Below are 115,987 nucleotides of genomic sequence, written 5' to 3' on the forward strand. Positions count from 1 at the left end.
GGTGGTTTGGGCGAGAGAGGAGAGGGAAAAAGAAGAGGAACTCGGGGGCTTCAATCTGACGCACTTGGACTCGGATATGGGGGAGTGGTCGCGGAGAAATCGCGTGGAGATCGTGGGGGCACGGCTCGGGTTCATGGTCGGGAAAATCGGCTCGGGGGTTGGAGGTTAGGGACGGGCCTGACATGCACTAGATGTTTCATTAGTTGCATTAGGAATATTATTTGTATCTCTATGCTAGCTATAAATCCCAGGTAGTGTAGTTTTTATCCGTGCCATTACCTTGCTACCAAATTGCCATCGTCTGTAGTTGAGTGCTATGCTATGGTAGTATCGTGGGGGAAATTAGTACATCATGATAATATCGTGGTTATGGAGAAAAGCTGTGTTTTACTTAGTGTATGGCAAAACAACTTAATTTTAATGAACCATCCTGGGTGGACGGCTTTGAGATTTTGGATGTTATGCAGCATCAGGTCCATGTCTATGGGTCCATTTCTATGAATCGTCTAGCCATGTCTATGGGAGCGCCTGCGCCGCAAAATGCGGAATGCCACCCGTGGTAACTAGAGACTGGACTAGTTTCCTGTTTAGTAGCTTCCGGTACAACCACATGGTAATATGAGCTCTGTCGAGATTGAGTAAGCTGTTTGAACCTGGGCCCGAGGTGATCGTGATGATGTAGCCATGTAGGTGGGAGCGGGTCCCTCGGTACGGGTCTGGGGGTTACTTCTGAAAGTCTTGTAATCGATGCCGTTGCTACTCTACCCTGAGGACAGCAAGGGATTAACACATCGGTTTCTTGTGGGTAAAGTGTACAACCTCTCAAAAGTGCCAAACTAAGTACTTAGCCGTGTCCGCGGTCATGGACATTTATGAGCAGCTAGGTTAGGGAGTTGTAAGGAAAGTCTCACTCACTCTAATTTCTTAATTAAAATGAATGGTTTGAACTTGGGTTTAGGAGCATTGATGTGTCTACTCAATGTCCATAGTTTAATAGGAGCATCGGTGTGTCTGTCCAATGTCCAATAGTGATAAAACTATTTGATTAAAATGATAGGACTAAACAATGAAGCTTTTACGCAAATAGCCTGAACTCCACCTTGCCATAAATATGCATGTTTGGTAGGTGCTGTTATATCAAATTGTGATCTTGCCAATACATTCAATGTATTGACCCTAGTGGCTGCGTCGTTTAATGATACATGAAGTTCTGACGAAGAGTGAGGGTACGTTTTGGTCTTTGGGTTACGAGCCTACATTCCAACATGCTACCACTGTGGTGTTGATGTGGCTCTTGTATCTTCGTTTCTGCTATAGAACTTTTCGTTTATTTCCAGCTAACCCATGTGGTTATGCGAGTTTGTAAACACTCTCAAATTCTGGATATTGCATTCTAATATTTGAGACCTTTGTTCTATGATATTACATCTTGAAACTGTGTGTGCTAGTGAGTCGATCCAGGGACTAGCATTTAAGCACAGAGATCGAACCCTTTTATGGGCGCGGTCGCTTCAACCTCTCGGACGAGGAGGTGCCACTTCCGGTGTACGACCCCAGCCTGCAGCCAGCTGTTGTGCAGGGGCTGGTGCAGACACGTGAGTATGTGATGAAGGAGATGGACAAGCACATGACGGCAATCCGACGGGACATCAACTCCCTCACCGAAGCTGTTCGTCAGTTGGCTCCACCGACATCACCGCGAGGTGGGCTTGCTGAATGTGGTCGACATCGACAACTCCCCGAACAGCAGGGCCCGCACTTTGAGGAGGGGCAAGGAGAGTGTCGGAGCATGCACTCCGACGATGCCAGGAGCTACTACGAATCACCCCCTCGGCGTCCTCGCCATGACCATCGAGGTGCTGCACATGGAGGCTTTGACATGGGAGGAAGGGATCATGGGCGTGTGCACCGTGTCCGCGACGATGATGGTATAGGTAAACTGAAAATTGTCATTCCTTCATTTGATGGTAAAGCTGAGCCCGATGATTATTTGGAGTGGGAGATGCGTGTGGATCAAATCTTTGATAGTTACCGCTTCACGGAGGAGAAAAAGGTGAGATCTGCATCTATTGAATTTACCGGCTATGCTCTGATTTGGTGGAACCAGTTGTGCCGTGCCGGAGGACGTCCGGAGACATGGACTCAGATGAAGAACATCCTGTGGTGACGCTTTGTTCCAGAGCACTTCACTAGAACCTTGTACACTCGGCTGCAACAACTACGCCAAGGTAATTCTAGTGTCGATGAATACTATAAGGAGATGGAAATCTTGATGATCCGGACAGGGGTGAATGAGATAGAGGAGGCCACAATGGCAAGATTCTTTAATGGGCCGAATGAGAATATACAAGAAAGGGTGGAGATTGTTACTTATCAAGATCTGCAAGAACTGGTGCACCAAGCAGTCCGAGCGGAGCGATGTATCAAGCAACGCCAAGCTCGTTCCAGCAATACCAACTCATCAAGCCAGTGGAGGCGTTCAGCTGAAGAGAGTGGTGGGTCCAATGCATTTTCTACCCACAAATCAACCGGTAAAGAGCTAGCTCCATCAAAAGTAGAGTCTTCTAATGGTTCTACTTCTCGCACTAGTAATATTCAATGCCAGACGTGCAAAGGCAGAGGGCATGTCATGAAGGATTGTCCCAATGCGAAGAAAGTGCTACTCACAAAAGATGGTTATGCCACTGCTGATTCATGTGATGAATCTGAAACTGAGGGGAAAGATGCAGCCCACTGCACATTTGAAACCCGTACACCTTTGAGTTCAGATGGAGGAGATGGTGTCAATCTCATGGTTCGCAAAGTGGCTCGTGATAACACTCTGGATGCTGAGAAGGGACCAAGGCACAATGTATTTCAATCCATTTGCAAGATCAAGAACAAAGATTGCAAGGTAATCATTGACGGTGGAAGCTACAATAACATCAAAAGATATGAGAGTTCCAATGCAAGGTGTCCAGGAATTAATTGCTGCGCGAGGCTCCACAAGTTTTTTCCTTTGCAAGGCAGAGCCACACATTTCTGAACCTTATTTTGGGTTGCTTTCACACCTAACTAGGAGGGATGTTCCTAGTATAAGTATTCCCCACCCTTCTACTTGAGAGAGGTTCAGATTTCAGAATTGTAGACACCCATGTGTGGTTGTGTATGTGCTGAGAGGACTCGTGTTTGTTGAGCGTTAACTTTCGTGTGTGGATTGAAGGCATGTCCTTTGATCTAGATAGGATCCTGGTGATTCTCCCTTGTGATTCTCCATAGGTTCACAAGTATTATAGTTTGGGTTGCGTCGTTGTAAACCGAACTAGTTATCAACCATCGAATATTGAGTGTTGTGTCGGCTGTTCTTGAGTTGTTCTTACTGTTTTTTTGGTATCGTGAAAGATCGCCATAACCGTGTCCGCATCACCATTACAACATAATTGTGAGCACCATATCAAGAGGCGTTTCTCTTTTCATATCATATATACTTCTTAAAATCTATAACTCTAAATTAGTTTTTTTAGATATATCTTTATAATATATTTATTTGATATTAGTATATTTTTGCATGCAAAAAGTTGCGCAGACCATTAATTTTTTTTTCTTCATTACCGAGTCTTATCACATGATTTTTAATTCAGAAATCCTAAAAGCATGTACTGCAATCCTAAATTTCCATTTCTGCTTTTTATCGTCCCGCTAACAAGGAGGGCATAGTTTTGGAACGCTCCTCGTAGGCTTGTAGAGAGATTATAACAAGTTAGAAGTGGTAGTCACCGTAAAAAGAGAACTTAGAATGGTTGTTCTAAAATTAAGTTAGAAATCTACCTATCCATTGGTCAATGCAATCTCCCTGGGATCTGATGATGTAAATCGACAAAATGAATTATTACTTAATAGTTTAGCAAAAATAACCTTACTGCAAGGCTTTAATCCAATTGATCCATGTGCTTAACACTAACCTCTCAGGTCTTGTTTGGTGTTAGTGTATTTTTTAGTCACTAGTGTTTTGGTATTTGAGAGTTTTGGGTGTTCACCCAAAACACTCAAAAACCCAAAACAATTTTTTTTAAACACTAGTTTGAGAAGTGTTTTAATTTGGTACAAAAATGGAATGTTTTGTTGAGGAAGCAAGGGATAATTCCCTCCAAATCCTTCCTACCAAACAACCATTTGGGGTTTGTAATGTTTTTCAATTTGGAGTGGATAATACCCTAAAAATACTTCCAAAACTCTAATACCAAACAGGGCCTCAGGGCCTCAGGAGTTGAACACAACTAGGTTGACATTATATAGCTTTGTGATGAAAAACTTAGCAATTTCGTGAGCAACTGACGTTTTGAGGGTGAACGCCATGGTCCAGGATGCTGAGGCACGTTGACCTTCCAAATGTCGATTTCACTGCCATCCAAAATAATCCAATTTTAATTTTGATTGCTCGCGAACTTGCTAAGTTTTTTAGCACCAAATCGTATGGCGTTAACCTAGTCACATTTAGTCATAGAGACTGACTTGATCAATCGAGTCAGATGTAGTTTTTTTTTAGATTAACCTATAACTTTATTCAAACACGAGAACCTTTGATCATATACTTTAGAATCTACAAGGTAACTCCTATAATTAAGAATTAAAATGAAATCTCTTAAAAACATCTTCTCCGTGATATTATACTTTGCAACATGAAATTCTGCTGAGACTTCAACATAGAGACTGCAATCAGATTGTAGCAGCAACATCGTTACTGGTATCTCTGCACGAACCTGACTACTTTTAAAGGTTCCGAAAAGCCTCTTGAATCGTTCATCCAAAAAGATGAGAACCCATGAGCATTGAACGTACTTGGACCGTGAATGATCTCCTAAACGTGCAGGTCGTCAAACCGCAAGATTTTCATCAGAACACCAGTGAAGTATTCCAAAATTACAAAAGATAAACCAACGAAAGCACCATGACACAATAACAAAAACTCAACAAATACGTATAAACGGATCAACAAGTACAGAAACCCAAGATCCACAAGATCGGGTACAGTAAACCCACGGGAATTAAAAATCTCTGACTCCGCAGCAATGCTCATTGAGGCACCACCACAGTAGAGAAAGAACCAGAATATTTTATTCGCAACGGTATCGTAACCTCCACCATTGCGTTGCTGATCGAAACCAAACAAGTGAAATAGGCAAACACTTCTGGATACTCTTAGGAGGAACCGAGGTTCCCCCGTATCCAAGACAGCGGCCGGAGGCGAGGGGAACGCTAAATCTTTCAACGATGACGGCCATAGCAATGGAGTCAAGATGTAGTTTCGAAATCGAATGCTCCGCCAAAGCTGAAAGCCCAAAGGTGTGTGTTTAAATTCTACGCTAGTTTAGTTTTTGTTGGGCTGTTCTTTCCATTAAGGGCAGCTTATTTAAATTCTACGCTAGTTTAGTTTTTGTTGGGCTGTTCTTTCGATTTACACCTTTGGGCTTTCAGCTTTGGCGGAGCATTCGATTTCGAAACTCCTAAAACCTTTCCTCCGCACGGCCCACGCCGCCCCAAAGTCCTCCCCGTGCCCCGCCGTCCCCCGCTTCCAGAACCCTAGCTCCTCCTCGTCGATGATGCCGGGCATGCCGGCTGCCAACGGTGGTGCCATCGTCCCGTTCTCAGGGGAGCCACACCATGCGGCGTCGGTACCACACGTGCGGCCCATCCGCCACGGCGTAGCGCCGCCCATCTTCCGCGTCTACGTTTCCTGGTCAAGCGGCAACCTCCTGCAGGTAGCCTGTCTCCGACAGCCGAGTCCGGAGGACGGCGGAGGCAGCGGCTCGGAGGAGGTCGCCGGGAGAGTGGTGGAAGTGAACCTTGGCGTTGGCAATGGCAGCGCGGAGGTCGAGAAGGAGGTCGATGAGGCAGAGATGCGGCGGATCGAGTACGGTTCAGTACCGGCCTTCGCGCTGCTGCAGAGCAGGAAGAACGCCCTTGCAGGTACTGCTGCAATGTCCCACATGCAAGCAGTCCCAGAGCACGCTGAATGGTGAGCCTTTTGTTTTTGATGTGATAGCTACCCAAGCCTTTAGAAGCTCAAGTTGTACCTCTGAGATTCCGTTCTGATGCATATATTCATGCCTGCAAAAATTTAAACCTCGTTGGGCCATATCACAGGCACAGCTTATCAGCTACTGCAGTATCAAATCTGCTTTCCTTAGTGTATGGTATGTTCTGTAGATGAGCATGCTTTTGATTTCAACTTGTTTCATTAGGTGGCAATATGTGCTCGAATACAGCAAAACCATCGGTTATCTCCTTGGGAACCCAGATTCTCTTCCTGCTCCCATGATCGAAGATGCAAGGGCTATTCTTAAGGTAGAACTTCCCATGTATTACACCATTTCTTGATTTTCTCTTCAACAACGTTTTCCTATCATTTAAGTTCAGTTAAAAGAATTATGTTTCTGAATAAAAGGTGAGTGCTATATTTTACTATACAGGTTAAAGAAAAGCCTACTAGTTTAAAAGCTGCCTGGGAATTGTTGGAGATATTCTATGTCGATAAACAGTTGCACAGCTGGCTGCCTGAGCGGCTTGTTGATTGGTTAGCCGTAATGCTCCTTCTTTGAACAATTGCCTTGTCCCACCTAGTAAGTCCTACTTACTGTTATAATGCCTAGGCTTGTCTCTCTTATTCTCTCTCATGTGATTTTAGGATTACGATAGCCTCTTGACCAAGACTGATGGTACGGTGTATTGCAAGCTTAGCAATTTCCAGAAAAAGCTCATCAACCTGCAGGTTTGATTCTTCTATATGTATGATAGTCTATAGGTCAGAATGGTACCTTACAATCACGTCATTTGCAATTTCTCTATATAAACTCTAATAGCTGATCGTGCTTTTAAGTTGATGGGTGATGGCTTAATGTCTGTTTTATGTTATCCATTTACATCTATCGATTTGTATTGCTTCCATGTTCTAATCATCGTGTCTTACTATTGGTGAGATAAATTGACAACGAGGCAACATTTTATAGATTGTTGAAAATGATCCTGATTACTGGAATGGATTATCAGCAGCACTTTCAGTTGGATGGCTTGACGTTGTGGTATGTCTATTTCCTTTCACATTTGTATAGGTTTATACTCATATATGTAGCCTACCGTCTGAAGTTGTTTTTTCTTGCAGGTGAATATGCTACGTTTTCATGGATCGTACCAATTGGATCAGATGGATAACCGTGAGGTACCTAGGTTGTTGCTACTTTGGGGCCATTCTTCATTTCTTTGTCAGCAATGTTGATCTTGCAAATGAAATTGATTTAAGGGTCTAGGTTATTTGATGATTCCCCCTAATTCGCCCTATTTATCCGAACCATGGACTATGCCCAAATGTAGAATTATAACCATGGACTGCCAAGAGTTATTGTGGTTCAGCTATTGCAGCAAATGCAATTATGTTATATTGATGTCTGTATCCTCTCTGTTGAATGATTTAAAGGTTTAAGCCTATTTAAAATTCTGTTTAATTGGTTACAGCAATTGTGGAGAGAGCTATTAAGTCGCAATGCTGGATGTACCATAATTTTGTTAATATGATTGTGGGAAGAGAGTGACTGTGAGGACTTACGATTCTCTGGTCTGTTTGGGATTTTCTTTTCTTCATAGTTTGACTGGATACTTTCATTTCAGAAATAAGACAGGGCAAAAAAGTTACTATGGTATATTGTAATTCATGCTTTGATTTTATTATCACTGGTGCTGATTTAGTTATGTAGTACTTCATTTTTCCTTCGCAATTTTTTTTACTGGGACCTATATTTCCTTGTAGCTTTGACCATATGCTATTATTTGTATGATGTCAGTAGATTTTATGCACAACTAATCCTAACAACATGATTTCCTTTGGTCCATCAGACAGAAAACGGATTAGTTGAGGCTGTTGCTGTTCTTGTCTCAACCATGCCGCGCATGAGACCAGATTTGCCAACGGGTAAATTAGGCCAGTGCTGTAAAACAAGACCTGATTTTATCAAGGTATGCTTTGTAAATTGCTGCTGTCTTTTCAGGCATCTCTCCGTCCCTCTGAACTTTGGACATTGCATGTTAGTGCGTTTCATATTGCAAATCTATGCCACTAAAGTAAAGATAATATTTTTTCCTTAACTTTGCAAAACCATAACATATACAAGAGTATTAGTTAGCCTGTTTCTACACTCGTTGCTGCTTGCATGACCACCATGATGACCGGATACTACTGCTCATGTCACTGCATACATACGACCATATTATACTTCTGCCCACTCAGATGTTTGCTGCTTGCACTGCGATGGAGCACCATATCTATTTGCTATCCTCTGTACTTGTTAATTGTTATGCACTTTCTGATTCACTCCACTGCAAGTTATCACTTCTACCTTGTGCTCTCTCCTTGCTGCTGCTGCCTGCTTTGTGCCCATTGTTGAAGTATGAGTGCATGGCCACCTTTCTTCAACAGTTAAATGTCTGGCAAATTATTCATGAAAGTTTGTGGTAACAGAGTCAAAATAACTAAGTTCGAGACCTGGCTGGTCCCAAGTGAAAAAGAATCCAGCCATTTTGAGTCCATGTCATAGGCCTGAGGGAGCCTAGATTTGAGAGTGGAGTATATTTCCTACCTTTCCTCGGTGAGCTTAAACTTTTGGACAAACTAATTGGTGCTTGAAACTCAATAATCGCGTAAGTTTAAGGAGGTTTGTTTTGGGACCAACCCTATGAATGGTCAGGCATTACAATTCTGGTCACAGTGCTGATTGGTCAGGGCACAGTTTTTAATGTGGCATATATGGGTTTCTAAATTTTGTGCCTGCTTTTGGTACCCAGAGATGCAAATCTTGACTAAACTGATTTAGTGTATGTATTTTGATAATCCCCTATCTGCTCATGGTAAGATGACATATGGTTTCAAAGTGAAAAATGTAATACCCTTCTGATTCTTTTAATTGAAATGGTTTTACCTTGTTACTCATCCTCTCAAATTGGTGCCACACTGGTTGGGCTTTGTGAAATAGCAGCACCAATCTTCCATACTTATTCTTTCTGTCTTTTCAAACTTGAGATTCATGTATAAAAAATGTACTCACAAAGTTGTCGCAGTTGAAGTTAGTGGAAACATTTTGATTAGCTATTTGTATTTGCAGGCCTGGGAAAAATGGCGAGGTCAAGTAAGTAAACTGGAGTGCAGTGCATTTTGGATTCAGTGTGGTCACCAAAAAACTCGTGATGGTTTGAAGAATCTGCTTCACATCATGATGGGGAATATAAAGGACGTCACTGCAGCTACTTCCCACTGGCTGGAGCTATTCACTTCTCATGTTCTTTACATAAGGCCATTTACGGTGGTTAGTCTCATATCCATGCAGTTAGTCTTGTATTGTCAGTTCTAATGTTTTGTGGTTCATTTGCTTGACTAATATTTGTGGCATTCCTTGATGCCCGATGCTTGAGTAAAGATGTGCCAGATGCCCTTAGTTCCTCCATTGTCGACCAAAATTTTCAATTTAGATTGATCTGTGACATGATCTCAGGACCCATTGTATGAATGGCAGCATATGTTTGAACAATAACTCGTGTTTTAAGATGACCAATATTTACCCTGAGTCCCTGACTGAATTTTCTGAAACCTATTATCTCTTTTATGATGCAATTATTAACTTTTGGCATAGACATGCAGACGATAAGAATATGCAGCTATTATGATGCAAGGGAGTACATGTTTGAACAATAAAAATATCATGTCATGTTTTGCTAAAATCTACATTATTTCAGGGTTTCGAAGGTATGCATCACTTGGCACAGAAATGCATACAGCTTAAGCCGTCTTTCGACAATAATGGATTAACAGGCCTCCTTACTGGTATCCTTTCAGAAAACCCAGAGGTTGGCGTCCAACGTTATCCTCCTGACTTCCATTTGACCTTGAACTACCCTTTCTTGGTGGCGTAACATCTTTTTTTCATGGTTAGGTTGTCTTGGCAGAGTGCACAAAGAAATTTGGACCATGGTAAACTGGCAACTGGTATTCGATTTTCTACCTACTGTCAACTTTGCAACGCTGTGATCTAATAGATTTCGCCATCTCTAACTGTAGGATGGTCACACATGCTATGGAGCTGTTGGCAGCTGATAATGACTACGCAGATATTATGTTGCATGAAGAGCGGCCTAATTTTGGTGGTATGAGCATAGAGGAACTGCACCGGCTTGTCTATGCTCAAGTTTTGTGTTCTCATTCTTTAACTTGGCAAGTAAGTTTTGTAACACCACTAAATAACTAGACCAGCTTATGTTATGTCGTTTGGTTCATCTTTGAATATCCTGGTGTATGTATTGGCGGTATCATGTGGTTTGCTATAATCCGTGGTCCAGTTTGATGTATTAGATCTTCTATGCAACTGTGTTATCTGTTTATGATAGGCGAAATACTTGTTTTGATATTGTTAGTAATGGCCATCTTGCACGTTTGGTGCTCAGATTGCACCGACTTATCTGTCCTCATGTCTAAACCAAGGCCTAGGGCTCTTGGAAATTCTACTTCTCAAGCAACCCATACAAGATAACCGTCTAGTACTGAAGGTACATGTATTTGACTTGATATTTCCTTGCAGTGTTCCTTTATCTTTTATTTCTTACATAAAACTTTTTTCTAAGAGCAGACTTTGGAGCTTTGCCGTTTGTATGAGCTGGAGAATGTCAGTACAAACATCATGAAGGTAAATGTGGTTTGCGAATTGTAATTCATGCATAACTTTGAAGAGTTTGAAACACACTCGTTCAAGATCATCTTAGGGTCTGAACAAGGTTTAGCCTTTATCTAAGTATTCAAACTTCAATTAGGGAGTCCTTGTTTTCTAGTCTAACTTGCTGTCCTCTGGCCGTAACTTGACCTAAGAGTTCCTGTAACCCGATTTAGTAACTTTTTGATTTTCTCTTTTAGATTGCAGGTATTTTTCATTGGAAGCATGGTAGAAAAGGGACAGGTGTTTACTGGTTCCAGCAAGCTCATGATAAAGTACGACTTGATAGAATTGCTCAACAGTTATTTGAACGCATTGGGGAGTCGGTCGCAGCTGATAATTTTAAGGTGCCAAGTTCTCCCCTTATGTCTCCCCTACTGTTAGGTTTTTGTTCAGTATTAACCAAGTAAAATTGATGAAAAGATGTTTTAGCAATGATATCATTCATGGCAATATCTAATAGTGGTTTTGCATGGTCAGCAATGGGAAGGGTTGCTTGAGTTACTAGGTTCTGACATTGGTAGTGCCGGTGGTCTTGAGTTCCTTCACAGGTATTTCTTTCCCTTTTCATCAATTCTCTCTCTCTCTCTCTCTCTCTCTCTCTCTCTACAATAATAGTTTATATCAGCTTAACATATGCTTTAACAAAGGTACCGAGATTTCAAAAGATCCCTTCAGCAGGCGCTAGAAGGGAGGACTGCTGAGGCTGCTCGGCAGACCGTGGAGTTTCTTATACAGGTAAAAGTGTACACATCAGCTGAGCTCCTGCAATTCAGTTCATGACCGCTAGTAGAAGAGGTGTAAAAAAGCAGGCACCTTAGAGGACGCCGATAGTCTATTCTGGCTCCATGTTTATGATCTGAGGCATTAATTGATTGCTTATATATGATCTCTTTTGCAGTTAATGAGAAACCCTTCTACACCACAGCGTTTCTGGCTGCCTCTTCTACATGACTCGGTAAGCTATCACAGGCTTGATCAGTAGTTAAGATCTTCATTTAGTAAAGTAGCTTAGCTAAATCGTATGTCTCCCTACCTTATTTTAATCCACACTAACCTTGAGGTTGTTTTGGACATTTCATTCTACTTGTCGCCACCTTTTCTGCAGGTGATGCTACTTAACTGCAAACCCCGCCCGCTGTTGAATGTTGCTGAAACGACCTTGTTGTTGAACAAACTACAAGAAGTGTCAATGGCCAAGCTGCGCCCTGACTATTGCAGCAATCAGCTAACAAGCCATGCACTGAACTCCGTCAGATTGGCTCTGGCATCGAATCTCGCCTGCGCCATTCTTGAAGAACCTTGAATTCTGATCATCTTTAGTGGAGTATCAGATCCAGTTTGCTGGATGCGGGGAGTGTTGTTCTCTCGGCGTTGCTTGGCAGTTAAATTGTCAGGCCCTGTATGTTTCTTGAGAAAAGTGTACGAGAGGTGCGGTGGAGGTATATCACTGTATTTTGTTTTTTTAGCTCTAGTGATCCCAGCTGTCGTTTTCTCCCCTACAAAGCGATGCTTGTAATTGTATTTTGGGGGCTAAATTTGTGTTACTAAAATCTCAGTGTACTCACTGCATCCAGTGGTCTTCTTGGAAAGAAATGGAAGTATTAACGGTTTTCACACTTGGACAAGTCCAGTGGTGTTGGTTCTATTCTAATGTAGAAGGGTATCCGAGTTGATTTGCTTTCGTCCGTGAACCCCACGTATGTTTGCAGATATTTTTGCAACCCTCCATTCCCATGTTCAGATGTCGGTCAGTCCAACGGTTCTTACCGTATGTATCACTCTGTTCCTAAATGTAAGAAGTTTTAATTTTTTATTAGAACAAGATAGGACTCCTTAAATGTAGGAATGGAGTGAGTATGGTTGATTTTGAATTTTATTTTATTGGGTCAAGAGAATGTCTACCATTTTAACTTCTCTAATCCGCCAGTGGCCATCAACACTTCACTGCTTCAGTTCGGTCAGGGTACGATACCAGAGCAGAGGGCACGATACAGCTCCACTCCGCCAGTGGCCATCCTCCCCAACTCAACGCCCCTGCTTAACCACAATGGCGGAGCTTGAGGCCACCGTGGCGGCCAGCGGCGGGGGTAGCGCCCGACTCAGGAAAGCCTTCGGCGGCGTGCTGTGTGCTTTCACCCTCCTCCTTATCGGCATCCTCGCCTTCTCGATCCGCCTCTTCTCCGTAAGATCCATTTTACACTTCTAACCCACGTCCTCTGGATCCTGCTGGGAATGGCATTAGGATTTTCCGAATGCTACGCCTATCTCACTTGTCCCTTTGGTGTTTGGTGTTTGGTGTGCCGTCAGGTGATCAAGTACGAGAGCGTGATCCACGAGTTCGATCCCTACTTCAACTACCGCGTCACCCAGGTTGGTTTCTCCGGCGCCAGATTGTTGCTAACTGTTCGATTGTTCAGCTGTCTGTGGAAGCATGTGAAATTGAGCTCAAAGAGTAGGAAGCCACGTTCATATGTTGTTCGGTCTGTCGACTGTTATGGATTAGCTTATGGACAGATTTCGTGATAGTATCCAGTGGTGAGAAAATTGGGATCAATATATGATTGGGACTTGGCATAATGGCATGTGATTTTTTTGGGTGTAGTTTGTTGTTTAGATTTCCGTGCACGTATTTATCTGTTTGGTCTTGGTGTACTGAAAGCATTATTGTTGCTCATTTATATTTCTATCCACTATATGTTTGATATTTCGCTTCTTTATTTCAGTTTTTGACAAAGAGTGGAATCTACGAGTTTTGGAACTGGTTCGATGATCGAACATGGTATGGTTGCTGGGACATATGAATAATTCAGAATAAATTATTTATCTTCTTAGCTTCTTACTGTTACCTGTAAAATAGGTACCCCCTCGGGCGTGTTATTGGTGGCACTGTTTATCCTGGTTTGACACTGACGGCTGGCACTATATGGTGGTACGTAAAATGTTGCAATCCATAGCATATTATCATTTATCAGTGAAATACATTGTTCGACTGCTTTTGAAAACTGTGCCTAAAATCTTTGGTTGGTATAGGTTGCTAAACTCCATTAACATCCCTCTGTCGGTGGAAACTGTCTGTGTGTTCACTGCTCCGATTTTCTCAGCGAATGCTTCCTGGGCAACTTATCTGTTGACAAAGGTTGTTTTCTTCATATAAAATCACACGTGCTAGCTCAAGTTTTACCACCACAAAAATTAACTATATAATTTCCCTCCAGGAAGCAAAGGGACATGGGGCTGGTTTGATGGCAGCAACTATCTTAGCAATGGTATGTTCTGTTTCTTTTTGTCTTTTCTTTTTGTGAGGAAGGGTAATATCCAAGGAAGCCTTGTGTAATTGACAAGTAGGTCTATTCCCTGCACGTCAAAAGCATGAACAGTCAGAGTGATCTTATAATTGCTTAATCAAAGAACATGTATGAAACTAAAACTTAGAGCTAAGTGGCTGAAACAGCTCAGAATGGCCTGGGGGAAACTAGAAAAATATGGACTGGAGCCAAAAGCTGGAAACCAATCCTTCTCTGAATTATGGGATTTGAAATTGCCTGTCGCTGAAAATCCTAATATGAATGTATGATTTTTTGCTTCTGTGGGCATGGAGTAGAGGCCGACTGTCTCATTTATTTGTGATCTATGACACGAGACTGTCTTTCCATCTTTTTATACATGCCTACTTACTACTATCATATCCTTATACCCTACCTTGTAAAGAGCACTTAATCGACAACCTACTTATCACTCCTCCCACTATGCAGGTCCCCTCATACATCTCAAGATCTGTTGCAGGTAGCTACGATAACGAAGCTGTAGCAATATTTGCTTTAATATTCACATTTTATCTATACATAAAGGTTAGGTTCTCAAGTTGTCCTTCAGAATTTTAGGCCTGGTTCTTTTTTTGCCTTCTCTTTGTGCCTTGAAGATCACATGAAATGATTCTGCAGACACTAAACACGGGTTCACTATTTTATGCAACGCTTAATGCTCTCTCATACTTTTACATGGTAAGTTTTTCTTTGACAACCTTAAAAGAGCTACAAGATACCACAGATTTTCGAAATTACACTGTATTTCTCCTTTTCAGGTATGTTCATGGGGAGGCTACACATTCATCATCAACCTTATCCCTATGCATGTTCTCTTGTGTATTGTCACTGGTCGTTACTCTTCACGACTTTACATTGCTTATGCTCCCCTTGTAAGTCCATCAGTTTAGTGCCTTACCAAATGTGCACAAATGAATGGTATGAATTCTTGCCCTAACAATTAGAACCACACAGGTTGTACTGGGAACACTTCTGGCAGCATTGGTGCCTGTTGTTGGTTTTAATGCAGTATTGACATCGGAGCACTTTGCATCATTTTTGGTAGACCAACTATCTATCTACGTACAAATGTTTTCCTTTCTCCCATGAACTCAGCTTATTGATCCAAAATCTTTCTGTCTGTTAGAAAATGGCTAACCACTTCCTCCTAATCTCTGGAAATGATGTTTGATTTCCAGGTGTTTATAATCCTCCATGTGGTTGCTCTCGTGTATTACATCAAAGGACTTTTAACTCACCGACTCTTCAAAGTGGCTACGACATTTGTTATAACAGTTGGTTTGTAAGTTTGTGATGTTGAAATCAGTTCAAATGCATAAAAAGAGGTGTTAAACTTGTTAGTGGTTCATAATGTTCACAAGGAAACATTTGTTGCTCATAATTTAAAACAAAGCAGATGTTCTGTACACATGCTAATATCAAGGATTCCTGCAGAGCCCTTTGTTTCGCTGCAGTAGCAATACTTGTTGCACTAGTGGCATCTAGCCCAACAAAAGGTTGGAGTGGGCGCAGTCTGAGTCTACTTGACCCGTAAGTTCTCATCAAAATTTGGTTCGCAATACACTTATTTTGATGCATTGATAATTAAGCTGACTCTGGTCATTAAGAGCACATAAACATGACACGATTTAATTAGAGCCATCTTCCCTCTGGATTTAAAGTTGCTAAAGAGATGTACCACAATTAAGGTTTAAGCGTTGGTACAAAAGGACTTTTATTTCCATTACTGATTAGCACACATATTTAGTGATACCTCAAATCAGCATGCAGGACAGAAATAATTCTAAATCCAGTTATGATGGATCCATGCTTCTTCGTTTTCTACATAAGATGATGCGTTGAATTCTTTTTTTCTTTTTTTCTTTTTTTCTTTTTTTCTTTTTTTTGCGAAAAGATGCCTTGAATTCTTTTTGTTTTGTTCGTTTCTTACAGAACCTATGCAAGCAAGTATATCCCTATCATTGCTAGCGTGAGTGAACATCAGCCACCTACATGGCCTTCTTACTTCATGGATATCAATGTGCTAGCCTTCTTAGTTCCTGCTGGGATCATAGTAAGTGTTCATATTTTGTTGAAAGATGGAATTTAGTTTGTGTTTAGCATTGTTTTAATTTATTTTCCGTAACACAATTTGCAGTCATGCTTCTTACCTTTATCCGATGCAAGCTCATTTTTGGTCTTGTACTTGGTAACTTCAGTATATTTCTCTGGTGTAATGGTAAGTCTTCATTGTGGAAGAAATTTACAGTACCGTGCTGGTTTATTTATCAGTTGAAAGTAATATTGGTGCACTGTTAGGTACGACTTATGCTTGTCCTCGCCCCTGCTGCATGCATTTTGTCTGGGATTGCTCTGTCAGAAGCTTTTAACGTCCTGACACGATCAATGAAATTTCAGCGCTCAAGATCCGATGATGGCCTTTCTACTGTATGATTCTTCCTTCATCATTATTGTTCGATAGTTAGATTCTGCAGAATGTTTACTGATGTATGGTGCCCTTTCAAATTGAAGGCTAGGGATAGTACCCCAGGGAGTTCCAGTGCTGCAGCTACTATCACAAGTTCAACAGAAAATGATAACATGACAAATGAAAAAGCAGAAAATGTTTCAAAGGAAAGACCATCAAATAAGAATCGGAAGAAGGAAAAAGAATCAGTGGGAAGTTCTGCTGTCAGGCATGAAAAGGAGGAAAAACTTTGTGTACTGCCTTCCGAAGCATCTGCTATGGGTATACTGTCCCTGATCATACTATGTGGATTGTATGTGGTAAGGTAGTGTTATCACCGGAAGCAGCATTCTCGTTAGAGTAAGACTGTTAGTCAATGATGCCATTTTCGCAGGTCCATTGTGTATGGGCAGCTGCAGAAGCATACTCTGCACCCTCAATTGTGCTGACTTCTCGTTCACATGATGGGTTGCATGTTTTTGATGATTTCCGCGAAGCTTATGCATGGCTGAGCCATAACACAGAAGTAGAAGATAAGGTATGCCTTCTCACCTATTCTTGTCACTCAATTGTATAATGGTGACAGTAATAGGATAACGATTGTTGTAGGTTGCATCTTGGTGGGACTATGGTTATCAGACAACTGCAATGGCCAACAGGACTGTGATTGTAGACAACAATACCTGGAATAACACACACATAGCGACAGTTGGGACAGCAATGTCGTCCCCAGAAAAAGCAGCATGGGAGATCTTCAATTCCTTAGATGTAAAATATGTGCTTGTTGTCTTTGGAGGTTGATGCTTTTTGGACTTTTGGGAATAACAATATTTTAAGCAAGTGCTTCCAGATTCAAGACTCCCTAACGCCTGGTAATTTTTTTATTTTCAGGGCTTATTGGCTATCCAAGTGATGATATTAATAAGTTCCTCTGGATGGTTCGAATCGGAGGTGGTGTATTCCCTCACATTAAGGAACAAGATTACCTTGTAAGTTCTGAGCTTGCCTTTTGCAACTCATTGGTAGTACCCCCTTCCCAAAAAGTAAGTCATATAAGTTTTGTCCTAAGTCAAACTTTTTTGAGTTTGACCAAGTTTATACAACAAAATATAAACATCTATAATGTGAAATAAATATACCATGAATGAAAACATATGCCATGATGAATCATTAATACTGATTAGGTGCTGTATATTTTGGTATTTATTTCTATAAACTTGGTCTTGCTCAAACTTATAGTTTGGGAAGGAGGAAGTATTTTGTTTGTAAACTCATTTTCAGTTAGTAATTTAATAACTTGGGAAGAAAAACACTGTCAGCTATGTGAAATTCCAAATCGCTTTTGAATTCTTATGTTATATTATTTCTATAGAAGGATGGCAACTACCGTGTTGATGCTCAAGGCACCCCAACAATGCTGAATTGCCTCATGTACAAGCTTTGTTATTACAGGTCTGTCAATTCGGAAGTTAGCATACCATGCTCAAGTAACACAACTACGGTTTTTTTTTTTGACATTTGTTCTCCTTTGCACATAGATTTGTTGAGACTGATGGTAAGGGATTTGATAGAGCGAGAAGATATGAAATAGGAAGGAAGCATTTTAAACTGACCCATTTTGAGGAGGTGCAGTGCTGCTACTCTCCCCCCCACAATCATTTGGAAGTTAAAATCACATCACGGCCTTGATTGACTGCATCTGCAGCGTATTCATCTACTGTACTGTATTGCTTACTGCAGGCTTTTACAACCCACCACTGGATGGTTAGGATTTACAAACTAAAATCTCAAAAGAACAGGGTCCAAGGAGTGTTGAAATTGAAATCTGTAAGTCAGACAATACTGCAGCTTGCCTACAATCATGTACTTTTGAATCTAACATCTTTTCCCTGCAGAGTTCAAAAACAAGCTCGATGCACAAAGGCGGCAGAAAGAAGAACCCATGGCAATAGTCCAATAGAGATCACAAACTCACTATGTGTCCGCGAGAACAATTAGTTTAGATCGACGCAAAAAGAATTAGTAATTCTTTCGATTAGATTGGGGAGACGGTTTTTCATGCTTCATTCCTTTTGTTTGTTACACCTCCAGTGTATTTCTGGGATCTCGGGTATTGCAGATGAACTATTTTGATAGGTTCTGAAGTGAAAGGCTGAAATGAAAGTTCATGTCCATTGTGGGCGATCCACTTTCTGTGTAGAAATTGAAAGTGAACAACAGGAATTAATATAACGATGTCGACGAGTGCATTACTGACAAGTTGAACAACTAGCTACCAGGCTACCAGCTTGATATATCTTGGTTCATCGGTTTAAGGTTTGTTTGGATCTCAGAGTTTGATTGACTAAGCAAGTGTACCAATTGTCCTAGCTCTTTGTCCAATGCGGTTAATGGCAAACTCTAGTGCTCAGATCTGTCATTGCTGCTTTTGTTCACTATGATTGCATTGTAAGATTTCCCAAAGAGTCTTGTGGTGCAAAACGAGCTAAAGTACTCCATTATGGAAGTTGCTCTGAAATTCCTTGCTTAGGAAAGGAAAATTTCAATGTGAACCCTTTGCATAGATGCAAGTGCAAACGCCCGCAATTACCATGAGAAACGGCAAGTGCAAGTATCCGGTGAAAACTCTCATTCGGTGCAAACCGTGCAAACTTTATAAAAACCACGTTTAGAAGTTTCAAAAAAATTCTGAAAAAATACCATATATTGGTACTATGATGTTCTACAAACCTGCAAAATTTCAAGTTCAAAATCAAAAACATTTGAGAGAAATTAAAAGGAGAAATTTACAATGAATAGCGTCAAACACTGAAAAACCACTATTCATGCAGAATTTGTCTTTTTCGCTGATACCAAACGAAATTGAGTTTGGACTTGAACTTTTACACATATATAAAACAACACTTTTCTAACCTATGTGATTTTTTTGAGAATTTTTTAAACTTTTTTCGATGGAGTTTTCACAGTTTGCACCGTAAAAGTGGTGGTTTTCACCGGATACTTCTCCCACTTCCAATGTATCCCATCTTGTACCTTAAGCACTAAATATGTGTTTAGATATAACTCTTTCAGTGCCTTGTAGTATCTTAGTGCTATATTTAAAAGACTCATCATTTAATATATTTGTGTGAGAGAAATATAGCCTTATGTTGGGTTCCTTGGTAACAGCGGCGGAGCTGGGATTCAATCAAACCCCAGGCCAACACTTGTATTATACGTTGTGGTTAGTCTAAATCACAGGTCAAAGTATCCGTTTATACTACAATACAAGGCCAAAGTAATCCCAAGCTCCAGGCCATGGCCCTTGTTGCCTGGGCTTGGCTCCGCCTCTGCTTGGTAAGATTCGTATCTTACATAAGATACTATATCACTTTATTAGGCTTTCACATCGATTTTTATCGATGTGCCAGTTAGATACAACTAAGTTAGAGCATTGGGAGGGACATTTGTAGTGGACACTCATGAGTGAGCCACGAGCTCTTGACTCATGTTTCGGAAGAGCTAGCAACGGTGCTATCAACATCGACAGAAAGAATTTATTAATCATCATGGACATTGACGGAAGCAGGATTTTAGGTCAGATAGGCTAGTAATAAACTATTTATATGAACTTTGGATTTTAATATTATGAAAAGATTTACTCGTTTACTCTTCCCTGCCTATTCGAAAATCGAATCCATCGATTTTTGTTTTAAATCGAATCCATCTGCCAGACTGCCACAGCTCCAAATGGACCTTTACCCTTGGCGGCTCGACCCCCAACTGACCTTATTCACAGACACGATCTCCTGACCTAAACCAAGCAGTCAAGTACCAGCGACCACCGATCCGAACCCCTCCACCCCCTGCGCCTCCCCGTGCCGCGTCGCTGCTATTCCCGCTCTACCTCATCGAGACAATTCCTCCCTGTTGTCTCCATCCCGTTCGAAATCTCGCCCATTGTTTTTCGAGGTACAGTTCGAGCTTTCAGTCATCGAGTGGTTACATAGACCCGAACTAATCTCCGCAATTTTCGGGTGTGCTGGTGCCCCATCTAGATCCGCCCCCTGTTGCATCTCAGGATGGCGACACTGAGGAACCTAAAGATCAAGACGTCGACTTGCAAGAGGATCGTAAAGGAGCTGCGCTCCTACGAGAAGGAGGTGGAGAAGGAGGCGGCCAAGACTGCTGACATGAAGGAGAAGGGCGCCGACCCCTACGATCTCAAGCAGCAGGTGACTGAAGATCTTCTGCTTCCTATGCTTGTTTGCTCTCTCAATACAATTACTCATTTATAAAACCGCTAAATTACATGGGGCAAGGGGGAAACCCCTATTCTTCTAAAAAATAGAACTACTTATCATTCTACTCAGCACTGCTAATTTTGGTATCTAAGTACAGTACATGCTGGTAATAGTATGATCTTACTCTGTCCTTATAATGGCTCCTTGTAGTATGGTTTCATTTATGGATGATAATCTATTCCCTCCGATCCTAAATTCTTGTCAAGGTTTTAGTTCAATTTGTACTAAAACCACGACAAGAATTTAGGATCGGAGGGAGTAGTCACTACCACTTGCTGGGTAATTGTGTCACATGGTCACTGCCTCATTGGTCAGTTTTCTTAATCAAGTAGATATGCCAATCACATATTTTGTCATTGTTTGAGTATAACCATCTAACCTGTGAAGCTGTGAGGATTGAGATTAGTTGGCTGGAGTGGTCTTTTTGGTGTTTTTAAGGCTTTTTTGGTGTTTTTCAGTGTTGCACATATGTTTTATCATTTATTTTAACATATAGTGATGTGTATTGTTTACACGTTTATGGTTGTTTACCCATGATGTTTAATTACTCCAACCAATGCAGCCTATGTTGGTTTCGCCATGGCTAGAAGTTCTCAGATTCTGCTTCTTGTCCATCCCAGTTATTTTCTGATACTCTTTCCCAAAGACGTTAATCTGTGACTGGTGGTCCATCTGATCTACCATCTTCTCACTTTTCTTATATATGTGAGATCATCATGAGTTTTGGTAAAACTCCGGGAAGGCATGGCTTGGAGCATGAAAGTAATAGCTAAACATGTCAAGGTAATTTAGTTTGTTTATCCATAGGGAAGCAGGGTATTTAGAACTAAAGGCCTGGCATCAAAGTTTTCAGCATCTATCTTGGCTTTTGTGGCTCTGTCCATGTGGATTACTTTTTGGGGGAGTTGAAACGCAAGTTTTTGCGTTTAGTCCATGTGGATTACTTGATGCAGGGAAACCTATTTTCCTTCGGCCAAGAAAATAAGTTCTGCTACAAACTAAACTGCATTTCTCAGATCAGATGTTGCTATTTGCAGGGCACGATGTAAACCTTACAATAAAGTACTCCCTCCAATCCATATTAATTGTCTCAAATTTGCCCAAATATGGATGTATCTATGCCTAAAAAGCATCTAGATACATGTAATATTTCGACAATTAATATGGATCGCAGGAATATCTGGGTGGATATAGTTATAATCAGAATTATGAATTAAATAAACATGCAGTGTATGCATTCTTCAGACTTCGGAGTAATCGGGATTGGAAATGATTGTTGCTCACATTGTTTGATTTCTTAACTATGATATGGTATTTTATTTGGATGTGCAAGTGCTAATTATTGATCTACCCACATCTCTTCCAACTTACAATTCAATGCGAAGACCTTGGAAATTCATCCTCGTGCCTTTTACATCTGCAGGAGAATGTTTTAGCTGAGTCAAGGATGATGGTCCCAGACTGCCATAAGCGACTTGAAGCTGCACTAACAGACCTGAAAGCAACACTGGTATCATATGGATTTTTTTTTCTATTTCAATTTTCTTCTTTTTTTTGCATGGCAATTTTCTGCAACCTTATCTTCAGTTCCTTGAAAAAATGTTTCATAATTCTATTGCAGGCCGAATTAAAGGAGTCAAATGAACAAGGCGCTGAGATTGGAGAGGCTGAGAGTACAATCACAGAAGTTGAAGCTGTATACACGCCAACAGAAGATTGAGCTTTCGTTCTGCAGAAATGTCAGTATGCATCAGACTCGCACTTGTCGACACCTTAGAGGCTCGTTTCATATGATGTTGATGCGAACACATGTACCCATTTTACGACTCCTAACTTGTGATTTGTGAACGTTCTGTTTGGTTGACGGTATGCATATAACTTGGTATGATGTTTGGTCATGCAACATGATGCGAACACATGTTACAGTTCATAATCTAGATGAGATGTAACTTGAGACTTGAGATATCACCGAAATATGATTAGGCGCTTGTGATGTTCTTGAAATGTTAAGGCTGGCATACTGTGTTTGTTCCAGTTGGGTACTGGATGGTCTTGTTTATTTGCAGCGTTTTAGTTCCTGGGAAGTGGGAACCTGTTCTTAATTATCCTGATTACCCATCATAGACCTTGTTATCCATCATAGAGCTTGTTTTTAATTATCCTGTCAAGTCCCTCAAATTTTTCCCTATCAAGACTTTTTCAGCACAACTTTACTGCCATATTTTCTTTGGTTGCTTTGTGCTATTACCCTACCGATTACAAAAGGAACATGAACATCCATACTGGATTTTTGAGTATTTCTTCTAGCTTTTGTCGAAGAACATAAAATGGCAAGTCCTTAAATCGTCTTATTTATAATCGTTTGAGATGCTGCAAGTTGTAACATGAGAGTTGTGCCGGTCGTTCTGCATCAGTCGAGGAGATCCGAAGTAAATGGAAGAACGAGGTTTTATCCATCTGCCTGGTAAAGCCGAGAAATTTGTGGGGATAGCGTCAAGTTGAACCAACGGTCCGGATGATATCCTCCCGACACCTTGAATAGACAGTTTTATTTTGCCAAATCAACGGTTCGACACTAGAAGGTTCTCGGACATTCTCTCACCGGCTTCCTGCCGCTTCCGCGCCGTTCTAGACTCACGGCGAACTCTCTTCTCCTGCCTCAAATTACCCGGCCTCTCGTCTCCGATCTCTCCCCAAGATTTCCAACGCGAACGCAAAGCGAACTTGCGTATCTCCCGATCCCCATTTCTAGTTCTAGTGTTTTTGCAGTTAATCAGTTCGTAACTTGCAGAAGCCATGAATCCCGACAAGTTCACGCACAAGACCAATGAAGCACTCGCGGCGGCGCACGAGATGGCGCTGGATGCCGGCCACGCGCAGCTCACGCCGCTGCACCTCGCCGCGGCGCTCGCGGCCGACAGGTCCGGCATCCTCCGGCAGGCCATCGCCCACGCGTCCGGCGGCAACGACTCCGCGGCCGAATCATTCGAGCGCGTCGCCGCCGCCGCGCTCAAGAGGCTGCCTTCGCAGGCCCCTCCGCCGGACGCTGTCCCACCGTCCACCTCTCTGGTCAAGGCCATCCGCCGCGCGCAGTCCGCGCAGAAGTCGCGCGGTGACTCTCACCTCGCCGTCGACCAGCTGCTCATCGGCCTCCTCGAGGACTCGCAGATCTCCGACGCGTTGAAGGAGGCCGGCGTGTCGGCCGCGCGGGTGAAGGCTGAGGTCGAGAAGCTCCGCGGAGGGGACAACCGCCGTGTGGAGTCCGCTTCGGGGGACACCAATTTCCAGGCTCTCAAGACATACGGCCGCGACCTCGTCGAGGTGGCCGGCAAGCTCGACCCGGTCATCGGCCGAGACGAGGAGATCCGCCGCGTGGTGCGGATCCTGTCGCGGCGCACGAAGAACAACCCCGTCCTCATCGGCGAGCCCGGCGTGGGGAAGACCGCCGTGGTGGAAGGCCTCGCGCAGCGCATCGTGCGCGGGGACGTGCCGAGCAACCTCCTCGACGTGCGCCTCGTCGCGCTCGACATGGGCGCGCTCGTCGCCGGTGCCAAGTACCGTGGTGAATTCGAGGAGCGGCTCAAGGCCGTGCTCAAGGAGGTGGAGGAGGCAGAGGGGAAGGTGATACTGTTCATTGACGAGATACACCTCGTGCTCGGCGCCGGGAGGACGGAGGGGTCCATGGATGCGGCCAACCTGTTCAAGCCAATGCTCGCGAGGGGACAGCTTAGGTGCATTGGCGCGACCACGCTCGAGGAGTACAGGAAGTACGTCGAGAAGGATGCGGCGTTCGAGAGGCGGTTCCAGCAAGTCTTTGTGGCAGAGCCCAGTGTCACCGACACCGTCAGTATACTGAGAGGGCTCAAGGAGAAGTACGAGGGGCACCATGGTGTAAGAATTCAGGACCGTGCACTTGTGGTCGCCGCGCAGCTCTCGTCAAGATACATCATGGGTAAGCGTTCTCTCCTTGCAAAGCCAATTTCTCCGTGCTATGATCCCTGCCTGCATTTCAAATTTGTAGGTTTTCCCCTTGATCCCTGGACCTAAATGGAAGAAATTGCTGTTTCTTACAGGTCGTCATTTGCCTGATAAAGCCATCGATTTGGTTGACGAGGCCTGCGCAAACGTGAGGGTGCAACTTGACAGCCAGCCGGAAGAGATTGACAACCTCGAGAGGAAGAGGATCCAGCTGGAAGTCGAGCTTCATGCCCTCGAGAAGGAGAAGGACAAAGCTAGCAAAGCTCGGCTAATTGAGGTGAGTGACTGGTTAATTCTGTGGTTTTGATTCTCTAATCTGTCTATTGTAGTTGCTTTGTTTTGTTTTGACAATGCGCGAACATGACTGTATTTTCAGGTCAGGAAAGAGTTGGACGACTTGAGGGACAAGCTGCATCCGCTGCAGATGAAGTATCGCAAGGAGAAAGAGAGAATAGATGAGATCAGGAACCTGAAGCAACGTCGTGAAGAACTGCAGTTCACTCTGCAAGAGGCTGAGCGCCGAATGGATTTGGCCCGCGTGGCTGACCTCAGATATGGTGCTCTGCAAGAGATCGATGTTGCCATTGCTAAGCTAGAGGGGGAAACTGGTGAGAACTTGATGTTAACAGAGACTGTTGGCCCAGACCAGATTGCTGAGGTATGAATGTTACAAGCAATTTTATAGTGTTCATCACTTATGTACTTGTGGTATGTATGATATTGATTCGACACAATCTTGCATACAGGTCGTGAGCCGCTGGACTGGCATTCCTGTTACTAGGCTTGGGCAAAATGAGAAGGAGAGGCTGGTGGGGCTGGATGACAGACTGCACCAAAGGGTTGTTGGACAGCATGAAGCCGTCAGTGCAGTTGCAGAGGCTGTTTTAAGGTCGAGGGCTGGTCTTGGACGGCCACAGCAGCCTACTGGTTCATTCCTCTTTCTTGGACCAACCGGTGTTGGTAAAACTGAGCTTGCCAAGGCTCTTGCTGAGCAACTGTTTGATGATGAAAACCTGCTTGTCCGCATTGACATGTCTGAATACATGGAGCAGCATTCAGTTGCTCGGTTAATTGGAGCACCACCTGGGTAAGTATTTGCCTAATCATGTCTGCCCACTATGGATATGTATCATGTTTGTGTTCGGACTTCTGAAATTCTGTGTGGATTTGCAGTTACGTAGGTCACGAGGAAGGAGGGCAACTGACAGAACAAGTGAGGAGGAGGCCATACAGTGTTATCCTCTTTGATGAGGTTGAGAAGGCACATGTAGCAGTATTCAATACTCTGCTCCAAGTCCTTGATGATGGGAGGTTAACAGATGGGCAAGGCAGGACAGTTGACTTCAGGAACACCGTGATCATCATGACTTCAAACCTTGGCGCAGAGCACCTCCTTGCGGGAATGATGGGCAACTCGATGAAGGTTGCTCGTGATATGGTGATGCAGGAGGTATGTGCTTCAATTACTGTTGTTTTTTCTGGTTTCAGTTAGTGTCACTTTGCAATCCTGTACCTAAATGAGACAATATTCACCTGCAGGTGAGGAGACATTTCCGTCCAGAGCTACTGAACCGTCTGGATGAGATTGTGATCTTCGACCCTCTGTCGCATGAGCAACTGCGGAAGGTCGCTCGGTTTCAAATGAAAGACGTTGCCGTCCGTCTTGCAGAGAGGGGCATTGCTTTGGCCGTGACTGATGCTGCCCTTGACATCATCCTGTCGCTGTCTTATGATCCGGTATGTTTAAGTATCAAATCTCATTCATGTATCGAAGAAACTTCCAGGCCTTCCTCATTGATTCTAACTCGGTACCATTTCTCTGTGCGATAACTCAACAGGTCTACGGCGCTAGGCCAATCAGGAGATGGATTGAGAAGAGGATAGTAACCGAGCTCTCCAAGATGTTGATCCGCGAAGAGATTGACGAGAACTCCACCGTGTACATAGATGCCGCTCCTGGCAAGGAAGAACTGACCTATAGGGTCGACAAGAATGGAGGATTTGTGAACGTGCAGACGGGCCAGAAATCTGATATCCTGATCCAGGTACCCAGTGGCGCTATTGGGAGCGATGCTGCACATGCCGTGAAGAAGATGAAGATCATGCAGGACGGTGGAGATGTGGATGACATGGAAGAAGAATAAACACCAGAACGATTGATTTCTTTCTGTAGTTTTAAGTGGCTGCGCTGCAGCAGGCAATTGTAAGAACTGCTTTTGTGAAAGGACCATGCAAATTTGCTGTTCATAGAAGGTTCAGAATGGTCTTTATCTGTTGAAAATAGGCAACATGCACTCCTTGTAAGGACATAATGAAATCAAAATTGTGGATGTGCCTTCAGTAACCCAGTGTAACTCTGAGGTTCTTGTCGTTCAAAATTGACTTTGTTTTGGGGGGAATGGGAATAGGAAACCACAGATTGTGCTTGGCGCATGTGATACATTTAGCTGGTTCTAGCTTCGTGCATCTGACTATCTGAGGCCTTTGGTCATAGCAGTTGAACACACAAGGATCCGAGTTGTTGAACAGGGATAGAGCAAAATATCACAAACTCGTGGAGCCCCAGTCGATGCAAAAGCATACACGAACAAGACATGTTTTATTTCCAATGGAATAGTCACTATACTACTACGTGCTAACGTACACACTAACAATGAACAACACTGTATATATGAACCTGACAACGAAGAGTTATGTACACATTACACTTGCATGGCTACAGCACTGAGAGGACCGGAGTCGGACTACTACACCTAGTCCCCTGTAGTTTCACTTCCACGTATACCACATCTCACATGTGTCTATGGATCACTACGTGTATACTCTCTTTTTTTTTTACAGAAAACTAGTAGCAAGTCGGCTAATTTTTGTAGCTGCACAAACATCCACGTACAGGCGACTGCCGACTGGACACGCTGCGCTGAGCCAGTATGCAAGAAGCAGAGACGATGAACAATGGCATCGATTGATGCCGCCGGTGCCGGTGCACGCAGTATGTTTTACTTGTCCCTGGGCACCCAGCAGCAGTGCAAGCCGTAAGGCAGCCCGTAGGGGAACTTGGCCCGTGCGATCTCCTGGAACGTCTGGCCGTCCAGCACCAGCGCGTATCCCGACCCGTCCTTGGCGCTCACCATCGATATCGCCACGCCTGCACGTATCAGAAGAGTCAAGTCAGATACGATGCCAATTAATACAGTAGATCCTAATTAAGAAAGTTTAGGCAGAGAGATGGAATGAAGAGAGGAAACTGACCGTCGTCTTCGTCGACGGCGCCGGGGCGCGGCACGAAGAAGGGCTCGGACGGCACGGCGCCTTCCTCGTACCAGTTCTTGGCGGTCTTGTCGAGCAGGTCGATCTTGGTGAGCGTGTTGGGGAAGTTGCAGGGCCGGCGCGCCCCACAGGCGTAGGCGTAGCGGTACTCCTTGCCGACGTGGGCCGGGTTGATGCTGCACATGTCCATGCCACGCCCGTGCTCCTCCGGGTCCAGCGCCGCGTCCAGCTCCCCGAACGGGCTGCCGTCCAGCGGGATCCTGAACCGGCCCACCCTGGCGTCCGTGAGCACGTCCTGGCCCGCGAAGGCCCGGAGGTTGTGGAGGCGGAGGTTGTCGAGGATGGACGTGTCGGCGTTGTGCTCGCAGCAGTCGGCGATGATCGCCGTCACCCGCCCTTCCTCGTCCTTCTCCTCGTACGCGTTTATGAAGTGGAACGTCACGAACGGCGGCACCTCCACGCTCGCCACCTTTAATTCCATCCCGACTCAAAGTCAGAAACGCAAATCTAGTACCAGCAGTAGTACGGAGGATTAATTAATCAACGACTGTAATTCAGGGACTTACGATGTTGCCGCTGGCCTTGCACATGACGTGCATGAAGCTGCCGGACTCGAGGTGCCACTCGAACTTGTACAGCGGCGTGGGCTCGGCGCGGAGGAGGTTCTTGGCGCAGTACCGGAGCGGCATCTCCGGCACCACCACGTAGTTCTCCGTGACCGGGAACGAGTGCACCCACCCGGGGGCCGGCCCGCCGCGGCAGTCCACGCGGCCCACGAACCGCCGCTCGTTGCTCCCGGCCTCCATCCTCGCCACCACGTACCCGGGCCTGATCAGGTCCGGGATCAGCGTCCAGAACTCGGTGTCGTTCACCACCGGGTGGGCCGAGTGGATCAGCCCGCCCAGCTTGTCCGTGTACTCGAACTTGCTCACCGTCTCCAGCGTGTCCGGGTTCACCACGATGGACCCCTTGATGGTCTCCGTCAGGCAGAGCACGCGCCCGTCGCCGAGCCGGACGACGCCGGTGTTGGAGTTGTCGGTGAGGGAGGAGCCGGAGAAGAGGCTGGCCATCTGCCCCAGGAAGGACAAGAAGTTCTCCGTCTTGGGCACCTCCGAGAACTCACGGTAGCACACCTTGCCGTGCTCCTTGGCCGCCTTGTAGGCCTCCGACTCGATCTGCCGGTGCGCGCCCACGGCCTGCCCGTCGCGGAACGACACGCGCACCAGCGTCGCGTAGCCGTCGAACAGGTGCCGGAAGCCGTAGTCCCCGACATCCCATAGGCCCGGACCGTTCCTCAGGTAGGTGCCATCCTATAAAACAAACGGAAACAAATTGCATCCAATTATATACTCCATCCAAGTGTACATATATTTGGGCGCAACGAACAAATCCATCCAAGTACAGATAAACTACTCTTAGTCTCTTAGATGATTGCATGGCTTAGATAATTAGCAGCTGGATGATCGCAATCATAGCTTAGTCACGAGTGCTAGCTGCTAATTAACGTCAGTACGTGCGTACTATAACCATATTATACTGCACGTACACCTGCAGATCGATTTAATCCAGGTCACTGTCGAAGTGGCACGCACAGTCAAATACATATATTGGAGTATGTGCATTTGATTCCCCTGGGAAAAGAAATTGCCACGAACAGTGAGCTCATCACTGGCAGCGGGGGACAAGAAGGCCTTTTTCTCAAAGTTGCGGGGAGCAACAAAACTGCCATCATTTAGACAGCGACGCCGACCATTGTCGCCGTCGTGAGGGAGTGGCAGAGAATCTTGGTATATATGTTGTCTTCCCCGTAAGCATGCATCGTGAGTGCCGATCGAGAGATGCCATTTCTCCATCGCTAGCTAGGCATTATTATATGTAGGGTTAAATTAGTGTCGCCCTCTGTCGATCACAAGTAACTAAAGATGCGCGCGCGTCAAGTGCTTCTCCTACTAGCTGCCGTTACACGGTACGTGAAAAAGTAAAAGTGGCCATGTAATATTAGATACTGCTTAAAATGCTGCTCCAGTATTAATTGTGTACGTGTCTAATGCTCGAACAAACTTTTCCTTGTATATAGCAGTATCATATAGAGTACTTCTTTAGTTCACCTTTGTGAGTGTAGATGTTTGGTGCTGTCGACACCTTGATCAAAGAAGTGGTTACGTTAATCAATAGATTTTTTTACGCAGTTAGCCATGGTCAAAAAGTATGATGCATATACCCTTCTGTTTCTTATTCTTTGGGAGATAGGAAGACGAAGATATGCATGCTTTTAGCAACATTTTGTAGATAACACGCATGGTCGACCTAGCTAGCTTTTAATCAAAGTAACGGAAAAGATTCACATTCTTGAAAGAAGAATGCACGGCTAACCTTCGCTTGGACCACCGGCAGACAGTATGAAATGTTCGACGTTAGTACGCGCGTGATCAGTTTGAAGGAAGAAGAATCTTTTAGGAAGAAACAACACAAAATGTAGTAAAAAGCATATGCAGATTCAGATTTGTGCAAGTGATTAGTAATAATGATCGATGAACATCACCCACCAGCCAGAGCGGCAGCTCCCCTTCCAGTTCAAGCGTCCCCTCCCACCTCTCCTGGCGGATACTCTTCCACGCCACGTTCTCGCTGGCGCCGCTGTCCCGGCCGTCGCGTCCTGGCTCACGGCGTCGCGGGGTGGTGACGACGGGGCGTGCCGGCGGCGCTATGACCACGGCCGCCGCCGCCGCCGGCGCCTCCGTCATGGCACCGGCCGCGAGAGGCTGGGCCACGGCCCGCTTCTTGTTGCCCCCCTGTGGGCTGCCACGACGGCCCGGCGCCCGGCCCGCGGCCCCAGAGAGCGCGGCGAACGTGCATAGAGACGACATGGCCGGAGACATGGCGATGATCAGTCGAGTCTGGGTGGCGCCTCCGGAAGGAAGATTGCTAGCTAGCGCACAGAGCTACTCTGGCTAGCTAGAGCTAGGCGAGAGTACAGTGCTTAGATTTTGTTTGGAATGGGCCGGATATCATCTCGTACCCTGGTCGAGGCTATATATATAGCCCGCGCGAGAGGAGGACGCAAGCAAAGGTTGCGTGTGGGCGAATCGGCATCTCCTCGGATCAAATTCCCGGGAGCAAAACGCCGCGCTCCCTTGTTTGGACGTCGTTTGGCACGGAGCAAGCTGAGCTTGGTTTGCTCCGGTTGGTCCAGCGACCAGGTGTACCACGTACATTACGTCGTCGCGCGTGGGCCACTCTACGCGGGTCCTTGTCACGCGTGAGGACAAGTGGTACTACTACGAGGCAACGCAGGGCAGGATCGATGTATGGTTCCACTCCCTCTCTCTGACTCTCTGTGTGCGCAAGCGCAACGTACGTGCGTGCGCGACGAGGGTTTTCGGTCGCCGTCAAGGGGTGTCGGGGCGGAAAAGGAAAACGCTGGATTTTGCGCGGCCAAGGCCAAGATGCATGGCGCATGCCGTTGTCTCGGTGTACGACTTTGTGCGCGCCGAACCAGAAACCGGTACGCACGCGCGTCCATACGTTGCTGACGCTTTCAGCGCACCAGCCAGTACGATTTGCTACGTTTCGTTTCTCTGCTTCTCTTTTACTCCCTCTGTTTCGTAAAGATGACATGAATTTGAAATAGTTCTAATTTAAAATCGTGTCAATCTTTATAAAACGGAAGGAGTAGCTAGAATCAGGATGCATGGTTGGAAAAAGACCGAATAGAATGGATCGGAATGGAATTGTTGTAGGTATACGTGCTAGGGGACTACATGAAACAATACCAGAACGATACCAAGATTTGCATAACTTCTGACGATAAACTTCGTAATGAAAATGGTTGTGTGCATCCAGGCTGGGTCATTCCTTTTTCGGAAAAAAGAACAATAAAAACTTATTACGGACCACTTTCCCTTGTAATCAATGGATTTTTCTTCTTTTTGACGGAACCTCGTCAGAGGGCAGGGTGCTCCTGCATTTCATTAAGAAGAATATAATGGCCCTGTTTATGAGAAAAACCGTAGAAACACACAACGACGACAGAAAGCCTCATCACCACATGACAAGAGACCAAAACCACAACACAACCCACCAAGATCCGGGACCGCCATCCCGACATCCACCCCTCGCACGCGAGCCACAACGCCGCACGACCCGGACACCTTGCAGCCCTAGCCACACAAGAAGACTGCTTACAGACCACGGGCGAAGCTCCAAGATCTGGGGCCGCCGCCCCGGCATGCCAGCTAGACCAAACCCACACGTGTCGAGTCCATTGGAACGACGGAACTCACTACCCACGTAGCACAGCCCGGGGCATATCCGCAAGAGCAGAAATCCCACCCCGGCCGCCGCTCACATCCCGGGGCCGCCGCCCCGGCCTTTTTTGCTCCAACGAGGTTAGCAAAGTGGATGTGTCACTAATGGTGAAGCCAATTAAATTAGGGAGGAGAGGCGTAGAGAGAAGGTTTGGGGGGTTTAGGTTGGAGGGGAACTGCGTCAAATAAGACCACCGGATCCCACACCTAGAGGGATGGCAAAGAGCGGTAAGCAAGGCAGTGGCGCAGCTGGAAAAAATTGATGGTCCATGAGGTTGGAGAGCAGAGCACTGGTGGAATGACGCTCTCCCGGACACCGGAAAGATGATGGCAACGACCTTCCCGGAAGACGGAGGGCGACGACATTAAGGAGGATATGAAAGGTGGCGAGAAATAGGGGTGCCACGATTAGAATTCAAGGATGGGGTCAATGGTGATGATTAGTTAGATCGATGTTCATAAGGGGACAATATAGTTAAGGATCCATGGGCCATTAGATCTAGTTACAAATGAGTGGAGTGCATAATTCTACGAAACCGCCCCATACGCAAGATGACACGAATCCTCAGTTTCAACTATCAAATTTTTGATGCATGGTGCCAGTTTTCCAAAGTGAGATTGATCGCTCAAGAAATTCCCACTGATTTTCCATATCAAGTGAATGCGTTTGTGTGTCCAAATCCAATTGGGGCTTCGCTTCAGAATTTCACAAAGTGGCCAATCTAAATTTCCGAGGTTAGTGTATTGGATCCTACGGCTTGCATCGTATGATTAGTTATATATACATGTAATTAATTAAGTGGGAGCATAGAAAAGCACCGTTTGTTCTTTGAAGGAACAAATAAAAGCATACTGTAGATCACCAACGGCTTCTTTTTGTAAGAACATATCGTTGAACACTTTCATTGAATGCTACTAGCATGGATGGTCTAGAATCAAAACCTGCTGTAGTACAACTAGCCTAGGTCCCAGTGAGAATTAGAACCGTTTTTATAAAGGAAAAAATAAACATTGTTGTGTGTGTGTGTGTTCCACGAGAAGAATATGCTGATCGGATTTCCTGTATCGTCGTCTTTCCGTCAAACCTGCCCCACTAATTCACTAAGGGCATTTAGAACGGGCTGACGTCGGATTTCTCTTAGCGATGTCACATAGAATAAATCTGATGTGGAAGAGAGAGAAATAAAGAAAATGCACAAACCTTTTCTTAATTAAGAGATGATCTCTTCACAAGAGTGATAAGACAAAGATAAGACAAATTTACCATTGTACTAGATTTCATCTTTTTTAGCATTTATTTAGTTAATTCTATTCATCTAAATATTAATTCTAAGATAGAACACTAAGAGATAACCCATTGTACAACATGTTTTGTTGTTTTTCCTAATTGACGTGGAATGCGTAAGATAAGACAGTCTTCCATTGTACATGCCCTAAACAAGGGTTATGGAGTAGGAATATTACTCAGATCTATAAATGCATTTGTTATTGTTGTAATCAAGGCTCTGCATATAGAACTAATTTATACAAATTGCTGCAGTGGAAACAAGAAAAAAAAACAATTACATGTACATTTCGAAGTGTACTAACCTTGGGCACCTCTGAAACTCAAATTTTTTGCTTGGTTTCTCCTCCACGATCGCCTCTGAGCGCCGACCGTCTCCAACGCAGGGGCTGGCCCAACGACTATTTTTGCGCTCTTTGTCGCCGCAACTTAGAAACCTCGCATCACTTGTTCGTCGAGTGCCCCGGTGCCCGGCAGATCTGGTGCGAGGTGGCTCTCTGGCCCAACTGTTCCGACATGGCCACCGCTATTTGCCATGCTCCGGCTTTCATTGACTCCTTCCACGAGAGAATGATCTCGGCCACTCAGAGCAAGCACCGCCAAGGGATCAAATCCATGTTCATCCTCATCTGTTGGGCCATATGGCACGAGCGCAATTCCAGGGTGTTCAACGACAAGGAATTTTTTTTTCGCCAGATTTGTTGTTTCATTAAGGATGAAGCCCGCGAGTGGGCTTTCGCGGGCGCCAAGGCCCTTAGGAAGTTATTCTGGGAACCACCTTTATTTTCGTATTCCTCCGTCCAACAAAAGATGTCTCAAAATTGTCAAAATTTGAATGTATCTAGACATGACTTAATATATAGATGCATTCAAATTTGGTCAAAGTTGAGACATCTTTTGTTGGACGAAGGGAGTAGCTTTTCCACGCCTCGTTTTTTTTTCTTTTTTCTTACTCATTTGCCTTAGTGCAGCCTTATAATTATTCCCTTTGCTAATACATCGAAATCCAGCGTTTGCTGGACCTTTCAAAAAAAATTGTATTAATTTAATTTATTTATCTGACAGTGCAGGAAAATTTTCTGTTTGTGTACACTAACAAAGTCATACACCATAGGCCCATGGTGTCTTAATTCCTCCATTTGGACCATTAAAGCGATATTTCCTCTGCATCACTAAAACATTTATGTGGCACCTCTTATATATAGTACCTACTTCAACTTTCATGATTAGCACAAGAAAAGCGTATATAATATATTTGTCATTTTGTCTTTGCGCGTCTTTGTTTTCTTTTCTATATATTTATATTCCCAAGTTTTTCGACATTTTGATTGTATCATGCGACAGTTGTAATAACTCTGCATGGCCGTATGTGTGCAATTCTAGTTAGTGCATGCGGAGGCCTTTTTTTTTTCCGGGAAGTTAGTGCGGAGGCTGGGAGCGTGGGAGTAATGAGAATTTCCTCTTTTTTATCCCTTTCTATGTTAGTACTACTATATAGTGTGATTAAGAGACACGCTCATGTGGATGTGTGTGCGTCTTGTGTAAGTAACCTTGTTGAACATATAGTGCCGAACTTAATTAAATTAAATTTATAATAAGCTGTCGTGAACAAATAACAATCAAAACAGGAGAAAAGCTATTTAGCCAACTGATGAAAACATAGACGGTACTCCCTCCGTTCTACTAAACACCTCATTTAATTATTTTTTTGTTTGTTTCATAATATATACCTCATTTTTTCTCTTGGCTCCAGCACCTAGTCAATAACTGTACACACATTTACTCTTAATCCAATAGGAATTGTCAGGTACTAAAAGCGACAGTTGTCTTGGTCCAAGTGCACAGATTTATATGATGTGTTTTGTGAAATGGAGGGAATAGCTGGTTAATCAAACGATGGATCATGATCCACGACAATTCAAACCGCTCCAACATTTTGTCTTGAATGAGCAAAGCTAATTTAATTTTGTTTACATCTGCGGCGAGGCCCACGGTTAAATATGCCACAGTTCTACCTATTGTCTTGGTGCCAGATGCCGAATTGGCATCATTGGTCTATGTACAAAGTTGAAGCAGGTCGGGTCGTTAGTGATTCTTATTCAAACTCTTCAAGTCCAACAATATGTGTGTTTCATACTAATTGTACACGTGTATGTTATTTCACATGTGTACAGCCGATAGGATGAACGTTGCTGAAGACAAGAAGTATATATCACGCTGCTATTTTTGTCTCGCTCAGTGTGGTCCTTGCATACGTGCGCACGCAATTAATTAGTGGTTCTAGAACATGGAGGGAGATTTCTGATTAACGATAATCCTGCTCCTAGCACGTATTCTAGTCCAAAACCGTGTTAATCTTATGCAACGATAGAGTACGCGGCAATGCCCAGGTCATGTCGTAGATAGGCGATTAGATATTGAACCGGCCGTTAGTCCAATGCATGGAGGACATGCATAGCTCAGCATGCATCGACGGAGTGCAAACTGTTGTGGCACAGCACAAGTGACGCTTCCTTGGCCTAGCTTAGCTATAGCAAATCGAATTTGCATAATAGCTAAGCTAGGATGGAATCTACTCTTGAGCATATGGATTCTTTGCCGCCCAAAGTGGGAAGCCTAAGGCCCCAAATAGGTGGGGAAAAGCGAGCCCCTTTTGCAATTGTTTCGTCGGCCACGATCATGGTGCTTGATCCTGCCCGCCGGCCTGCCGGATCGACATCCTTTTCTCGACACTTTCTTCCTCTCCATCGACCGGCTCCTGCCACTGCGCGTGATTCGCAATGATGCGAAGTAGGATCGGAGGAGTATCTCGACCTTCTTCTTCGATCTGCGCATCCATCGGAATCCAACGAGAAGAACCCATAGAATATTGCTGTATTATTGGTCACTCGATCTCCGGCGAATCAAGGATTCGATTACGGTGACCGGTAAAGTCCCCGTGTGCAGTGTAAATTTGTTGCTCCGGCCCTTTTTCTTTCTTGTACGTACTCCATAGCAGAGTGACTATATAAACGTCCGTGTGCATATAAGATCGGAGAGATCACCGATCCTCCCATCGACAGTGGACGCCCAAAGCTAGGTATCAACAACTAACTTGTTAAAAAGAAAGAAAAAGAAAAAAGGCATCAAAAACTATTCCACAGATGGTTTGAAGCATTCATTTTAGACGATCCGCCCTAGCATTAATTTGCAGCATGTAATGATCTACTTCTGCCGTCCCAAAATAAATGACATCATACTTATTTCGGAACGGAGGAAATAGTACGTTGTTTCTTTGCAAGGTGTGCACACACATACAAACCGCGCTGCATGCACGGAAGTTTACAAATCACTGTCTACATCACTAGTTAAAAATTTACTAACTAATTACCAAGATAATTAAGCAACCCAGCTGGCAAGTGCGTGCGCGAACTTGTAGTTTTCCGCTTAAGTCTCCAACAGCATCTTTCAACGACTCGATCTCTCTGGTCGATATATCTTCTCCTCGCCAAAAGGCTCAACTTAATTTACGTGGTTGTAGTTTCATGCAGACGACGCACGGATTTAACTTGTATGGTTGTACACATCCATATATCTACCTATTTACGTCAAAAGAAAAAATATCTACGTATCATACCCCACTGTCAAATTTCTTTGGCTGGTGAAGCTGTACATTGTCGCTGTGTAGGCTTGAATTGAATCGCGCACTCGGCACACATAGATATATTCGTAAACCGCTGTCTAGCTAGTGAGTAGTGACAAACCGGCTCATCTTATAGAGTATTAGTTACTAGCTAATCACTCGCTTTCATAAATAAAGAAATAAAGACTAAATTGCATTAAAAACACCCTTTTTTAGTCATGGTTGCTCGGAATTAACCACCATCTTTTGTTGTTTTTTTCGTGCAACTCAAATGACCAGTTCAAAACCATTAATAGCCCAAACTCAAATAAGGTGGTTTCGAGCAGAGAATCGGCAAAGTGGTGGCACCGAGCGACGGCGACGACTCAAAAATATTTATATGTATTTTTTACCTAACGGACACCAATAAATACGATATATAAACGTACACGGTTGTATATACCTCGACCGATTACAATAAAACTGGTCGAGCTATCACTAAATATGAGATTGAAAGGTTGAAATGAGCCCAATTTTAAATTAATAGAGCCAAGCAAGACCAAATATACACAAATAATTGATGTTGGGTATGCCAACCTAGTCTATGATGATAGGTAATAAAACAGAGGAAAACAATGTCCAAACACCAAACTGAACGACGACTACAAACAGTTATAAAATGAAGTAAGGGCCTCTTTGATTCGCAGGATTTCAAAAACACAGGAATAAGGAAAACATAGGATTTGAATGTCATGGCATGTTGAATCCTATGAAAATTCAAAATGTAGGAATGTGTAGTAGAAGTTGTTTCATTGACCACTGGAAAAATGCAGGATTTGCTTAAAGGATTACATGCTACTCATTGTTGTCATAGAGACAAAGGAAATTTTCCATGAGGTTGAACCTCATGAAAAATTTCCTTTGGAATTGCATGCAAAGTAGTCCATAGGAAATATTCCTATGGTTTCAAATCCTACAAACCAAATGAGCTATGAAGGAAAAATTCCTTAGGAATAGAACCCTCCAAATTTCCTATGAAATTCTTTTGAATCAAAGGGGCCCTAATGGGGGTTTGTGTATGGTTTGAGGTCATGTCCAGCTGACCTACCTAAACTGATGAACAGTGGGCATCGCCGGATTAAGGCCAATGGTGACAAGGACGCTAGCAGCAGCCGCATGATGACCACCACCAACTGGCGCATAACGAGGAAAACCTTTTTGTTCGGCTAGGTCTAGCGATCCTTTGTACTCCCTCTGTCCACGAAATAGCGTGCGTTTGGCTCCATCGTTTGTCCGGAAAAGACTGTACGTTTGGATGTCAGTTTTGCGTTTAGCCCCCCGTCACGATTTCAGCCCAAGACCATCGAATCCGTCCCCAAACTCTTCTTCTCTCCACCGCATCCTCTCTCCCCTGATCCAAATCCTCTCCACCGAATACTCAGGCATCCAATCCGGTCGATCCAACCTGCAGTCCGTCGATCCGGCCCCCAATCCGTCGATCCGGCCCTCCCATCCAATGATGTGGCTCTCATCCCCACCCATGGCAGCCACTGCGGGGAACCCCATGCGCCCGGCTTCTCCTCCCCAGCGTCTCCGGCGACGCCCGCAGCAGCTCCTCCAGGCTATACCTCACCGTTGTCACCCCACCGCCACAGAACACTAGCTTCCCCCATCCCGCCCTCCTGCTCCCATGAGAACTCCCTGTCTGCTGTTGATGGTGGGGGTGCTGCTGCTATTGGTGGCGGCAATGGCCACATGCTGCTTGCTCCCGAGCCCTTGCTGTGGTGCTCGTCACCGGCCACGCGCTGCCTGCTCCCGCGCCCCCGCCACGACACCATTATTACCGCCGCTGCTAACACACGAGCAACACCATTCCAGCCACCGTGGAGCTTGCAACAATAGCTGCCTTCTTTCGCGCACCTGCGGCGGCTTCTACTGCTGGAGGAGGAGCCGGGTGGAGGGAGCGGCGAGGAGGCTGCCCTGGCAGGGGAGAGCGGCACGGTGGCGTCGTTGCAGGGCGTGGGGAACGGGGGCATGGGAGTAATGGAGGGGAGAAAGGGAGGAGGGTGTTTTTTGCAAAGTGCTTAATTTTCTTGGGAAAGTCCAAACGTCCACTTTTTTACGGACGGAGGGAGTACTTTTGTTTGGTTACATGCAAGTCATTGTACTGCCCAGAAGAATCTGTTCAGTTGCACCTTTTTTATGTGATTCAAAAGAAATATTATCTAAAGATAGTACATAACCCGAAGAAAAATACACGTCGAGGTATCCGAAGAAATGCCTCTAAGGAGAGGATGACAGCAAAAACTGTTCCATTATCCAAAAGCGCATAACCAAGAGAACAAACACATATCGAAGTCTCCGGAAGAATGCCTCTAAGGACAAGATGACAACAAAACGCACACTAGCTGTCTATTTTTTTTTTTCCAAAATCTTGTCAAGGAGGCAGGATGTTCCTGCTCTCGTCGATTCATATAGAAGGACAACCCAGTTTTGAAGAAAAGGCAGGCCAAAAACCATACAAGAGATTGATTGATTAAAAACCATGTAAAGTCAGGTGAGACAATGGGAAGACCACCTAGCAAACCTAGGCTGGGGCACCACCACAAGAAAACAACCATGCTGGCATCCCGATGATGCCTGCTCGATGGAAGCACTCGCACATCTCATCAGCCGCAACCACGAGACCATGCAGCTAACCTATATCATGAAAGACAACCTCCGCCTGGGAAGGGTGCGGAGCTAACTCTCTTCGCTGATGTCTCCATGAAGGAAATTAAACAACGCCAACGGGCACCGTCGTCATCGATCGGCACCGTACCGGCCCTCGCCGGCTCAATCAAGGCTTTCGCCCAGAAAACCATACGCTACAAACTCATCAAATTAATCCTCCGGGAATGGGTTTGGCCACGCAAGCAAAAACCGTGTCCACTTAAGATCCTGTCGGCCATGCTCCAGAGAAGGGATATGAACAATTTCTTCGACGACACCTCCAAGAAGGAGAAAGGACGCACGCAAGCGCCGCGCGCCATGATCGTTTCGACCCAGAGATACAAGATCATGGTTATCTCTATTGCTATGGTTCCGCTTTAATTTCTTTCCTATGGAAGCACCGGTTCTTCCCTTTCTGGCAGCATTTAGCTAGCAAGTGTCGTACTCCGTGGCCAGTGCATTTGCAGGGACCGATGGACATGGTTGCCGTGGCAGACAGTTTCATGCGGCACGACGGCGGAATATACCGATATGCATACGCAAGCTAGCCTAGTTAGCCAGCTGCCAGCTGGAGCAGCTAGCTAGAAGTGGTGTATGCTCGCGCTGGATGGAGATCAGCCATTAATTTAGCCATTGATGATGCATGTACGTGTTGACAAGCTATAGCACGGAACAGATCAGAATTGTGATATGAAAGGGGACAGAGAGAGAAGGACAACGAGTATATGTCAGCATGTCGACAAGCTAGCAGATATGAAAGGGGGCAGAGAGAAGGACAACGAGTATATGTCAGCATTCGGGCGCGCGACAATGTATATATGCGGCTGGCGGTGTCAGGGCCAGCGTGCGCTCCTCGATTCCTACACCCGGCCTTGTCGCGTCCCCCACTGCCTGCCTGCAGTCTGCCACTCGCCTCAGCCCTCAGGTCGAGCTACAAGCGCTCCGCTGCTTCCTGTGTGCATGATATTTCTGTGGGGGAGTGACGGGGACAGAGCTAGCAGGGACCAAACACAAACCAGTGGACTCGCCTCTATGCTGTGTGCGTTTGCGACCTTTTGCATGATTCCCTGCGACCATTGGTTCGAATTGTGTCTGCTGCTGTTGGAGCCTACTAGCTCTCTGTAGGTACGGGCCGGGCTGAAGAGAAAGTAGTACGAGTACTCTATTAACCGCAAAATGGCGACTAGAAATCAGACATGCATCCGACGAACGTCTGTGAACACATTTTGACTGTAAAGATGGAAAAAATATACTCAGTATGTTTTAAGATTACACGCAATATGTACGAAATATAGATGGGTGCTTCACTGCTTCTATTGAACTTTCCTCTTGACTCGTGCATGTTGCTGCATGACTTTGACGCAGTAAGAGAAAATAACACGCACTTTTCTTCTGCGCAAGAAAATAACACGCACTAGGTAGCTAGACAGCTAGCACCAGGAATCACCCTGAGAACTGAGAATATTCCGCACAACACACCCTAAAAAGTAAAAACACGTTGCTTACGAACGCCATCCACTTTGCCACCGGACGTGTAGAGGCGCAAATGAGCAACTCGAGGCGCTGAGCAGCGAGCACACTGCACGCGAAAGAAGAATCGGTTCAAAGAGAGGCTTAAAATGGTTTTTGCCACAAGACATGGTCGGTCCAGGATCCGACCTACCCACCCCACCGGCGGGTCCGGATTGATTGGCTGCCAGTCGGCCCAGGTGTTCGTGCGCGCAAGGCGCTGCTGAGCGGTGGATGTGAATCTAAGCACGCAGTTGCTAAGCCTCTTTCTTTTTCTGTCGAAACGATGGACGGCAATGGTGGCACTAGCCCATTAGTAGTGCTAGTCAAAGACGGATCGAGGATTCTGTCCAGTGGCTGCAGAATCTTGGCCATGGTTGGCCTTATAATACATGTTCAGAAATTGATTTACGAAAAGTAGCACATCAAAATTAAGCACTAAAATAAGGGGATTAGATCATGGGAGTTTGACCACTTCATCGATTAGAATTTGGCCGCGTGTTTTTCCCAAGAAGAAGATAACCCAAATCATTTCACGTTAATTAGTTGTCATATCGTACGTTTTTTAAATAAAATTGTGTCTTCATTAAGTATTGTACCTAGGGGAGAGAGAGAGGAGCCGCAGAAACAGCGTTTTTATTTCGGTTCACCTCGTCTCTGACTGCCGATTCGGCATCGAGGGAAATCATAAATCAACATCTAGTTGTAATTTTTTTTTATACCTTTTTTGTTAGGTTTTCTGCGACAGGTTAGCGGTTCAACAACTTGCCTTACAAGAGATGCGTCCCAGTCTACAGTGCATTCAAGATCTTAAGTTTTCGTCGGTTGCGTCGAGCGACTTATGCGGCTATTAAAACCTATGAGGTTATTGAACTTGTATAGGTATGGACTTTAGTAATTTCATCACCAGAGACATGAAAAGATTTCTAGATACGTACAGCGGATTTAGAGATTTTTACTTCAAAGAATCTTAATGTAACTTTTAACACGGATCTTTGTTGTCTGTTTTTGTTTTACTTTTTTTTTCTATACTTTGTACTTTGTTTGTTGAATCAATAAAGTTAGATGTTTCTAAAAAAAATAGAGAGATATACCAACACAATCCGTCTTTATTAGGCAGAGTTTGCTAATTAAGTACTCCCTCCGTCCCACTGTACGAGGCACGCACGCATTCCTATATCATCAGTTTAACTAACAAAATGTAAATTAAATGATTAAATATCTATATCATTAAAAAGTTTTCAAAAAAAAATCTAATGTTGTGCTCTTTGTAAAAAAAAATACTCCCTCCGACCGATATTACTTGTCTCAAATTTGTCCAAATACAGATGTATCTATGTGTAAAAAACGTCTAGATACATGTAATATTTCGATAAGTAACTCCAGCCGGAGAGAGTACATATTTACTAAATCAAATTGATGATTTAGAAATGCGTGCTTTCCCCGTATAATGGGACGGATGGAGTAATGAATAAGTGGTTTAGATAGAACAACGTATGATAGACAACTACGTATGTATATATCCTACCCGCTTATTTCATTTCCGTGCATGTACATGGTGTATTAGTCAAACGGCATGCGCACGCATCTGTAACAATTGTAAGCAGTGACGCCTTCAGAGAGTATCTAGGAAACCAAGTTCGTGACTGTCTCTGTCGTCAGTACCTAAGTTGACATTAACCTACTCTAAACTGCAAGTGATGTCACGTACAGAACATCGTGCCGGCGAGTACTTAGGATCGATGGTAATTAAAGCATCACGTACAGAAGATCAGCATAAAGCCGAGCTCTAAGCTCTTTGCCAACAAGCTTGCATGCAGTATTGCAGTGGGTGCGCAAGTCGTCATGCTCCCTTTCATTAGATTCATCGGTCTACTGAAAGTTGGAGATCTGACATTCATGGAATATCGTCCGCGGAGAACACCATTAACAACGGTAGAAAATGACGTAGAGTGGGGGAACGTATGCCGGCCTATGTCGATCGAGTATCTGCCCAATTTGGCATTGTACCACGAGTGCAACCCCCACCAAGCTCCTCCTGTTTCGAGCTGGGATTGGGAAGAATCCTGTAGTGCTTCACTGCTGCTTGTCTTGCCAGAATGCCAGATTCTCTGTAGGAAAGTTATAAAAGTGTAATGGCCGGTGGATCCAGCTCGATTAAACATGTACTATACGTACCACAGTACCACAAGGTGAAAAGATGGGCGGAACCGGCCTCGCGGTCCAAAGGTAAGTCGCGATTCAATTATTCTGCCACCGGCTAGTGCCTCTTGAAATGGTAGTGAGCGTGTGACGAAGAGCAATGGGAAATCGTCCAAATGTGCATGAGCGTACGTGTGGGTGGCAGCAATGGCCGACAGTCCTGACGTTAAGCCGCCCTGCGAATCGGTCGGAGATTATTTCCCTTTGACCGCATACGCTGTTTGCGTTGGATTGTGCCTTGGAAATTAACTTGGATTCGCTAACTAGCTAGGAGGGTTAACAATCTAGAAGAGTGGACTTGGAAAGTGGAATATGGAATATGTTGCGTGTATCTGCAGCTGGACCATTTACTGAGTACGGAGTAGTAGATTTTTTCCTTCGCGGGGAATAAGTGCTTCGCAAAAAGAAAAGGGAAAACGAATGACTATCATTGAGCTTAATGGAAAGCTGGAACGTTTAGCAAACAGGCTCTAAAGGCAGTAGTTTCTGGAGGCCCGAACTCCGGATGCTCGCAAGTAAAGCCCATCATTAGGCCCAACTATTTAATCACACCAACCGTTCGGCCCATATGGTATCCCACCTCGCGGGCCTGCGGTTCCATATCCTTGGTGTTCCAGAATCCGTTGCCATCGAGATGACGCGCCGACGCTGCAGTGGAGGCCGACTCCTGGAGCGTTCCTTGTCGCCAACCTCGCCGTACGTGCTGCCCCCTTCCGTCCCATTCTTCCCACCCACCACCGCTTCTTACTCATGTCACTTCTCTTCCGGCGAATGTTGCGCGTATGGATTATGGAACTTCAGATGGCCCTTGATCTGTTGCTACTACCGTTTCCTTTCCTGGCCCAACTCGCTCGCCCGTGTCCTCGCAGTACGATGCCGTTGATCCCCTGTCTGGATGTGGTCTGTTTTGTCTTGGCAGCACCCTGCATCCGTGCGACCGTGCCTGAGCTGGTCTGGCGCTTCGATCTCGCTCCTGTGTCGCTCTGTTGTTTTTTACTACTGAATCAGCTTCGCATGATGCTCATTGGCGCTTGATTACCGAGGAAATTGATGAGACCAGGGCACCAGATTCAAATCGTAAAAGCAATTTCCTACTGGTAGGTTTCTATGTTAGATATGCAATATCTGTTCTGTGACCACTTGGGTTCAGTTAGCGACAGTACGCTCACAAGATCTGTCGGCGCTCTATTTCCACGCAGTACATCCTCTATTTTCTTATGCTTACAAACATATAAATAAACTCTCGTGCAGACGCAAAAAAAAAACACTATTCGAGGACTATATATAATTAGCCTCTTCTGCCACTCGACAACGACTTCAATATCGAAGGTCAAGGGCACACAGGAAAGGAAATACAGAAACGCTAGTGGGTCAGGTATGCAGATCTGCCGACGTCGTCGGCGCCGAGCAGCACGTTACCCTTGGCCAGGCACACGCACGGAATTTCCGGATTTCTTCCATCCGTCCATGATCCATCCCCCCCATTTCGTAGTACCGCTTTCCCCGGCACGCAACGCAATTCCTGGCTCCACCGACGGAGAGGACGACAAAAAAAGAAGAAGATCAGCCGCACACCGTCCTGAGGATCCTCTTGGCCTCCGCTGCTTCCCCGTGCCTGAGCGCGGCCATCCGGCACGACTGCTCCTTGAGCAGCGCGCGCATCGACGGCGTCTCGCTCGGCACGATGGAGAAGCCGTCGTGGTAGTCCTCCATGCCCTCGGCGGCGAGCTGCCACACGAATGCGCCGGCGCCGGCGCCGCCCCTCTCGGCGGACGCGTAGGCGATGTCGTACACCGCCCTGTACAGGGCGTCCCGGTGCGACTGCTCGAAGCCCTTGGTCATGTGCGACAGCCCGAACTCTGTCAGCAGCACGGGCTTGCCAAGCTCCTTCTCCCCGTCCTCGAAGTGGGAGCTCATCCATTGCCCCACGAACTTGATCTTCTCTTCCAGCTTGGCGTCCAGCAGCCTGCAATTTTATTTGTCCTCGATCTGTTAATTTAGGTGCTTCGGCTTGAGAGAGGAAAAAAAATTGTGTGGTGATTTACTGATCGATGGGTACCAGGTGTCAGGGTAAAGGTGGATGGAGGCGAAGTCGATGTCTGAGACCATGGAGTTGCGAATGAAGTCCAGGCCGTAGTTGTTGAACCAATGCCCCGGATTGACGTTGAGCTTGTCGGGGGTGCTCGTCGGGCCGTAGAACCCCTCGGTGCCGACGGTCAGCAGATGCTTCCTGTCGATCGATTTCACGTACGCCGCCATCTCCTCGATCCACCGCTGCCCCCATCACAATTCACAACCAAATCAGAAATTCAGAATGACCGTCGGTACGACAGTTACAAGCTGGAGTATATCAATTTCGCACGAAGAATTGTTTGTCGAATGTCGACGCAGAATGACAAGAAAATGTGGTAGGCTAGCAGCATCGACTCACCTGCAGAGTGTTGCCGGTCGGATCGGTGATGCATCTCGGCTCGTTAATCAGCTCCCACGCCAAGATGGTAGGGTCGTCCTTGTACAGCACCCCGGTCAAGTGATTCTTCCTTGTCAGCAATGCCTGCTCGAAAAAGAAAAGGAAAGAAAATGCAAAATTGTCACCGACACCTTTTCTTTCATCCACAACAGTCCTAGCAAATTAATCTAGCCAAAGCTCTGTAGGTGCTCGATGCCGCAAAAAACGGACCTTGATGTAGACTTTGAAGTAGTCGCGGATGGCGGGGTCGAAGAAGAAGGAGTCATTGGAGGAGCTGAGGCCGATCCCTTCCTCCCACGCCCACCGCACGTACTGCGTCTTGCCGCCGTAGGCCTCGAGGTTGTTGGCGAGGCTGAGGACGAGCCTGACGCCGTGGCGGGGCGCCTCGGCGAGCACCCGGTCCAGGGCCCTGAAGACGCGCTCGTCGAAGCGGCCAGGGGCGAGCTGGAGCGCGTTGTAGGTGCCGTCGTTGAAGGCCCAGGTGCGGCACACCGTGAGGCCCATGCCCGCGGCGGCCCGGAACATGGCGGACACGCGGTGCCGGCTGGACGGCTCCACGGCCTGGTCCATGAGCCAGTACGAGTTCCACCCGTTGATGTAGAACGGGCGGCCGCCCAGGAACAGCTGCGTGCCGCGCCGCTCCACGAAGGGCGGCTGCGGGGACGAGGACGCGTTGTGGGAGCCGGCGGGCGAGGAAGGGAGGAGGGGGCCGCGGAGGTCCACTTCGCCGAGGAGGGAGAAGTAGAACACGGCCAGGAGGGAGGCCAGGCCCAGGATGTGGTACAGGAACAGGCCGTTGCACGCCGCCATTTTTGCTGCCGACGGGGGTGTTCTTGGGGGGGAGCTAGTGGGACGCCATTCGGGGATGTGGGATCGAACCTCTACTTCTAGAAGGTGGGACTGGAGCAGGGGGCAGCGGCTGTGCAGTAGGACTGTGTAGCTGGGGCCTGAGATGCACTGGTAGATTAGCTTTAGCTCGGTGATGGCTGAGGCAAACAGTTATTCTGCGACGAGCCGATGACCGGAGTTAAAGACTGATGATGTGCTTACTTTGCTTACAGGACCTTCAGGAATGTGTAATTCTAATTTCCCCTGGAAAAAAATGTACAATCAGTATGAACAGAAAGTTGTTACAAAAAAAATTGAATCCTAACCTAGGTCTTGATTATATCTGGAACCTTTGTATGTTTGCGTCATGGGATTATGCGATTGTGCTAAGTTGCATATTTCCGATTACCTGGAGGGGGTGGGGGAATGAAAGAGAAACTGAGAAAGGGCAAGAGCAAAGAGTAAAGACAAAGCCAGTCCATGAGGCGAAAAGAGGAAAATCGGGACGCCGTGAGTCTGAGGCCACATGATTATTGGATCTCGGTGCACTAGCACTACCCCCAAAGTAGGGTAAAAGAAAGGACACGGAACCCACATACAGAGCTACTACCCAGCTGCGGAGCTGCCACTTCAACAACACTCAACCAGAAAATAATGGCCCTTGCTCCCCAGATCCCCAACTTAACAATACGGGTAGAGTAGAGTTAGAGCACTGATCACGCCATTAATTACGTCCTATTAAACTAATTAACACCGCATTGGGTGCCAAATGACGTGTCACGTGTCTCCAAACTCAAGTACTGGAATCAGGGTTATGGACGGTTGAACGTACGTGGCCCGAATTTGCCTACAGCGGGACCATCATTTCGTTGCCAACATGCGATGCTTTGACTTACTGCGATGTTTGTCCGGGACAATCAAGGAGAAGGAGATGTCCTGTATCTGCGTGATTTTCTTTTCTGCCTCCGTGGTTACTGCCCTGGACACCAGACTTTTCTTTTTAATACCCTCTGGACACAGAACTTCGAGTACGTGTCCGGCACCATTAATTGCATGGTGGGGGAAGTACAGCTTCGGCATCGTTTGTGAAATTGGCTGTTAATTATGCTGGTATCCTGACATGTGCAGAGGTACACACTGCACAAGCTTAACCACTCTAATCGTCGAGATCGAGGTTCAAGAGGCTGTATAAAATAGCGCTAGGTAATCCGAGTCGATGTCAGGCTAGGGATGGGAATGACAACGGTTGCTCGGCTTATGTGCAGCTAAATTCTTGTGGTTGTGGTCGTCTCTTCTACCGGAAGTGGTTCGTTCACGGACGCCAGTTTATAGAGGTTAGACAGTTGAATCAGGTCATGCTTGTGTTAGATGCTGTCTTTGTAACTTTGTTGAGCTTGTGTTTGTAACTACGAAGGAATCTGTCAGTTTTTGCCAAACTGACAGTAAGTTCTAACTAGGAGTATTCAACTCATTCGTTCCAGGTAGAAAGCTCTTTTTCATCTGCTTCCTGTCAAAAAATTCAGTAAACCGTGCATCCGTTGGCTGTTGCCATAGACCATAGTAATGACCGGTTTACAGTCAGTTTCAAAGTAACAATTGGTTAACCACTTCCGTACCTGGCTGGATTAGGTGTTAACGCATCTCAGTATTCAGACGGTGGATGAGGTGTGGTTCCTTCCTCGCAAAATAGAAAATGAAGTGTGGTTTCGCTCCGGTTCGGGCTTGCCAAACCAATCGTTCCCCGCGATTCAGGAGTGGCATTGTCGTGGTGCTGTCACGACAGATGTCATAAGATGGTTTAACTTGGGGCCGATGAACGATGAAGGATCCGGAGGTGGGAGGACGTGAAGAGAAACATGCACAAGTTGCACAAGCACACACGGATTTACCCAGGTTCGGAGCTCTCTTGCCGAGGTAAGACTCCTACTCCTGTTTTGTTGTATTAGCCGAGATAGAGAAGCTCTACAATGGCGCTCCTTGAACTATATTTTTCAAACCCTAAAGGTCTAAGTGCAAACCCTTTTTCTACAGAGGGATAAGTTTCTATTTATAGGCCGCCCATGTCACACAGACATGTGGGCCGTGTCTAACGCCATTTTCTTTAGGCCCCACCGGGCACGCGGCTTGGTTCCCTCCGGGTGGCACCGTGGGGGACAAGACAACTTTACTTTTTTCTGGCACCTTGCAAAAAGTATCGCTATCCTCTGTCGGCTTCCGTCAGAAATTATCTTTCGGTGCTTACTCTCTGCAGTTGCCTGGCATCGGTACGTAGGCGCTGACCGTTTTTCCTGAAATGATGATGGCGCTGTTTACTTTGCACCTCGTGGTCAGGATAAGACCGTCGAGAGATCTCGGCTATCGCCGAGATCAAGGAGCTCGTCCTTATCCTGCAAACTCATAAGACAAAATAGCCATGCCGGCTTAGTGTTAGTTTGACTTTACGATGCCGGCCTTGCCTCCGTCATCTCGGTTAGAATTGTGTCGCCATGACCTTACCCGGGGTCATCCCCTCGACACTAGTCTCCGAAGTTGTTGCGGTCCAACAGAGAGGAATGTCGGGCTTAGCTGAGAAAGATGCCGAGACAACCCCAGGTTCTCCTATCCAAGATCAATCCATTCCGACATTCCGGGTCGGCGTGCTTATCCAGGCCTTAGCCGAGATTTTTTCTCCTCCATGGCCAACAGTTGAAAACTTACTACTGCTGATATAGATGCCGCCCGTGACTCGGATAATACACTCCTTTAAACTAATAGGAGGATAAGGCAGGAGTTACTGCCATTGCGTTTTTTGAGGCAAGCGCGCCATCCCATCGGACAGTAAAGTAGACAGAGCCATTAATGGGAGAATTTCGGTTCCCACACAGACACTTATCCTCTCAGATCTTGCGGGATTCTCGGCGTCACGCCGTGCAGTAACCAAGCGTGCGCTTTGATGGGAATAACTGCCCCAAATCGTGCGCAATTTTCCCGTTAGCCACTGAGGTGGTGGGCACGGGGAACCCGCACCGCATTACTGCGCCACGGGTATAAGTAACAGGGGAGGGCGAGGGCAGAAAACCCTTCGCACTCCTCGCACTCTTTGTCCTCCTCTGTTCTCCTGCTCCTCGCGCACTCCGCCGCCACCTCCTAGCTCCGAGCTTCCCCACCGCCGCGGTTTCTCGCCTCCGAACTCGCTGTCGTCGGTTCGCTCGCACCCATCTGGGTCTCTGCCACATTAGCTTGCTAGCACAAGCCTCGCGCAAGCACCATCTTCACCGAATCCTCCAAACCCTAGATCTGTTCTCCATCCATGGTGTCTTCTTCTCGCAACCCCGCTGTCGAGCCTGCTGCTCAGCAGGCTGAAGAGAGGGCTGGCTCCGAGCGAGCGAGTTGGGAGGGCTCGGACGTCACTCCGGCGGACATCCAGTGGCTCTGCCGCTCCCGGCGGATCCCGGAAGACGTTGAGTGCCGGATTCCCGGCGGCGAGACCGTGCCAACTCCAGAGGCTGGTGAGCGCGTTGTCTTTCCTACTCACTTTGAGCACGGTTTTGCACTTCCTGCTAGTGATTTTCTTAGGAATTTCCTAGATTTCTTTGGCCCCCAGCCGCACCACCTTCCGGCGAATGCCATTCTTACTCTCTCGGCATTCGTCACTTGCTGCGAAGGCTATCTCAGCCTTTGGCCCTCCATCGACCTGTGGTCCCCGTACTTCATGTTCCGGCCACAGGTTCTTCCTGATAAGGACAATCCCGGCGCCGTGAAACCGATGACGCAATGCGGCGCCGCCACTGTCATTCCTCACGGGGTTCCGCCTTCCCCTGGATTCAGGGTCTTGAGTCATGTAAAAAATGGTTCAAGACCTTTTTCTATGTTAAAAATTTCTCTAAAGCCTACAAGTTCAATCTGCCGGGATTTGAAGTCGCCCCACCGGAGGAAAAGAGAAACTGGTCTTACAACCTGAAGGAGGGCCTCCCGGAGGTCAACGAGATCCACGCCGCCATCCTCAAGCTCAAGGACAACGGGATGACGGCTGACGATCTGTTGGCCACTTTTGTGCACCGGCGGCTGTGTCCACTCCAGCGTCGGGTACACAAGATGTGTTTCTATGGCGGTCAATTCGACCCGGACAGGGTGTCGGCCTTCAAGCTCACCCACGCTGAAGTCCGGCACCGGGTCAAGGCGATCGCCAAGACGAACATGTCCGAGAAATGGACATGGGGTATGCCGGCATATAGCCGGGATCGCCGCGCTCCTTCGGTAAGTTTTAATTTTTACTTATCTCTTGTTCATATCCGACATATGGTTATGCCGGCCCTTATCTGACGAATACCTTTCTCGCTTCAATTTGACTTCTTTGTGCAGAGGTTCTCTCTTCAGCGACGCGAAGACGGGAATTCCCCGGACAAACATTTCGCAGCCCCGCGCAGGTCTATCGACGCTGAAGATCCGGATTCAGAAGACTTCATGCCGATCGCCCATGCCGGCCCTCGACGTACAGAGAGTAAGGATCTCTGACATTCCCTTGTAATGCTTACCATAGTTGTTAGCAAAGTATTTACTCTTGCTTTATCCCGTAAATAGCCGACTCGGGCGAGCCTGCTGCCGAGGCATCGGATGCTGGCGCCGCTGCAGCGCCGGTCCGGGAGAGGTGCGCAGTCTCGAAGCGCGCCGCCGAGAAAGATCTTTCGCGGAATGTGAAGCGGAAGAAAACTGCGGCACGTGGCCCCAAGCCTAAGCCCCTGATCGCCGGGTAAGGCCAATATTATCTCAACCTCTGATGTCAGTTTCTTCTTTTGTTATCAAGCAAGCAACTAACTTTTATTTCTGCAGGGAGGCTCTGATGGCCACGCAATCTCAGACGTGCATTGCGTCTGAGATCCCGGCGGCTCCGTCTCCCCGTGCCGAGGCTTCAAACCCAGCCACGGGTGAGGCCAAAACCGCCGCGGATCCGACATCGCCCGCCCGGGACGTCGGGCCGAGCGTCGACGCCACGGTCGTCGGCCAGACGAAGACTCCTGCGGCCGGAGCCTTGGCAACCAAGGCCGCTCCTTCCTCAGCCGCAGTCGAGACGTCGACAGAGCCGCAAGCCTCGGAGACGCCACGACAGCCAACAACGGGTCCCCAGGAACCCCAAGGACCACAGCCGACTCCGACACCGCCTCCATCTCCATCACAGCCGAAAGCCGCCCAAGTTGCTGCCGCGCGGGCCAAGAAGGCTAAAGGCCCCGCTGCCGCGGCAGGATTGGCAGCTCTGGGTTCCACTGGTCTGCAGCCTTCCGACAGGCATCAAGGGGTTCCCCTCCGGACGACCAGCGGGAACAGCTGGGGGTTACTGGGCCAGTTCGTAATGGACTGGAACAGCGCCGACAGTTACGAGGTGACCTCCAGCACCCTCCAAGCGGCTCGGCAAAGCCCGCTAGTGGGACCTCCACCCGCGGCGACTCCAGGATCGGTGGCCACCCGGATGTACCAAGCAAGGGTGGCCTTGTTTGAGGCCAGCCGATCTGCCGAGGTATGAAGAATTCCTTAAAATATTTTTCTTTCAATTCCAGTATAGTACCCATACTCCTAGTCATCGAGGTTTTGGGCTAGTAAGAATTAGTCGGCCTGAAGCTTATCCCCTTAAAATTTCAAATACTCTCCAGCACTTAGAAATGTCAAACAGTTATTCCCCGAGATTCAGGCCGGGTTTAGGATAGTCGGTCTGAAGCTTTAGAAGCTTCAAACACTTATTGCCCAAGATTCAGGCCGGGTTTAGAATAGTCGGCCTGAAGCTTTAGAAGCTTCAAACACTTATTCCCCGAGATTTAGGCCGGGTTTAGAATAGTCGGCCTGAAGCTTGTAATTGTCGACTTCTTTACTGTACCAAACTTACCAGCGAATTGTTGCTTCGTAGTCCTGCATGAACAAACGCACTGCTACCTTCAAGACTTTGCTTGCAAAGTACAAGAAGCTGGAGGCGGAGAACGAGGCTCTGAAGGCTGACCGCAAGAGACAAAGTAAGTATATTTTATCGGAATAAGATCTTTGTCCGAGTATCAATGTTCGGCAAAGACTAACACTTGTTCTTGTTCACAGCCGGGGACACCGTTCAAGTGGCGGAGCTGTTGAAGCGCGTCGCCGAGGTCCAAGGTAACACTTCATCCCTATTCCGGATTTCATCCATATTAGAAGTCAGCCTCTGTAATATATGTCTGCTAAACAGATGAGAAGACTCGGCTGGCCGAGCAGCATCGGGAGGAAATAACCCGGCTGCAGGCGCCGATTGCGGCGCAGGCCGAGGCGCACCAAATCGAGGTGGGTCAACTCACCTCGGCCCTCTCTTCCTAGGCCGATGAAAAGATCTGCCCGGAAAGTGAGGTGAAAAAGTGCAAGGGTCTAGTTGCCCAACTCGAGACCTGCGCCACTGCCGCCGAGTTGGAAGATGCCGAGAAGACCCAGCTGTTTAAGGTCGTCTAGCTCGAACTCATCAAAATTGACAACATGCTGACAAGTAAGTCACCTTGGTGCAAATCTCCTCATCTGATCATTTGTCCGAGTAATAGCGATAGGGTGCCGAAACTCACTACTATTTGCCTGTCTTTGCCAGAATTCTTCCCTCAATCCCTCGAGGGTGCCGAAGAGGCCGTGAGGACGGCCCGCCGAAAGAAGGATCCACCAGCAGCAGCAGGGGTGCCGTACGAGTATGACTTGGTGGACAACAGCGAAGTCATAGAGGGGATTTCTAACACCGACACACTACTATACCGATATAAGATTACGCAACTAAGCCACGCCGACATACGAAAGATAAATGCAATTCAGCCCTTAAATGATATGGAAGTCCCCGAGTTTCTTTTAAGAACTCGGCGGATAATTTCATTGTCTTAAAACATTCAGCATAAGGAAAAAATGATACAAATACTCAGCTCTCAAGTATAGAATGAAGCAAAGCTACGTTCCATGGCCTCTTGGTCTCCTCGCCTGACCGGTCCATCCTGTCCGCCTTGGGGTCTTGTGCATCTATAAGATAATAGGAATCATTGTGGAGCGCTTTGCTCACAATGAAGAGTCCTTCCCATGGAGGTGATAGTTTGTGCATGCCGGCTGTGCGTTGCACAAGTCAGAGGACAAGATCTCCTTCCTGGAAAACTCGCGGGCTGACCTTTCGGCTGTGATAACGCCTTAGGTGTTGTTGATAGATGGCCGACCGAGATAAAGCCAGTTCTCGTGCTTCTTCGAGCAAGTCGACATCATTTTCTCGGGCCTCTTTTACCTCAGGCTTCCGTATACATGGTTAATCATGGAGAGTCATGTTCAATGTCGGCTGGTACGACATCTTCCACCCCGTATACGAGGAAGAATGGCGTGTAGCCTGTAGAGCGATTGGGAGTCGTCCTGAGACTCCATAGCACGGCCAGGAGTTCGTCCAGCCAGCATCCCGGAGTACGTTCCAATGGCTCAATTAGCCGAGGTTTTATGCCGGCTAAAACCATGTCGTTTGCTCTTTCAACTTGTCCATTGGATTGAGGATGTGCTACGGAAGCGACATCCAGCCGGATTTTCTTCTCCGCACAGAATCGTGTGAAAGGTACCTCCGCGAAGTTCGTTCCATTATCCGTGATGATACTGTGCGGGTACCCGTATCTCAAAATGATATCCTTCAGAAATGACACCGCGGTTTTGCCGTCATACTTTTTTATCGGCTTCACCTCAATCCATTTGGTGAATTTATCGACCATAACCAGGATATGCGTCATGCCTCCTCGCACCCGCTTGAACGGTCCCACCATATCCAAACACTAAACAGCAAACGGCCAAGTGATTAGAATAGTCTTGAGTTCGGATGCCGGCATATGAATCTTGCTAGCATATCTCTGGCAGCCATTACATTTCCTGACTATATCTTCTGCTTCCTACAGTGCACTCGGCCAGTAGAAACCATGTTGGAAAGCTTTGCCCACTAGCGTTCTCGAAGACGCGTGATGACAACACTCACCCTGATGAATATCCCGGAGTATTTCTTGCCCTTCTTTCGGCTCGACGCATCGCTGTAGGACGTTAGTGACGCTCCTCTTGTAAAGCTCGACATTGATGATGGTGTACGCCTTCACCCTTCTCTAAATTTGTCTTGCCGACACCCTCTTCCGGGAGATTCCCATCTTTGAGGTAAGACATTATCGGTTGCGCCCAAGCCGGCACAGGACGAGTAGTGAAGATCGGCTCATCCGGTACATCTATATCCATTGGCTCAATCGCCATTGCTTCTGCCGAATTAAGACACTCAGTCCCCGGGTTACTGGAATTGTTGCCGCTGTCAATGTCCATGGGGGTGCCGTCGGCCTCTGAGCTCGCCGGGATAAATATGGACTCCGATTCTGGTGATAGCTTGATGGATGGTTTGCGCAAATGCTCTAACGCCACACCAGCCGGAATAGCCTGTCGTGTGGAGCCGAGTTTCGACAATGTGTCGGCTGCCTCATTTTCCGTCCGAGGTGTGTGGTGAAATTCACACCCTTCGAAGTGGCCACTGATCTTCTGAACATGGAACCGGTATAGCGCCATGTTGGCGTCCAATGCATCTCAGTTATCGGAAGCTTGCTGGACGACCAGATCGGAATCACCAAAGCATTGAATCCGGCGGACGCCAATTTCTTTCGCCATCTTCAGTCCGTGAACAAGTGCCTCATACTCAGCAACATTGTTGGATGCTGCGACGTGAATTTGCAGCTTCTGCCATAGCATGCTGTCGTGTTGGCATCCTTGGGCAAACCACGCTATGGCTTGCGATTCCACTATCCCTTCGCAGGAATGGCGGAGATTGTTCCACCTGGTTAGGTAATCCCGGTCAGTCTCGTTGTCTCTTTGCTTGCACATGGACAATTGTTGAGGACGATTTGGTCTCTTGTAAGTGATAGTGAAATTGCTGACAAAACCTTCCTCGAAGTCTATCCAGCAATTGATGCTGCCTTCCGGCAAGTTGTTCAGCCATATCATTCCTGGTCCTACCAGCATTTGGGGTACATAACGTATAGCCCATCTGCGGTTGCCGCCTGCCACGCTCACCGCCGTGACATAGTCTTCCAGCCAATTTTTCGGCTTAGTGTTGCCGTCATACGTTCTCGTACCCCTGGACAGCTGGAAACCCGGGGCTGGTCTCTCCCTCATGATCCGATGCGCAAAGTAACGCGGTCCCGGAGGGCCTTGCTCCTCTAGAAGCTCGGACAAATAAATTCTGTCAGGCCGATGTCGGGCATCCAGAGGTGATACTTGTCTGTTCCCAACTCGGGCTCCGAGCGGGCCGAGATTGTCACGCTCTCGCCTGATATAACCCTCATCGCCCATAGCCGAGTACCCGTCATCATAACGATCATACCGGCGATCTTCACCTCGATAGGGGGGGTTGCGCCCGACACCCTGCCGTCCTGCAGCAGTATTGGGTGCCAGACCCCGAGGTCGGTGTCCATGATCAAACGAGTAACGTTCTTGCTGGTCGCGGCGATTGTCGCCGGGACGCAGGCCGCTTTAGCTGTCATCAACCCTTCTGACTATCTGTTTCTCTGCCAGAGCCGGGTCATAACGCTCCAGCTGCTTATTCCGGCCAGAGTTTACGCTTTTGTCCCGTTTGCCACCAGGTGAGGACGCTTGCTTGTCAACGCGACCACCGACGTCTGCAGCCGAGTGAATAACTTGACACATGCCGGGTTTGTCGTGCATTCTCATATACGTCTCATTCTGCTCGTTAGCTGTTTTGAGTAGCTCTTTCACGCGCAGCTGGTGCTGCCGAAGTGTGTCTCCCGTAAGATCGGCAACTCCTCAGCCGCAGTCTCGGCAGCCCTGAGATTTTTGACAGTGGTATTGTATTTCGGCTTCAGTGCCGAGGCAAAAACTTGCCGACGCTGCTGGTGCACCTCTACCATCTCTTGTCATCTCGGCATTCAAGTTCTTACCATGATTACGCACCTCCCCAACTCGGCTAGGGTTAGTAAACGCAGTAGAACTAAAACCATGGGCTTTGTTATACTCACGGAGCGAGATGTCGAGCTGTTGTCGAGCGTGAGCGACATCACCTGCTTCCTTTAGCAGCTTCTAACTCTCCAACTCCAACTCCGTCGGCAGCTGGGCCGGGTTAGCGTTCGACGCTACCGGCGCGGTCAACCGTTCGATGGAGGCCTGGATCTGAGTTGGCTTCGGCGGCAGATTCGATGTGCCGGCTTGAGCGGCGATGTTCTCCGGCTTCTCCAAAGGGAGCTTCGCCGTTCTGCCGGACTTGGTTGGGACCGCGCCACTTCCTGCATCGTCCCTTCCCGCATCGACGCCATGAGCCATCACCATGACCTCCACACGGTCAGCGGGGCAGTCGTCGTTCTGGCCGCGGACCGTGCAGATGGCGGGGGGATCTTCGGCCATCACCACCTGCTCTGGGCACCTGCAGGGACTGTCAGTAGCAATATAAACCTCGTGCGTGCCGAAATTGATAAAGCGGCCTGCACAGGGAAGCGATGCGCCGTTGAAACACCCCGCGTTGTTGTCGATGAAGCCCAGAGAGCCGAATCTCTAGACCAAACCGGAGACCACGCGCTCTCCGGTGACGAGGAAACTTCCCGTCCGGATGAAAACTCCAACCAGCGCCGCTGCTGGCCCCACGGTGGGTGCCAACTGTCGTGATGGTGTCACGGCAGATGCCATAGGATGGCTTAACTTGGGGCCGATGGACGATGGAGGATCCGAAGGAGGGAGGATGTGAAGAGAAACACGCACAAGTTGCACAAGCACACACGGATTTACCCAGGTTTGGAGCCCTCTTGCCGAGGTAAGACTCCTATTCCTACTTTATTGTATTAACCGAGATAGAGAAGCTCTACAATGACGCTCCTTGAGCTGTATTCTTGAAGAAGAAGAAGGAGGAGGAGGAGGAGGAGGATGAGAAACCCTAAAGGTCTAAGTGCAAACCCCCTTTCTACAGAGGTGTAAGGTTCTATTTATAGGCCGCCCATGTCACACTTACATGTGGACCGAGTCTAACGCCATCTTCTTTGGGGGCCGCCAGGCATGCGGCTTGGTTCCCTCCGGGTGGCACCGTGGGGGACAAGACAATTTTACTTTTCCCTAACACCCTGCAGAAAGTATCGCTATCCTCTGCGGGCTTCCGTCAGAAATTCTTTTTCGGTGCTTTCTCTCTGCAGTTGTCTGGCATCGGTACGTAAGCGTTGACCGCTTTTCCTGAGATGATGATGGCGCTGCTTTACTTTGCACCGCATGGTCAGGATAAGACCGTTGAGAGATCTCGACGAAAAACGCTCGTCCTTATTCTGCAAACTCATAAGACAAAATTGTCATGCCAGCTTAGTATATATGCCGGCATATATAATTATGCCAGCCTTGCCTCCGTCATCGTGGCTAGAATTGTGTCGTCGCGACGCTGCCCGGTGTTGGCCCGACAGGCACGAAGAACACGGAAAATAAACACCGACAACGCTCGATTTCAGCAGTGATTGGCGCATGAGTTCCGCGTTAGTGCTGCCGCCGGAGAAGCGTTTTCTCAGCGCGCGCCTGGGCCTCTCATGAACTCATCTAGGTCAACGCTTATTTGGGCCGTAATGTAATATGGGAACGCCCTTCCGTCCGTGCCCACATACAGCCTGCTTGTTTGTTGTGGATAGAACAAGAAACCGTATCCTCGCCGAGGGCTTCTTCTCCTGTGGGCTGCCGCTCTGCAAGCCCAGAGATGATTAACGCAACGTCAGCGGCGCGTGCAGCAGGGCGGGCCTGCATCCTGTGGGCTGTTTGGTTGCCATCTTGGGCTCCATGCCTGATAACGGCACGAAGGTTTGATACTTCTCCCCTGGCCAGGCACGCATCCGTATGTGTTGTTTGATTGATGTCTGCGTCTGAAGATGCTTAGTTTTCCGGTCCAAGACAAAAGTGAACATGTGGCTGCGTGTTTCTCTAATTAAGGTGAAATTAGTGCTCATTCAGCTGCTGCCGGTGCTCAATTTTGGAGGCCTCAGCGAGGCTAAACAAAATGCATTCTGTCAGTCCAGGCTAAGGGTGGTGTCAGATTGGCCAGGCCAGGCTAGCTATATTTCTCAGGCCACAAACCAAACAACTTTCAGGCATAACCCAGGGAAATTTAGGCACCATGTTTTGAGGGCGCAAACCAAACAGCATGTGGTTATACATGTTTTCCCGTTCGAGAAGAGACCGGTGGAGTCCCGTGGACTGTCCACTGTACGTGTGATCCTCGGTCTGGTGTCTACCATATGGCCTGTAGCGGTTACAACATGCACCGGTTTTGCGGTGGCTCGGTGGTTCGCGATGGTGAGCCACGGTAGGCCGGCAGGTCTGTTTTAGAAAAAATAAATCACATTTCATTATTTTGTTAGAAATGGGATGATGCAATCACGAATTAATTTTGGGTAAAGAAAGTATCTAACCAATACCAAGAACATGGGAATTGAATTGCATAACTTTCTCAAGACGTTAAATGAAAAATAAAAAACAGTACGTATAAAAATGGCCAAAAGTGCTCCTGGAACGTTTCTTATGACCTAATCAACTCGAACTTAACATTTTCGTACAAGCATGGTACTAGTGTGCTACTAGTTCCGCTGGTCAGTATACGCTACTTTCACGTGCGGTGCCTAAATCCTTAGTGAATCATTCCTACATCTTGGCACATCGAAAAGAAATTCAGATTTTATTATATCGATAAGAGTACTCTATCAATCGGTAAGGTACTATACCAACTTAGAAACATATGTTCACTTGAATCCACGGGCCTCGCTGCCTCGCAGCATCATTGCCCTACTAACTCGAATTGTTTAACAATGGTGCTTATCACTTTATCAGCATTTGGTGACGGTGCATCGGACGAGGACGAGAACAAGACGAGCTAATCCGAAGGAGCAGCGAAAGAGGGCTCAACGAGTGTTGGCGTTGTTATCCGGAGGAAGCTAACCCAGAGACAAGGCTTCACATCATCGACCCTACTACTCATGTCCCATTGGCCGTTGTTGTTTTAAACGCGAACATTTTATTTTCTTTCCTGTATTCTTTCTTCTTCCTTATGATTCGTCAGAGGAAGCAATGATCCTCGTTCCATTTTTCTATATCGTACGTTTGGCATTCATTGAGATACCTAAATTTCACAGGGGAACAATGCATCTTCTGAACTTAACAATATATAAACTTAGTCTATCCATATGTTATTTTTCGATTCACTAGCTAGTGAGCATTGTTTTCGTTCCACTATTTTTTTCTCATGAAAAACTGTAGGGGAAACCCGCAAAACCCACAACTCCACCACCACCACACAAAGATGTGTTTCTCTATCTGTGCATAGCTTAGAACTTTTGTCAGTAACGGAAACTTCGTTGACATCGATGCGATATCAATTCATACAATTTGCAAAAATGCACATGGCAACATAATGCATTACAATATTCTAGGGAATAATAATAACGAAGTACTCCCTATGTTCTAAAATACAAATGTCCTAGTTTGTCCTATGTCAAATTTCTTAAAGTTCGATCAAGTTTATATATAGAACAACCTACCAACATCCTGAACTCGAAAATATTTTTATTAAATCTAACATGATATTTCATGGTCTACCTTTTTGATATTGTAAAGATTAATATTTTTTTCATAGTGTTGATCAAATTTAAATAAGTTTGAATTGGAACAAAGCTAGTACATCTTATTTTTTGGAACCGAGGGAGCATAAAGAACAAAGAAAAAGGACTAGCTTTTGTCCGAGGTCTACGGTCATCCATGCGGGGTAAACAGTTCTCTGATCAATTGCTCTAGCTGAAGGTAGCTAAATCCTGATCCTCTGGATGAAAAGAGCCTAGTCAATATATTTATATTCTCAACACTTCCCCTCACGTCTAGGTTATTTTAGTCCCTAGCGTGGGTTCAGTGTAGGCCGCATGATTTTTTTTAATACTGCGTGAGCAGAGTCACGCAGGGTCGTGAAAAGAATCACATTTGTGCAAAAAATGAGTACATTATCATGAACTATGGCATAGAAATGGACAAAACTTTGGTCATTTGGTTTAAAAACCTAAAGTTCAACTATGAGAAATAACAAGATCGTACTACATAGGTCATTTTTCAAATGTTACCATCTGATATTATTTTTCCAGTATGTTAATCAACAAAAAAATAAGACTTCAAGAAAAAGAATCACATTTCTCTGATTTTTTATGAAATAGTTATGACTTTTTCAATCTTCAAATGTCTCCGGGGCTCATCAGTGGCGGGTCTAGATTTCAGGCCCACCACTGATGTGTTTTTTTTTAATTTTGTTATTTTTCACATCAAACCATTAGTGACGGGTCTCCCGAGCCCGTGACTGATGAGTGGTCATGAGTGACGGGTTCTACGTGCCCGTTACTGATGACCCCTTATCGGGCATACCACGCCCGTCACCGATAAGGGGTCATCAGTGACGTGCTCGGTATGCCCGTTACTGATGACTCGTCACATATATACTGTTTTGTAGTAGTGTTCAGCCATTTCAGTGGTACTGTTTATTTTTTAAAAATAAAAATTTAAAGCTCGGCAGCTGTGCCCTCGGTGTTTTAGCTTAGAATTGCTTGGAGGCACTTTCAGTTCAGAAATTGCAGAAGGAAAGATGTGGAATTAAAATTTAACGTGTTGCTATTTCATCATGCAAGTAGATGCAGGGAACTTTGTATATACGTTTTGTTCATACGTATTCACTTATCTTAATCTGCATGGCACGCTGGCCGAGCATGTACTAGTCATGTAACTGGCCGTGATTGTTTAGCCTGGTTGTTCTAGTCTGGTTCTGCACAAGTTGTACTACAGTATTCCTTTCGGTGTGCGGTGCTGGTACCAATCTCGCCTGTTGGAAAGCACTATGGCCCAAACCACGGGTACACCGTACATACATATCTTCAGGGTCAAATGGTCAATATACATGCATAAGCGACTAATACGGGTGCAATACATTATGGAGAATGTGTATCAGCACACCATTTATATATGCGTGGAATAAAACGTGCAGTGTGTTCAGATTCAAGCGTAAGAGATGTGTATATACAAATGTCACTGTATCAATAGAAGATCTATCTACTGGTCAAGTTGTATTATTCATTCGCGGTTCACACGGCGAAGATAATGTTAACCAAGCAAGCACCGCCTAGGCACCGCTGGCGAAGATATGTACGCATGACACTATGACAGTATAATCGTAGCTTAGCAATGGAAGAATGTCCTCATCTCTGCAACCAGGAACGCGTTTTTCACGAGAGCGATGGCCAGGATATATAGGAAATCAATTGATCGACCTGGACCATCATGCATAAGTAAATTTAATACTAGGACGAATTTAATATCTAATCCTCCCCATCAGTGAGCGAGATCGACCTGCACGGCTGGAAATCATCAGTCTCGCGAAACATATCCGCTGCACAAAAAAGGATATTCACCGATCGAACAGCCTTGTGCATCATGCTTTTGCCGGTACACGTGACGCAGTAGCCCTGAATTAGTCGAGATCTGTACTAATTCTCCTTTGCGAGATTCCACGCGGAGATGCCGGTGCGAGGCATATCCGCCGGAGGAGGCAGGTACCGAGGCACCGATCAAGCCGCAGAGGAGGAAGCGTCCGTTCCCCGCTGCGGCGGCCCGGCGGCGCTGTCCCCAGCATCGCCGCGCGGATGACCGCAACACGCCAACACGAACCCAATCATGCCAGCGTGGAGAGGGGGCCCCGTCGTGGAATTATTGGAGTCCCCCCGACACGGGAGAGGCGAGGGGTAGCTGTGGGATCGCCTTTGGCCTGGATCCTGGGCAAAGTTGTGTGCCGTTTTGCTATTCTGCTAGCCTGTTCTTGATCTGCGCAATAAAAGGTTATAACCAGGCTGTTGTTCTTTTCTTCTTCTAGTTGGGACACTTCTGATCAGACTTCTGATCAGGATACTGTGGACCTAACACACGATATGGTTTGTTGCGAGAAAAAGGCACATAACTTTCATGGAATTATGGAAACTCTGATGTGGTGATGACCCTTTTACAGAGAGTTAGTACTAGTGTTGTTTGGTTGTTGTGTATCGTAGTAGAAAGCACAGATTATAGTGGAACAAGTTGTGTACTCCGTATGACATTGTTTTTGAGACAGTCATCCGGCCGGGACAACCCCCGCGCATAGAATCCGGCTTGGAACCTGACGTGGATCCGTGCTGTTCCCGTGCGCCAATCAACAAGCGGGCCCTACTCCCCCTGTCTCCAATCCATCGCCTCATCTACAATGTCGCCAGGCCCCATCCCACAGTACCCACAAGGCTTCACCGCTGCCTATTCTCCACGTCCGGCCCCCGACGCTCCCGGCGACCCATATTTAAAGCCACGCCGGGTCGACCCAGTCGGAGAGCACCTTGAGCTAACACAGCTGAGCACACCATAGAATTGGATTAGCCTCCCCTGTGGCGATCGATCAAAGGAGCCAACATAGATCAGAACCTGAAACACACACCCACACAAGAAGAGATGGTTATGGGAGAGGCGATGGATAGCGACATGAGCTTGTCGAACATGGTGTTGAGCTTCCTGGAGGAGGGAGAGACGGAGAGATGGCCGGAGAACGACGACGGAGACGAGGAGGAGGGATCCTGCGGCGGCGATACCGCCGAGAGCAAGGCCTTCTGGCAGGCCCAGCACTCCCAGCTCCATGTAAGTGGTTTTAATTTTCTCCTCCTTTCACCGACCAATTCGTCAGTCTGCGCCAGTGTTCATTGATTGATCGGGGCAATTCTTTGGATTGCAATCTGCACTACCTATCTCCTGACCTGAATCCTGATCAAGAGACGCCATATATGTATGTACACAGGAGGCTTTGGCCAAGAGCAGCACCGTGGAGAGCAGGATACGAGCGGACACAGAGGAAGCCCTGGAGAAGATGCGCGCCGCGGGCGGCGTCTGCTCCTGCGCGAGACGGGCCGCGGCCGGGGACTGCCGGAGCTGCCTGCTACGGCACGTCGCCGAGCAGCTGCGCGGCGCCGGGTACAACAGCGCTATCTGCAAGTCCAAGTGGGCACGGTCGCTGGACATCCCTTCAGGTAATAGATTGGTTGCTTTCAACGTATTCCCTTTTTCGAAAGCCAAATTCAGACTGCGTAATCAAAGAGCTGACAGTCCCAGAAGGAAAAGAGCATAGGAACGAGCCACTTTAGAGCTCTGGCACCACTCCGTTCGACCTATCGGCTCCCCAATGCTTAACCGGACGGACTGATTCTATAGTTCTGTTCTAGTAGAAACTTGATATAACGGTTAGCCTGATCCGCATGCCTCGTTGCCTGTGTGGAGTAGGACGCCTGACTAATTTGTTGCACCAATTCGAGGGACCTTGCTACTCTTGGGTAGTCAAAGATTTGGCCCCTCTCTAGAGTGTTTCCTTTTGTTCTAACTGTTGAGAGCTGAAAACCAGAGAGCATATTCCCGGAGTAACCATAACCAGTGCTAAAAAACACGATAAACTTGCTACCCCTACAGCCACATGTGAGGCTCACATGGACACAGTCATCATCCGTCTACAAAAACACGCCGATACAGCAAGTAAATGTCAGGCACCGGTCACCGTCTCCATTATTTCCTGACCGCCTGTGTGACAAGAACTTGCAACAGCCGTTCCAACCTGACAAGTCCACATCATGCAACTCCGCCCGAGCCCGACCAGATGTGCACACAAATTAATTCCACCACGTTTAACTGCTGGCTCAAATTAAGCACTCCCAAACCCGTGCACGACACCAACGAGACGTGCCAAACAAAAACCCAAGACCGAAGCTGAACGTTTTTCTTCTTTTCTCTTTTTTTCCTGTGTGACGTGCAGGCGAGCACAGCTACGTGGACGTGGTGGTGCAGACGCGGAACGGCAAGGCGGTGCGGGTGGTGGTGGAGCCGAGCTTCCGGGCCGAGTTCGAGGTGGCGCGGGCCGGGGCCGGGTACCGGGCCCTGGTGGCCGCGCTGCCGGAGGCCTTCGTGGGCCGGGCCGAGAGGCTGCGCGGGGTGGTCAAGGCCATGTGCGCCGCCGCCAAGCAGTGCATGAAGGAGAACAACATGCACCTGGGCCCCTGGAGGAAGCACAAGTACATGCAGTCCAAGTGGCTCGGCACGGCCACCCAGCGGGAAGAGGCCGCGGCGGCCGTGGAGTACGCGGTGGCGGTCGGCGCCTCGCCGGAGAAGCAGCCCAAGTTCAGGGCGTCCATGCTCAGCTTCGACTTCGGCCGGGCCCCCGTGGTGGTTGTGTGAGCAATGCATGGCGCATGGCAACAAATTTGAAAATGTAATGTATGATGCTTGTAGATTAGGAAATTGCAAGTTAATTCATGGACTGTTCTTGAAGGAGAGAGATCAACTGCATGTGGGGTGATTAAAATTAAAGAAGAAGTATGTATATATTCCATCTCTGAATTTCTATAGCAACTGGTTTGACAGTTGCCACCCATCATTTGGTCTAGAATTCTGAAATACAATTTAGATTTATAACTTGTTTGGTTGGCACGGGATTGGCTACAAGAATTTAATTTGAAATTTCATGAAATCACACTATAACTAATCTCAATTTCTCGATAAAAGTCATCATTTCTCTAGATATTCTCTTTCACTCTACAAATCCATGTGGTAAGGAAACATGATTTTTGAACTCGAAATTCAAATTCAACCGAATGAAACGAAATGAGGGATGCCAAACAAGCTGTAGGAGTCTAGATTTCTTCCATTAACTTCAAAACAATACAAATCACGTTCATAGCTACTCACTCCGTTCATAAATACTTGTCGTGGTTTTAGTGCAATTTGCACTAAAACCACGACAAGTATTTAGGAATGGAGGGAGTATAAATTATCTGCCTTAAACGTGCAAAACATGTTCGAGAAGAAAATAAAAATCAGACATATAAAAATACAAGATGGTCTTACAAGATAAAGACACATATAATGATCACAGAATTCTAGGTTAAAAAAAACACTGATTATAAGAAAATAGGTACCATGCCCATTTTGAGGGTGAAGACATGTTCTTTTAGTAACAGAAATATCACACCAAAAACAAAATCAATAAATAGAGAACATTATGTATACAAAATGAATCAGAGAATAATACTCCCTCTATTTCTTAAAGATTGGTATATTAGCTTTCATTAAGACAAGACTTTGACCACAAATTATTATGTTAAAGTGTGGTTTATATGACATGAAACCACAAGTATCATGAAGTACTTTTGATAACGAATCTGGCGATACTAATTTCATGTCATATAAATCACACCTTGACATAATAATTTGTGGTCAAAGATTTGTCTTAATAAAAACTAATGTGACTTTAAGGAACGGAGGGAGTACCAATTAAAGGAGATAATAAGTATAGTTAGAGCCTGCTAAGTATACCAGTCATTAAGGAAAATATATAATAATGTTTGTCCACATTTGTGAAAATACAATTACGAAATTAGATTAAAGATATTGGATGGCTCAGCTCAAAAGTATCCCAACTAAGATTTTAGGATTGGTCTTGGAAAATCTAGATTATCGCAAGAGTCTGTAGGGGAGGGGTGGAAATGAATCTTTTCCCTAAAGTAAACTATCCACTTAAATTATAGTTAATGAGAGGAGCATATGCTTCCAAATTTATGGCACGGCAAATTAACAACTTAAGCAGAGAATCAGATGTGTGGCTGCATAATCTCAAAGTCTGTAAGCAGATGGTATAGCAACTGAAACGATATGCCATTCCACCAACCAATAATGTCTACTCCTCCGTTTCATAATTTTTGTCTCAAATTTGACCAAAAGTGGATATATCTATTCCTAAAAGTGTCTAGATACATGTATTTCGACAATAATGTCCAGAGAGAGAGCATGCTCCTCAGCTCCTGTACACGTTTCAATAAAAGGAAGAAACATTAAATTCACCTACATGATATGCTCTGTTACTGATACACTAGGCAACGAACAGTAGGTGTTCAGACTGATATGCAAAACCTGACCAAGTTATCATAGTCCCCGTTCCTAAATTTTTGTCGTTGTTTTAGTACAAATTTAAACTAAACCAACGACAAGAATTTAGAAACGGATGGACTATAAAAAGGTAGATATGAAACAACTTTCGTTCTGCGAATAAGTAAGAGTTTTGCATCGTTTTATTGATGTCGTGTTCTTGAAATATTTGTAATCACTTGCCATGCCAGCATATGCTTCTGTTCTTTACACCATAGACATCTCGCTGTGTTCAGAACTTCAGATTACCATGCCAAATCTTAGATATCCAAATATCAAATTAGTACCCAGGACAGAGAGTTTTAAAAGAAAGGCCACATGAATTCTCTCAGTATTTACAAGGGCTTAATGAATGAGTCGTTGGCGACAGACCAATAAACAGAAGAACAAATACATTTGTCAGGGAGATTGGCAGATTGCTATGCATATTCTGGCACCACTCACCAAACAGTATATAAAAGGCGAAAGAAAAGATGAAAAGATGCAAGGTTGAAGCCAGACAAGTAGTACTTACCGTGCTATGAAACAATGGAGACAAACAAATTGTACACTTCTTTGTTAAATACCAAAAGGAACTTTTGATAATTACATTCTGAAGACTACCTAGAACAGGTTTCAAAGGGGGAGGAACAGTCACAGCAGTTTTGGTGGTGGGGGTCCAGAGAGGTCATGATGATGGCTATGCTTGAGCTTGTGGACCCAGTGGGCTAACCATTTCTTGTGATCGTGAGTCTCCTGGCAATTTGAGCTTGGCATGTTGTCGAGTGTCCCGTCTCGATCAAGAAACATCTTGAACTTCTCCAATAACTGAACTATTTGCCAGAATTCAGGCCTTTTATCTGGTTGCAAGGCCCAGCACTGCTCGATCAGAAGCCGTAATGCTGCTGGACAGCTAACAGGGATGGTTGGCCTCACATTCTGGAACAATAAAAAGGAAAATTGTGTTGGCCATTTTTGTAGTGTTGACCATATAATTGCGCACAAGGAACGGAGTAAAAAACAGTGGCAGATAGGAATTAGACAAGTGCATACCTTGTCAAAAACAGCAAAGGCTGCTTGGAATGGAGTAAGGTCATCATAAGGCACCGAGCCAGTAAGCATTTCCCACAAGATCAAACCGAAGCTGTAAACGTCAACCTTTCGGCCGTAGGGTTTGTGCTTCATCATCTCCGGAGCCATCCATCTGAAGGTCCCAGGGTCGTTCGCCAGAGGGTCGCAGTACGCTTCTTCACAGGCTATACCAAAATCAACAATTTTGGCGCAGCATTCTCCGTCGAATATGATGTTCTCCGGTTTCACGTCACGATGGACAACTCCTTGCGAGTGGATGTATGCCATGCCGTGTGCGATATCCAAGCCAACTGAAATGATCTTCTCTAAAGGCAGAGATTTGTGCTCTTGCTTGTGTAAGAACGCTCTTAATGAACCACCGGAAAGGAACTCAGTGAGGACGCAAAAGACTGGCGGACTGCTGCATGCTCCAACAAGCTACACAAACAAATAATGATTTTTTTTGTCAAGATGGAACACAGAGATGAGATCTAAAGAACTTAATTTCCTTGCAGAAACTACGAGTTACAGGTTACACGACTGCTCGACCTATACAATTTTATATATCGAATCGAGTAAGTAAAAATCTATTGATAATTGACCTAAGAAACCGATTTAAGCACAGGCAGCCAAAGTAAACTAACAATCACAGAAGTAAATTACAACTAGCTAGTATGGACTATGGAGGTTGATGCTAAAAGATACTGACATGGAGACTCATGAAGTTACCTTAATGACGTTACGATGATGGAGATGGGACAGCATGGTAATCTCCGTGCTGAACTGTTTCTCAAGCTGAGCTGACAACTCTGCCTCTTCTTCGTCATCAGGCAGTCTGATGAACTTGACAGCAACAGGCTGCTCCTGGTAGATTCCATGGAACAAACGGCTGTGCGCTCCGGACGCAAACCTATGCCCAATGAGCAGCTGCGAGCGATCCACAGACCATTTCTCGAGCACCTTCAGTGCAGCAGCCTTTGCCGCCCGTCCATTGTCCCTGCACTCCTTCCTGTGTTTCACCTTGCCCGGAGCCCTCGCCGGCTCAACGACGGGAGACGCCCGTGGTGGAGACAAAGATTTCCGACGCGGCGGTGGAGTGGAGAATCTCTTGCTCTCTGATTTGGCCTCCTTGAACACTTGAGGAACGGGACGACTTGGGATAGGGGATCTCGCCCTCAGCATCGGTTGCCGGCCGTCGCCGATGATCTTGAGCGATGAGCTGCGCGCTGGCGGCGCATCAAAGGCCGGCATTTTCTCGCTTGGGAAAGGAGAAGGGCTGGAGCACACCCTTTGCAGCCTCAAGCTCTGCTCGTCGGGATGGAAGGAGAACTCGAGAGGCACAGGGATTTCAGCCTTCGATTCCTGGACCTCGGGTTGGCAGCAAACGTCGACGAACAGATTGCTCCCTTTCGTCCCGTTCCCAGAGCTGTCTTCTTGCTTGGTCAGTGCCTGCTGCGAGGGGAGGCCAGGATCGCTGGCCTTGTCGTGCTGCGCCGGTTTGCCGTTCGAGGACGAATCCTTGGGCTGGGCGCTCGACGACCTTGATCTTAGAACAGAGGAATTCGCCGAGTTGGTGGCCGAAGAAGTTTTCGTCTTGGGCTCAAAGTTCAAGCCGTGGAGCTTGAACCCCGAATCCGACCCTTTCTGCTTGAGCGCCGCCCCGCGGTTGAACTGCTCGACGAAGGCACCGAACTGCTCCCTGCCCGAGTTCGACCGGACGACGGAGTGGGAGAATCTCGTCCGCCGCACCCACGAGTAATCCTCGTCGTCCATCTATCTCCTCAATGCGACCGAGATCCCCTCCTTGCCGCGGATTAAGGGGGAAGTGGGTTACAGGAACCTCGATGAGAAAAACCCGGATCCTAGAACATCCCACAGGTCGTTGAACAGACGCCACATTTGCCCTCTTCTTATGGCATGCCGAATCTCCTGCCCGTCGGATTGCGCTGCGTAGTCCGGGTCAGATTGCAGACCCGCAAACACCTGAATCAATTCAAAAGCAAACACTCTGAAATCAATCTGGAATTCTCAAGTCGCCAAACGTGAACAAAACAACGCTTCGGATTGGTCAAAGCCACGTTTTTATTTTTCAGATAATGCAAGAGAACGTCTCCCCCGGACTCAAAGCCACGGTTTTGAAACGGAAGAAGGATAGGATCAAACGGCAAACCGTGCAGGTAAAGTATAAAGGGCGGAAAAGAAAAACAGAGGCGTGCAAGAACCATCACATGCAGGGAAGAAAGGGGGAGCCAAAGCAAGAGACGTGAATCCGAGGCAGGAAGCAATCGGGAAACCCCAGAATTCGAATTCCGTTTGCACGCCACACACAAGCACTCTCCTTGACGCAACAGGTATCGAAATCGAAAAGGAGCTGCTCTTCCTAATAATCCGAAACCAAGAACCGTTAACAGCGGCTTACCCGATCGGAAGAAACAGCCGAATCCAAACCGAAGCGGAGGAGGAGCCAGCCAAGGCAAGAACGTAGGCGTGGGTGGAGGCCGGGGAGCAGCAGCAGCGACGTGGTCAGCCGGAACGGGGGAGGGAAAGAAGAATCGGGACGACGCGGTCCCGAGAGAGGACGTGGGTGGACGTTGGAAGGGACGGGAATGGAATTTGGCCGGAGGGGGTAGAGAATGTTGCGACGGAGGCACGGGACGTTGCAATCAATCGCTCAACGAATCCTGCTGCTGCTGCTGCGAGGTATGGGGGGGGGGGGGGAGGCGTCCCCTGGCCCGGGCACCAATCCGAACCCTCTTTTTTTCCTTTGCCCTTCTCTCCTTTCGTGTGCGTCCGTCCTGTGCGTTGTGGGTGAAACTGAAAGGGAGAGAGGATGGGTACGAATCCTCCCTCTGCGTTGTAAAAGAAAACAGAACTGGCTGGGATCGGGGATGGAGTTGGACTTCTCCTATAATACTACTTTAGGGATTAGAGTACTTTTTTATCGGTCAATTATTAGAGACGACTTTAGGATTAGACTAGTAGTAATACGGAGGTGTTTCTGGTGAGATCTGAGGCGCGTGGTAGTATTATAATTTGGAGATTCTTCCGTTCGCTGGACTCCAACATAAACGTGGATTTCCTGTAAAGTAGCTAGCGGTAGTCGTCCACGATCCTACGGTGTCGGCGAATCCATGATATGTCTTGTGTCGGATAGAGCTAAAGCCAGCTGATCGTTTATAGGAGTATTTAATTTCATTTTTTCCCCCAATATTTTGCTTCTTAGCATAATATACTAGCTGTTCTAGCTCCTTCAACTTTTTTTTTGCGTGAAATACTACTAGCAAGACAAGCACAACTCATGCGAGTGCGTCCCAAATCGACGGTAGAAACTACTCCCGCCGTTTCATAATTCTTGTCCCAAATTTGACAAAAATGGATGTATATATTCCTAAAAGATGTCTAGATACATGTAAGATTCAGGGCTTGGGTACGATGGGAAAGAGGTTCTTTGTATCCACAATCTTGTAGGGATGGCCTCTCACGTGATAGCAGCCCTGACCATTGATGACCGCTGGTGGTTAGAGTAGTGTGTCGCGACAAATTTGTTGATTGAGGGCAAAGGTAGTAGAGATGATAAACTAATCCTGTAACGTAAGGACTAATCATGTAATGTAAGGAGGGTTCAACAAGTTAGAAGACATGATGACCACCGGTTGGGGTTAGCAGTGAGGTAAACAAATTCCGTCGGTTTCCTTTTTCTTTCCTTTTGCTCCCCCCCCCCCCCCACACCCTCCTCTAGGGGATCCATCTCGATCCCCTTTTGTACAGTGTTTTTTCTTTTAATCGAAAGACGGAGATCAACCGTCCTTACCTAAAAAAAAGAAGATCATGAAAAAAAATACATATAAACTCGGCAAACTAGTTATGGGAGAAAAGACTTAGGAACAACGGTGACCAGAGTGGGAAGGATGGCAAGGAGAAATGGGTGGTGTGTTGAGTAAATAGGCATCCAACGGAGGGATGGGGAGAGAATGATGTACTTCCTCCAATCCAAATTATTAATTGTCGCAGCACTTTTGTACACATACGCATGTACCTATACATACTTAAACACGTCTAGATAAATGTATATCTAAACTAAGATGTGATAATTAACTTGGATCGGAAGGAGTATGTGAAACTTAGTACTCATGTATCTAGACACGTATAGTGTGTATGTTCACTTATTTTAAAAATAAAAACATGACAATTAATTTGGTTCGGTCGATAGGGAAAAAAAAATCAGGCCAACGGATCTGGACATCAGGACTGAACAAATGGCCAATTCTTACCAGTCAACATCCATGTGGATCCAGTGGAAAGTGGCCCAGTCCATGGTCTACTTGGTGAGGCAAGCACAACGGTATGCCCATATCATGCAGAGTTCTTGTAGGATTGCTCTAGAACGCTAGATTTTGAAGTTATCTGGCAGTAGGCAGAGATCGGGGGCCTGTCCGGAGATGGACGGAGACTGGTTCCCGTGGATTTATACGTGTGTTGGGTTTGACCAGAAATCTCTGTGCGAAAAAAAAAGACATCTCTGCGTGCGCCGTACTTTGCAATCAGACTAGCTAGGCCGTTCTCGTTCTAGGTTTGGATTTGTATGTGTCTCGAGTATTTCGTAGCAGGAGCGCAAGACGTGTGCACTGAACCGAGGAACGTTTTTTGGTTGGTTGTACGCGGGGGGCTCTAATTGCGAGACTGTCTGATCAGCAAAATGGTTAAGGAGTAAGGACACACAAGTACTGAAATGCACTCCCTTCGATCTTAAATTATTGTCGAAATATCACATGTATCTAGACGATTTTTAAAAAGATATACATTCATATTTGGACAAATTTGAGTCAAGAATTTAGAATCGGAACGAGTATATCTATCCCATACTTCACTTAGATGGAGAATCAATTTATATGGTAATATGGTATTGACCAGTATTGACCATAGATGGGTAGCACATGCAGCATGGAGAAGATATCTAGTGCTCCCAGGACATTAGATGCTGCCAAATAATGCCATGCTCCGGATCAATCTAAGCCGTTCAGTAAAAACTAGCGCGTTTGACAGTTTTGCAGTTAGCCGCTTAAAATTTGTGTAAATCAATCCTCGCTCCACCCATTTCTCTCTCCTCCTCACTCTATCTCCCCCGAGCCTCTTTCTTCCGAGCCGCCGCCCCCAAGCCCTAGCTGGAGCCGCCCTCCTCCCGGACGACGTTGCCGCCTCCGTTCGCCGGCGCCCGGATCCGCCGCCGTCTCCATCCGCGGGCATCTCGGAGCTCCCGCCGCCTGCGTCCGGTTGCCGGCCGGCCGCCGCCTCCTCTCGTGCCGCCGCGCCCCTGCCTCCGGATCCGGCCGGCCCTGGGCGAGGGCGCCCGGTCGCCGCCTCCTCTCGTGCGCGCCGCGCCCCTGCCTCCGGATCCGGCCGGCCCCGTGCGAGGGCGCCCGGCCGCCGCCTCCTCTCGTGCGCCCCGCCGGCGCCTCCGCTGCCTGCTTCGGATCCGGCCAGCCCCGTCCTCCTCCGTGCGGCGGCGCCTGACGTTGCTCTCTCCGGCTGCCTAGGTTGAATCTTTTTTTATTGCGGATGGATTTGGTTTAGCTTTTGGTTCCATGCAATTTTCATTGACTGCGGATGAATCGTTTTTTGTTTTCTCGTAAATATCTTGGTTCCGAAACAGCTCGTGAAATTTGTTGTAAATTTGTACAGAATTCCATTCATTTCATTGAAGGTTTGTAGATTTTTCTTTGATATCTTGTCGATTTTCAAACAAAACTCATTGAAATCTCACCGATGCACCGTTCAAAATCCAGACGACTAAAATCTCATTGAAATTTCACAAATGCACAATTGAAAATCCAAACGTGCAATTAAAATCTCATTGAAATTTCACAGACGCATCGTTGAAATTCCAAACGTGCCATTATTTCATTGATACGCCATTGAAATTTCATTGACGAGTCATTTGAAATTCCATTAGCATTAATTATTTAAATGGTATGATAATAAAAAAATATGTTAGCACCAATCACTGCAAAACCTAAGGGTGTGGAATAGAAAAAGGACTAAAGAAAGGATTGTAGGGAGGGTTGATCCACACAAAACTTAAGGAGCCACGTGCAAAATTGTCAAATGTTGTACTTCCGTTCCTTGGATTCAGATTGGATGGCCCAAATTGCTTCGGAGCATGGCATTGTGTAGGAGTACCCTATGAGTCGGTATCACCAGATCCGAACTCACTACATGACGGGTGGCAGGTGACGTTCGTGAGTGGATGTCAATGCTAAGGCAGAGCGACGTACCTGCATTTTGGGAGTGTCGCATTTTGGGAGCACGACACGAGTGGATCTCATTGTTCGAACTTCTTCTCCTTCCAAGCTTGCTGCAGGTATAGCTTCTTCCCTCCTCCTCCTCCTCTTTCAGGACATCAGCGAAAAAATCATGTGTATCATTGTCAATAGAGAAAATTAAGTTTCTAGTCCCTTAATTTTAACAAGAATTAGAAATGGTCACTTAACTCAAAATCGTATACATTCGCCCCTTTTAATTGGCAAAATCAGGTACTTTTGGTCCATCTCCGGCTCTCCCAGATTCAAACGGTATTAAATTGGTTTTGATTCCAGGTAGCACGGTTTTTCCACGTCGTACGTCACGATGCGCAATTGAGAGACCAAATGCTTACGGTTTTGATTTCAAGGATCATTTCTAGGTGCAAACTTGATGATATAAGGTCATGGTTCGATAAAACAATGGTGATCGATACCGCAACTACACCATTACCCTAGTAAAAATGTTATTATTGACAACTGTTTCACCATTTAGACCTTATTGTCACAATAGGGAGAATATTTGTCGGGGGCAATGGCAAGTTGGCAACGACGACGGAACATTGTCAACAAAGAAAAAAGGAAACAAGATTGATACAAAAGACTAGTTTTTTCAAACATGAAGAAAAAGGAAAAGAAGGAAGAATATGAACTTTGAGCTTTTGTTCAAGAACAAAAAAGAGATGATATTTTGAGATTTAAAAAAATAAAAATCAAGAGAACTTTGAGTGTTTCTTTTCGTTTTCGTTTTGCAGACAAATTTAAGTACCTCCAATAGGCCCAATAAGCCCACAAGACAATAAGCGTGATCGACGGCCCAGAGAAAGCGAGTTACTCTGTCCTGATCTCCTCCTCTAGTCCTCTTTCTCAACAGCTTCCTGCTTCCCGGTGCTCCACGCCCGAGCTCGCCACCGGAGGCGGAGGCAGAGGAAAGTAAATAAAAACCGAATTCGAATAAAGCGGAGTCAATGCAGGCTGCGATCACCGACAGCATCTCCGCGCACTCGCGTCCGAATCCTTCGGTCTGCTTCCTGCGGCTGTCACATCCACACAGGGTCCGGATCCACCCTACTTCCCACCGCCGGAACACGAGGGCGAGAGCCATGGCCGCTTCGGTGCCGTCGCCACAGCAGCTTACCATCACACGCCCCGACGACTGGCACCTCCACCTCCGCGACGGCGACGTCCTCGCCGCTGTGCTCCCACACAGGTCTGCAACTAGCTTGGCATTTACTCGTTTTGGTAATGCACACGGAGCGTTCGGTACAATGTCTCAAAAGCCTAATAGACTGTTGTAATGTTTCCTGTGTGGCAGTGCGAGGCATTTTGAGAGGGCCATCGTGATGCCCAACCTGAAGCCACCGGTTACAACGACGGCACGTGCGGTAGAATACAGGGAAGAGATCCTCAGGGCACTGCCTCCTGGGAGCAGCTTTGTGCCTCTCATGACGCTCTACCTCACTGACAACACCAGCCCGGAAGAAATCAAGCTCGCAAGTATGGACTCTCTCTACCACAATCGGTTCTTTAGCTGTTTGTTGCTGCGATGTTAGACAGTTGCATGTTCTTCATGGCCGTGTTCCGTGGTTGCCAAATATCTGCAGCTGTTGTTTCCCAATTAGCAAACTCTTAGCAAAAAACCAGATGATAGTAAACACAAATATTGGTTGAGGTGTTTATTTGTCCCAGTGCCGATCGATATTTGCGCAATGTATTGGTTATGAGATTATTAGTATCTGTGAGAAGCTAGAATCAACATGATTAATGTGCTTACAGTACGTTACAATTTTGTGTCATCTTGTAAATTTAACGTTGCTCTTCCAATCATGAATTATGAAGTTCTGGCGGTTTGCATGCTAAATTTATTGTATTGGTTTTTAGGAAAGAGTGGTGTGGTTTTTGCTGTCAAGTTGTATCCTGCTGGAGCAACTACCAACTCCCAAGACGGTGTAACTGATATAATGGGGAAATGCTTGCCTGTCCTTGAGGAGATGATCAGACAGGAAATGCCCTTGCTTGTAAGTAGTCATGTTGCTCTTCTTTCTACATGCTTGAACTTTCGGTCCATGTGCCAAGTTGGTCTCTAGTTTTGCTTCAGATGTTAAATGAGGTTGTTATCTGTTGCCTTGACAACACCTAATAACTTATTAAAAGGGTATTGCATCAAGTTGCTAATGTTGGTTCTTTCATGTTCAAAGTCATATCGCCACTCTTTGGTTGTTTCTCATTTACTTCAGGTTCATGGAGAAGTCACTGATCCTCATGTTGACACCTTTGACCGTGAGAAGGTTTTTATTGAGACAATATTAGCACCACTTGTACAAAAGCTTCCAGAGCTGAAAATTGTTATGGAACATATCACTACGATGGATGCGGTGAACTTCGTAGAATCATGCAAAGAAGGTGTGTGCTGTTACATGACCTTAATATTTTGGTTCGCCCTTTATATATGGTCATTACATTTTTGTGTCTGCAGGACATGTTGCTGCAACAGTGACTCCGCAGCATCTCCTTCTCAACAGGAATGCCTTGTTTCAGGGTGGTTTACAGCCTCACAATTATTGCTTGCCAGTACTGAAAAGAGAAACTCACAGTATGTTTTGGCCACCCTCATATTGTAACTTACACAACTTTCTATCCTCGTGTCTCTAATAGTCTAATTCTTCCCAACTGTCGTAAGCAGAATATTTTGGATGCACTTCCTACCATTCCTTATTGTTCACAATGAGATATCTTTGGTTGAAAACATTTGTTTGTTTGTGGGAACTATGCTTGAAAACATTTTATTAGATATTCCTTCATCTGTTAAAAAACTAGACTTATCACATTGCTCATCACATTATCATGTTTTCTTGTTGTGATTAGATCCGGCTCTTACCCAGCATTACTATTTCGAATATAGAAATGAAAATGGACTTCCTTGGATTGTAGAAACAATTACTTCATTTGTAGGATAGCACTGGTGGCGTGCAATGATAGAAAATATGCTCCCTTTTCCCTTTTCTTATTTCTCTACAGTATCGCATGTCTTTAAGTGTTTCTGAATCTTATACATCAGGACAAGCTATCGTTTCTGCGGTAACCAGTGGGAGCAGGCAGTACTTTTTGGGTACTGATAGTGCTCCCCATGATAAACGGATGAAGGAGTGTTCCTGTGGATGTGCAGGAATATATAGCGCTCCTGTTGCTCTTTCTCTTTATGCGAAGGCATTTGAACAGGTAATATATTTATCCCTATCGCGTTCTTTGGTGCTCACATATTTTGTTTGCTCTGGATTATTACCATCTACAAGAAATTATGGTTTTAGTGTGGTCACCTACTTAAGGTCTGTTACAAATTCACAATCTTGCAGGTAAAGAACCAAACACCGGAATGTTAAAATTCCGTACTAACCAGTATCATGGACATATTTTTATGGTTTTCAGGCTGGTACTCTTGATAAGCTTGAGGCCTTTACAAGCTTCAACGGGCCAGATTTTTATGGTCTTCCAAGGAACACTTCGAAGATTGTTCTGAGAAGGAGCGCTTGGAAAGTGCCTACAACTTATACATACGGTTCAGGGGTGATTGTACCTATGTCTACCGGGAACACTCTAGAATGGCTTCCATCCGATCATTCTGAAGAATAAGCAAAATACTAAATCAGCGACACTTATTCTGAATCGGAGGGAGTACATCATTTCATGATTCATTTGGGGTGAACAAGTGGAGCAGTTTCATTTCCCCCCTTTATGTAGAATCAGAATGCCAAACATGGTCTTTGTCATAAACTTGTCCCCCGTGGGATTCTCGAAAGCAAGATTGTAAGAGTAACCTAATCAAAACAACAGCGAGAGGTTTTCTCTGAATAAAAGAAAAGAGGGTCATCTTGAGTAATATGCATTTCGTTGCATATACATTAAACAAATGCTGGCACGATTCCTGATTATATAATTAGACAGGAAATTGCTATATTTTCGGTAATGCGAGGGTATGCATCAATGCATGATTTGGGGTCAGGAATCAAGGATCATGGTTTTTATACGTTCGAAGGAGAACAGTCAGTCTGTTTTTCTTTTAGCGAAGAAGAATCTGTCGAAAGAAGCAGAATCCTTCGAGGTTCGGTTTAGTTGTGGCTGTGCCTGTCAGGTTTGCATCGGCCCGGTAGGTTTGTTTGTAGGCCCATGTGGCTGGCGATGTAGCGCCGAACTTGAGCGGGGGGCGAAACGAAGCGCAGCACAATGGCAAAGAAGGCGACGTTGATGCGGGCTGCCGCTCCAGGCTCCTCCTTTTTCATTTGTCAACAGCATGTCGTCGTTTTTGTCCGTCGTCAAGAGATATCAGTGCTTCAATTTCCTCCTTGAGAATGAGAGTACTATAGTATACAACTGGCAAAAAATTGCATCTCAGGTTCTCAATACATTGCTTTTTTTTTCCTTCTGAACAAGAACATGACGAATCATCAGGTCATCACCAGCTAAACTCGGTAGTACTCCTCCCCGAAAAAAAAAAACTCGATAGTACTCCCGCCGATTCTAAATTGTTGTCGAAATATTACATGTATCGAGACGCTTTTTAAAAATAGATACATCCATGTTTAGTTGATACTTAGGCAAATTTGAGTCAATAGTTTAAATAATTTAGGATCAAAGGGATATATTGGAATACACGGTTCATCGCGTGGATCTCCGTTGCTAACCACTTCGCCGTCGCCAATGACCACCTCTGGCAGGACTCTCGTCAACATCCAACCTCTCGTCGCCGTCCTCGTCATGAACCGAACACAGGAGCGCGCGCCGCTCGGTTACTCCCACAATGCCCATCTCCTCCATCTCCCTCACCACTCGGTCGGCATCCTCCCTCTTCCCCGCCCTCCCCAGCTCCTCCACCAACGCGCTCCTCGTGATACGATCCACCACCGTCCCCGACCTGGCCATCTCCCACATCACCCGCTCCGCTTCACCGACCTCCCCGGCCACCGCGAGCGCGCTGACGAACGCGTTGCAGGACGGCTCCGTCGGCACCATCCCTTTCCCCCGCATTTCGTCGAACAGCTGCCGGGCGTTCTTCGTCCGGCCCTGCTCGCTCAGCCCGTGCACCAGGTAGCTGTACGTGAAGGCGTCCGGCTCGCACCCGTAGCTGGGCCCCATCTGGTGGAACACGCGCAGCGCGTCGTTGAGGTGCAGCGACTGCGCGTAGCCCCTGACGAGCACGTTGAGCGACCGGGTGTCCGGCGGGATCCCTTCCTCCAGCATCTGCCGGAAGAGCGCGGAGACGGTGTCCATGTACATGTAGTGGACCATGGTGTCGTTGCCCCCGCGCGAGACCAGCGCGGTGAAGAGCGCGTGGTAGGTGTCGGCGGCGGGGCGCGCGCCCGGGTCGGCGGAGGAGCGCATGAGGGTGTAGACGTGGAACGCCTTGCCGAGCTTGCGGAACTGGCAGTAGAAGTAGAGCGCGGCGCGGAGGAGGGGGCCCGGGGAAGGGAGGGATGGGAGGAGGGAGAAGAAGAGCGCGCAGGTGCGGTCGAATTCGTGGTAGAGCTCGGCGGTGCCGAGGCGCTTGATGGCGACGAGGAAGGGACCCGGGTCGGGCCGGAAGGTGGGCAGGCCGAGGGAGTGGGTGAGGAGCGGGAAGAGGAGGCGGGCATCGGAGGTTGAGGCGAGGGAGGATGCGAGGACGGGCGGGGTGAGGCGGGAGGGGAGCGAGGCGATGGCCGCGGAGACGGCTTCGGCGGAGGGCGGGCGGCTGGGCGCACGGTGGCTGCGGCGGAAGCGGTGCGGGGTGCGGCGGGAGGAGGTGGAGAAAGGGATGCGGTGGGAGAGAGCGGGCGTGGTGCAGAGGATGCGGCGGAGGAGCGTCGTCATCCCGGCGGCGGTGGCGGCGGGCGCATCCGTGATTCGGGATACACCAGTGTACAGAGGACTCACAGAGTCACAGGTCACAAAGGTCGCATATAACACAACGGTTTGCACAACACAATCCCACCCGGTAGGCGCTCACCGCCAAGCACGACACGCTCGGAGCACAACGAAGGGGACTGGGGGGAAAGAACAGGCGGGGCCTGGTCAGCTCTTCTCTTGGGAAGGATGGCCGCCGCGGTCGCGTTGGCGAGCCCTCTCCGGCGACTACTCCACTTCCCTTACCCTCGCCGTGCTATCCCTCCACCGCACCACTTCTTCGCGCGAGGTAAGCCCTAAGCCCCTTATGCTCGCGGTTTGATTGAGCTGCGGTCTAAGACTTGGCCGCCCACGCGCAGGGCGGTGTCACGTGGCTCTCGCCGTCGCTGCGGCTGCGTCCGCTAGGGGGAACTTGGACAGGCATGTAACCGAGGAAGTCATGAGCATTCTGGATATGGTTATCTCTTTTTCTTAATTGTGACTCATCCTTGTTTACCTTTGAACTACATAGAACTTCCATCCGACCCTAGATATGCTATAATGCCACATGACGGTTGAAACAGGAAATAACATAGCTCCATCTTTTTGCATATTTAATATTCCGTACGTACTATCAGGTTAGTGCATGGCTCAGTAACTTTCTCTCAGTATTGAGCTTGGTGTAGAGTTTGAGACTGATATGGGTAGCCATTCAATTCATGAATTAGTATTCAGATCAAGCTTATGGCATTATGCAGGCAGAAACAGCTTCCCAACGAAGAGACGTTTTCCACACCAGCTTTCTTACTCCGCCAGTCATAAAGGAGGCTATGCTGGCAATTGAGAAACTAGCTGGTATCAAAGCAGTAGCTCAGGGGGGCTATCCACAGGTGGAATTCAAAATTTCAAATACAACTCAAGGACTTGCTAAAAGCTTAGATTAACCTATATACCTTGTTTTTCTCATCTTTATATTCATCTAGGCTGAGCGATGCCGAATTTCAGTTGGACATCCAGACTCTATGAAGAGTAACCCAGATGTAGTTGCTGCTTTGAGGTTTTCTCGAATTCATATTGTAACGACCACTAAATGTTATGTAAACTGACTTCGAGGCCTTTCCCAGCATCTCCGGCAATTTCCGATTGGAACCCTGTTCTCATGGTGACTTTCTCGGTGCTATTCTTGGGGCAGGAATAACAAGGGAGAAAGTCGGTGATATACTTTTGCAGGTCCACACTTCCCAAATACTCATTTCTTGATGCTGTGTCAACCTTTTCCTTTTCCATATTATCATCACCCTTTTTTAGGAGGAAAGAGGTGCTCAGGTTCTTGTTGATCCAGATCTTGTTGACTATCTGACTAGCACACTAGAAAAGGTAGGCATCTCCCAAATCGTGTTGCCATTTTCTCGTTATGAGCCTATGTCGACGGTGTGTATTTTCTTTTATGTTCCTCTGTGCCTATGTGTATGACGGGTAAGATTTGAGATATTTTATCCTTACAGTTAAGACTTCATGTGAACGTCATGCAAAGACTAAACTCAGTATTACAGGGCTTTTGTCTTTATTTTTACTTATTAATATCAAGAAATAGGATCTTACTTTGTATGGTTATACTTACATTATGGATATTCTGTTTTTACTTGATGTTAGTCTGTTGTATTTGTGGATTTTGATCCAATTCTGCACATGAACTTTGACTGATGTTCATGGTTTTGCATTATTATTGTTATTGCAAAGCGCAAATTATTCTGTTTATGGTTTACTCTGAGTGGAATTTTATTGAACAGGTAGGGAAAGTTGGTGTTTCATGCACCCAGATTCCTTTGCTTGCTCTGGAGTACGAGCCACCAAAGTTAGTTTCATACCTTGGTGTATATACTGCTTGCTTAGGATCACAAAGTTTTACGATGTAATACCCTGGAACAAGCTACTTAACACTACCATTAAACTGCAGGACCAAATCTTTTAAAACTGTAGAATCATCACTTAGGGTTGATGCTGTGGCCAGTGCGGGATTTAAGATCTCGCGCACAAAGCTTGGTAGTTTGATCAGGTATGAACTTTGAGCTGTTAATTTGCTACTTTATGTTCTGTAAGGACTTTTATAACGGCAATGGTTTCTTGTGAATTTTCTTGTCTTATGTTGGACAGCGTTGTCGGTTTGTTGCATTTTTATTATTGATCAGGATGTAATTCATTTATGGGGAATATATGCCTCTTTTCATTGTTCAGTTCTGGAGATGTCCGCGTGAATTGGTCACCGGTTTCGAAAAGTGGAGCTACCCTCAAGGCTGGAGACGTTGTTTCTGTCAGTGGTATGGGGAGATTAAAGGTAAAGAAATCACCAGTTATGACCCTTTTGTATAATTCTCTCAAGGAAGTTAGGATGACCTTACGATGTTACTGTTGGCACTTAGTTCACTCTGATGGAAATATATTCTTGGTTTTTGTTGGAAGGCACTCCATCGGTAAAGGTTATTGAAAATATGTTGGAGTTTGCACCATATTGTTATGTCAATTAAGTTGGATTCATCATTCCACATGTGTTGTGTTTGTATTGTTTCAATCCTCTCCTTTCCTAATCTGTGAAACATAACCTCAAAACTTTAAATTGAAAAGGTCCCATGTGTTCCTTGATTTATAGCAACATGTTATATGATCGAGTTATTCAAGTTATTTGTTTTCTGTAGATTGGAGAAATCGTGACTACGAAGAAAGGGAAATATGTAGTGCAGCTGATTCAATATTTGTAGGCCCGTGACCGATCATTGGTTCTTTCAAGATTACCTGACTAAGATAAATGGTATGCATTTTGACAACTGCTATGTGAAGAAAATTCTTTTGTTCATGACTCAAATTACAGAGCTGATAATGTCACAGAGCTTAGTATACTCTGAATATTCACCGAGAGTACTTTATTTTTTAAAACTTGTCAGGGTTCACCAGTTCTATAGAAACTCCTCAGTATAGATTTAGTGGTGTCATTATATTGCTGAGTCACGACTGAGGCGGTAGAAAAGAGCATACGTCTATTATATAATTAAAACAAAAGGACAACAAGCCTCCACATTTGTCCACATAGGTTAAATTATCTACACCGTTGATTAGATGGTGGGTCACAATTATAACGGTTGAGATAAAAGGATAAAAATAAACCAGCCATGGTGGATATAAACCCAGGCGCAGTCCGTTCCTTACTACTCCTAGCAGGCTGCAGCCTGCAGGGAATTCTTATTACTGGAGTAGTTCGATTAGGATTGGAATTGTATTGCATCTGAATTATGCCATCGTTTCATGTAGCCAATTAATCCTTTCTCTTGGTATGAATTAGATTCTATTCTTTGTGTGTACATCATGTGTGAGGTTAGCATTTTTTGAGAAACAATTAGGTCCTTACTTAATTGCAACTTTCTTGATCGAGTGGATAAAAGGTACAAGTATATTTTAAATTACAAAACTCAAACTGAATTACAAATGTTGATACTCCAATATACATGAAACTCAGAGACAATCGATCTATACATAAGTACGTGTTTAAGCCATGCATGTCACAAACGGAAAGACATCTCCATGCATCTCTTATTAAGTGGATAATGAATACAATTCTTTTATGGGTAATTTCTTTAGTGGATCAGCAATTCAATTTTCGCACAATCTCTTTATATAAAAAAGTTATTAGCTACTGTAATTATAAGAATTTCTTATTCGATGAATAAATTAGCAATTAGTTGCATGCAAAAACTATATATGAAATAACTAGATTGATGGAGAAAGAGTGGGTGACTTAGCAGTTATTGATGAGTGTGTATCGATGAATATCTAAACTTACATGGGCCTGCGACATAACATTGTCTTTACTGTCACAATTTTATAAGGTATTATCATTTATAATTTCGTATAATCATATTCTTATGAAAATAATGGTCAGCATTGCCTATCTAAAACTGTAAAAATACAATGAAAAAGTGAGTCACCTGCGAGTAGATTTATCACCTGCTATAAATGAAATAATATGTCCAATAATATGAAGAAAATCGTAACCTGCTAGTTATGATGGGAGTAACGGTTTATTTATGTTGCGCCTGCTTACCACTTGTTATAGATTTGCACTTTTTCTGGCGATGAAACTCATCCATGTTATTTATAACAGACAAGGACAGCTGGACAAGAATCAGATGTGAACAGTTTATATTAAATAAATATATGCGACAGCTTATCCTAATTAATTCTCTTAACTCTAGATGAAATTAAGAATGAAATTTAGTAGGTACACAATTCACTTATAGTTGCACACCCAAGTTTTTCATGTTTTTAAGTAAGTGATACTCCCTCTGATCCATAATAAGTGTCTTGGATTTAGTACAAAGTTACTCCCTCCATTCCAAAATACAACGTGTATAGATTTTTCTAGAAAATTCCATAATACACCTCATTTTTCTTTTGGTACCCGCATCCGGCCAATAACTAGTCACATACATTTACTATTAATCTAATATGAGTGGTTAGGCACTAGAAACGAGAGCTACTTTGGTTCAAGTGCACAAATCTATATGAGGTGTATTTTGGAATAGAGGGAGTACAATTTTGTACTAAATCCAAGACACTTATTATGGATCGGAGGGAGTATCATATATGCAAAGGTGGGGGCCCATAAGCTTAAAAAAATCTGCTTTTGCAAGAGTTCTTCATGTGGCAGCTATCACTGATATGGCCTTATTGGTATTTTGCAGGATTGAAGTCCCTCTTTGAACTGCAACTCCTGTTAGGACCTGTTCTAGTTTTAGGCAAAAGCAAAAGTATGCTTTCCAAAACAAACAATTTACAATTTCAAAATCAACGGGAAATTTGTTTCTTCTGCTTACTATATAATCTTTTATACTAAACAACATCCTCATACCATATTCGTAACGATCAAGTGCCAGCAATTTCAATCGTGGGACCTGTGACGTGACTACGATAAAGAAGGAAACCTTTGCACTTGGGAAAATTGATAACTACGGGTCATAGCTTCAACCCCCATTTTAATGCCAAAAAGGCTTGGCATGGGGCAATCCCTTGTACAAGGTTTATGGTTCCAACTTCCAAGTGACATTACCTTCTTCTTTTTAAGACACCAAGTTGCAAAATTATCACAAGACTTGTTTTTGAAAGCTGCAAATCTGCTCTTACTGTTGCATATGGTTTGTTACCACGAGGCTCTATTTTGGAAGAATTCATGCCCAGCTCATTTTATTGAATACAGAAATAAATAGTCCAAGGTACCAATATTCATGACACTTGTTTGTGAAAAATGAACCACAAATTATCATAGATTTTTTATTCTTTTTTAAATGCTATGCCAGCACACTGGAATCTGATTACTAAAGCTCTTGCGACTACCATCTGAAGTGTCTATCTGATTCGCAATCATGCTAGACCTGGGGTCTAATAGCGCAATGCTGGCATATCCGAATATGTAGATCTTTGGATAATGCCAGAACAGCAGGTAAGTTTCAACTCTCCAGTTCCTTTAAAATGCAATGATTTCCCCTTCTTAGTCATAGAGATATCCAATCTGATCCAGTGATAACTACTAGACTGCGCCAAAAAGCAGGACATCACATGCATGTTCTTAAAGGAGTCTTGTACCTGTGTCCCAACTTTGTGGACCTTAAATGTTTAACGTGACAGCCTGTGACAAGAAGTTGTTTGTTTTAAGCCCGCAGATTAATTGGCCGGGAGACTAGTCTAAAGCTACAGCTACCTCCCAAAAGCTTGCTCACTCACATGCTCCTATCGCCGTAGATTTGGGACTCCTCTCTTCAGCAAAAACTGAACATTTTGGTTTCTGAGCAGAGCAAAGAAGCCCAAGTAGCTTTTGCCACCAAATGGGTTTTATCATTACAGTTGGTTGATTTGGCGTGAAGGGGGGCCTCCATTTGGTATGGTGACTTTAAGTTTAAAGTGGATTTGGGTGAAATGTTTAGTGCGCTAAATGAGTGGAACAGGTAAGGTGAGGGTGAGGTACCCTTTCCAAAAGCAAGATCATCCGAATTTTGACGGACCCTTGCATAGCAAGTATACTTTGAACCGGCGTGATGTTGTTCTTTGTGGCAGGTGGATAATGTAGATTAATATATGCAGTGTCAAGCCCCAGTTTCCTAGCTCCTGCATGGTGCCAGTGTCAAGTTTCTCTTGACTGCTGTCTGCAGTAGTGCAGTCCAGCAACCTGTTGAAAATAGCCGCTCCTTCAAAAAAGACGTCCGTTCCGGATGTGCCATTTGCACGACAAGATTGGTCACGACAGAATCGACTGAGGCGCTAAAATATGCGTAAAGTTTCCTTGGATTCTACGCTCACCATACTTTAAAAACACACAAACCCAATGCTTTACCTTTTGCTTGTCCTAAACCAACGGTGAACTTGCATTTCCTCCTTACTATATTTCCCAACGGAGACTTGACCAATCCGAAAAGATTCGACGCTGAAAGGACATAACGCCCTGTGAACTAATCTTGTCGTGGTTAGGCTGTTGATAGGTGTCGCTCATTCACCCCCATTTTACTGGGATGTTTACACCACACGCTGCATATTTTTTATCTGGGATGGTTCTTAAATTTTGTCGACCAAAATAAGAGTCAACTTAAAACAACAACACTCGATGGCCCCAAGGTGAGGCAAGGGACCGATCTCTTTCTCCTCACACGTTTCGGCCTCCCATTTGCCTGGTTCAGAACCTATCTTTGCCGCCGTAGGCACTTGCGGAAATGGACACGCTTAGAATCAACGGATCAATCAACAGCATGCCTACAATTGGAAGACTGCAGTTTTGTCGCTTCGTCTATTAACTTATGGACCCAGAAAATATGGGATTTAATTCATTTAATTTTGTTCCAGTGAGTCGACAAAACAACGGTTAAGAGTACAGTGTTTGGGGCCAAATCGTCAAAGGCGCACCAAATGATCAAAATTCCCAAAAGCACAGTGGTATTGCATTGCTGGTGGAGTAGTCCTGAGTATAAGAAGAGATACAGCAAAGTTTGAGTTTTGAAGCAAGTCGGCCGGACCGGTCCGACCGGATAACGGGATACCGGATTCAGTTGGCTCCCTGTTCCGTTCTGACTGCAATCAAAGTACGTACGTTATCCGGAGCCTACATGCATGATCGTTCCATCAGCAACATATGGCGTGCAAGCACCGTTCTCATCTGATCGTATCCTGTCCCGGAAACCGACGCCGGCGTAGCAAAATTAACGATGCATGGTACAGAGAAGGAAGTCTCCCCTTCACGAGGCGGCCGCTTGGCTTTTGCGACGTGCCACCAGCGCGTTGCGTTGGTCGCTGTCGGGTCGCAATGGTTGGAGGCGGCAGCAGCAGCAGCACCATATGCTGCTCGGTCACGGATGGGTCGGATGATGGACTGCGGACTGCAGCCTTTGCTGACATTTCAATGGAGTCTACGAAAGCATTACGAAATCATTTTGTCTCTTGCCCTTTCTATATGTTTGTTTTAAACCTAGCGTGCTTAATTCTTTTTTTCCAATTTATCTGTCTCTTTTCCTCCTACGAACTTACGACAACTAGAATAAAAAAAAGTTTCTCTTGTCATGCATCGATGTGAATTCAAGAAGCTATTCACATCGACCTGTTTTTTTTTTAAGGAAGCACGGTGCGTTTACAAACACGCACTGAGATTGACGAAATTACTATGTGCACGTCGTAGTTGATGGGTATGTCAGTTCCACTGAAAGTGTAATGCCGGATGTCTTGAACGGAGGGGAGAGGGCCTCACATGAAATTGCCGCAGGGGACTGGACTCTTGATGTGATAGTGTAATTTATTTATTTTGTTTTTTTTGTAAGAAGGGGGATTTATTCATTAACAGCAGATTACATGGCGGAGCCTGTAAAATACAGAGCTCTGAGAATTACAAAGTTGTCTCAAAGGACAGCCAGCAGACCTGTGAAGGTTGTTGGTACAAGAGACAAAAGAGATGTTATTATTTTTATTCTTAGCTGCCCTAGCAAGCTGATGAGCTAGAGTATTGTTATCTCTAGGAGTGTAGATCATCTGAGAGTTCAGCCTAGAATGGATAACTATAATTTGAGAAAGATAAGCTCTAATAGATCAATGCCCTGGGCAGTTGACAATGTCCTTCTATTGGCATGCAATAGGCATGCAATTGCTAGAGATTGGTTGTCAGTCATCTGCTTAGCTTCCTGCTAATTGAGATGAGAGATGAGATCTGCATCTTGATATGAACGAGGTCACTACAGACATGTCATAATTGACGGGTTCATCAAAGTGTAATGCCGAATGTCTTTGAACAGATGCGAGGAGCCTCACATGAAATTGACACAGGGGACTTGACCCTTGATGTGATAGTTTTTTTTTTTTGAGAGGGTCGGTCCACCGTCCCCGTTGTACATATTTCCTTCTCTAATATTGGCAAAGCTTTTGTCCTTAAAAGAACATTTCCCGCTAGAGGTGTCCTTGGACATGATCTCTCCTTTATAACCTTGGTTAACTTGGAGAAATTAATGCACCTTTCGAGTTGACCTCAGCACCAGATCTTTTTTTTCTCAACTCATGTAATTTAAAAAGAAAACTTTTGACTCGTTAACAGCGTCGATACCCAGCCCCTTCTTGCTAATTTGATCCGCGTCAAATACAAAATATGCTTACTTAAAGGAACTAGTTGAACCAAGTGCGAAGACGTCGACTATGCGGATTGGCACCGTTGTTATGCTTTAGATCCACTCATCCTCCGCGAGGAAACTTTTTCTTAGCTAGTGTAAACAGCACAATTAAGTGAGCCCCAGAGAAAGCTTAAACAACGCAGGGCTGTACCAGTAGCAGCAGCAAATTGACCGTAAAGCATGGTATGGCTTTGGGGATCGACAACCTTAATGGCGTCACACATGGCACACAGCTTAGTTAAGTCCGATCGAGTTTAATTTGCCGCGCACCGTCGTCACATGAAAGGAACTAATGGCCTCAGATTAGTTTAGACCGGTAACACATGGGCGAAGAAAGGGATCCGACCGATCGATGTACTGATTAAACAAGCAGAGAGGGCCCTACTGTAGACAGGCGATAATTAGCTAGGGTGAGCGCTCGGACAAGTCAACAGTCTAAAGCAGCTAATAATCAAAGCGCATGCACCGTGACAACAGAACGGGAAAAGAAAAATATCCGGTTCTCTCTTTCTCCGTTTGTCTGTATGCGTGGTTGGGTTTGACTAACGCGACCACGAAGGCGGCGAGCTGCTGCTAGTGCTAAGCTAGCCCCCGCTGTCAGCATCCGTTCTTTCCTTTGTTCTGGTTTGAAAAAACGCTACTAGCTGGGCCTGCAGCCCGAGACGCGGTCGCACTCGCGTGCGTCGGTAAAGTTGTAAATTCCGGCGTTCCCTTGACGAGAGTGAGAGCGGGGCTCCCTTTTCCTGGTATGTCCAGTGAGACGTGTCGCCCGTTCCTGACGTGCTAGCCGCGCCGCAGCGCCGTTCGTCGAGCTCCAACACTGGTGAGTCTTGGTCAGGAGCCTTGCGTGCATCGCTACCGGCCGTTCAAATTAACCAATACTGTAATAGAGATGTAACGGTCGAAGAACAAATTAAGCTGCGAATTAAGCAGAGCAGCGCCCTAGTCCAGTCCATGTTTGTTCCTCCAACCAAGCGCTCCAATCATGAGCCATGGTTGGAGTGCTAGATGCATGTGTGGATGTGGGATAAGACGGGTGCGTGAGGCAACACGCGTATGGATGGTCCAACAAAGCTGCATGCAACACACAAGCTTTCACAAACACCCCAGACTTGGACAGCGAAAAAGCACCTCATCCTAGCTACCGCGATTCAGCCACACCACAAGCTGCGGTCACGATCGTCAAATGAAACGAGCACGTACAGCACAGATGGATGGGTCGTCCGGACAAAAAAAGACGAGACGACGGGACACCATACGGAGTATATCGGACCATCAATCAGCGAGGCCGAGGCGACCGCCGATCAGCCGTGACCGGCGACATGGCACCAAGCCGAAAATGGCCAGGCAATCAATCTCGCACCCAGACACGGAGCTTAGCCAGTAGTAATTAGTATACCACGTTCCGTGCAGTCGTGCCCCCCAAAACTCCTCCAGATCTCCCGCTCGCGCGCGCGCCCAAACGCCCAATTTGAGGTCCCCGGGCGTGCAGAACTGCTGCAGATGCCCTGATGGGGGAGCCCATCGCGCCACATGACAAGATTCAGCGCTGGATCACGGGCCACCGGACCGGAACCGGGCAAGAAGCCAAAGGAGGATGGATTTACAGGAGGAAAGAAACGCGGGACAGGCAGATAGATGCGGATTCCACTCCATCTTCCACCGGGTTCCCCTTCCATATCACACTCTTCTTTTGCTGTTGACAACTGGTCTCTACTGTCCAACCAAGTGGGCTCTCTCCCCGACCCAGCGCAAAGTCTTCTTGGTCACCCTACCAATTTCAGCGCTAGCGATACCATTTCCGTTCTGTTCTTTCACCGGCCCTTCTTCCCCTTAATATGTCAGGAACATGGACTGGGTCACTGTGAAACGAAACGTGGAGCGGCCGCGAATCCTGACGCACCAGTTGGTAGTTAGTCCAGTGCAGATGATCCAGGTAACAAGTACTACAGTACATCCTGCCACAGTTTGGCTCAAGTGCTGCTGGCTGGAGAGAGTGTCAAGCACAGAACTTTGTCAGCAGAAATTGAGCTTTTGGAGGAAACGACCGCTCCATGTTGGTCATTGTGTACTTCTACTGTGTGAGGCGAACATACTACAGAAGAAGACTTCGGGCCTGTTTCCAAACACTGCTTGGATCGCAATACTGGCAAACACCGAATTTTGGCCAATTATAGCTCCAGATCAGATCTTACGAGCAGTAGTACTCCAGAAAATTACAAAGGTCGTATTTATGAGCGCTGACGCAAGAACAGTACGTACTGGTCGAAGATCAGAGTGGAATCAATCCAAACAGCCACCGTAGAAAATACCAAACGGACCGGAGTGACATCACACGAAAAGCAATAGACCAGTCAGAATTAGCCAGGATCGATCTAGTAGCACATCAAGTTCAGAATTAAGCTTAATTGATCAATTAATCGGTCCATCCATTTCGGAGTTCCCGGCCGCGAGCGATCAAGAAATCAGAGCCGAAATCTAGAGCTCGTGAGTCGCGACTCCGAAAAAAGAAAAGAAAAACTCCCCTCTTCCTTTCAAGAAGGGAGCAAAAATTACAACAGCAGCAGCAGCAGCTAGCACCGATGAAGAAGAACAGCAAACACCTTACAAAACTAGAACTGCGAAGAAACAGCGGTACAGCGATAGTAGTAATAGCAGATTTACTTCGTAACCGAGGCGCGCGCGGGCAAAGGCGGAGGCTTTGGGCGAGTCACTCGGCCGGCGCCGCGGCGGCTGACGCGGCCATCCGGGGCGAGCTGACGGGGAAGAGCGGGAGAAGCCTTGGCGGCTCGGCGCCCCTTGGCGAAGGGTGGAAGAAGAACCCCTTGTCAGCGATCGCCGCGCGCTCGGCGGCGTCCCCGCCGGAGGACGACGCGGGGGAAGGGTTGAAGGGGTCGCCCGTGAGCGGCGTGACGGGGCTGAGCTTGAGGGACGGGAAGTCGAGGACGCTCGGCGAGAGGATCTCCGGCGCCTTGGACCTCGGCGACGGCGGCGCGCCCATGGCCAGCGGCGCGATCATCTTGAGGTTCTTGAGGCTGCTCCGCCGCTCGTACAGCTTGAAGGACGGCTTCTTGGGCCGGCACGGCCCGTTGCTCGCCGCCTGGCCGTTGCCTGCGTTGGCTGTCGCGGCCGGCGCCGTGGCGTTCTTGGAGGACTGCTCGGAGCCGGTGAGCATCTGGACGACCTGCTTGAAGGAGTTGGTGTCGGCTTGCACGAAGGTCGTGGGGAACGGGGTGGTCTCGATCGTGCGGGGTACGGGCCTCGGAGAAGGGCGGAGGTTGTGGTGCGGTTGGGCTTGGGCCTGGGCTGTAGTGCGGTGGTAGGGGTGGGACGGCGAGGTGGAGGAGGAGGAGGAAGAGGAGGTGGAAGACGACGGGGAGTTGGGGTCCCGCTGCTGAGGCATGGGGAGGAACTGCTTGGTGGCAGATGACTCCATTGAAGCCTCCTTGTGTGTTGTGTGACCTTCAATTCTCGGGTCGGGGAGAGGATTTGGAGCGGAGGAAGAGGGTGGGGAGGTTAAGAAGAGATATGCGAGGGATGCATTGTTGTAGGTGTGAATGGGTCTTCGGATGGATGCTTTCGCTCTCCCCGTCTTACGGCCCGTTACTTCCGAGCTTTTGTTCCTTTTTTTTGCTGGGTTTTCTCAAATTTCATTCGTCTTCTTCCTCTTTCTTTTTACTACTCGGCTGTGTGTTGGCTGTTGTGCTGGTGGGGGCGTGGGAGACTGGGTGAGTGAGAGTGGGAGCGGGTCTAGTTTGCAGTCAATAACCTTTGCTAGTGCGGTTGTTCACAGGTTCAACGATTCGCTAATTTGCTCGTTGCTAAAAGGAAAGAGAATTCTCGAACTCACAAATCGTAGCAAGATTGTTTCTAAGCTTTGTTACTGATATACCGATGTGAGAATCTAAATTCTTAAATCATATACTCCCTCCGTCCAACAAAGGATGTCTCAACTTTGACTAAATTTGAATGCATCTATACACTAAGTCACGTCTAGATGCATCCAAATTTTGACAAACTTGAGACATCTTTTGTTGGACGGAGGGAGTATGACCTTCCACATGGCGATACACACCACAAGACGACGGCATGTAGCTTGTTGACAATGCTCGTCGACCCTGTGCAACACCGTGAGCTATCGTCGGGTTGATGCTAATTGAGGGGTTGAGGCCGTGTGCGTTTGAGCCAAGATGCCTACTCTCGGCACGTCTAAGTGTGATGTCGAAGAGAAGATGATCAAAATCTGAAACAACGGTGCCCAGCAGAGCAAAGCAAAGCACAGCGGGGTGAATGAGGGTGCAACTTCCATTGATGGATTTTCATTCTCATTTTTGGATGGTACTGTACGTATTTTGAATTGAAATGCAAGAGACCCCCCCTCATTCAAAACCGCCGGGAAACGGAAAGATGCCATGGATTTTTCCGGTGGAACACGACGTGTGCTTTAGCGTTTAGGCACTCGCCTTTGTCCATTTTCGCCTTCAATTCGCGTCGATCGAGCTCTTTCAGGAAGGGTCCAAACTCCCAAGATGCTCTCGCTGCCAGGAAAAGGCTGCAGATCATTGACCTGGGCAGAGCCTCGCCACGGCTTCACCTGCCGCTGTCCCTGCAGGTGGGCCCACCCAAGTTTTCTCCACTACGTCTTGTCTCGTCCCTGCGTCAGAAATTCCAGTCGCCCTTTGTTGGGCTCTGCACGTCGCGGAAATTCCTTTGCTCCTGCAGTGCGCATGCATGGACATGGAACAAGAGGAATTTTTACAGGCTTGTTGCTCCTGCAGTGCGCATGCATGGACATGGAACAAGAGGAACAGCAGGAATTTTTACACCCACGTGAAATAACAGACGCTCATGCCTGCAGCTTTGGAGGCTAGCGTAAATTACACAAACAAACGGGGGAAAGCAAAGTAAACGAGGCTAGTTCTGGACGAGCTTTCCGTTTCCATTTTGAGTTTTCTGCGCGGGCACATTTCGACGCCGCTGCCTAAATGCGACGACGAGTGTGTGTGTGTGGTCGTGGGGAATCGTATTCAGAAAACTCGGTTCCACGTCCACCACCATGGAAAAGGCAATGGGAGGGCGAGCATCAAATTCCCGTTTCTTAACGGCCAGGGGAGAGCTAGCGGCAAAGGACGCCACTGACTGGGCATTGACTATTACCGGCACCGGCTTCGTTGGGCGCGCGCGCCCGATTCGGCCCGATCGAGGGCGCGCGTGAAACGGACACGCGCCGATCGCATGCCACGGAAACCATGCGAGCTGATGCTGTTTCTTGTCTTGTCTTGTTTTGTTTTTGGAGATGGGTTGCTGAGCCGGGCTGGGGGCAGTGGAGGCATCCAACGGGGAAATCGCCGAAACAGGAGACGAGAAGAGTCGTCAGGCCGCTGCGGCGGGGCCGGCAGAGCGCGCGCAGCCACGAAAGGCTGTGGCGCTGCTGGAGATGCCCATAATAACGCCGTGCCGGCTCGGGCTCGGACGGTCGCCGCCAAAGGCCTCGGTCGCTTTCGCCGAGTTAATCATTTAACCGCCCCTAGCTAGCTCCCTCCGCCACCCAAACTGTAGTCTAGTAGCACTACGTGCCAAAGGGAAACCATGGTCAAACAAACACTCCATCACGCCGTCTGTTTATCAGCCCGGCCACTGTCTCGTGGTCTTGGACTTGGAGTGCACTTCAGCTCCAAAATCGACCCGGGGCCTACGATCCAATCCAATCAGGCTCGGTCGCTTGGCTGGCAGGCTAGGTAGAGCCAGCTCCTCGTGGTGGTGTTCTGTTCGATGGATGGATGGACCTCATGTCGATCATGGCATTCTAGCTTGGGAACAATAAATAAAGAGGTGTCTGCAGGTAGATACGCTAGCTCATACGGATATACGTACCGTGACAGTACATAGTACTCCATGTGAAGCAAGTTTGTAGACCTGTTCCCAAGGGATCAGGATCCACGATCAAACTATGGTGAGATGGTTGTTTGGTATGTTTGCATCTTTTTATATCCATCAGATCGTTGGAGCGTGTAATTAGCTGCCGGCTCCATGTAGTATATATCACATCACGGTAGGATGGTAGAGTTCCATTTCTGCATTTCATCTCTGGCGAGTCCTTGTTTTCAACTGTATCTTAGTCCACAAGTTGTAATATCAGTCGACAACAACTTGTTTGATGGTTCTGCATTTGGACGCATTAAAAACCTTTTTTTGACCAGCAAATTAAGCGTGCTTAAATCCCCGACCAGTTCCACCTCTACCCTTTGACCATGACAAAGGCCATCGCTCTAGCTGTGGTGTCTGGACCACATTGCTGTCACTATAAGCTCACTCTACACACTTCCCATTATCTTTTTCTTTCTGAGATAGAGAGATCTACCGAGAGTGTCATCACGACTGTGAACTCGTCCCCCCCACAAAACAGCCATGAAATCTATAGTGTACAGTCCCTTTCATTCTTGAAGACTTGTGTACAGTTGGAGTTACACGCATAGGTCGCTGTTCTTCCATCACCTAGTGTCCCTAGAACGCAACCCGCTAGTAAACAATCCAACAGTTGATCGATTGACGCCTAAAAAAAAGAAGAGTTGATCTATTGACTCCCCTAGGTCTTTCCTTGGGTTCTCCGTGAGACCATGATTCCATCGTCACACACACTACTCTGCATCTCCAGCTCTCCTCGGACCACACAAGTGGATGACAAGATGAAGATGCCCATCAGCAGCTGCCTCCGAAATGGACAAATGGTGGAGAAATCCAGCTCCAAATCTCCTGTCTTTGGAGTCGGACCTCGCTCGGCTCTTTATCGTTCGCTCCCGTCTACAGTTGGACTCAATGACTCCCCGTCGCCTCAATGAAACTCGAGGAATCTCTTAATGGATATAGATGGATTTCACGGGATTTCTAGGGAATTTTCGGAATTGTATTTCATTCTTTTTCAAGGTTTAAGCAATTAAGCAGACTGAAATCTTCCATGCCTTTTCCTAGACGATGGAGTCTGGAGTTACAGAACACTCCAACAACCATTGACCAAACGGATGGGCCATGCGAGTGAGAAAGAAAGCGTACTCTTTCTAGAACCACAAAGAAAATGCTGCTGGTTTGAGAATGGCACCCGATCGATTCCCTACAAAGACATTTCCTTTTGAAAAGGCTGCCTGTAGGGATTGTTACCACGTCCGTAGAGGTTCGCGGCCATGACGAAAACGGCCAACTTACCAGTTACATCAACTGAGCAGTTGCGTGGATGAAATTGACGAGCTGCCAACCATTTGTATGTGAGCCAACTAGGCAGGTCATAGTAACAAAACGGAACCAGAATACATTTACATGTTTGTCCAAAGTGAACGACTAGAAAGCAGCAGGCGCATATCACTCAGACACTCAATTCGTCGACAGCATAATGGGACTATGGCAAAAAAAACATGGCTTCAGTTACACGAAAAAAAAGTTTTTTAATAACGGTGGAAAGTGGGACGCATGAAAGGTTGGATGCGGAACCAGGAAGATATCTCGCCTGATCTCAGATAGTTTTGTGCAGGTAACAGGGTGACAGTTGAAAATATAGCCAGACAGAAACAGGCAGGGAGTCAAGAATCAACTAACAATAGCCTAGGATAATTTCTAGGTGCATACTGAACACTTGGCCTTGCGACAAGACAATGTTGTTGTGGCACAAAAAATGGGTTAAGTTACACGAAATTCCAGTTTGTTTGTAGAGGGGGGAGGGAAGCATGAAAAATAATTGCAACAAAACCAAAAGATATCTTCTGATCTTACCAGGTTTTTCATGCAAGTTGCATGGTGACAGTTGACAATATGTCCAGACAGATACAGGGAGAGTCATCAAACTCCAACAAACAGCAGCCTAGTATATTTATTAGCTGCATATCTAAAGTTCTAAACACATAGCCTCGTGACCAAATCTGCTGAATCGGTTCAGTGGTGCACTCACACACAACTTATCTAAAAGAGAAACAGCCCAACCAGACCACATGCTGAGTAGCAGAAGTTTTATACTAATCATGCTGCATCTTAAGATAATATGTATACAGTTTCGTGCAGGAGCCGTGCACAAACAGGTGTGGTTCAAAATTGTAAAATCATCTCCAAGTTGCCATAATATGATTGTATAGCCCCAATTTCTGATAGGGAGATTATCAGTGCTGAACAAATGTCAAGAGGTACACAACTTGTCAATAAGGAATTTGACATACAGAGAATAACTTGCATGGGGACTAAGAAGGATGCGGGTGTAATAAAACAACCACTAAGAACTATGCTGTACTGAAGCTCATGAAATACATGTCTGTGGCAGAAGCACCAGGAAGATCTTCATTACAGGGTCCGTGAGATGTTCTTGAACTCGCTTAAACAGGACAGCAAAATCTTTTGACGTTTCAGCAGAGATTGTCGCTCATTCTGGATAGCATCAACTGCGCCAGGTGCCACAAACATGTCCATGAACTTATCATCATTCACAGCAAACAGCTCGAAGCCAAGTGCTAAAAACAACCTTTCACGGCTGCATCACATTCAGTACAACAAAAATATCAGGAAAAATAGAACTTCACACATAGGTCAATCTACGCAACAATCACATTTATGGTTTAACATGCAATAGAAGCCAATGCAGATTTAGCTCATATCTACTACTATCTCTGTCCCCAAATTTAAAGCATATTTCATTTGCTTTGACCAAGGCCTTTGACAAAAACATCTCCATTAATACATGACTTATGTGATTCAAATCATATCCATAGCAAGTACCTTTGAATATAAATACAATGATATCAATTTTATGCCACATAAATTGTATATTATTGATGTAATTTTTGGTCAAAGGCTTGGTCAAAAGAAACGAAATATGCCTTATATTTTGGGACGGAGGTGGTACTATCATCAGTTGAACGGAAATTACACAAGCCCTCTCACTGAATTAGTACTGGGAACTAATCAATGAAGGTACAGTTTCACGTGGGCTAAACCACTAAAGTGAACCCAGAATTTGTGCCGTGTGAAAGTCTTTTTTTTCAATATGTGCGCTCGTTAAATTTTTTGCTTCGTGCTCATCGAGTTAAAAAATAACCACAACTGGCAATTTTTCAGCTGGTGACTACTTTAGTGGATGTGACCAGTCGGTTAAAACTCCAAATTATAGTTCATTTCCAGATTAAACAAGAAGAAACAGGAATACATGTCTACAATATAGCTATAATTTAGAACATACCATGGTGTTAAGAATCCAGAGTTCAATGCAGAAGGAACATTCCTTTCAATCAGGACTTCTCGCATTTTCGCAAAATACTGAGCAGATATTGAGCATATACTGGAGTACGATGACCCAGATTTTGAGCCCAGATCATCAGCACCGGCAGTTACGTTGTTATGATGATTCCGGTTTGTATATGCTGCCATTCTTGCATGCCTTTTCCTTGGCCCACCGTCATTGATATTTCCGTTGTCCTTCTTCTTACCAGCATGCATATCAGCCGGCAGATCAGGAGAAGGCGTCTCAGGAACTGTTAGCTGGCTTTCTTTCAGAATGTCCCTTGACTCATTTGCTTTAGCAGGTGGTGTCATTTGTTGATGATCTTTTGGTGGTACGTTCTCCTGGGCTTCCTCCATTGCTGATCCACTATCTGATAGGTCAAACGATGCAACTCCAGTGATGTGATTAAACCTGTGAAAGGAGTTTGCTACAGACCCAATGCCACTGAGAAAGTCGCTCTCATAGCAAATATGGGAGTATGGGCTCGTAACTGAATCAAGGTGATGTCGTACTATCTGCTTGCATTGCTTGGATAAATCCCTGACAAACTTGTAATATGAACACCGGAGAGCAGCAAGGAAGCCAACATATCCATCCATATTTTCAACATTTTGATCTGCTGAGCAAAAGGGGTGAAAGTAACTTTTTAGCTAATTGATCCTACATTCCAAGGACTTCCAACTTTTTGCAAACGCTCTAGATGTAATTCCAGTGAAACGATGAAAATAATAATAGAGCAAAAGACAAAATGATAACATTATCTTAGAAGCTTAAAGCTTTTAGAATGGAAGATACACGTATAACACAGTGATCCATAGTAATATCAATATAAAGACTAGCTCACCAGTAAATGCCCACAATGATGATCAACCATATAAGTTTGGAATGGAGAAAGTGATGAACAAAAATAGAGAGAGCATGTGTTCTTTTTATGGGCTAGAGAGCATGTGTTTGAAGAAGTTAAGGAATGCAGACAGTTAACAGCACACATTTAGTTTGCAAAATGCTACTAGCAGATGTCATGTGTCAGATAAAAAAAACTACTACAAAAATAGTAATTAGATTACAAAATGTGGCTATAAGCAAGATGAACACCATCACAGCCAAAATCCAAATCTTACATCTGAAACATCATTGCGGCTGCGCTCCATTGCAAGGTCAAATTTTGAATGGATAAAGTGATCAACAGTAATAGAAAGAATACGTGTTTCCTCAAAAAAAGAAAGAATACGTGTTTAAAGTTAGGAATGCAGATAGTTAATGGCACACATTTGGTTTGTAAAATGCTACTCCCTCCGTCCCATATTAAGTGACATTCTATTACATGTATCTAGAAGCTTTTTAGCCATAGATACATCCATATTTAATATGGGATGGAGGAAGTACTAGCAGTTGTCATCTGTCTGATAAAAACTACTACGAAAACAATAATTAGCTTACTGAATATGGCTACAAGCAAGAAGAACAACAGCACAACAAGAATCCGGCTTACATCTCGAATCATCATTGCGGCTGCGCTCCATTGCAAGATCAAATAGGCTTTGAAGGACAAATGCAAGCCGATCACACGCAGTTTCAGTAAGAGGAGCAAGCCACGATCGTGCAGCTGCACGTGCTATCTCAGCGGCTGCCTCAGTCATTCCACTGCTCCCACCTCTTCCAGCATGGGCAAGTAATATGTTTGCAACCTGATGGCATCAACATCCCAATTCAACTACTTTCCCAAAATTATGGACCTAGAAAGTTCCAATCTAGAATGTACCTTCTCCCTTGACACCTGTGGGCACTCCATTGAGTATGTCGCACAACGGAACTCGTGCATTACTCTCTCAAAAGCCGCACCGCCATACAGCTTGAGACTGGAGTTGGGAGGTTTTACATGAACACTGATGCCAGGCCAGCTGCCAATACCACTGTGCATTTGTTCCTCTTCAGTAGTTTTTCCCCATATCTCCGGGGCTGGATCAGCTGCTCCATCAAGTAATGCACGCTTTGATACAGAAATGCAATGCACATTAGTTATTTAGTACCAGTACATCAATTAGCAATGTAATTAGAAAGAAACGTTAGGCAAGGACAGATTGTGTCTTGTCTGCATACCAAATGAGTGCAAATAGATGCAGCATGAAGCATTGCCGATCTCCTCAGCTGAGAGACATCAGAGGTTGCTAGCAGTTTGGAGTCCAGTCTTGATAGGTCCATGGACACATCACTGCATCTCTGCTCTAACAATGCTAGGGTGGCTGGAGCTGCTTCTTTGTACCTCTTCTGAAGTTCAGATTCCAGGTACTTCCTGAGGCAGCTAAACCCAATGTACGGACCGTATTTGTCTTCATTGAAACCCCCCTTCACACCATCTCGCAAGTGTCGCAACACATCAATATCTACCTGACATATTTGCCGCCGGAATTCCTCATTGGAGATCGTTCCTCGGTCCTTAGGAAGAGCCACAAAGAATGGGTGGATATTGTCCCCAAGGTAACCACTTGCACTCAGGTAGCTATCGACCTCCCACCTTTCGGTAAATTCCTTTAAATGATCAAGACCAGAGAGAATATCGTAAGACACACTACCAATTTAGCTTCATAATTCACAGTGAAGATGCTATTGAACCTTATCATATGCTGATTGTTCTGCAGGCATACCTTGAGTCGGTTGTCAAACTTGGAAATAACTATCATGGTGCGCCTGAAAGTGGGATCGATCTCCCTAATTGAGTCCAGCCAGAGCGAAGAGCACCACTCGACGCTGCTCTGCTGGAGGAACAGAATGAGGCGGTGGGGCGGGCTCGCTAGTGACTTCACCATCGACAGGATCTCGTCCGGTGTCGTCTCTGGCTCACCTTTCTTAGCCTAAAGTAATCACACAATCCCATCAAACAGTTGACAAACTGACTAAACAGTCACTGCTCTTTTGAAAAGTAGGAGTCTCAAATTGACTTAAATCACCTCTGATTACCTTAAGCACGAAACCTGGGGTGTCAATGATGGTAAGGTTGGGGCAGTGGGCATACTCGGCTCTCATGACGATGGGCTTGGACGAGACGGCTGCTTGGATCTTCCGAAGGTGCGACTCAGTGCGCTGCTTAATGAGGTCAGCTATCGCCGAGGCCAGCACCATTGGGTTACCGTACTCCTCCGAGTCCTCCTCCTGCGACACGTCGCGAAACCCGTGTTAATCAGTCGCTCGCTCGCGATTACCAGTAGATTGCCTGAAGTACCAGACTCGATCTGAGACCGAGAGATAAGGGGGAAACCCTTGGAGGAGAAACAGAGCACACACCTGGAAGCGGCATCGCGGATCGAGGGCGGTGGGGTCATGGACCATCTGAAGGACGAGGGGGCGGCGGGTGCCCATCTCCACCTCTCTGACGTTGAAGCGGAAGCCGAGGAGGGCCTCCAGGAGCGAGCTCTTTCCATCCGACTGGCCTCCAATCGCCACTATTTCCGGAATCGGGAGCTTCTCCCCGAACGCCACCGCCGCCGCCTGCAGCCGGTTGTACGCCTCGAACCGCGCCTTCGTGTCAGATGCCGCCGCGGCAGCGGCAGCCGAGGCCGCATCGGCGGCGCTACGGCGGGTCGATGGGGACGGCGTCGCCTTGGGGTTCGGCGTCCTGCCCGCCGCCGGAGACGAGAGGGGGTTCGTCGCCATGGATGCGAGAACCAGTGGCACTTCGAAGCGACGGCTTTGAATTTGAAATGCCGGGGAGGAATGGGAAAGCCGGAAAGGGTACTGGGGTTCCGGTTGCTAGCCGTTTGGGGTCGTGATACTTATACAAGAGACGGGCCGATCTTCCGTTGTTCCAGGATCGCATTAAGAAGCCCGGCCCAGCCCATTCAGACTGTTGAGAAGAACCCACAGAGATATTTCAAAAAGAAAAGAAAACCCAGAAAGCACCACACGAGAAAACAAGGACTGTGCATATCAAAAGAACAAGATACAATCACACAAAAAAGGACACGATAACAAACAAACGGCCACCGGATAGTCGATTACTGAGGTAGTTGAAAAGAGGAGCTCAACGAGAAATTCCTCCTTTTCCTGGTACGTAGGCTTCACAGAAAACATGGTGATAGAGTAAAAAATCACAATCCCCCGCAAAAAAAGAGCAAACAATCACAATAACTGGCTGGAGCTTAACTGCAGCTGATTGCAGAAACCAAAGCCATATTATTACTCTTCTATTGATGTGAAATTGGAGATCCAAATCCCAGGCAGAATGTCATTGATCTTGTTGCCTGGATCTCCCGGGCAAAAATCAAAGGAGCTTAGTTGGTTTGTGAGCTGATCGTATCCGTAACCAACTTTTGACATCATGTGTTCCAGATAAAGCTCCACAACTCAAGTCTTCAGCAGGCGTTGGGTGTTTGGTGTGCCTGCGGCGTTGTAATCAGTGTTTCTAAACAAACGGTGGTTTTCTATAAAAAGCAGGGCTGCAAGCCTTTCCTCGAAAAATAAGTGAGGAAGCTGAGCTGCTGCGTGTCGAGCTGCATGGGATGGCGACCGTTTGCCTGGAAGAGACTGTCCAGCCCCTACCTGATATCGCCACCTCATGCAGAGTTTGGTCTTGCAATTGGGAACTCTTCTTGAGCGGTGTGAGGTCACTCTTGGTAGACTCGCCCCTGTGCCTATTGTACAGGTGGAGACTGCCACTGCCGCGGCTGCTTCAGAGGCTTCTCCAACTTTGCTCGACCCGCCGAAGGAGCTTGCTGTCGACTTCACTGATGAGAGAGCAGATTGTCTTTTTGGCCCTTGCTCTTCTCGTCTCTGGGCTTCCGTTGCGACTATTGAGGTTGATATTCCAGTGGCACAACCTGCCGTGTTGGTGACTGATCTGAATTCGTGCTCCCTGGGATCTGATGTCTAGTGTTCTACGACTGTTACGCTGTCATGTGCTGAGATCATCCCTCCCGTCGAGATGCCTTGCCCGCTTGAGGAGATGCCGCCTCAGTTGGGGCACCCAATCTCCTCCCCTAAGGTCAACAAGAACGGTGGTTTCAATGTGGCGCGCATGATGAAGGCCTTTATCGCACCTTATGAAAATCCAGTGGATGTTGCGGCATCACCTACCATGGTAACGGATTTCATCAACAAGTTTACCTGCATGCCCCAATGTTCTGTGCTCGGAACCCCCTTGCCCCAACAGGTCAAGGCGGTTGCTACACCTCATGCTGTGCAGCGTAGCGGCCGGTTGGTCAAGAAAAACAAAGGTTGCACTATTCCGGTGGCCAAGCGGGTTGAGATTAGGCTTGCGGAGGCTTTTGGAGAATTGCCAGATGGAAAGGAAAAAGAGGATGACCCTGAGGAGAGTGCAAAGCAGAGGATGAAGGCATGCTTGGAGATGTACAAGAAGCCGCTCACGCCCAAGGCGATTGAGGCGATTCGTGTCTTGGCTGGTATCAGCGGAAAGGCACAAGTGGACCTCGCCGCGCTTGGGTTCACTTGTGATGATCTATCGACGCTTTCTCAGGAGGTTAATGTATAAGCTTGTGACTCCTGACAGTCATTGTAGAAGTCTCTTTGGTTGTGGGCCTTTGTCGTCGCCAAGGATCAGTTTTATTCAGTTGGAGAGTTGTCGGCACAAGAAGCATTCAAGGGTGGACTGATCGTGCAGGTTGTTTTTGAGATGCACCCTGTAGTGAATTTGGGTTGGGTGCTCTCGTTTCCTGTAGTGAATTTGGGTTTGGGTGTTCTCGTTTCCGGTTCAGATGATGTTACTTAGTATCATCGTTACTTAGGTTGTATTTTCTAGACCCTCTGATTCCTACCTCCAAGCTCTAGTGTTTTTTTTCATGTGTTTTCCCTCTGTTCGGTTTTCGGCCCAGTTTCCCTTATAAACCGGGCCACTTCTTCCGCGGTCGAATTCTTTTCGACCGTTCTTTGGCAATAAATAACCCGCTGAAGGTTGTTTCGTCAAAAAAAAGGGCGGAACAAATCTCAGTTTACAGAATGTCAAAAGAACAAGATACAATCAAAGGAACGGTTCACATCAGTTTTTTAAACATGTCTACCCATCTAGATGATACAACATGGCCAACGACATTTCTTATGTCCGGTGCAGTCTACACTCTACAGAGTACGCTAATACTGTGATCACTCAGCTTAGCCCATGTTGAGGCTCAAGTACTTCAGATTCCAGATGCACCCAGTCAGAACTTCTTGCTGGAAGCTTAGAAAGGCTCTAAAAGGGACATAAAATATATGGCTATCAGCCATCTTCACCAGGGTTCCTAGCCCATCTGATGAAAAGCAAACCAGAGCTCCCGCTGATAGTTCAAAATATCCCTTGGGAGCTTTCACCTGCCTGCCTTCATCTTTCTCAGCTCCCGCAGTATTGCCTTTCTCCTTGCTTCGTCCACATGTTCTAGCCCAGGAATCTTGTTCCCTGCAGACCCAGCTCTCGGGCTTCCAATATTCCGTGATGCGTCACGGCGCTTGTTTCCTCCAGGCACACTTTTTGGTGAGCCGACATTACTTGTGCTGGCAGTGCAGTTTTGATTGTCAACAGGAGACACAACCACTGTCTGTTTGCAGCCGGTATTTTGTTTCAATGGGGTATGTTCTGCTTTCCTTGAGGTACCACTGTGCTGATTTTCCCCGGGGACACTATTTGGTGAGCCAACTTTTCTTGAGTTCGTAGTGCAATTTTGGTTGACAACCGTAGGAATCACAACCACTGTCTGCTCACAGCTGATATCTTGTTTGAATGGGGCATCTCCTTTCTTACCTTCATCAATATTATTTTGTGCTGCCACCCTTCCCTCAGAAACATTGTCAATTCTATCTACAGATTGTTTTTCCAATACCTTGCCATTGGGTTCTCTCTGTTGTATATCTGCAGCGGTTCTATCATTCTCAGCAGTATAATTTTCTGGATGCTTCTCTTTTTTCGCACCAGCAATTCTTGAGTAATGACGAGCGCTAGAAAACCATCTACTGACCTGTCAAAAGAAACTCTAATGAGGGCAAATACAATGGCAACCCGAATTGGAATACAGCTATCATAAAAAAAAGGTAGTGCAGCAAGAAATACATTTGGGAGGAAGAACAGAAGTGGTGGTTAGAACCTGATTGAATGTCAGGCCTAGCTCTTGTGCCAAACTTTCTTTTGTTGGGCGACTAGGATAAGGATCTTTCTCCAAATGCACCTTAAGCTTCTGCAAGAGAAATGGAGGGTCAATGGCATATAATAGTTAACAATTCAATATTTCACGTTTTCGGTATCCGATTAAAATGATAAGAGGTACTCCATTTACTCCAACATGTAAGACGCCTTCACATCCCAAGATTCAAGTTAGACCAATAACATGTAATAAAATGAGATTTATGTGACGCAAAAATGACACCATCCAAATCATATTCAAAATTATCTTCCAATGACTTATTTTTGTCACATAACTCACATTCACTGGTCTAATTGTTGGTCAAACATGAACTTGGCTGCATGGGCACCTTACATTTTAGAACGGAGGGAGTGCACAGTTAGTCATTCTATACCTGATTAATAATAGGACCAAAATGTTTTTTATGGGACGTGCTACTACTACCATTGGAGTAAAGCACTTCACTGCACTGTCCAGTTGAAACACTGCATCGTCCAGTCTGTGGAGTATGCTTATTATTCTGGTGCCCAGCTTGCGGTCTTCTAGAGTGTATTTTCGCAAACTGAAGAGACCCAGCAAGCGAATCTGTTCCACTGTCATCTAGATTTCCATTTGAGGATGTGCTATCTCCAGACCACTCTTCATCATCACTTGAATCAGACATTTCTTTTCCATAAGCCTCCTTCAAATTACAACATGAAATAAATGGATAGGAGTAAGATCAAGGCACACGTGATAAGAGAATCGGAATAGCTTTACTGCATTATGTGGCTTTCCACAAACAGTGGACTGATTCCTAGTCTGAAAGTTTGCAGTTCACAACAAGGTAACAACCTCCAACTGAGCCTAAATGAGATTGTGTGTTGTGACTAGGTAAACTACAGTGCCTAAGAGCAAGACTAAGATAGCTTTTGCCTCTAAATTGTTTTATTCTGTTTAATGAATATGTTATCTCATATTGAATATATTTTATTTCCTGTGTGGGGTAGGGCATTGCTCTTCTGGCCAACATGACAAAAATAAACCGACAAAAGGTTTTCAAGTAGGAAACTGAATATAAGAAACACTCATTTATAGTATGGAGAAATGCTGGGAGAAGACATACATCATAAAGCCTTCTGTAATCCAAACGTTCAACTTGTCGCCTACTTGAAACTGGAAGCACCACGTCCTGATCTAGTTCGGTCTCCATAATTATACGATTGTTATCTTCTTGACCAAGTTGATTATCAACAGCGCTGATTTCGATTCCATCAGCATGGTCTGAAGATGAAGGTGGCGAAACTTCATCCTGGCCACAAGATTTAGCAATCTCAGCACAGAAATCATCAGAGTCAGATGTGAAGTCTGACTCCTCTGAGTTAGTTTTGGCCTTCTGGTCTTCGCTGGAAACTGGACCTGCTGGATCGAAGTCATCATCCCCAGAGTCCTCAGAAGGCAAACCAAGGTCATCGACTGTCTTTTTGTTCTTTGATTCAGACCTTTTCTTCATAGAAAGTTCAGAAGCATCAGACGATGTCATAAAATCTGAGTCATCAGAATCTGATACTTCGTCCTCATCCTCTGCAGATGATTTGTTTTCATCCACCATCTGCCCTTCAGCTAAAGCAGGGCTATAATCATTGTCCTCTGAATCATCCGATGGAAGATCGGATGAACCAATCTGATTTGAACCATTCGCAAGCAAAGCTGACTCGGGAAAAACTTTCTGCAGAGAACAAATATAGGCTTATTCTGGAATATAATTCAGTCTCAGTTACCTTGCAATGTAGGACTGTACGGTAATTTACTACTAACAGTGTGGTTCGTAGATTTTTACCTCCCATGAGTCATGAATAGAAAGTGTGCTCCCTTGGAGTTCATTTAGTACATCTATACAATCCAATTTGCAATCACAAGCAGGGCAAAGCCATCCTTCATCCCCCGGAGGAACTAGCAACAAATGTGATTAAATGCATGAGCAACATAGGCCATGATGCTTTCTATATCAAGAAAGGAAAAAAGGACAAAGATATTACTATCTTGTGCCAATAAAGGAGGGTTCAAACATTTCTGATGGAACCCTCTAACGCAGGCTCCATCACAAAGAATGATATCATTTCTTAATGTAACATGCTTTGAACCACATATGGCACAGAAAATCTGCACGGTAAAACATAACATCTATGTATTAAAGTGATAACCATGAGTACATAAAAGTAAGAGAGATGTCAAGAACAAAACGAGATGACCTACATCTTCGCTAGATATTTCTCCCTCAGAATCAAACAAAGATTCTTCAAGCTTTCCCTCAGATAGAAGAGAATCCATATTCTGGAAAGCTTCTCGAATTCTTAACTTGCATCGCAAGATTTCTGCCTTGGCTCGTTGAAGCTCCTTCTCAGGTCTTATCTTTTCCAAGCTACATGGGTTATGTACTTATTAGACAAACGAGTGTAAGAGGGTCCAGAGGCTGAATGGTATCGAAAGAACCACAGAAATACCTATTGGAACATCTAAATTAAAAGGCACGTGACTTTTTATCCAGAGGTTAATGCTTTCCAGATGGCCCCAACAAGTTAAAATAGAGATTTGAGAAATCTAAAATATAGTGATTCAGAGAGACAAACCTTTGACCTTTCCAGCCTTCACTGGCATAAGCTTGAATTAAACTTTGTTCATAGTTCATCCGATTCAAAATGTATCTAACTCGCTGACGAATTTTGATGTGATCATTCTTGGGACTCGCTGCATTCGAGGGCCTGCCTCTTTTCCTTTTTCTCGCAGCTGGTTGAAAAGTAGTATTATCATTTACTGGCTCAATTGGTGCCTTAGCCGTCTTTTTTGAGGTAGAGCGAAGCACCCTGGTACTGCTATGTGTGGATCCCAAGATATTTACTGGCTCATTAGGTGTCTTACTCTTGTTTTTTGAGGTAGATTGAAGCACCCTGGCACTCCTATGTGCAGATCTCAAGGGGGTTGCTGGCTCATCAGGTATCCTATTCTTGTTTTTCGAGGTAGACCGAAGCACCCTGGCACTACTATGAGCAGATCTCAAGGGATATGTTTTACTTGCAACTACTTGGGACCCTTTCCTTCCCCTTTTCCCCTTGGCAGGCGAAGAGGCTGTAATATTCCCAATTTTTCCATTGTCCTGAACAAGACCAGAAGCAGATATTTTATCCATGCAAATGATAACCACAGATGGACCTCTTCTGTATAAACTGCCAGACCAGTCTTGTGAGGCTCAAGGAAAACCTTAGCAATTGCTTTCTGGAGGGGGAGATGTGTCGTGGCCTACAACAATAGAATAAACGGACATATGATTATTAACAGCACAAACAAACTGGTAAAAGAAATTGCTCACAAGTGTTTTAAGTACTTGGTTTGGATGGACCTGTCGTTTATCTTATAGTTTACACTAGAGTTCAACTAACACTTAAGTGGTCAAAATATGTACTCCCTCCGTTCCATATTAATTGGCACTAAATCTGTGCCAATTAATATGGAATGGAGGGGGTATAAAATAATGCAAGGGAATGCAGAAACCAAAAGAAAGGACCATGCAACAGCATCCTTTATGTTGGATCTATACACATGTTAGCGTAAAATTAAACTGACGCATCAATTGTGCACAAGCTCTTGATATTCCAAATTGAACTTGACACGGTAAAACAGTGACATGTTGGTATCGCTGAACTATTATAGCAAACAAAAAATGAAACAGCCATGAAACTACAATGCTGATAGATGTAGAGTTGGCTTGTGTTTTTGATGGAATGCTCTTCGCTGAAGCAGCTCATTTTTTTTTACCGCAACTGAAGCAGCTCATTCTGATTGATATAAAAGAATCTGAGGAGATCACTCCTGTTTTATGGTGTGTGATATGAGTGAATACACGTCACTATCAAAATGGAGGGAGTGTTGAGGTCGCAACCTAACCAAACTCATTATACTTGGGATTAGGAGAACGTGGTTAAAGGCTTCCAAAAAAGAGGGAAAATCAGAGTTGTACTTCTACTGCAAAACGGCATGTGGGGGACTGTAAAAAGCCATAAGGCGAGGCCACAACTCAATTAAACCAAAGCAAGGTAGAAGCAATTAGAGGCACTTGAGAGGATTAGGGGCTAACTTATTATTTAGATTAGATTCTTGAATGGACGCGTCAACCGCACGACCACAGCACTGCGCATGCATGAACTGGTCTGCACCACCACAACCAGCTGAGGGTATGAAAGAATTGGTTGGAGCGAAGCTAGCTCTAGCGGAACCACCAGCGAACCGAGTGTGGCCCAATCACATGGCGGAAAACCGTTCACCCCAGGCAGCCACTCATCTGAATGTCCATGCAGTATAATATAGTAGGTACTTGTCAGCTGTAAGAATCTGAGTGTCCTAATAGGTTCGACAGGGTTGTATCAGAGAGACAGTCCCTTGTACCACTGAGTCGCACTTTAACAAATTTGTGGCGGCTTCGGCAAATCTTCTCTCATGTCACAATTGTTTCGCCGATGTTATTTCAGTTCCCTCTATGTGATTTACTCTACTTCTTTCTTGATGCCGTGCATGCTCATGTCATATCACGCGATAGCTGATTAGATTAGGGAGCTACTGTGCATAAGATGGGGAGTATTAGAGAGTGTAGCAGGGGAAACGCAACTTGAGATGGCCAGTAAACCATATTGGCACAGCTCGCCCAACTAACTAACCAGCACAGGAGAACCCCAAGTATTTCCCTCTCTCTCCACCCACCACTTCCAGATCTGAAGCTGAAGCCACCTCCTTCAACACAAAGTATACTTAAATCACCTAATATACTGTCCAGGTAACTATTCTAAATTCGCAGTGAAGCAACCAAAATATTACGCCGCTATGTACAACAAACCTAGATTCGCACTGAATAATCGCAAAATACCATTTAGCATCTCCATAGAAAGGGCATAGATCAATAAAGGGAGAAACAGAAGAGCATGAGAGGTGCGATTGGACGCAGAACGATAAGAAAACGTATTGCGGCGTATGGAGATGGGAGGTATGCGGGGAAACGTAAACGCGAAGACATAAGATACATATAAACGCGGGGACATAACAGCAATTGTGGCCGGGGCGCGGATGAGATCGGCGGTGGAGGCAAGCGGCCGTATCAAGGGACGCAAATCGGTGGCCGGCGAGCTAAACCCCGGCGCGATTGCGGTGAAAAAAGTCCACCCTCCCGCACGGACGGGACGGCAACGGCACAGGAATGCTTGTCCGGGCGGTGGTTAAGGCTCTCGGATGCTGCCGCCCGGCCATGGAAGGGCGGGGTAAGCGGAGATCGAACCCGCCGGCAGCTGACGGGTCACGTGCGGACGGCACGATGGAGGTGGAGGATGTGGAGGGAGAACTGACCTCACCGCGGGCGCAGCAACGCGCGCCTCCCGCCGATTTCGCAGCTTCCAGAGACGGAGGAGAGACACCCTCCCGCGAGCGTCGGGATGGACTCTGACTACGCGCTTACAAGGCAATCGTGCTAGGGCTTTGTTTATCGCGTCTCCGGAACAGCGGTCGCTGGGCCGCCTTTGGAGCCCAGGCCCGTGAGAGCAGGCCGGCCTGGCCAAATCCTTGCGGGTGCGGTCTCTTGTCAGAGAATTTGACCTCTCAAAAGAAAAAACATTTCTCAAAGAATTTGAGATGAAAGGTTCCTAAAGAATTTTCTGTATCAGGATGGCGTGAAGCATAAGCAAAGTGTTATCGTGGTCGCGGCCTGCCGCCTGCGTACCGAGCAGGAATCGCACAGCTTAACCGGCATGCGTCTCACTTATATTTGCAGTGAACAACAGTTTTTTTTTTGCGAGAACAACAGATTATATCAGGAGTCTGACCGAATACAGCAACCTATACAACAACCAAATCAAATTGATTTAGATGTGAAGTAGTTTGAACTTGTCGCGCACGCAGATAGAGCTCTTGTCGAGCAACACTTATCGTTAAGGATGTAAATGACGCTCTAAACGGCACCGCAAGGCCCGTTTGCCTTTTATTCCTTCACAGTTTTTTCCTTTACTTCTGTCCTTTGGCTTATGTTAGAGCTAAACGGGCTTAAACGGGCCCTTACCGGCTGCCCGTTTACATCCCTACTTATCGTCTGATCCATTTGGCCGGATTCGTATATTTGTTGCGTATTTGAATTTGCATAGACACGGATGCCGCTTTATTTGACTTGAATGCATTAGGCCTGTTATAAAAGTTTGGATCTACATTTTGGCATTCCGTATCTGGACATCCGTCGCGCCTACTTTGCCTTCTCGTAACAATCATATGAGAAAACTAGACACGGGATAAAGAAATAAGCAAAGTGGTAGAAGGAATTGCACATCGATGGACGGGAGTGAACGTGGGGTTTCTAGATAGATGAAGTGTAACTGCGTATAACTCCTTGCACGATGACATATGGCGCCAGCACTCGCGGACAATATATATTCGTTGGACCATAACAAATCAAATCTCACGAAACGGCTCAGTATCCACGCTCTTCGTTACTGTACGTGTAACATATAACCGCATTTTATTTTGTGCACTACTCCCATACAGTCCCACGGGCCTATATCACACGAAGAACTACCCTATTGATACGAGAATAAAACGGGAGTACATAGGTCCGAGTGTCCTCTCCGATCTCCACGGTATTTCAGAGCACGAAAGCGCCAAGAATCCCAACAGCAGCAGCAGCGCCAAAGACGACTCCACCCAGAACCAACCTCGTCGCGCCTGCCGTTGGCGGTGGCGCCTGCTGCGAGGTGCGCGACACACCATCGTCACCGGGGCCCTGAGCGATCTCCGGCGCCGACGCCCACATCGGCCCGGGAGCCACCGGTGCCATGGCCGGCGCCTTCGCATGCGGCCGAACCGCCATCACGACGATGTACAGCTTCTTGCCCTTCTGGCACCGGTCCTCGTCACCGCTGATGAAGAAGAAGGGGCCTGGCCGGTCGAAACGGAACTCCGAGCGGCCGCCCCGGTCGTCGAGCCGGCGGACAGGGTTGCGCGTGTTGCACGTGTCGAAGTCCGGCTCGTTCACCAGCAGCACCACCTTGTCCGCGCTCTCGCCATGGTTGAACACTGCACGTGCGATTGAGCCAGGGAACCAAAAATATTAATCACAGTTCAATTATAAATTCACGAATCACGATAGAATAGATTGACGCTGGCGATCGAGGACAGTGGTGAGACGAGATGTGCATGCGTACCGATGGTGTCTCCGACCTGGAACCGATTGCGCTCGGCCCAGTGGTTGTAGCTCTCGACAGGATCGACGACCCATCCGTCATGGTCGCCGGCGTAGAAAACGTACGCCTCCGACGAAACTATGGCCGTGAAGCCCATTGCAAGTACTAGAAACCAGGCCACGCACGACCTGCTTTCAGGCTTCGCCATGGTTGTTAGATCGATTGATATGTTTTTGGCGTGGTTGCAGCTGCATGCAGAAGGACAGCAAGAGAGATGGATGTGTATGGAAGGAGCGCGGACGACAGTCTATATAGGCAGCGCGGGATATGTTTGATGAGGTAACGAGGAACAGGTGTAGGCTTGTGATAAACCCTCGGCCGTGACTATGCCTGCATGCAAATGCAACCAACGAAGTTGCGCCGCTTTTCAACCTAGATTTTCTCGTGCGCATCGGAGGAGGAATGATTTCCTTTTTCAACCGTATACGTCAATACGTGTGCACTGACCAGTCAACTCCAGGCCCAGGCCCAAAGGAAGGGACGCCCGTCCTCTATTTCCTGAACTCCCAATCGAATTTCTACAGGCCAGGCCTGAATTTCGGTTTTTATAGAATGCATTCGAATAATATCTTCCCTCTAATCCGAATTTTTCAGATCAATTAGTGAGCTTGCACGTGCGTCCACAATAAGTGTTGTTGAATTTAATTTCTATTCGTTATTATTGTTTTCTCGTTGAACCATTAAAATTGTTGTGAATCTGTAGCAATGTAAAACTTGCGCGTGCAACCAATAAAATCCGCGAGCACATAAATATATTATAATTAGGTATAGAAATATTAAAGCTCGGCATAAATTGGAAGCAACAAGTATTCAATGTAATGCCACATCGTCACTCCCGGCAGCTCTCTAAGCTTCTAGATTGGCCCCACATACCAACGCATGTCTTTCTAGCGCACTTTGTGTTCACTCATGCGTTCATGGGAGAAATTTTCCGATCAGTCACCCATTCTCAAATTGCCCTTGGCCAAGCACGCCCTGGGAGAAACTTTTCGATCAGTCACCTGTCCTCAAATTGCTTTTGGCCAAGCACGCTTATCTTTGAGATTCCTTTCAGATGGACTCCCGAAAAAGAAGGTATACCTTGTTGATATGAGATATTGTTTACAACTTCGTTGAATTTGTACTTCAAAATATGTACCAAAAATCGTTGTCTGAGCTTGAAACCGTCCTACACCTGCGTCATAAAAAAATTATGTGCAAAGTTGGTACAGATGAGCATGTAGAAAATACTAGCCGTCGGTATTGGATAATGTAGCCTTTCACCGTAGTAATTAGCTACTATGTAGCCATCATCAGAAAAGCCCTGTTCATCATGTCATGCTAGAAGTGGTGCCTACATAGATAAAGAGATTTTAGAATTCTGCAGTAAAAAATTAGCGAGTAAAATTGGGAACTGAAATTGATCATGAATGTTTCAGGCTGTAGCAATTAGTTGACTGGTATGCTTCATGATCGCACGTACGAAGTATCAAGAGGGAAGTGAGCGCCGTATGCAAAACTGAATAATAACTTCAGATGCAAAAAAGCGGCTTCAGAAAAAGACACTTTGAAGCTATCCTATTTCAGTGAAAGCTTATATGTGGAAAAAAAAAATAAGGGCTGCAGGTGAGGTGTTTTTAATGCAAAAGGAGGGCATCCATTTTGCAGCACCCTAGATTGTGCAGAATGTGGCATTGTCCACACAACATAGCAAGTAAATTCCTTTGATCCGACACCAGATGGAGTTGCATTTGTGAGAAAATATGAAAACTAATAATTGGTCAAAGGTAACAATCTAGCAATAAATAGCTAATCAAGGTGATACTACACTACATAATAAAAACCAGACCGTAAACTAAACACTTATATTTACCTTGTTCTTCTGTGCACCAAAGTTTGTCAAGCATTACTGTATGACATGATTCACATTAAGGTCATTGACAAGATGCAAGCATCATAGAAAACTTGTTCTGCTGCCAGTATACTTGTCCAAACTAAATCACAATATTCTCAAATCAATATATTGGTTACAAGTCCTGTTACTTCTACTGTCAGGAACATAATGCACTTAATTGATCAGTTTTGAAGAGAAGATCATTACCCATGGGTTTTTAGGGAGATTTTCACCAGCTTCACAGGGTCCTCGGTCAGTATAGCGATGATCCTCAGCCTCTGCTCCTCATCACAAACATCCAGCAGCTTCTGTACGAGATAGTTAGCAAAAGAGTTGGTCATAAGCTTCTGTACGAGATAGTTAGAGATTGTTGTGCTCCATACATGCTATCGACTTTATCTAAACTCTAAGGCAAGCTACATAGAAAAAATTAATTAGAAGTCAATTGCAGGAGAGTAGTAGCTTTGGTGGTGTTCAAATTTGAAGTCACTAAAGGATCTATATGTTTGATTTGATCATCATACATGATATGACAATTGCTTAATACAGTTATCATGAAGATGAAACATACAACTAACTCCATTGATTTGTATGTTGCACCAGCTGCAGATTTCTTGCCAATAACGTGTAAAGAGATATCACCTAGGATGAGACATCCCCAGTTACAATGAGTAAATACCGAGGAGAAAAGAAATTTTAGCAGAACCAAGATTATTTTCTGGCTTGTAAAATCAGATCCATCACAAGTAAATAAGGTGTCATTTCTCCGTCTAATACAAACTTGATAGTTGGAGGTACCTGAAAAATAAGCTTTAAAGATGAAACACCATTTTCTTTTTCGAAGTTGAAATCTGAAGACACGCAGAAACTTAAAGAGAACTCTATCATTTTACCGTGTCTTGTCCCCGGATTCCGGTAAATAATACTCCCTCCATTTCACAAAGATTGGCATATTTTGTTTCGTTAAGACAAGCATTTTGATCAAGAATTACTCTATTAATATGTAAGTTATATGATATAAAGCCATGATCATTAGCAAGAACTTTTAAAGACGAATCCATTGATATAAATTTCATGTATGAAAAAAGACATATCAATAGAGTTTTAATTGGTCAAATGTTTGTCTTAACGAAACAAAATACGCCAACCTTTGTAAAATGGAAGGAGTATGGATCACTTTGCTGCCTTTTTCGAACACTGGGAGAGGAATTCTGCATGGTCTGTTTTCTATCCTTGAAAGAGCATGGCATTGTGTCAGCTAGAGTTGCACAAGTGCAGAGATAAACTTGCCCACTGCACGCAAATAGTCTAATTGCGACATGCAGAAATTGAGGGCACATGTCAATAATAAAAACAGACAAAGAGAGTTAAATTAAAAGCCCCACAAAAAAAGAGAGTTAAATTAAAAGCCCCACAAAAAAGAGAGTTAAATTAACAACATCAATAAAGGATTGGCAACAATTCTAACAAAGATAAATTTTTGGTGGTCATAATGCTTGCCTGTTTAACTCTCTGGGTCATGAGATTATCCACCACACAACGATATGCATTGAGTAACAACATAGAAGAGACAATAATTTGAAGCTGCATAAAAATTTGTGATTAGGAAGAAAAAGATTACCTCTTTTGTTATGGTGCCCTTGTGTTTTCAATGCAGCTAAGGGAGACAAAAATTTGAAGCTGCATAAAAATTGTTGCCTGTTG

The 115,987-nt window shown here is 46.1% G+C and overlaps 15 protein-coding genes and 1 pseudogene across 16 annotated transcripts; 7 read left to right on the top strand and 9 right to left on the bottom strand.

Annotated features, from left to right (window-relative positions):
* The first annotated feature begins 5,498 nt into the window (after positions 1–5,498).
* Positions 5,499–12,352, top strand: LOC100830016 (nuclear pore complex protein NUP85). The gene is made up of 18 exons (XM_003569744.4): positions 5,499–5,995; positions 6,222–6,324; positions 6,450–6,560; positions 6,665–6,748; positions 6,987–7,058; positions 7,139–7,195; positions 7,867–7,986; positions 9,129–9,329; positions 9,757–9,867; positions 9,954–9,991; positions 10,079–10,235; positions 10,462–10,563; positions 10,644–10,700; positions 10,925–11,071; positions 11,205–11,275; positions 11,375–11,462; positions 11,626–11,682; positions 11,833–12,352. Exons 1-18 carry the CDS (start codon positions 5,577–5,579, stop codon positions 12,028–12,030), a joined length of 2,193 nt encoding a protein of 730 aa, XP_003569792.1. The 5' UTR covers positions 5,499–5,576; the 3' UTR covers positions 12,031–12,352.
* A 290-nt stretch (positions 12,353–12,642) lies between these two features.
* LOC100830628 (dolichyl-diphosphooligosaccharide--protein glycosyltransferase subunit STT3A) lies at positions 12,643–18,802 on the top strand. The gene is made up of 23 exons (XM_003569746.4): positions 12,643–12,909; positions 13,035–13,097; positions 13,451–13,506; positions 13,585–13,656; positions 13,758–13,863; positions 13,943–13,993; positions 14,480–14,575; positions 14,669–14,728; positions 14,809–14,922; positions 15,005–15,091; positions 15,229–15,332; positions 15,485–15,580; positions 15,983–16,103; positions 16,188–16,268; positions 16,349–16,477; positions 16,562–16,816; positions 16,891–17,034; positions 17,106–17,292; positions 17,388–17,485; positions 17,869–17,948; positions 18,035–18,122; positions 18,237–18,323; positions 18,392–18,802. The coding sequence occupies exons 1-23, from the start codon at positions 12,775–12,777 to the stop codon at positions 18,446–18,448; spliced, it is 2,367 nt and encodes a 788-aa protein (XP_003569794.1). The 5' UTR covers positions 12,643–12,774; the 3' UTR covers positions 18,449–18,802.
* A 1,450-nt stretch (positions 18,803–20,252) lies between these two features.
* Positions 20,253–22,789, top strand: LOC100830938 (tubulin-folding cofactor A). The gene is made up of 4 exons (XM_003569747.3): positions 20,253–20,447; positions 20,534–20,710; positions 22,203–22,289; positions 22,401–22,789. The coding sequence occupies exons 2-4, from the start codon at positions 20,558–20,560 to the stop codon at positions 22,497–22,499; spliced, it is 339 nt and encodes a 112-aa protein (XP_003569795.1). The 5' UTR covers positions 20,253–20,447; positions 20,534–20,557; the 3' UTR covers positions 22,500–22,789.
* A 353-nt stretch (positions 22,790–23,142) lies between these two features.
* On the top strand, positions 23,143–27,111 carry LOC100831245 (chaperone protein ClpB1). Its single transcript, XM_003569748.4, has 7 exons — positions 23,143–24,731; positions 24,853–25,034; positions 25,134–25,415; positions 25,504–25,844; positions 25,931–26,207; positions 26,297–26,494; positions 26,596–27,111. Exons 1-7 carry the CDS (start codon positions 23,576–23,578, stop codon positions 26,899–26,901), a joined length of 2,742 nt encoding a protein of 913 aa, XP_003569796.1. The 5' UTR covers positions 23,143–23,575; the 3' UTR covers positions 26,902–27,111.
* Positions 27,112–27,337: 226 nt separating this feature from the next.
* On the bottom strand, positions 27,338–31,046 carry LOC100831734 (carotenoid cleavage dioxygenase 8 homolog B, chloroplastic). The gene is made up of 4 exons (XM_003569750.4): positions 30,574–31,046; positions 28,594–29,337; positions 28,010–28,496; positions 27,338–27,905 (listed from the first exon to the last, which is right to left on the bottom strand). Exons 1-4 carry the CDS (start codon positions 30,904–30,906, stop codon positions 27,757–27,759), a joined length of 1,713 nt encoding a protein of 570 aa, XP_003569798.1. The 5' UTR covers positions 30,907–31,046; the 3' UTR covers positions 27,338–27,756.
* Positions 31,047–44,802: 13,756 nt separating this feature from the next.
* LOC100832038 (mannan endo-1,4-beta-mannosidase 2) lies at positions 44,803–47,088 on the bottom strand. Its single transcript, XM_003569751.4, has 4 exons — positions 46,324–47,088; positions 46,075–46,197; positions 45,703–45,917; positions 44,803–45,609 (listed from the first exon to the last, which is right to left on the bottom strand). Exons 1-4 carry the CDS (start codon positions 46,921–46,923, stop codon positions 45,207–45,209), a joined length of 1,341 nt encoding a protein of 446 aa, XP_003569799.1. The 5' UTR covers positions 46,924–47,088; the 3' UTR covers positions 44,803–45,206.
* Positions 47,089–53,989: 6,901 nt separating this feature from the next.
* LOC112270760 lies at positions 53,990–55,464 on the bottom strand (annotated as a pseudogene).
* A 7,728-nt stretch (positions 55,465–63,192) lies between these two features.
* Positions 63,193–65,420, top strand: LOC100820998. The gene is made up of 3 exons (XM_003567061.3): positions 63,193–63,603; positions 63,761–63,989; positions 64,763–65,420. Exons 1-3 carry the CDS (start codon positions 63,421–63,423, stop codon positions 65,179–65,181), a joined length of 831 nt encoding a protein of 276 aa, XP_003567109.1. The 5' UTR covers positions 63,193–63,420; the 3' UTR covers positions 65,182–65,420.
* Positions 65,421–67,227: 1,807 nt separating this feature from the next.
* On the bottom strand, positions 67,228–70,826 carry LOC100832332 (tyrosine-protein kinase abl-1). The gene is made up of 4 exons (XM_003569752.4): positions 70,397–70,826; positions 68,707–69,960; positions 67,960–68,415; positions 67,228–67,845 (listed from the first exon to the last, which is right to left on the bottom strand). Exons 2-4 carry the CDS (start codon positions 69,748–69,750, stop codon positions 67,561–67,563), a joined length of 1,785 nt encoding a protein of 594 aa, XP_003569800.1. The 5' UTR covers positions 69,751–69,960; positions 70,397–70,826; the 3' UTR covers positions 67,228–67,560.
* Positions 70,827–75,104: 4,278 nt separating this feature from the next.
* Positions 75,105–78,152, top strand: LOC100821297 (dihydroorotase, mitochondrial). Its single transcript, XM_003567062.4, has 7 exons — positions 75,105–75,483; positions 75,589–75,770; positions 76,155–76,291; positions 76,511–76,676; positions 76,750–76,866; positions 77,332–77,492; positions 77,700–78,152. Exons 1-7 carry the CDS (start codon positions 75,242–75,244, stop codon positions 77,901–77,903), a joined length of 1,209 nt encoding a protein of 402 aa, XP_003567110.1. The 5' UTR covers positions 75,105–75,241; the 3' UTR covers positions 77,904–78,152.
* Positions 78,153–78,633: 481 nt separating this feature from the next.
* LOC100821598 (pentatricopeptide repeat-containing protein At2g27800, mitochondrial) lies at positions 78,634–80,134 on the bottom strand. Its single transcript, XM_003567063.4, has one exon. It carries the CDS (start codon positions 80,115–80,117, stop codon positions 78,948–78,950), a length of 1,170 nt encoding a protein of 389 aa, XP_003567111.1. The 5' UTR covers positions 80,118–80,134; the 3' UTR covers positions 78,634–78,947.
* Positions 80,135–80,302: 168 nt separating this feature from the next.
* LOC100832647 (putative RNA-binding protein YlmH) lies at positions 80,303–85,151 on the top strand. Its single transcript, XM_010234013.3, has 11 exons — positions 80,303–80,439; positions 80,510–80,607; positions 80,888–81,019; positions 81,113–81,186; positions 81,254–81,359; positions 81,438–81,506; positions 81,920–81,984; positions 82,087–82,185; positions 82,365–82,464; positions 82,823–82,935; positions 84,863–85,151. Exons 1-10 carry the CDS (start codon positions 80,340–80,342, stop codon positions 82,883–82,885), a joined length of 906 nt encoding a protein of 301 aa, XP_010232315.1. The 5' UTR covers positions 80,303–80,339; the 3' UTR covers positions 82,886–82,935; positions 84,863–85,151.
* A 6,035-nt stretch (positions 85,152–91,186) lies between these two features.
* On the bottom strand, positions 91,187–92,433 carry LOC100832958 (VQ motif-containing protein 4). Its single transcript, XM_003569754.4, has one exon. It carries the CDS (start codon positions 92,244–92,246, stop codon positions 91,521–91,523), a length of 726 nt encoding a protein of 241 aa, XP_003569802.1. The 5' UTR covers positions 92,247–92,433; the 3' UTR covers positions 91,187–91,520.
* Positions 92,434–96,803: 4,370 nt separating this feature from the next.
* LOC100833270 (dynamin-related protein 5A) lies at positions 96,804–101,805 on the bottom strand. Of its 2 annotated transcripts, none has more exons than XM_010234014.3 (8): positions 101,346–101,805; positions 101,022–101,213; positions 100,709–100,915; positions 100,164–100,592; positions 99,826–100,053; positions 99,556–99,751; positions 98,022–98,682; positions 96,804–97,316 (listed from the first exon to the last, which is right to left on the bottom strand). In XM_010234014.3, the coding sequence occupies exons 1-8, from the start codon at positions 101,712–101,714 to the stop codon at positions 97,130–97,132; spliced, it is 2,469 nt and encodes an 822-aa protein (XP_010232316.1). In that variant the 5' UTR covers positions 101,715–101,805; the 3' UTR covers positions 96,804–97,129. The 2 variants fall into 2 exon arrangements, with proteins under 2 accessions (XP_010232316.1, XP_003569803.1); XM_003569755.4 differs by having other exon boundaries at positions 98,022–98,679; positions 101,346–101,804.
* A 2,149-nt stretch (positions 101,806–103,954) lies between these two features.
* Positions 103,955–110,665, bottom strand: LOC100833579 (homeobox protein HAZ1). The gene is made up of 9 exons (XM_003569756.4): positions 110,534–110,665; positions 107,776–108,442; positions 107,402–107,567; positions 107,185–107,308; positions 106,986–107,098; positions 106,272–106,874; positions 105,561–105,848; positions 105,131–105,220; positions 103,955–105,004 (listed from the first exon to the last, which is right to left on the bottom strand). Exons 2-9 carry the CDS (start codon positions 108,330–108,332, stop codon positions 104,360–104,362), a joined length of 2,586 nt encoding a protein of 861 aa, XP_003569804.1. The 5' UTR covers positions 108,333–108,442; positions 110,534–110,665; the 3' UTR covers positions 103,955–104,359.
* A 1,022-nt stretch (positions 110,666–111,687) lies between these two features.
* Positions 111,688–112,623, bottom strand: LOC100822221 (early nodulin-like protein 1). The gene is made up of 2 exons (XM_003567065.4): positions 112,372–112,623; positions 111,688–112,243 (listed from the first exon to the last, which is right to left on the bottom strand). Exons 1-2 carry the CDS (start codon positions 112,556–112,558, stop codon positions 111,813–111,815), a joined length of 618 nt encoding a protein of 205 aa, XP_003567113.1. The 5' UTR covers positions 112,559–112,623; the 3' UTR covers positions 111,688–111,812.
* Positions 112,624–115,987: the final 3,364 nt, after the last annotated feature.

Source organism: Brachypodium distachyon, chromosome 2, assembly GCF_000005505.3.
Source record: "Brachypodium distachyon strain Bd21 chromosome 2, Brachypodium_distachyon_v3.0, whole genome shotgun sequence".
Lineage (NCBI taxonomy): Eukaryota > Viridiplantae > Streptophyta > Magnoliopsida > Poales > Poaceae > Brachypodium > Brachypodium distachyon.

Excerpts from the sequence above, each read along its gene's own strand:
- LOC100830016 (XM_003569744.4), top strand. The coding sequence starts at position 5,577 with ATGATGCCGGGCATGCCGGCTGCCAACGGTGGTGCCATCGTCCCGTTC. Across the intron at positions 6,749-6,986 it reads AAAAGCTCATCAACCTGCAG|ATTGTTGAAAATGATCCTGA; the intron begins GTTTGATTCTTC and ends AACATTTTATAG. Across the intron at positions 7,059-7,138 it reads TTGGATGGCTTGACGTTGTG|GTGAATATGCTACGTTTTCA; the intron begins GTATGTCTATTT and ends TTTTTCTTGCAG.
- LOC100830628 (XM_003569746.4), top strand. The coding sequence starts at position 12,775 with ATGGCGGAGCTTGAGGCCACCGTGGCGGCCAGCGGCGGGGGTAGCGCC. Across the intron at positions 17,293-17,387 it reads TGTGCTTGTTGTCTTTGGAG|GGCTTATTGGCTATCCAAGT; the intron begins GTTGATGCTTTT and ends TTTTATTTTCAG. Across the intron at positions 18,123-18,236 it reads AACTGACCCATTTTGAGGAG|GCTTTTACAACCCACCACTG; the intron begins GTGCAGTGCTGC and ends TGCTTACTGCAG.
- LOC100830938 (XM_003569747.3), top strand. The coding sequence starts at position 20,558 with ATGGCGACACTGAGGAACCTAAAGATCAAGACGTCGACTTGCAAGAGG. Across the intron at positions 20,711-22,202 it reads CCTACGATCTCAAGCAGCAG|GAGAATGTTTTAGCTGAGTC; the intron begins GTGACTGAAGAT and ends TTACATCTGCAG. Across the intron at positions 22,290-22,400 it reads CAGACCTGAAAGCAACACTG|GCCGAATTAAAGGAGTCAAA; the intron begins GTATCATATGGA and ends ATTCTATTGCAG.
- LOC100831245 (XM_003569748.4), top strand. The coding sequence starts at position 23,576 with ATGAATCCCGACAAGTTCACGCACAAGACCAATGAAGCACTCGCGGCG. Across the intron at positions 25,035-25,133 it reads GCAAAGCTCGGCTAATTGAG|GTCAGGAAAGAGTTGGACGA; the intron begins GTGAGTGACTGG and ends CTGTATTTTCAG. Across the intron at positions 26,495-26,595 it reads TGTCGCTGTCTTATGATCCG|GTCTACGGCGCTAGGCCAAT; the intron begins GTATGTTTAAGT and ends ATAACTCAACAG.
- LOC100831734 (XM_003569750.4), bottom strand. The coding sequence starts at position 30,906 with ATGTCTCCGGCCATGTCGTCTCTATGCACGTTCGCCGCGCTCTCTGGG. Across the intron at positions 28,497-28,593 it reads GCAAGGCCAGCGGCAACATC|GTGGCGAGCGTGGAGGTGCC; the intron begins GTAAGTCCCTGA and ends ATGGAATTAAAG. Across the intron at positions 27,906-28,009 it reads CGCCGTCGACGAAGACGACG|GCGTGGCGATATCGATGGTG; the intron begins GTCAGTTTCCTC and ends TGATACGTGCAG.
- LOC100832038 (XM_003569751.4), bottom strand. The coding sequence starts at position 46,923 with ATGGCGGCGTGCAACGGCCTGTTCCTGTACCACATCCTGGGCCTGGCC. Across the intron at positions 45,918-46,074 it reads CGACCGGCAACACTCTGCAG|CGGTGGATCGAGGAGATGGC; the intron begins GTGAGTCGATGC and ends TGATGGGGGCAG. Across the intron at positions 45,610-45,702 it reads CACCTTTACCCTGACACCTG|GCTGCTGGACGCCAAGCTGG; the intron begins GTACCCATCGAT and ends ATAAAATTGCAG.
- LOC100820998 (XM_003567061.3), top strand. The coding sequence starts at position 63,421 with ATGGTTATGGGAGAGGCGATGGATAGCGACATGAGCTTGTCGAACATG. Across the intron at positions 63,604-63,760 it reads CCCAGCACTCCCAGCTCCAT|GAGGCTTTGGCCAAGAGCAG; the intron begins GTAAGTGGTTTT and ends GTATGTACACAG. Across the intron at positions 63,990-64,762 it reads GTCGCTGGACATCCCTTCAG|GCGAGCACAGCTACGTGGAC; the intron begins GTAATAGATTGG and ends TGTGACGTGCAG.
- LOC100832332 (XM_003569752.4), bottom strand. The coding sequence starts at position 69,750 with ATGGACGACGAGGATTACTCGTGGGTGCGGCGGACGAGATTCTCCCAC. Across the intron at positions 68,416-68,706 it reads ATCATCGTAACGTCATTAAG|CTTGTTGGAGCATGCAGCAG; the intron begins GTAACTTCATGA and ends TTGTTTGTGTAG. Across the intron at positions 67,846-67,959 it reads CCTTTGCTGTTTTTGACAAG|AATGTGAGGCCAACCATCCC; the intron begins GTATGCACTTGT and ends TTATTGTTCCAG.
- LOC100821297 (XM_003567062.4), top strand. The coding sequence starts at position 75,242 with ATGCAGGCTGCGATCACCGACAGCATCTCCGCGCACTCGCGTCCGAAT. Across the intron at positions 75,771-76,154 it reads GGAAGAAATCAAGCTCGCAA|GAAAGAGTGGTGTGGTTTTT; the intron begins GTATGGACTCTC and ends ATTGGTTTTTAG. Across the intron at positions 76,677-76,749 it reads CGTAGAATCATGCAAAGAAG|GACATGTTGCTGCAACAGTG; the intron begins GTGTGTGCTGTT and ends TTGTGTCTGCAG.
- LOC100821598 (XM_003567063.4), bottom strand. The coding sequence starts at position 80,117 with ATGACGACGCTCCTCCGCCGCATCCTCTGCACCACGCCCGCTCTCTCC.
- LOC100832647 (XM_010234013.3), top strand. The coding sequence starts at position 80,340 with ATGGCCGCCGCGGTCGCGTTGGCGAGCCCTCTCCGGCGACTACTCCAC. Across the intron at positions 80,440-80,509 it reads GCACCACTTCTTCGCGCGAG|GGCGGTGTCACGTGGCTCTC; the intron begins GTAAGCCCTAAG and ends GCCCACGCGCAG. Across the intron at positions 82,465-82,822 it reads GTGGTATGGGGAGATTAAAG|ATTGGAGAAATCGTGACTAC; the intron begins GTAAAGAAATCA and ends TGTTTTCTGTAG.
- LOC100832958 (XM_003569754.4), bottom strand. The coding sequence starts at position 92,246 with ATGGAGTCATCTGCCACCAAGCAGTTCCTCCCCATGCCTCAGCAGCGG.
- LOC100833270 (XM_010234014.3), bottom strand. The coding sequence starts at position 101,714 with ATGGCGACGAACCCCCTCTCGTCTCCGGCGGCGGGCAGGACGCCGAAC. Across the intron at positions 100,054-100,163 it reads CATCTATTTGCACTCATTTG|CGTGCATTACTTGATGGAGC; the intron begins GTATGCAGACAA and ends TCTGTATCAAAG. Across the intron at positions 97,317-98,021 it reads TCTGGATTCTTAACACCATG|CCGTGAAAGGTTGTTTTTAG; the intron begins GTATGTTCTAAA and ends AATGTGATGCAG.
- LOC100833579 (XM_003569756.4), bottom strand. The coding sequence starts at position 108,332 with ATGGATAAAATATCTGCTTCTGGTCTTGTTCAGGACAATGGAAAAATT. Across the intron at positions 107,568-107,775 it reads GAAGGCTGGAAAGGTCAAAG|CTTGGAAAAGATAAGACCTG; the intron begins GTTTGTCTCTCT and ends TAACCCATGTAG. Across the intron at positions 105,849-106,271 it reads ATTACAGAAGGCTTTATGAT|GAGGCTTATGGAAAAGAAAT; the intron begins GTATGTCTTCTC and ends TGTAATTTGAAG.
- LOC100822221 (XM_003567065.4), bottom strand. The coding sequence starts at position 112,558 with ATGGCGAAGCCTGAAAGCAGGTCGTGCGTGGCCTGGTTTCTAGTACTT. Across the intron at positions 112,244-112,371 it reads CCAGGTCGGAGACACCATCG|TGTTCAACCATGGCGAGAGC; the intron begins GTACGCATGCAC and ends TCGCACGTGCAG.